This window comes from Pantherophis guttatus, chromosome 6, assembly GCF_059756535.1.
Source record: "Pantherophis guttatus breed Tessera chromosome 6, ASM5975653v1, whole genome shotgun sequence".
In the NCBI taxonomy this organism is placed as follows: Eukaryota; Metazoa; Chordata; class Lepidosauria; order Squamata; family Colubridae; genus Pantherophis; species Pantherophis guttatus.
The window spans coordinates 80,231,297-80,371,890 of record NC_142068.1 but is presented as its reverse complement, the minus strand read 5'-3'; the positions used below and the strand labels follow the sequence as shown (position 1 = coordinate 80,371,890).

The window sequence follows — 140,594 nt, the reverse complement described above, 5'->3', positions numbered from 1 at the left end:
CATTCCCACCCCACTCGGGGGCCAGTCAGAGGTGGCATTTGCCGCTTCTCCTAACTACTCAAAATTTCCGCTACCGGCTCTTCAGAACCTGTCAGAACCTGCTGGATTTCACCTCTGCCCTTAATCTTGAAGATGAAACTCAAATACTTTGGCCACCTAATGAGAAGGAAGGTCTCACTGGAGAAGAGCCTAATGCAGGGCACGATTGAGGGCAAAAGAAGAACGGGACGACAGAAAATGAGGTGGCTGGATGGAGTCACTGAGGCAGTTGGTGTGAGCTTAAATGGACTCCAGAGGATGGTAGAGGGCAGGAAGGCCTGGAGGAACGTTGTCCTTGGGCCGCGAAGGGTCGGACACGACTTCGCAACTAAGAACAACAAACTTCAACAGATCTTCAAAGCCTGCATTTACAGAGTTAATCTTTCTGTTATTTCGCTTCTCAAACTTCTTGGGAAATCTATTTTCTCAGCAGAGATGGTGGCTAATCATTAAGATCCACCACAGAAAAAAAAAAAAAACCCAACAAAACAATGCAAAGATGTGAGGGAACAAAGACCTCTCCAATCTATTCAATTTTACAGTGCTAGAGGGAAGGCAAAAGAAGAGGAAAAAAAATATATAACCGGGGTCCTACATTCTCAAGATTTCTCCCCCCCCCCATCCCAATGTTTCAGATTCAATAATACCCATTGAAGTGGCTTGTTTTCATTGCTGTCGGATGAAAAACTCGACAGCTGGACATGTGCCACCCTAAGGAAATTCATGCTGGGTTTGGGTGAAGCGAGGGATATCTCATAGCAACTGGGATTGTTCTAAAGTAAAACATTGCCAAGTTGGGCCAGTAACTAATCATTCTTTTTTTTTTTTCCCTTGCCTCTTGGCAGTTTGCCATCTGCTCAGCATTATACGGTACCCAGGGGTGGGAGGGGAGCAGCAGCGAAAGGCGCTGGAAAGCTTAATCATTGAACCATGCAGAAGGATTGGCTTTACTTCAGCTCTGCTACTCCTCGGAGAAATGGCTGAGTGGTAGGAACCTGCTGGCTTCTCAGCATATCGGTTCCAGCTTTGCCCTCAGGAACTTGCTGTAAACACCTAACTACTAGCAAACATGCTTGCAGTGCATCTTGTGGCCTTTTATTTCACAAAGCTGAAAGAAGATCAGATCAAAAAGGTAAGATTTGGTTGTGTTGATTCTTTGGGGCAAAACGGGAATGCTGCGGTCTGAGCGAACCTGTTGCTAATGCTAGTCGAAAGAGGGAGAGAGGGAGGAATTATTATTTTTTAATTGTACAACCCTGTATATAATAGCTTTCATTTATTAATGTCATAATCCATCCAGCCTCACTGCCACTCTGGGTGGCTTACAACTTGAATAAATAAACTAAGAATTGCAATGCATATATGTTTTTTTTAAAAAATCCAACAAGTTATGCATAAAATTCAGAAGTTATCAACTATTTATTTATTTATTTATTAAATTTTTATACCGCCCCCTCTCCCGAACGACTCGGGGCGGTGAACAGCCACGATTAAAAAACATATAATATAAACATTAAAATACATTTAAAAGAAAATTAAATCCAAAATGGCTCCCCAATTTAAAACGCCTTACCCATAACCCTATAATTAAAACAAATTTAAAATTTCCACATTTAAAAGGGGGAAGATTTAGGCCAGGCCTAAAGATTCCCTGGTATAGGAGATGATTTAGTAACCTGACATTTTAGGGCATGCTCGTATTTGCTTACTTATTCTATTACTTATGAAACAAGGTGAGCCTTAAACTACGCACACCAAATTTAGTGTGCCACTCATAAAGCCACATTCAAATATATGCTCTTTCTCTCAGCTGAAACTTATTTCATTCCATTTTATCCAGAAGCAACATACAGCCAAACAGCAGCAGCAGTTCTCATGAAGCTGTGATAGAACTGTCCCCAATGTTTTGTGCAATAAATATCTTCTTTTTTTTAATGTGGGACAGAAGAGTTCAGTTCCTTTGGATTACTTCTCACATCTTCATCAATCAGTGTAATGTTTTCAGTCTTATATTTAAATGAATTGTTTACCTGAGATGAAAATAAATTAAGATTAGGACACGCCAATGAATCTCTTTCCATAGCATAGCTAAATGTTACAGCAATAAAGCTGGAGGCCCTTTCATCAAATGCCCTATATTTTTATTCAATGGGGAAAAAGTTCTACACTCCCTATTTATGATCCTGTAATCACATAATTAGAGTTAGAGTTGGGGCAACTGGATGGAGTCGAGTGTTATTCCAATCTGGGACTTCCGGGGTCTGTTCTTGCCCTTCGATAACTTACGGGAATGCTCCTCTGCCTGCTTCCACTCCACCCCCTTATCTTGTAAATCTTGCTGCCATTCCCACAACCATGAGAAGTTTGTCATGCAGACTTCCATCCTTCATAAAGGAAGCACTGAAGTCAGCGGTGGGATTCACATAGTTTTACCAGTCGTTCGCCTCGCATGCGCACACTTGCTTCGTGCACAAGTACCTTCTACGCATGTGCCCAGCCTTCTGTGCATGCACTTTGCTCACGCATGCACCTTCTGCACATATGCCCGGCCTCGAAAACGTGGCTAAATAGGACATCTTTACGCTGGGGGGGTGGGTGGGCAGGCCCACCTGCGATTTCCATTAGCGGTTCACCCGAACCGATACGAACCGGCTGAATACCACCAGTGACTGAAATGAAGCAATTCTACCACCTGGAAAAATAAGTAAACCAATCAGTTGGAGGGGAAAGAGCTCTTCACCAAAGGCTCCCTCCGCCCCCACCACCCCGGTGCAGTTAGCTTTGATCACTTATGCACTTACTTTTTAATTAATAATGATTTCTGGGTTTTTCTACTCTACTCTACTTTACTCTACTCTACTAATGCTATACTATGCTATGCTATGCTATACTAATACTAATACTATAACTAATACTAATACTAATACTAATACTTATACTTATACTTATACTTATACTATATTATACTATACTATACTAATACTAATATTAATACTATACTATACTAATACTATACCATACTATACTAATACTATAACTAATACTATAATACAATACAATACAATACAATACAATACTATACAATACAATACAATACAATACTATACTATACTATACTATACTATACTATACTATACTATACTATACTATACTAATGCTATGCTATGCTATGCTATGCTATACTAATACTAATACTAATACTATACAATACTAATACTAATACTAATACTAATACTATATTATACTATACTAATACTAATATTAATACTATACTATACTAATACTATACTATACAATACTAATACTAATACTAATACTATAACTAATACTAATACTATACTATACTAATACTATACTATACTAATGCTATGCTATACTAATGCTATGCTATGCTATACTAATACTAGTAATATACAATACTAATACTAATACTAATACTAATACTAATACTATAACTAATACTAATACTAATACTTATACTATATTATACTAATACTAATATTAATACTATACAATACTAATACTATATTATACAATACTAATACTAATACTATAACTAATACTATAACTAATACTATAACTAATACAATACAATACAATACTAATACTATACTATACTAATGCTATGCTATGCTATACTAATACTAATACTATACAATACTATTACTATTACTAATACTAATACTAATACTATACAATACTAATACTATAACTAATACTAATACTAATACTTATACTATATTATACTATACTAATACTAATATTAATACTATACTATATTAATACTATACAATACTAATACTAATACTAATACTAATACTAATACTAATACTAATACTAATACTAATACTAATACTAATACTATACTATACCGGTAGCACTTGGTTCTGATGGATCCACCTGAGCATTCTTAAGGGCTCAGGCATGACTTTGCTGACATCCTAATAGAAAATGCAACCGAGATCCTTAAATTGGCCTCAGTCCCAGTGGACTGGACGGTTGCTTAGGAGACTAATTCTTCAAGAGGACCCCAAAAAGAAGTGATTCAACCAGTTGGGCCAAATAGGTGGAAGTGGAAAGCTGAGGGGAATAACTAAGCACATTGTATACACTACAGGAACCAACCTTGCTGGTGGAAATCTTGCTTATCAAGCATCTGCAGCTCTTTTTTTTTTTTTTATAGTGTCAGCAGACATGTGGATGAGGTGACCCCCCTATTGACACTGAATGTTTGAGAGGACTTTTAAGAAAGTTCCATATCTAAGCAGGCCCAGGTCCTTTTGTTTTGCTAATCCAGTCACAAAGGAGAAGCAAAGAGTAGAAACAAATGGCAAATTTTCTCAGTGGAAGGAAGGAAGAAGTCAAGTAGAGGAGTCCTTGGTTCTCTCTGAGGGTAATCAGAAAGGTCAGCAGTTCGGTGGTTCGAGTCCCTAGTACAGGTCTCCTGCATGAGCAGGGGGTTGGGCTAGATGACCTCCAAGGTCCCTTCCAACTCTGTTACTGTTACTATTACTGGACGAAGTAACAATTTCAGTGCTGAAGAGAAATTAAAAGAAAATTCAGAGAGCACCAAGGACCCCACAGCTCAACTCTGAGCTACATTTATTCTTTTCTGTTGGTGAGATCCCTCAGAGAATCTGGCTTGGAGCCAGGGCTTTCTAACTTGTTCATAAAGGTTCTTCATTAGGGCCAGGAAGTAAATTGGCTGAGCTTGAAGATACAGTAATACTAAACTATTCAAAAGTGATTATGAAGGGCTCATAATGGTTCTCTAAACTGAGGGACTGATCAAATGGCAAATACTGTTCACTTTTTTGGAATGTGAAGGGATGCGTGCAGTGGAGGGATTCAGAACTTTTTTCTACCAGTTCTGTGGACATGGCTTGGTGGACGTGGCAGGGGAAGGATACTGCAAAATCTCCATTTCCACCCCACTCCACAGGAAGGATACTGCAAAATCCCCATTCCCACTCCACTCTAGGGGAAGGATACTACAAAATCTCCATTCCCACCCCACCCCACTAACTTGCTTTCCAGTTCCGTTCTCCTGTGCAGGGCAACAAAAGAAGACCCAGCTAATCAGCCGGGACCCGATCAGCTGGGACTCGGGAAGCAGCCAATAGATCAGGGGCTGAGCCAGTCAGAGGTGGTATTTGCTGGTTCTCCAAAGTACTCAAAATTTCTGCTACCGGTTTGTCAGAACCGGTCAGGACCGGCTGAATACCACCTCTGGATGCATGTTGGAACAAACCACCCTCTAACTTCTTCACCTATATAACAATGGGGCTGAATGGTCAGTTACTATCAAGAAAAAGATGATGTGGTCATACTGAGTGATGGAGGATGCAAGTCTGTGAAAAACGTTAGTCCTTTGCAAGGGATCAATATGAAAATAACTGGAAATAATATTGTCATCATTGTAATGAGCGTATACAAATCTACAGTGCATTCACATCTAAAATACTGTTCTGCTACAGGTCTGGTCACCACATTTAAGTTGAGAACGCAACAGAGCCTAGCAAAGTGTATAAGAGGGTTAATCAGAATGATTAGGAGGCTTGAACAATTTCCTCTTGAGGAAAAGCTAGAATATTTGGGATTTTTTTCAGATGAGGAACAAAAAGGAAACTGATGAGAAACCGCTGAGATACTGTACATCTGGTGAAGCTAGTTGGCAAGGGTTTTAAAATAGAAGTTCTTCACACAATATGGAATTAAACAGTGAAATTCATTATCACAAGACATAATGATGGCTTAATTTGGACTTAGTTGGATGGTTTTATTTATTTTATTTATTTATTTTATTTTATTTCTATACCGCCCTTCTCCTGCGGGACTCAGGGCGGTATACAGCCGAGACAAAACATAGCATATTAAATTTAAAAACAGTTTAAAAAACAATTAAATAATTTTGCCCCAAAATTTAAAACAACCCAATTAAAACCAAATTCAATTAAAACTGAGAGGATGGGATCAAGCCAGCCCAGCTAGATGGAATAAGTGTGTTTTCAGGGCCCGACGAAAAGTCCGGAGGTCTGATATCGTGCGTATCTCAGGGGGTAGGTCATTCCAGAGGACAGGTGCTGCCACAGAGAAGGCTCTCGCCCTGGGGGTCGCCAGCCAGCACTGTCTGGCCGACGGCACCCTGAGGAGGCCCTCTCTGTGCGAGCGAACCGGTCGGTGGGAGGCTATTGGCAGCAGAAGGCAGAAGGCGGTCTCGCAAATACCCCGGCCCTAAGCCATGGAGCGCTTTAAAGGTGGTCACCAACACCTTGAAGCGCACCCGGAAGACCACAGGAAGCCAGTGCAGCTCGCGCAGGAGAGGTGTCATGTGAGCGTCCCGTCGCTCCCATAATCCCCCGCGCGGCCGCATTCTGGACTAACTGCAGCCTCCGGGTTCACCCCAAGGGGAGCCCCATGTAGAGAGCATTGCAGTAGTCCAGGCGGGAAGCGACGAGTGCTTGAGTGACCGTGCGTAGGGAGTCCTGATCCAGAAAGGGGCGCAACTGGCGTATCAGGCGAACCTGATAAAAAGCCCCCCTGGCCACGGCCGTCATATGCTCTTCTAAAGACAGACGTGCATTCAGGAGGATGCCTAAGTTGCGAGCCCTCTCTGTGGGGACCAATGATTCGCCCCCAATAGCCAGTGATGGCGCCAGCTGGCTATATCGGGACGCCGGAAGCCACAGCCACTCGGTCTTGGAAGGGTTGAGTCGGAGCCTGTTTCTCCCCATCCAGGCCCGCACGGCCTCCAGGCACTGGGACATCATTTCAAGGGCATCCTTAGGGTGGCCTGGGGTGGAGATGTACAGCTGATTCCCAATGGTCCAAGGATTGGAGGTTGGGGACCCCTGCTCTGGGGACAATTTTATTAACCCCACTGACAGCAGCTGTGATAACTGGGAGTCACTATTGTAAGTTTACATTCCATAGTGTGCCAACCTGCATTTCCCCAGAGTTATTGGAGGACATTCAACAATGCCTCTAAGATCTAAAACCAAAATGCAGAATATGAATTTTAGTATGGCTGGACATTTTGTGGATAAAGCAATATTCCCAACCTATTGCTTTTCAGATGTGGAACTGAAACCTCCAAGCAAGTATGGACCAGTGCTGGCCAATCTGTTTTTTTTCCACAGCCCATCTAAGATTTCATCCTGTCCCAAATCTATATCATGTGTACCACATGAATCTAGCTCGGATTTTTAGAAGGAGCCTTCATTTTAGCATCTTTTCTTTTTAGCCTGAATATATCAGTAGTTCAAACATTATCAGATTGTCAGACAGAATTTTATTTATTAAGGTTAAGATGCAAACTAATTCTAGGAAAATTAAGATGTTTCAATTCTTTCCTCCCCGGTGTAGAATTTGCTTTGTACCGAAGATGGCTACTCACACTGAAGAGAAATTACACAAATGCCCTTTCCCAGTAGTATTAACCACTGGAGAACAAAGATGCTGCTGTAGAAGCATAATGAAGCTTGTCATTCATAACAATGAGTAACAAAGGGTCATTGTTGGGGCCAGTGTTTTCAATAATGTGTAAGCCAGGTCATCCTCTTCTTTGACCCCAATAAAGTTTATGAAGATGTCCGAGTTGATTGTCTTCCAAATTCCAGAATTTTGTAAAGTTTGACAGAACTACACATGCTAATACAGTTAACCAAACTTGAAGCCTACTCTTGATTTTATAGGACAAACCATTTATACTCAAAACACACTGACGATGTCTCCTCGTGTGGTGACGAAATGTTTGCAACCTAATTGCCAAACCCAGAGCACAAACGAACAGCCTCACTACCAACCCAAGCTACTAATATTCAAACACATTTCAATCATTTATATTATTTGGAAACATAGATATTTTGTACCACTCCAGGAAATGTTTTTCTTCTGAAGTTAATTTTAATCAGTGAAAGTGATGTATGTGGATAAAGAATTAGACCTCCACAGGGGTGGGCGTGGCCATGGTCGGCGTAGCCTAGTTGGCGTCCTGCACCACGGCGAGGTGTGTGTGCGTTTTTGCCCTCCCCGGGCTCCAGAGGCTTTCCTTGAGCCTCCAGGAGGGCAAAAACGGCCTCCCCAGGATCCAGAGGGCCTGTTTCCTGCCTTCCCAAACTTCTGGTAGGCCCATTTTTCGCCCTCCCCAAGCCTCCGCACATGCCCTGCACTTACTTGCATCCAAAACAGGCTGTGTGGGGACTCCGGGATGGGGAGGGGTGGGTGGGGCCAGCCAGGAATGGGATTTGGGGTTCTCTGAACTGCACAGAATTTTAGCTAGAGGTTCTCCCGAACCCCGGTGAACCCCCAGCAGGCCACCCCTGGACCTCCACCTTCAATTTCACCATGGTTCTAACTAGAATCACACCCCTCTTAATTCTAAAAAAAATACAATCTGCTTTCTGGAAAAAAATCCATATGTGGACACTCATGCCTAAGTCTTGACTTATTTCCCAACAGGTTTTGCTTGCCTCCTCAGCTCATTGTTATTAGTAGTCTTATTGTAATTTCTGTTACTTAGCCACATTCTTATACTCCAAGATAGCCAGCTCTACCTTCTCCCCCTTCCAAATCCCTATTATAAAAGTTAGAACCTCTTCTCTCCATTATTTGTTCTCGGGATAGGGTCAGATTTTTCTAGTGGATTTGTCTCTGCTGCCATTTCAAGTTTGTCTTTAAAAACCACTCCCTCACAAAATTAATACTTCAGGAGGACAAAGGGGATTAAGGAAAGATCCAAGATTGCAGTCTTAAGCTTTTGTTCTGGGGAAATCAACAGGCCAGTTCACAAGTCTATAGGTAATGGGTAAACTCTGCTATGTGAACAAACCTTAAGTATTGCATACTACGAGCACGGCTAACAAAAACTACAAGTCTGTAGGTAATGTGTAAACTGCTACGTGTAGAAAGTTTAAGTGTTGCATATTATGAGCATTGCTAACAAAAACTACAAGATGCTGAAAAGAACTCACTATACATAGCTGGTAATCTCTTTCTTAGGTTAGTAAAGAACAAAGATATCTCTTCATCCTTTCTAAAAGCAGAAGTTTCTGAAAACAAGCCCCAAATCAATAGTTTTTATTTCTTAATTTAGAGATAGCTGGTTTGTCATGCAATAGCTATGTCAAGAACTTTTTGGTTTGAATCTTTGGTCATTCATGAAATCACTCAGTGGCCTTTTTGCAAATTACTTTTTCTCAGATTGTCTCATTATCTGCTCTACAAGAGGGAAGGGGGAGGGCAGCATAAATTTGAAACCACTTTATTTATTTATTTATTTATTTTTATTTTATTTTTATTTATTTGTCGAGTACGTATTAGATAATATATATAAGTATAAGCATGAATTGAATACATAAAATGAATACAATTAGAGGAACATTAGGACAGGGACGGTAGGCACGCTGGTGCTCTTATGCACGCCCCTTACAGACCTCTTAGGAATGGGGTGAGGTCAACAGTAGACAGTCTAAGGTTAAAATTTTGGGGGGTTTGGGATGAAACCACAGAGTCAAGTACTGCATTCCAGGCATTGACCACTCTGTTGCTGAAGTCATATTTTCTGCAATCGAGTTTGGAGCCGTTCACTTTAAGTTTGTATCTATTATGTGCTCATCAGTGGTGGGTTTCAAATTTTTTTACTACTGGTTCTGTGGGTGTGGCTTGGGGGACGTGGCATGGCTTGGTGGGTGTGGCTTGGTGGGCATGGCAGGGGAAGGTTATGTTTGTTTGTTTATTATGTTTATTATATTTGTATACTGCCCTTCTCCCGAAGGACTCGGGGCTTCGGGAGAAGGTTACTGCAAAATCCCCATTTCCTCCTGATCCGCCGGGACTCGGGAGGCAGAGAATAGATGGGGGCGGGGCCAGTCAGAGGTGATATTTACCGGTTCTCCGAACTACTCAAAATTTCCACTACTGGTTCTCCAGAACTGGTCAGAACCTGCTGAAACCCACCTTGGGTGCTCGTGTATTGTTGTGATTGAAGCTGAAGTAGTCATTGACAGGTAGGATATTGTAGCAGATGATTTTATGAGTTACGCTTAGGTCATACCGAAGGCGGCGTAGTTCTAAGTTGTCTAAGCCCAAAATTTCAGGTCTGGTGACATAAGGTATTTTTTGTTGCGAGCGGAGGAGTGGAGGACTCTTCTTGTGAAATATTTCTGGACACATTCAATTGTATACTGTGTCTGATATAATTGAACATGTCCAGAAATATTTCACAAGAAGCGTTATATAAATATATATAATTTATATAATACATAAATATATAGTTATAAAGATTATAATGAGGTAATGCTTGTGAAGTCCTTGCAGTAGAGGAGAGCACTCAGATTTTTTTTTCCAGGGAAGAAACGGTGAATTGAAGATGGCTCTGCCCGGAACATCCGGAGCATCACTTGAACTCTGTTGACATTGACAAAATGACCATCGGTCAATTGTAAAAGGCAGCTTTATTTGGAATAGCTTTTATCCTGCAACAATACCTTTAACTGTCAGGGTAAATGTCTAACTGTCCTACCATCCTGGGCACCTGGCTCTGCAGGGGTTAACTGACCACGCATCCCATAACCCCCATAGCCACTCCTTACCTTTTAGCCCCTCCTCCTGAGTATAATAGCTCTCTCCACGAGGTACTCCAGTTGTTCCAGATGCATACCTAAAAGAGAGAGGTTCAAGGTCAGTGACCTCTAGTACCACAGGGCCTAGGACCCACCTAGGCCTGCAATAAAGGAATTTGACTGAAATACAGAATTTGTCTTTGAGTTATTGGGCTAGATCCATCACTAAACATTAACACCATCAAACAACAACATCTGCCTATCCCGGGTCCTTGCAAGAGTCAAAAAAGCCATCCTAGATTGCATTAACAGAGGGATAGAATCAAGATCACCTGAAGCATTAGTATCATTTCATAAAGTCTTAGGAAGATCACACCTGGAATACTGCATCCAGTTTTGGTCACCATAGTTTAAAAACAACGTTGAGACTCTTGAAACAGTGCAGAAAAGAGCAACAAAGATGATTAGAAGGCTGGAGGCTAAAACATGTGAAGAACATTTGCAGGAATTGGATTTGTCTAGTGAAAAGAAGGACTAGGAGTGACATGATAGCAGCCTTTCAATATTGGAGGGGCTGCCACAAAGAAAAGGAGGGGTCAACCTATTTTCCAAAGTACCAGAAGGCAAGGCAAGAAACAATGGATGGAAGAGAGAATGGATGGAGAGAAGCAACCTAGAAGTTGTGGATGCTCCATCACTGGAAGCTTTTAAGAAGACTAGACAGCCACTTATATGTGGAATGGTATAGGTACAGGGTCTCCTCAGGGGTGAAATTCAAAATTCTCCCTACCGGTTCTGTGGGCATGGCTTGGTGGGCATGGCAGAGGAAGGATATTGCAAAATCTCCATTCCCACCCCACTGGGGCCAGTCAGAGGTAGTATTTGCCAGTTCTCCGAACTACTCAAAATTTCCGCTACCGGTTCTACAGAACCTGTCAGAACCTGCTGAATTTCACCCCCGGGTCTCCTGCTTGAGCAGGAAGTTGGACTAGAAGACTTCCAAGATTTCTTCCAACTCTGTTATTTTGTATTCAAAGGACTTGATAGAGGATAAAAACGCCAAGTCCAGCGTAAACATCTGGCTGACTGTGTGATGAAAGATAATAATATACTTTCCCATTGTTTACATGCTTTTCCCTAGAAAATACAATTCTCCTGAAATACATACAGCCATCAAGGCAAACATGGTGAATTTATATGTCTATGTTTTAAAATACAGGCAATCCTTGACTTACATCCACATTGAGCCAAAATTTCTATTGCCGAGACATTTGTTAATTGAGTTTTGCCCCATTTTACGACTTTTCTTGCCCCAGTTTTTAAGTGAATCACTGCAGTTGTTAAGTTAGTAACAGGGTTGTTAAGTGAAGCTGGCTTCCCTATTGACTTTGCATGTTCGAAGGTCACAAAAGGTGACTAAATGACCCTGGGACACTGCAACCATCATAAATACGAGTCAGTTGCTGGATGCTGCGATGGTCATAAGTGTGAAAAACAGTCAAAAGTCACTTTTTCAGTGCTGTTGTAATCTCAAAGAGTCACTAAATGAACTTTTGTAAGTCAAGAATTACCTGCATAAGTGATCCACAAAAATCAAACAAATCATAATTACTGTTTTCAGTGCAGAAAACACTCGGGCCAACTGATAAGAACAGCTTTATTTTAAAGGTTTACTTTCCCAGGTTTCTGTTGTTATTAAAACTGGAAATGGAAGGCTCACATCACCTCTCAATCTGAGTTTCTAGAAAAGGTCAAAGGGTTAAAGTCTGTCTCTGCAAAAAGGCAATACAAATGTTAGCTTTTTGATTACAGAGATAGTTGTGTTTTGTCAATCCAGGGATAGGCACATACTCAAGTGTATTGTATCAGCTTCTTCCCACCTTATAAATAGAAAGTATGGGAGATCACTACTCTGAGTCAGGGTGTGCATGAGACCAAATTGTAAAAGTAAGCTGTGTGCAACAGAGCTGATTCAGATAACTCATCCATATGAGTTTAAGAGTTTAAGAGTTTATTAGATTTCTATACCGCCCTTCTCCCGAAGGACTCAGGGCGGTGTACAGCCATATTAAAACATATAGATTTATAAAATTTTGAAGCCCCAGGTCAATAGTTTAAACAGTTTTTTTTCCCTCTAGCCATCAGCTGGGACTCAGGAGGCAGCAATAGATTGGGGGTAGGGCCAAATAAAAGGTAAGAATAACGCGGTGGGTGGGTGGGTGGGGCCGCGGGGGGCCCGCGGGGGGCAGAACAGGTTCAGTGACATCATATCGTCACCGCTACCGGCTCGGGAGAACCAGGCCGAACCGGGAGGAACCCACCACTGATGTGAAGTATTAATACCACTATATAAAGCCTTAGTAAGACCACACTTAGAATATTGCATCCAGTTTTAGTCTCCATATCATAAAAAAGATGTTGAGTTTCTGGAAAGAGCGCAGAGAAGAGCAACAAAGATGATTAGGGGGCTGGAGGCTAAAACCTATGAAGAATGATTGCAGGAATTGGGTCTGTCTAGTCTAGTGAAACAAAGGACTAGTGGTGACATGATAGCAGTGTTCCAATATCTCAGGGGTTGCCACAAAGAAGAGGGAGTCAAGCTATTCTCCAAAGCACCTGAGGGCAGGACAAGAAGCAATCGGTGGAAACTAACCAAGGAGAGAAGCAACCTAGAACTAAGGAGAAATTTCCTGACAGTGAGAAAAATTAATCAGTGGAATGACTAATTAATGGGTGATCTATCATTGGAGGCTTTTAAGGAAGAGATTGGACAACAATTTGTCTGAAACGATATAGGGTTTCCTGCCTGAGCAGGGGGTTGGACTAGATTCACTAGAAGACCTCCAAGGCAGGGGTGAAATGCTCCCGGTTTGGACCGGATCGCCTGATCCGGTAGCAATGGCGGCAGGTGGTTCGGAGAACCGTAGTAAAAATCCCTGCGTTTCCCCCCCCCCATGTCCAGCTGAGCCGCACGATCATCAGAGGCTTTTTTTTTTTTACTTTTAAAAGCATTTTTTTCTACAACCTCTTCCGACGAAAAAATGCTTTTAAAAGTAAAAAAAAAAAGCCCCTGATGATTGCGCGGCTCAGCTGGGATCGTCAGAGGCTTTTCAAAGCATTTTTTTCTGCAACCCTTTGGCCGAAGAGGTGGTAAAAAAATGCTTTGAAAGTCTCTGACGATCCCAGCTGAGTTGCCTGATCGGCAGAGGCTTTTCAAAGCATTAAAAAAAATGCTTTAAAAAGTTTTTTTAAAAAAAGTTGGCCACGCCCACCCAGTCACATTACCCCACCACCACCAAGCCACGCCCACAGAACCGGTAGTAACAAATTTTACATTTCACCCCTGCTCCAAGGCCTTTCCCATCTCTGTCATTCTGCCTCACGATTCAATGCTGTAGTGTCCAGGAATATGCAAGGAGAAGTCTTTGGGAAGTGGGGGGCTCAAAATGGCAGCTACAACTGTGTGACTGAAGCCTCACCACATGTGTGATCTATGAGGATTTTCCCAATAAAAGGCAATATCTTTTCTAATACAGTCCCAACAGTATTTGCTTAGTTTCTAACAATCATTCTCGCTCTCGCTTTCTCTCTGTGTAAGCACTGTAGTGTAAATCCTTACTATTTGGCTTCAAAAGTAATGACAATGGATAAAATCATCCCAAACGCAGTGTGAGTAAAAGTCGTTGGCTTTTACACTGCATTTACAGACATCTATTTATGAAATATCCAGATAGAGGAACTTCTAGGGAACTTCTAGGGACACCAGACATAATTTCCCCAATCCATCTTCTTTCCAAATACATTTGCACCCACAATAGCATTTCTCAGTAACGGACAGTTTTAAGTTAGCTTTTTGACAAGATGGGTGCTCCATGTTCCAAGTAGACCAGTGGTGGGTTTCAAATTTTTTTACTGTAAAATCTCCATTCCCATCTCCATCTCCATTCCCATCTCACTCCAGGGGAAGGTTACTGCAAAATCCCCATTTCCTCCCAAGTCCCAATCAGCTGGGACTTGGGAGGCAGAGAATACATGGGGGTGGGGCTAGTCAGAATTTTTACTACCAGTTCTCCAAACTACTCAAAATTTCCACTACCGGTTCTCCAGAACTGGTCAGAACTTGCTGAAACCCATCTCTGAAGTACACAGGGGTGAAATTCAGGTTCTGACAGGTTCTGGAGAACTGGTAGCGGAAATTTTGAGCAGTTCGGAGAACTGGCAAATGCCACCTCTGGCTGGCCCCAGAGTGGGGTGGGAATGAAGATTTTGCAGTATCCTTCCCCTGCCATGCCCACCAAGCCACACCACGCCCACCAAGACACGGCCACAGAACCAGTAGTAAAAAAATTTGAATTCCACCACTGCAAGTACAAGGTTGGTATGCTGCAGCTGTGGACAACATTTAACCCACAACATGTGGAGGGCTACAGTTTCCCCACCCTGGCACATAAATTTGCAGCGATTGTACTCTCTCATTAAGATGGAACCAAACAAATTTCTTGATGGGTAGCCCGGAATAAGTATGCAAACTCTAGAAGACCAAGCATTATAAATCTCTGCCTGACAATAGCCTTTGCTCCTTTTTAAGGATCACTCTTTGGTTAAGTAGAGGATTCCAAGCAAAAGATGCTAGAACTTGCCTTCAGGAGGCGGAGCTATTCCTTCCATACTTTATAGCCTAAGCAAGCGCCTTGCCCTCACACATCATGAAAGATGCTGCCTTGCCACCAAACCTGAAGGAAAGTTCTTCTCCCAGTCCAGACTTAGCATCTCCACATGGGGTGCTTTCCAGTTTTATCGGAACTTTACTTTCATGATGCAAAGTGCTTTGGGCCAACTCTACCTGAGCTGTCACAAATAGAAGGAAAAAAAAAAAGAAAAACAAAGAAAGCAACTGCCACAGATGACATAAATGAAGTGGCTGATTTTTGGGAAACCGCCCCCCTCCTTTTTTGTCTTTCTTTCTCAGAATTAAAAGTAGGCAAGTTCTTTCCCACTTGTGATGCTTCCAGGGTCCCTGAAATTACAGTGTCAAAATGCATTAATATATATATATATATATATATATATATAAATTTGATTTATATGCTGCCCTTCTCCGGAGACTCAGGGCGGCTTACAATGCGTTAAGCAATAGCCTTCATCCTTTTGTATATTTATACAAAGTCAGCTTATTGCCCTCACAAACTGGGTCCTCATTTCACCTACCTTAGAAAGGATGGAAGGCTGAGTCAACCTTGAACCTTGGAGAGATTCGAACCAGCAGAAATTGCAGGCAGCTGTGTTAATGACAGGGTGCACTAAACCCCTGTACTATCAAGGCTCTTATTTTGTTCCAAGGTTGATCGGTACCTGTACCAGATGCGCCTTTCTGATGATACGTTATATGATGTGATGACTCGCTTCCAAGCAGAGATGGTGAAAGGTTTAGGAAGAGATACCAATCCAACAGCTGCAGTAAAAATGCTACCAACTTTTGTGAGGTCACTTCCTGATGGCTCAGGTAAGGCCTTTCTTTTGATCCAACAGTTACTCCCCAACATACAATCATTCAATTAGTGACCATTCAAAGGTACAATGGCAGTTACAAGTTATAATTGGTCCTTGCACTTATGACTGTTATAGCAGTATTCACCTGATATATGCACAAGCAATTGGTCTTTTAAGACAATTGTATGTCTTAATAGCAATAGCACTTAGATTTATATACTGCTTCACAGTGTTGTACATCTCTCTCTAAGCAGTTTACAAAATCAGCATATTTCCCCCAACAATCTGGGTCCTCATTTTACTGACCTCGGAAGGATGGAAGGCTAAGTCAAACTTGAGCCGGTGAGAATCGAACTGCTGGCACCTAGCAGAATTAACCTGCGATATGGCATTCTAACCACTGAGCCACCACGGCTCATGTTTTTGTAGACTTATGGCAGTGGTGGGTTGCCCCCGGTTCGGACCGGTTCTATAAAACCAGTAGTAAAAGCGGTGGGAGGCTCCGCCCACTGACCCTGACGTCATGAGTAGCGATCTGCGCATGCGTGCGATCCTGTTGCGAACCGGTAGTAAAGGTAAGTAGAACCCACCCCTGACTTATGGGTTTGTAACTAGAGGCTCTTCAAACATGGCTGCATCTAGTAGCCCCATCCAATCTCTATATTTAAAAAAACTATTGAGGCTCATGTAACATCATTTGGCAAGAAGTTATAGAGGAATTAATCATTACCCACTACTATTTCCATTACAGAAAAAGGAGAATTCCTCGCTTTGGACCTGGGTGGTTCCAAATTTAAAGTCCTACATGTTAAAGTACCTGAAGAAGGAAACCAACATGTACAAATGGAGAGTCAGTTCTATCCAACACCTAAAGAAATCATACAGGGAAGTGGAACAGATGTAAGTAGCTTATTGCTTTGAGATTTGTATCCTTTTGGGATCTGCTCTTACGGATTTTGAGGCAAGACATAAATGAACACTGCATTTTATAACACTTTCTGTTTAATCATTGCAAATTCTGGGGCTTTCAAAAGGAGTTTCTGCATTCAACTCAGTGGATGATAGGTATCTGCAAATTGACTTCTTAAATCTGTGAATTCTAGGTGGAGTAATATTCTTGAGAGCAGGAATCCCACCTTCAGATATATACAGTATATTCCTGTGGTTTTACAGATTAATTTTATCAAACCCTCCCCCTGGATAGCAGAGTCATGAAACTTCTAGGACACTGAGTGCCAAAACAGGGGCGTGTGTGTGCACATGCTGGAAACCAGAAGAGCAGCCGCCAAGTGTGCATGTGCGTGCCAGGAAGATGATCTTCCGTTTTCCGGTACACCCATGTGCACCGGACACCTGGTCTTCCAGTTTCTGGTGTACATGTGCACGCCAAGACCAGCTGGCTGTCATGCATGCATGCGCTGGAAACCAGAAGATCATCTTCCCGGCGTTTGCATGCACACCGAGCAGCTGCTCTTCCGGTTTCCAGTGCTCCCGGGCACCTGAAGACCAGCTGGCCGGTGTGCTGGAACCCGGAAGAGCAACGGGCAATGTCTCGTGTGCCCGGAGAGATGGCTCTGCGTTCCACTTCCGGCACACATGCCTATAGGTTCACCATCACAGTTCTAGAATAATGTTTCTTAGTCTCAGCCCCTTTAAGATGTATGGACATCAGCTTCCAGAATTCCCCACATCTTAAAGGGGCTGAGATTGAAAAACATTGCTTGTGGGAGGATGGTCTGATGTCAGTTAACAACCCTTTCTCTCTAGTTGGAGAGCTCAAATAAGGAAGGTACATACCAAACATAGTGTCAGATCTGCCATCTTCAGCTTGGTGCCTTGCTGGCATCTTGCCATCAAAAGCTAGGGGGAGGGGGCAAGGGGGACACACAAATGAGCAATAAACATGAATGGGGATGTGATGGGAAATAGGGAGGGGGAATGTCAGCTTGACGAAGACCAGGGAAGCACAGAACTAATTTGTTCCAGTATTCAAGGCCACACACCGTGAGAATGGAATGTGGATTGCCCCAAACATATTAGTGATTCTTAAAACACCTATGATTGGTCATGGGGGGGAGGGCTGGGATGAGGGAAAAAATTTGTAACCTTTTACGCAGGAATCATAGTTCTAGCCTGACTTTATTGTAACCAGCAACTTTTAGTAAAAGAACCTAACTTCACCCAAATGGAGTCGAGGGTTTTTCTTTCCTAAGGGATCTGACCTGGGCAGATCTGACACATAGATTTTCCACCTATATTAGCATTGCACTTCGCAGAATTCCTGATGGCTAACAATTCTGAAAGATTACAGCCCCAAATATCTGGAGGTTGATTTTCAGAATAATCATTAATTTTTATTGAAATGATAACAAACATCAGTTACACTGATGTAGGGAGATATATTTTAGCTGGATTGAAAAGTTTCAAGTTTCGCTTACATGCTTAAGAAAAAGAATTAACTACAGTATATAGATAATCGATAATATTGTTTTTGCCTCTTCTTCAGTGTGAGCTGCCTAGAATCTTTATGTGAAAGGAAATGCAAAAAGCATTTTGTATTAATCATCGTGTAGTATTATTGGCCCATTAAAATAATTTTTAGTTTATGTTCCTTTCCAGCTGTTTCAATACGTGGCCGACTGCCTTGCAGACTTTATGGAGACAAAGGACATAAAATATAAGAAATTACCTCTTGGTTTTACCTTTTCTTTTCCCTGCAGGCAGAAAAAATTGGAGGAGGTAAGTACAACCCTATGTGTTGCATTATAAGCAGAGTAAAATTATTAACTAGGATGGTTGGTAAATTATTGGTAATAAATTACTGTCCCCAAATAATTTTAAGCAGCATTTCTCAACTCTTGACAACTTGAACATGTGTGGACTTCAACTCCCAGAATTCTGCTTTAAAGTGTGCAAGCTAATGTAAGAGTATGATATATCAATTAGTTTTTCAGCCTAGTCTAGTCTGGTACCTTGCTTTTAAACAACCTGAAAATGGGCTGAAAATGAGAGGATGAGGATCTGTGCCATCCATACCCCTGCCTGAAAAGAACTGAATGGTGGTTGAGGCATTTGGTGCTGTTCCAGTCCCATGTATTTTTTCCTGATATTGGTATAGAATAGAGCCCTGATGGCGAACCTACGGCACATGTGCCACAGGGGATACGCGGAGTGCTCTTTGCGGGCACACGAGCCGTCGCCCAGCTCAGCTTCACCGCGCATGTGTGCGCATCTCCTCCTGGCCAGCTAATTTTTGGGTCTCTGGTGTGGGATGCATGCAGGAGACGTGTGTGCATGTGCGGGGGGTTGCACGTGCATGCACGGGGAAGGGAGCATGTGGGGACCCGCGTGCCCCCCGCACCAAAATGGGCCACAGACGGGTACGGCGCACCCCCCTGTGGCCCGTTTTTGGTCGCAGGAGGCTTCAGAGAGGCCTACTAGGCCCAAAATGGGCCGTGGGGGTCGCATGTGTATGCACAGAGGGGTGGGGGGAGCATTGCATTACGGGTGTGGGCACGCATGCGCACGACCCCCATGCGCTCCCTTCGCTTTTGGCACGTGACGGCAAAAAGGTTAGCCATCACTGGAATAGAGAATCTGGGCTCCTCTAGGAATCATTAAACTTTTAAGACATCAGGACTCAATTGCAATTCAAAACCAGGAAAAAGTTTGGAGTTTTCCATGGTGCTCCATTTTCTTTTTAAAAAAATTCACCATTACTTAAACATTTCAGTCAGAAGAGAGCTGGAAGGGACCTTGGAGGTCTTATAGTCCAACCAAGCAGGAGACCCTATATCTTGTCAGACAAATGGCTGTCCAGTCTCTTCTTAAAAACCTCCAGTGATGAAGCACCCACAAGGTCTGAAGGCAAGCTGTTCCACTGGTTAATTGTTCTCATTGTTAGGAAGTTTCTCCTTAGTTCCAGGTTGCTTCTCTCCTGATTAGTTTCCATCCACTGTTTCTGGTGCTTTGGAAAATACCGTATTTTTCGGAGTAGAAGATGGAGCTTAGTTTTTGGGGAGGAAAATAGGGGGGGAAAAATCTGCCTACCAGGTATTCATATGGCTAGCGTCCTTAGTTTGGTCAGCTTCAGCACATTAGTTTGCTGGTTTTTTATCCCCTGCTTGCGGATAAAAAACAGCTTCTAAGGCACAGCTGAGAGGAAGCAGCAATGAGAAAAGCAGGCAAAGCACGGGGAGATCGCTTCACTCGGCTAATGCCAAGTTAGGGCTGAAAAAAAACTTCAAAAAAGCTACATTCGGAGTATAAGATGCACTCAAATTTTCATCCTCTTTAAGGGGTGGGGGAAGGTGCATCTCATACGCCGAAAAATACAGTAAGTTGATCCCCCTCTTCTTTGGGGCAGTCTCTCAAATACTGGAATACTGATATTGTTATGGAAGAAGGAATTGAGAAGACATCCCTTTGGGCAGACAGAATCAGCTTTATTATTGCAATAAGGTTCAGACAGGTATTGCTACCTAAAGAATCTGAGCAAAGTAATGAACATGAGAGTCCAACTTTATACAGCTTCAAACAAAGGATTCTGTTAACTCAGCAATTCATATGGTCATATACATTTGTCATTTTTAATTGACATTTCCTAATTACTGTTTCATTTTATTCTTTGCCAACAGTTATAATTCTTTTTGTAGATTACTGAAGCATAGACTCAAATAATCTTCTGATGATAGACAACTTTTAACTCATGTGGATCCCCTTGACCTAACCAACCTTTAAGCTGTATGTCATTAGAATGTTCCTTTCTTCTGACAACTTAGAGGCCTCCTAGAGGTACCAAAAGGATTTTGGCTGAGTTTGTACTTTTTCCAACCGGATGCATTGCTTTTTAGAATAGAGTGAATAGAAAGTTATCCAGTGGTCATCTATCAGAGTCCGCTTCATTTACATTAATATCAAGTCACCGAAAGTCCTTTCGGTGACTTTTATGAAGTGACTTTTATCGAGTGATAAAAATTATGATTTTTATCCAGTCATTTTTGCTGAGTCACCAGTCACAAACATTAATGGATTTACATCAACGTAGTTTAATTTGTTATCATTAATAATTGCTCTTTTGGTAGGGGGTCCTTCTTTCATGGACAAAGGATTTTAAAGTCCGAGGGGTACAACAGACGGATGTGGTGAACAATCTCTGCAAAGCCCTCAGGAAGCACAAGGCAGGTTAAGCCTGATACGTTTTCTGAATAACCTGTGTTTTAGCTGCAGTATGTATATTTGTTGATATGCCTGCTGAGTAGAAGGAGAGCTGTGTTGGTCTACAGCATGGGTGGGTTCTACTTCTACTTACCTTTACTACCGGTTCGCAACACATGCACAGATCGCCGATGACGACATCCAGAGTGTCACACCAGTTTTACTACCGGTTCTTGCGAACCGGTCTGAACCGGGGGGCAACCCACCACTGGTCTACAGTGGCAAAACAACCAAGATTCTGATAGCACCAGTTCTGACTTTTATTAACAGGCACAAGCTGATGTTTTTTTTTTTTTAATAAAATGGGTGTGTTGGAAAAGATACTACCAGACTTCTGTGGATGTGCATACTGAATCTGACGCACACAAAAATTGTCCCATTCATTATTTCAAAAGTAGACAACCCGTGGCCCCTTATGTCATCCTTTCAGAGATATTTCCTTACCAGATGCCTCAATGCCTTCACACAAACACAGCTTCTGATGAAGTTCTTAAAAATTCAAGGAGATATTCAAAGATATATTTGCCTTGGAAGTAGCCCATACTGAACTGTATAGCACAATCAAACATCCGGAGTTGACCATAAGAAATGTTTTATGACATTTTGTATTATGTCACAAAATATGATAATGTTTATGTCATAAAATGGTTTATAAAATTTGCCAAATTCCAGTTCCACGGGGGTCATGAGTCCCAGATTTCAGATACATTTCTGTAAGTCAGCCTATTTGTGTACCTTGGTTCAAAATTTGTTGCCCGATGCTCTATTTCACCTCAAGTATACAGACACGAGAGTTTTAATGGTATTTAGATGGTTTTCCCTATACTTTGATTTATTTATGGACTAATTTATTTGTAATATAAGCCTGATAATTTGACTTTTTTTGCCACTGTTGAAATTCCTGACCTATGGTTATCTGGAGTTACCAGTCACCAATGTTCTGGGAATACCAATGACCCTGCAGCTCCGTCCAATAATACAACAATACTGATTGTATAAAGCAAACTTGTGTGACAGCATGAATAGATCTTACTTACTTAAAAAAAAAAAAAAATTAGAGTTGATGAAAACCATTGTATTTGTGCCATTAGGACATTGACATAGAAGTTTTGGCATTGGTTAATGACACAGTGGGAACAATGATGACTTGTGGATATGATGACCAGCGATGTGAAGTTGGTGTCATTATTGGTAAGTTTGTATTCTTTTAGTAAGAAGATGGGGTCAAACTAATTGATGTTAAGACTTATGTTCCACCACAGGTACGCCTGACACAAGTGACGTAGAGCTGGCCATGCCCACCCCGGCCCCTGAGGTCAAACCCAACCCTGATGTGGCCCTCAATAAAATTGAGTTTGTCACCCCTGCTCAAGAAAGAGTCAGAGAAGAGCAACAAAGTGGAATACGGGGCTGGAGACTAAACCGTATCATGAATGGTTAAAGGAACTTGGTATGTCTAGCCCAGGGATGGGAAACAATGGCCCTTTTATGACATATGGACTTCAACTCCCAGAATTCCTGAAACCAGCTATGCTGGTTCAGGAATTCTGGAAGTTGTAGTCCACACGTCATAAAAGGGCCATAGTTTCCTTATCTCTGGTCTAGCCTATCGAAGAGAGGATTAAGTGTAACATGATTAAGGTGACCAGATTTTAACATTGGTAAAGAGGGACATTGTGGCTTATTTTGTGGGCGTGGCTAGCTGGTCATGTGACTGGGTGGGCGTGGCTAGCTGGTCATGTGACCGGGTGGCCATGGCTATGTGTATAGGGTAAGGTGAACAGATTTTAACATTGGTAAGAGGGACACCATTGTGGGTGTGGCTTATTGTGTGGGCGTGGCTTGGAGGCCATGTGACTGGGTGGGCGTGGCTAGCTGGTCATGTGACCGGGTGGCCATGGCTATGTGTATAGGGACTAACCAGAGGGCTGGAAAGTCATTTCTGACAGGTCCTCGCACTTTTGACTGGTCCTCACACTTATGACCATCCTCATATTTATGCCCATGCAGCATTCTTAACAACCATGTCACTCATTTCACAACTGCTTCTCTTCACCATGATGACAAGATAGGGCAAAAATGTAAAATGTGAGGACAGTCATAAATTCGAGGACTGGTCAAAAGTGTGAGGACCAGTCAAAAATAACTTTTTCAGCCCTCTGAGTAGTCCATATGCATTAAAGGATACAGCAATAGAGAGGGATGAAGGAATGGAAATTAGAGGAGGAGTGAGGGTAAGAGAGGGAGGAAGAGAGGAGGAGAAGGAGAAAGGAAGAGGAAGTAGGGAGGAGAAAAAGAGGGTGGGGGGAAGAGAAAGTAAGAAGGAAAGAAAAGAGAGTGGTGGTAGGTTTGAGGAGAAAGATTGCTGTACAATAAAAAAGATGAAAGGGAAGAAAGCCAACCCCAAGCAAATATAAAGATATTAAGATAAAGAATGAATTGTTAAACTTTAAAGAATAAAAGAGAACAAATATGAATAAATAGCAATAATTAGAAACACACATACATACAATGTATTTTCTTTGAACAGAATATTTGGCTGGTTCACAAATTTAAACAGTGTTTAGTCATTTCAATTAAATTTACAATTTCTATATTTCCTTTTTGCCATATTTATTCCTCATCTATTTTTTTAAAAAAACAATATTACCCTTCATCCTCATCTCTAATCTTAATCAAATTCAATTTTTCCCTTCTATTCTATTTTATACCCCTTCCCATTGTCATCTATTTTTATATCCATCCTCACATTGGTTAATTATGTAATTATGTAATACAGTTGTTTAATACAAATTCAACATTTTAATATAAATGAATTAGTTATATAACTATCTTTTTTGTATATTAATCAATATGAACATGAATATTCCAATTATTTCCATGCAATCCAATTTCTTACAAATCAATTAATTATACTTACCAATAATAATAAACCAAATAATTTCCCCCATATATTCCTCCAAACCACAACTTAACCATTTCTGCTTTCAACACAGTATACAATTAATAATATCTCAATTATTACAATTCCCTAGTTAAAAAGAGCTTTTTTTTCTTTTGTGTTTTAAAATCTTGAACTCTCTTTTGCCCTAAATAATTTTCCATTGTTTGCACTTACCTTTTTTGGTGAGGAAAAGGAAAATAAATCTGCTGCCTAATTTTCCAACGTTGCAAGCAAACCGCAAAGCCAACAGCCTGTTTTACTTTCAATTTCGTTTTGAGCTTGGTTTGCACAAAGAGGAAAAAAAAATTGAGCAATTTAGCAAGAGCAGAGCCCTGTGCAAATCAGCTGAGAGAGGGAAGCCGAGCTAATTAACATAGGGCGGCCCTTTGAAGCCCCACGGCAAGAGTTTAAACAGGTTTTTTCCCTCTAGCCATCAGCGGGGATTCAGGAGGCAGCCGGGAACCAGGAGGCAGAATGAAAAATCGGGACTTTTTTAAAATGCCGCGGGACGCGGGACAAATTGCTCAAAAGCGGGACTGTCCCGCCAAAAGCGGGACGTCTGGTCACCTTAAACATGATAGATGTCTTTCAGTATTTGAGGGGCTGTCACAGGGGGAAGGGGGTCAATTTATTATCCAAGGCACCTGAAGGCAGGACAAGAAGCAATGAATGGAAACTTGTTAAAGAGAGATCCAAACTAAAACTAAGGAGAAATTTCCTGACAATGAGAACAATTAATCATTGGAATGGCTTTGTTGTGGAATGAAAGGACCAAGCAACATTCCTGGGTCAGCCAGAGACAGTTTTATTGCGCAAGGTTCAGAGTCAGTTTTGTACATGAAGCTTTGAACAAAGAAAGAACACTGATACAATGGTTTTATACATTTCTAAGATAAAGGATTCAGTGAGATCATACATTTTCCATATATGGTTAACATAAGATCATACATCCGATTATCCCTATATGGTTACATACATTGGATAATATGTTCATCTAATTACTTAAACCATTAATTTTAGTTTAGAAAATTATCTTAGCCACACAGCTTTTCCTTAAGTGCTCAGAGTTGCTAAGGGGAAATTTACTACTGTCCTTGGGTAAATTTATTGGATTAAGTAACTCTTTGAAACATATAGGTCATTCACAGTGAGGTCACTCAGATGTTTTCCATATGGCGGTCCTTTCGTAACATCTAGGTCTTAGAAGTTATATTACCACTTAATGGGGTTTAACTGTTTGTTAATATAATCTCCAACAAGCACTTTCCTCTCTTATAATAATGTGAATAGAGAGGTTCTCTCAGAGTTCATGTATCTAAGCACGTCTTCCCCTTATAATAATGTGAATAGAGAGGGTCCCCCAGAGCCCATATATCTGACTCTGTATGATTCCTTTCTTTTATTCACATTATTTCTTTTATCTACATTAGCTTGCCTCCAGAAGTTGTGGGTGATTCATCACAGGAGGTTTTTAAGAAGAGATTGGACAGTCGTATGGCCAGAATAGTATAAATGTCTCCGTCTCTTGTTTGAGCAAGGGGTTGGACTAGAAGACCTCCAAGGACCCTTCCAACTCTTGTTATTCTATATTCCAGAATTATAAATTTGTTTCAAGCTGTGCCTCCCCCAGCAATCTTGCTGTTGGGTAGTTCATGCATGTAGTTTTGAAAAGCATTCCAGATTGAGGTGTGGGAGTGAAACAAGCTGTTTATTCATCTCTCTGTTTCTTCCATCTTTCAAAATGTGACGGCTGAGAAGGAACAGGCACCAACGCTTGCTACATGGAAGAGATGAGCAATATTGATCTAGTAGAAGGGGATGAAGGCCGGATGTGCATTAACACTGAATGGGGAGCCTTTGGAGATGATGCATCTCTGGAAGACATCAGGACAGAGTTCGACAAGGAGATTGACTCGGGGTCTATAAATCCTGGGAAACAATTGTAAGTGGAGTTATCACTATATGAGCCGAGGTGGCGCAGGGGTTAGAGTGCAGTACTGCAGCTACTTCAGCTGACTGCTAGTTCAGCAGATCAGCGGATCAAATCTCACCGGCTCAAGGTTGACTCAGCCTTCCATCCTTCCGAGGTGGGTAAAATGAGGACTCAGATTGTTGGGGGCAATATGCTATTTAGTATACTGTCTTTGGTATAAGCTGCCCAGAGTCCTCGGAGATTGGGCGGCATAGAAATATGACAAACAAACAAACAAACAAACAAATAAATAAATATCAGGCTGTTGTAAGGTTTCCTTCTACTAAGGTAGCAAATGAGGCTAGTGTTTCTCAACCTTGATAACTTTAACATGTGTGGACTTCAACTCCCAGAATCCTCCAGCTAGCATGCTGGCTGAGGAAATTCTGGGAGTTGAAATCCATATATCTTAAAGTTGCCAAGGTGGAAAAACACTGAATTAGACGTACATTGGAGAGGAAATTACACTGAATAAGTTTATTTATTTATTTATTTGTAAAATTTATTAGCCGCCCATCTTACCACACCGTAACTCTGAGTTTAGCTCTAAGAATTGGTGTGATTAGTGGAGGTGCTACATAAGACAACTGGAGAGAGAGCTGGAGTCCAAATACCTTGGTTAAGTCCTATATTCCGAAGGCCTTTCAAAGACATCTCTACTGGCTTTGGTTCAGATAATTTCAGTGATGGAATTCAAAATTTTTTATTACCAGTTCTGTGGGCATGGCTTGGTGGGTGTGGTGTGGCTTGGTGGGTGTGGCAGGGGAAGGATACTGCAAAATCCCCATTCCCACCCTACTCCAGGGGAAGGATACTGCAAAATCCCCATTCTCACCCCACTCCTGGGGGAAGGATATTTCAAAATCCCCATTCCCACCCCACTCTGGGGCCAGCCAGAAGTGGTATTTGCCGGTTTTCCAAACTACTCAAAATTTCTGCTACCGGTTCTCCAGAACCTGTCAGAACCTGCTCAATAGCACCCCTGGATAATTTACAAATTGATGACCTAAAAAAACCTCCAGACAAACAGCTGAGAATAGTGATGTGCATAAACTAAACTAGTTTTTTCTCAGCCTTGGCAACCTTTTAAGATGTGTGGACTTCAACTCCACAAATCTTAAAGTTCTGAAGGTTGAGAAACACTGAGGTAAACTGACCACAAACTGACACATTTCAGACATTTGGCGTATTGTTTATCCAAAGTGCAAAAATACCATCCCTGAAATAATTTCAAAACATCAGGTTATGTATTTTAAAACGTATGTTTTTTGAAAAGAAAACTTTCATTGGGCGAAATGAAATTCATCATCTGTTGTGATGGGAGATTTTCACTGAAGGCCGCTTGAGCATGAAATGGGGCTTGGAGCGCCACCATTTTAACTTTTTTGACACCTCTTTACAGAGATATCTAACATTTGACTGTTCTCTGTTTCAATATAGGTTTGAGAAGATGATTAGTGGATTATATCTGGGAGAACTGGTCAGGTTTATCCTTTTAAAAATGGCAAGAAAAGGCTTGCTTTTCAGTGGGAAGTTATCCACAGCTCTCTGTACTAAGGGCAAGATAGAAACAAGACACGTGGCCGCTATGGAAAAGTAAGAGGTTTGAGTCTGGTATATTCTTTTATTCTTTGTTTCCTTAAAAGCTGAGAGCGTAACTATGTAAAATTACATTTGTTCTAAAAAAAAAACAACCTCTTGAGAGTTTTGCTCTCATGGATTAACACAGTTATTTCCCTGGAAATATTTCCTTCTGTTCTCTTGAAAGTTGACCGAATACATTGTCCAAAGTGAGTTGGCTGCTTTAAACAGCAGGTTTGGGCTTCCATCCAGTGGTGGAATTCAATTTTTTTTTACTAATGGTTCTGTGGACGTGGCTTGGTGGGCATGGCAGGGGAAGGATACTGCAAAATCTCCATTCCCACCCCATTCCAGGGGAAGGATACTGCATAATCCTCATTCCCTCCCCACTCCAGGGGAAGGATATTGCATAATCCCCATTCCCTCCCCACTCCTGGGGGAAGGATACTGCATAATCCCCATTCCCTCCCCACTCCTGGGGGAAGGATATTGCAAAATCCCCATTCTCTCCCCACTCCAGGGGAAGGATATTGCATAATCCCCATTCCTTCCCCACTCCTGGGGGAAGGATACTGCAAAATCCCCATTCCCTCCCCACTCCAGGGGAAGGATATTGCATAATCCCCATTCCCTCCTCACTCCTGGGGAAAGGATACTGCAAAATCCCCATTCCCTCCCCACTCCTGGGGGAAGGATATTGCAAAATTTCCACTCGGGGGCCAGCCAAAGGTGGTATTTGCCGGTTCTCCGAACTATTCAAAATTTCCGCTACCGGTTCTCCAGAACCTGCTGAAAGTCTCCTGCTTCAATCCTATCATTAGAGCCACTGGCAAGAGATCTTTATGCAAGAATAGCAGATAAAGTTTTTTTTAAAGGGATCAATAATTAATTAATTGACTTAATATTGGGATTTTTCCTGGCAGAAAGTAAGGGAGGCATTTGTGAGATTTTTTGGATGTGTGTGTGTGTCACGTGTTCACTTGTATATCCATGCAAAATAGGAAAGATAATACAGATAGTCCTCAATTTACAACCATTCATTTAGTGACCGTTTGAAGTTACAGTGGCACTGAAAAAAGTAACTTAGGTCTGTTTTTCAAACTTATGACCGTCCCCATAGTCACATGATCAAAATGCAGATGTTTGGCAATCGACTCATATTTATGACACTTGCAGGGTTCTGGAGTCATGTGACCCCCTTTTGCGACCTTCTGACAAGCAATAGCAATAGCACTTAGACTTATATACCGCTTCACAGTGCTTTACAGCCCTCGCTGAGCGGTTTACAGAGTCAGCCTATTGCCCCCAACAATCTGGGTCCTCATTTTACCCACCTCGGAAGGATGGAAGGCTGAGTCAACCTTGAGCCTGGTGAGATTCAAACTGCCAAATTGCAGGCAGCTGGCAGGCAGCAGAAGTAGCCTGCAGTACTGCATTCTAACCACCGCGCCACCACGGCGCATAGTGAATGGAGAGCCAGATGCACTTAAGAACTGTGTTATTAATTTAACAACGGCAGTGACTCACTTAACAATTGTAGGCAAAATTCATGTAATAACAGTCTCGGTGAGGAACAAAAATTCTGGGCTCAGTTGTGGTTGTAAAAGGAAGACTACCTGTAAAACACCGTTACTATCCTGAACGTGGCAAATAGACCCGGTTGACACTGATTTGAGAATAGCATAATTGTCTCTTCAGCTTTAGACTTCATTTTGATTCTCCAGGTCATCTCTGTGACTCTCTACAAAGATCCTTCCTTCCTTCCTTCCTTCCTTCCTTCCTTCCTTCCTTCCTTCCTTCCTTCCTTCCTTCCTTCCTTCCTTCCCTTCCCTTCCCTTCCCTTCCCTTCCCTTCCCTTCCTTCCTTCCTTCCTTCCTTCCTTCCTTCCTCCCCCCCACCCCGTGTAAAATAATCAAGGCAGCTATGAATCCATGATCAAACAACTTTCAGAAAGGGCCCTCCTGCAGCTTAATTTCTAATCCACAGACTGCATCCTCAACTTTTAAGAAGTCACTTTATCCCTTCCCGTAACTGAAATGCCATTTTCCTAATTTCTTGGCTGGGCACCAGGAATAAAGAAGGCCTGAGAAACACGAAAGAAATTCTGAGGGAACTGGGCTTGGATCCCTCCGAAGAGGACTGCATTGCTGTCCAGCACGTTTGCACAATTGTTTCGTTTCGTTCGGCCAATCTCTGCGCCACGGCCCTGGCAGCAATACTGACGCGGCTTCGTGAAAATAAGAAACTGGCGAGGCTCCGGACCACGGTTGGAATCGATGGGACCCTGTACAAGACTCATCCACAGTAAGTCGGATGTTAAGAGTATGGAGCAGGAGAGCCAGGGAGTCAGAGGATCGATTGGATGGCTGAATTGTGTGCTGCGCTTCAGTCTAATGATATGCACATGTGTTTAAAGATAGGCAGATATAGTGGTACCATTGGTGGGTTTCTATCAGTTCGCCCCGGTTCGCGCAAACCAGTAGTGGCGGCGGCAGGAGGCTCCACCCACCTGCCTGGATGTCATCACGGATGCTCTACGCATGCCCAGAAGTGCAACGCGCTCGTGCGCGCTCCCGGTTCCGAACTGGTAGCGAAGGTAAGTGGAACCCACTACTGAGTGGTACCAACCAAGATCTCCTTCAGAAGGGAGATGGCAGGAAACCATTATATAGGTGTTGTGGAGGTGAAGATGGCTGTCAAGAATCAGAAGGCAAGGAGAGACATGGTAAATGGTATTGGTATGTTTAGATCAGTCTTTTTCAAATTTGGCAATTTTAAGATGGGTGGATATCAACTCCCAGAGTGCTAGCTGGGGAATTCTGGGAGTTGAAGTCCATCCAAGTTGGACTAGATAACCTACAAGGTCCCTTCCAACTCTGTTATTCTATTCTATTCTATTCTATTCTATTCTATTCTATTCTATTCTAGTCTATTCTATTCTATTCTATTCTATTCTATTCTATTCTATTCTATTCTTCTATTCCATTCCATTCCATTCCATTCCATTCCATTCTATTATACCCTACCCTACCCTACCCTACCCTACCTTACCCTAGCCTACCCTACACTACTCTATTAACAATATTTTATTCTTTTTGCTAAGTTTCAAAAATACTGATCTAGATAGGATGATATTTTCTTTTCTTATCACATGCCACATTTTCCTCGGCTTGATCTCCTTACTTTATGCATTTTGCTTACCGTTGCATACCCCACCCCAAAAAAGTTTATTTTATATATAATCTTTTGCATTAATATACGTTGGCTAGATTGGAGACATCAAGAGAGAGACTTGAATGTTGATGCCTACACTCTCTGTCTACAAAAATAGTGTAGAGACTTGCCTATGACTATAGTCTTTGCTATCAGTTTAGGTCTAAAAAAAAGTGATGAAACTCAACCCAGTTGTGATTTAAGATGGATTGTGAAGGCTTTGGAATCAAATAGCCTAGTGGTCTGGAAATGTTCTTTGTCTCTGGTTACCAAGTAATAGATCAAAACAAGAGCAAATTTGCTCAGCTGATTAATATTTGTCTACTGAAGCAGAAAGTGGGGTTAAATGAAGCATAACTGTGATGCAGCAAAAGCACTTACTTTCAGCCAAATCCAGATTTAAATTTCTGTGGGCAGAAGCTCTGGCAGAAGTTCTTTTTCATATGGGTGGATTCCATGGTTCTTGAAAAATAGGGTATGGGGCAGTGGTAGGATTCAAAAATTTTTACTACTGGTTCTGTGGGCGTGGCTTGGTGGGTGTGGCATGGCATGACTTGGTGGGCGTGGCAGGGGAAAGATACTGTAAAATCTCCATACCCTCCCCACTCCAGGGGAAAGATACTGCAAAATCCCAGTGGTGGGTTGCCCCCAGTTCGCACTGGTTCTATAGAACCGGTAGTAAAACCGGCGGGAGGCTCCGCCCACCAACCCCGACATCATCAGAACGCTTCTGCGCATGTGCGGCCCCGTTGCGAACCGGTAGTAAAGGTAAGTAGAACCCACCCCTGCAAAATCCCCATTTCCTCCCGATTATCTGGGACTCGGGAGGCAGAGAAGAGATGGGGGTGAGGCCAGTCAGAGGTGGTATTTACTGGTTCTCTGAACTACTCAAAATTTCTGCTACCGGTTCTCCAGAATTGGTCAGAACCTGCTGAATACCACCTCTGGTATGGGGTGGCATGTGCCATGAGGGGCTGCAGGGTGGGTGGGGAGCAGAGGTGGGTTTCAGCAGGTTCTGACCAGTTCTGGAGAACTGGTAGCAGAAATTTTGAGTAGTTCGGAGAACTGGTAGTAAAAATTCTGACTGGCCCCGCCCCCATCTATTCTCTGCCTCTGGTGTCCCAGCTGATTGGGAGGAAATGGGGATTTTGCAGTAACCTTCCCCTGGAGTGGGGTGGCCACGCCCCACCAAGCCACGCCCACCAAGCCACGCCCACAGAACCGGTAGTAAAAAAAAATTGAAACCCACTTCTGGTGGGGAGGATGTCCCTTTATCTGACTTTTGGATCCTAAAAAGTTTAGGAAGCTAGAAGAATTGTTATTGGAGGGAGGGAGAAATCTAATTCTGATAGCTTTGTTGAATATGCCTTATTTATTTATTTGTTTGTTTGTTTGTTTGCTTGCTTCTTATTAAATTTATATCACCCATCTCACAATTTGAGGCAACTCTGGGCAGCTTATTAATCTTTCTTCTTGTGTAGAATTAACCACTGAGATTTCCTTCAAGTCAATATCCTGTCTAGCAAGAATGTATTTCTAAAAGGAAGCACTTCATCTGACTCACTCTCTCTCTCTGTGTCATTCTGTGCTGTCTCTGAAATTAGATTACAAATGTGATAGATTTTACAAGGTAAAACAACTGACAGTAAAAACACAAAAGTAAAAGTTTGCAGACATCTCAAATAATGTAGAATAAAATAAATACAGAATAAAATTAAATGAACAAAACGCAGTGATAATTGAGGTAAGATGCAATCAAGGCCCAAATGTCCACCTGGAAGAGCCCCCGTTTGAGTTCCTTCTGAAAAGAGTCCAGGTAGAAGTCCACTGAGCAGGGGTCTCCAACCTTGGCTTTAAGCCTGGCGGACTTCAACTCCAAGAATGCCCCAGCCAGCTTTGCTGGCTGGGGCGTTCTGGGAGTTGAAGTCCGCCAGGCTTAAAGTTTGCCAAGGTTGGAGACCCCTGCACTGGAGGACTCATCCACAGTAGAGAGGACAGCCACCAGAAAGGGTCATCACAGAGCCTTGGCCCCTATCACCTCTCTATAGAGGAGGACCACCACCAGCTTCTAGGCAGAGCAAGCTGGCTGGGCCTACACCAACAGGAGAATGTGAGCCTGCAGCTAATAAAGCCAAGCCATCTAGGGCTTTCTCAGCTGACATCAGCAGTTTAAATGATGCCCCACACAATTGGCAGCCAGTGTAGGGCCCACAGCAATGACGCCATGGGTTTTCGCTTACCAACACAGGCCAGCACATGGGCCATTGAGCTCTGAAACAACTATAGCCTTCAAGTGGACTTCTAAGGCAGACTCATGTTAAAGCATATTGCAGAAGCTGGAGTGGGTGGGGGACAAGGGTATGAGTCACTGAAGCAAAATCCCCCCCACCTCAGATGGGACTTGTTAAATCCAGACACGAACAGAGAGGCAGGACAATCGTAGTGAAGTAAAACAACTGTTTATTTCAGGCAACAGGAACAACAACAAAAATAACTACGAACTGAGGGCTGCCCGAGGCTGCAGCTCCTTTTTACCGGGAGCTGTCCAGCCTGTCAGCCACTGATGCTTATTCATTTTCCCGCAGGGGAAAATGAACCAATGAGTGATGGCTGATGTAAGACTCACTCCTACTTGCATATTCAACACCATTGGGGTGCAACCGGCGCATCGGCTAAAGCTGGGAGAGCAGCAGGTCCTGGAGGATCCCCAAATTGTGGATTTGCTCCTTCAGGGGTTGTGCTGCTGCAGAACAATGTAGGGAGGGCAGGGCCTTCTGTCCCAACTAACCAGAAGGAGCGGTGTTATTGTGACACCGCTGTTTTCATGTTAACATAAATACCCGACATCTGTGAATGGTGTTAGCTGCTGGTGTTGTGCAATGGTTGCATTACAAGGTGTAAATTTGGCACGACTGCTGTCATTTCCTCAGTCTTCCTTGTAGGTATGCCAAGCGCCTCCATAAGGTCGTCCGGCGGTTGGTGCCCAATTGTGATGTCCGATTTCTGCTTTCGGAGAGTGGAAGCGGGAAGGGGGCTGCCATGGTCACCGCCGTGGCTTACAGGCTGCTGTCTCAGCGGAAGCAGATTAATGAGGTCTTGGCCCTTTTCAAATTAACCCGAGAGAATCTCATCGAGGTAAGAAACAAAATGAGGACAGAGCTGGAGTACGGCCTGAAGAAAGAAACCCACCCAACAGCCACTGTGAAAATGTTGCCAACGTTTGTTTGCGGCACTCCGGATGGCACAGGTACTCCCTCATTTCTTTCACAGCTGTGTAGGCTGCCCAATTTGAAGAGCTCAAGGGGATTTACCAAAATCTGAGAAGAAACGCCATAAAACCAGGAGCAATTAATAACATCTTCTAGGCAGTCTACACATGCCAAGTGTGTCCATAAGGAGGAATGGGTGTTCAAAAATGTCCAGGGGAGTATAGAAGTTGTGAAATATCTGATATACAGGGGCACGACATAGTATAATGTCTGTATCTCTCTGCTCTAACAGTGTTCTGACCCAGCTCCCCAAACATGACAATCCCTCTTTATTTAAATCAATGATTCCTTTATTAGGAGTGCCAGCAGCCCTGGCAAAAAAAGTTTATCTCTCAATGCAGGCTAACAAATTTGTCCAGCAGGGAGATGAATAGTTGTCTGCCACATCTATTCATCTCCACCCCCACTGCCTTTTATCCCCAGAGCTAGGGTAGAGCTTCGCTAGCAGCAATGGCTCTTCCTTCCCAAGGACCGGCCCACGGATTTCCACTGCTCTCCTCTCCTCTGCCTTCTATGCATCCGTATGTCAGGCACTGCACCCAGCTGTTCTTCCTCTTCCTCATCAGCCACCTCCAGATCTGGGGGTTGTTGACTCTCCTTCTGAAGGCTGACGGACGGCCCAGGTGTTTTGTCCCCGTCCCACATGCACACACACCAACAGACGTCCAAAAGTTAAAAACCAAACCAGCCGACAAAATCCTTTTCCTTATGATAACGGAACTTGGCAGCAACCTAGTGGCTGCCTGCCAAGAGTTTATTACTCATGAAGGGAAGAGATAACTTCTCTCCGTTTCTGGTACATCAAAGTAAAATGTTCAATAATTACAGAGTAACATAAATCCAAATATAATCCAGCAAAGCCTATAGCAAAAGTCCGGCAATGCAGAATGGCGTTATTTATTAAATTTATATCCCGCCCTTCTCCCCGAAGGAACTCAGGGCGGTGAACAGCCGAGAATTAAAATAACATACAATATAAAAGTTAAGATAATTAAAAATAAATTAAATTAAACGGCCGCCCCAATTTAAGACCCCTAGCTATACAATTAAAAAACTAACCCATAAAACCCATAAAAAAAATATAAGTGATAAATTTATTTATTTATTATTTATTTATTATTCGAATTTCTATACCGCCCTTCTCCTTTCGGACTCAGGGCGGTGAACAGCCAAAATAAAAACATTTATACATAAATACGATTAAAAATAGATTTAAAATAATTAAATTTGGCCCATAGTTTAAAATTTATCAATTTAAAATCCATATCAAAATTTAAAACCAACCATAAAATCATAAAATCAAGAGAGACCGGCTAACTGAAAGAGATGAGTTTTTAGGGCCCGACGAAAGGTCCGGAGGTCGGAGATCACTCGTATCTCTGGGGGTAGATTGTTCCAAAGGGTAGGTGCCACCACAGAGAAGGCTCTCCTCCTGGGGGTCGCCAGCCGGCATTGTCTAGCCGACGGCACCCTGAGGAGGCCCTCTCTGTGGGAGCGAACTGGCCGGTGGGAGGCTATTGGTGGCAGAAGGCGGTCCTGTAAGTACCCTGGCCCTAAGCCATGGAGCGCTTTAAAGGTGATCACCAACACCTTGAAGCGCACCCGGAAGTCCACCGGAAGCCAATGCAGCTCGTGCAGGAGAGGAGTCACATGGGAGCACCCAGTCGCTCCCATAATCCCCCGCGCGGCCGCACTCTGCACCAGTTGGAGCCTCCGGGTGTACCCCAAGGGGAGCCCCATGTAGAGAGCGTTACAATAGTCCAGACGAGAAGTGACAAGTGCTTGAGTGACTGTGCGTAGGGAGTCCCGATCCAGAAAGGGGCGCAACTGGCGTATCAGGCGAACCTGATAAAAAGCCCCCCTGGCCACGGCCATCATATGCCCTTCTAAGGACAGCCGTGCATCCAGGAGGATGCCCAAGTTGCAGGCCCTTTCCGTGGGGGCCAATGATTCACCCCCAATAACCAGCGATGGCGTCAGCTGGCATACCGGGACGCCGGCAGCCACAGCCACTCGGTCTTGGAAGGGTTGAGTCGAAGCCTGTTTCTCCCCATCCAGACCCGCACGGCCTCCAGGCACTGGGACATCACTTCCAAGGCATCGTTGGGATGGTCTGGGGTGGAGATGTACAGCTGAGTATCATCAGTGTTTGACCCAGCATTTTGCATAAAAAAGTTGAAGTATCTTTGGCCTAGATGTGCTAAAACACTATTAAACACGCATAAAAAGTTTAGGTGTTTCTAATATACCCTAAACTTTAGCTTTCTGGAAAGATCTGGAGAATGGTCAAGGATTGGCCAACTGTGTACCTGGAACTGCAGGTAGTCCTTGACATTCATTTAGTGACTATTCAAAGTTGCAATGGCACTGAAAAAAGCGACTTACGACCATTTTCACACAACCATTGCAGCATTCCCAAGATCACACGATAAAAATTAGGATACTTGGCAACTGGCATGTACTTATCATAGTTGCAGTATCCCGGGGGGGTCATGTAATCCCCTTTTGCAACCTTCTGACAAGAAAAGTCAATAGGGAAGCCAGATTGACTTAACAATTACTAGTATTACTAATTTAGCAGCTGAAGTGATTCATTTAATAACGGAGGTGAGAAAGTTTGCAGAATGGGGCAAAATTTACTTAACAGCTCTGTTGCTTGGCAATGAAAATGTTTGTTTGTTTGTTTGTTTGTTTATTTATTTATTTATTTATTTATTTATTTATTTATTTATTTATTTATTTATTTATTTATTTATTTATTTATTTATTTATTTATTTATTTATTTATTTTGTGGCATTTCTATGCCACCCAACTCCCAAGGGACTCTGGGTGGCTTACAACAAAGAATAAAACAATGCGAACAATCCCATAAAAAATGTTAAAAAGAAAAACATTAAAAACTTTAAAAACGTTAAAACACATGCATTCCAATTCCTGGCCGGGTCTCACAAGATCATTATAATGAGATCAATGGCCCCAGGCCTGCCGGAAGAGCCAGGTCTTCACCGCTTTGCAGAAGGCCAATAGGGTGGGGGCGGTCCGGACCTCAGGAGGTAATTGGTTCCAGAGAGCCAGGGCAGCCACAGAGAAGGCCCTCCCCCGCGGGCCCGCCAGCCGACATTGTTTAGCTGACGGGACCCGGAGGAGACCGACTCTGTGGGATCTTACCGGTCGCTGGGAGCTATGTGGTAGAAGGCGGTCTCGAAGATAGCCTGGCCCTGAGCCATGTAGGGCTTTGAAGGTAATGACCAACACCAGGGCCTGGTGGCTCAGCAGACTGATAGCATTGTGATTAACACCAGCTGTCTGCAATTACTGTAAGTTCGAATCTCACCAGGCTCAAGGTTGACTCAGCCTTCCATCCTTTCTAAGGTAGGTAAAATGAGGACTCAGATTGTGGGGGCAATTAGCTGACTTTGTATAAATATACAAAAGTATGAAGGCTATTACTTTGTATAAATATACAAAAGGATGAAGGCTATTGCTTAGCGCATTGTAAGCCGCCCTGAGTCTCCGGAGAAGGGCGGCATATAAATCAAATTAAAAAAAAAAAATTGCACCCGGAGACCAATAGGGAGCCTATTGTTGGGCTCAATGGTTGGGCTCAATTGTGGTCGTAAGCCGAGGATTACCTGTATGTTTTAATATGAATTACCTACTTCTGAATGTAATTACTTGAGAGCAAATTCGCCTAGAATTCAGTGTGTCTTAGGCAAAAGCTGGACAAGGAACATTCTAAGCAATTGAGAAGGATTTTAGTAAATATTGACTTTTTCTTTTGCAGAAAAGGGAAAATACTTGGCTCTTGATCTCGGAGGAACAAATTTCAGAGTTCTGCTTGTCAAAATCAGAAGTGGAAGAAACAAATCGGTTCGGATGTACAACAAAATATTTGCAATTCCTCTGGAAATTATGCAAGGAACAGGAGAGGAGGTAAAAGTTAATTCCTAACTATTTATTCCTGGGATTTATATTCTATTCCAGTCTAATAGGATTGTGAACAATTCTCCTTGCTGATCCTCATGTATTTAAAACACTGGTATTAAATGCTGCCTTTAATTATTTTTCTTCTTCTTTCAGTTATTTGACCACATTGTCCAATGCATTGCGGAGTTTTTGGAATACATGGGGATAAAAGGCGCCCGGCTCCCGCTTGGTTTTACTTTTTCTTTCCCTTGCAGGCAAACAAGTATTGATAAGGTGAGAAGGCTGGGATTTTCCACCTTGATCCATCTTAATGTGGTTTTGATCAGTGCTCAATGTTGCACATGAACATGCTTTTAAATAGATTTTTGCCTTCAGAAGTTGTGGGAGCTTCATCATTGGACGCTTTCAAGAGGAGACTGGACAGCCATCTGTCAGAAATGGTGTAGGGTCTCCTGCTTGAGTAGGGTGTTGGATTAGATAACCTACAAACTCCCTTCCAACCGGTGGTGAATGTAAAATTTGTTACTACCGGTTCTGTGGGCGTGGTTTGGTGGGAGGGTGTAATATGACTGAGTGGGCGTGGCCAACTTTTTTTAAAAAAAAAAACTTTTAAAACCATTTTTATTACAACCTCTTTGAAGAGGTTGTAAAAAAATGCTTTTAAAGCCTCTGATGATCCCAGCTGACTTGCCTGATCGGCAGAGGCTTTCTTTCTTTTTTTTAAAGCCTCTGATGATCCCAGCTGACTTGCCTGATCAGCAGAAGCTTTTTTTTCCCTTTAAAAACATTTTTTCTATAACCTCTTCGGCCGAAGAGGTTGTAGAAAAAATGCTTTTAAAAGCCTCTGGCAATCCCAGCTGAGCCGCACGATCATCAGAGGCTTTTTTTTTTTACTTTTAAAAGCATTTTTTCGGCCAAAGAGGTTTTAGAAAATGGTTTTAAAAATTAAAAAAAAAAAGCCTCTGATGATTGCGCGGCTCAGCTGGGCAATGGGGGGAGCAGGGATTTTTGCTACCGGTTCTCTGAACCACCTGCCTCCATCGCTACCGGATCGGGCGATCCGGTGCGAACCTGGAGCATTTCACCCCTGCTTCCAACTCTATTATTCTATTCTATTCTATTCTATTCTATTCTATTCTATTCTATTCTATTCTATTCTATTCTATTCTATTCTATTCTATTCTATTCTATTCTAATCTAATCTATTCTATTCTCTGCTCTGCTCTGCTCTGCTCTGCTCTGCTCTGCTCCTCTGCCATGCCATGCCATGCCATGCCATGCCATGCCAATGACTACTGCCTAGGCTTTGGCCTTCACAGTTATTTCAGCTTTGGCTGCAGGAAAGTCCATTAAGTGGCTGGTGGAGAAGCATCTACAGATAGAAAGCCTGATCATTGCTTTCCAAAACACTTGTCAGGTCTAGGCGGACTTCTTCTAAAGATGGGCTTAGAAAGAACGCTAGATCTACTTTTAAACACAGGTTTAATGCTATATTGCTAGACCAGTTTCTAAAAATTGGTCTAATAATTTCTTCTGAAGATCCCAGTTTTTGTTCTGTGCAAAAAGTCAATTTCAGCCTCGAAAGAGAGGTGGAACAGCATAATCCTCCTGCTCTCTCTTCCAGAAATAACATCTGTCAGGAGGTAAATTTGGACATTATATAAATCAGGGGTGCCCAGCCTTAGTAACTTTAAGTCTTGTGGACTTCAACTCCCGGAATTCCTTAGCTAGCCATGCTGGCTGGGGAAGTTGAAGTCTACTTTAGGTTTTAAGGTTGCCAAGATTGAATGATGCTGATTTAAATCTTCTTTGAAAATGTAATTTGCAATGAATGAGTCTTTCCTAAAAACTTAAAGCCAGTTTTGAGTTTGGGTGACCCAACTCTTTTCTCTCTCTTCAGTAAACACTTTTTAATTGTCCTTTTTTGTTTCACTACTTTCACTTTCCAGGGAGCTCTTGTTGGGTGGACAAAAGGCTTCAAGGCAACCAATTGCGAAGGGGAGGATGTTGTAGACTTGCTAAGGGAAGCGATAAAACGGAGAAATGTAAGTATCCTGCATCTTTTGATCTAAACCCCTACCACCAGGGTTTGAGCAGAAATCCTGGTTTACTGCAATTTTCCTACTGATTTGATTTCATTCAGAATTATTATTTATTCATTAGTTTGTCAAACATGTACAAGATAGCAGTTATAAATATGAACATGGACATGAACGAAGGAAATGAATACAAATAAATGGGGACGGTAGGACAGGGACGGTAGGTGCGCTTATGCATGACCCCTTTACGGACCTCTTAGGAATGGGGTGAGGTCCCCAGTAGACAGTTTAAGGTTGAAGCTGTGAGGGTTTGAGGATGTAACAACAGAGTCAGGTAGTGCATTCCAGGCATTGACCACTCTGTCGCTGAAGTCGTATTTTCTGCAATCGAGTTTGAAGCAGTTTACCTTGAGTTTGTATCGATTGTTTGCCCATGTATTATTGTGGTTGAAGCTGAAGAAGTCGTTGACAGGTAAGATGTTGTAGCAGACAATTTTGTGTACTATGCTTAGATCAGATTACAGGTGGCGCAGTTCCAGATTGTCCAAGCCCAAAATTTCAAGCCTGGTGCCATAAGAGATTCTGTTGTGAGTAGAGGAGTGGAGTACTCTTCTTGTGAAATACCTCTGGACCCGCTCAATCGTATTAGTGTCCGATATACAGTGTGGATTCCAGGCAGACGAGCTGTATTCAAGAATTGGTCTGGCAAAGGTTTTGTATGCTCTAGTTAGCAATACAATGTTACCGGAGAAGAAGCTTCGCAAAATTAGGTTAACAATTCTTAATGCCTTTTTGGCAATGCTGTTACAGTAAGCTCTGGGGTTTAGATGGTTTGAGATGAGTACTCCTAGGTCCTTGACAGAGGATAAATGTCTTTAATCCTTGACAAAGGATAAAAGGTCCTCGACAGAGGGTAAACTTTTACATTTATTAAGATAAATGTAGAATTTATGGGGTCTTTTGCACTTTGAAAATGATTCAGGGGAAGCTCTTTAAGAATTTGCAGGGACCCAGAATTTCACTCCAGTTCATTAAAACAGCCGGTCTTTGATCAAGACTTTTGCAGGGTGAGAAAAATGAGATAGTTGCTTTAAGCAGTGGCCCCATTAAAATGACTGTGGGGCTCATTTTTCAGCCATGAATAGAAATCTGAATAAAGATGGGAGGCTTTAATAAATAGATGCAGGAGGACAGTGTGTGTGTGTGTGAGAGAGAGAGAGAGAGAGAGAGAAAGAGAGAGACAGACAGACAGACAGACAAATTCAACAATCATACAATCAAGTTCTACCCCTTTTTAATGTGTGCGGTGATAAATACGAAAAAGGAATGGTGCTTTGTGTGGCCATGGCTGCCATCTTGACTTTTTTGACCTCAGCCCTGTGAATTATCCTGAAGAGGTGCTTCAATGGTAGAAATACTGGTGTGTGCACAGCAACCACACATTATATTATTCCCTCATTTTTTTTTCTTTTAAAAAATAACTTCTTTTAAACCTGGGCAGGTTTATGAGGAAAAAATCCCAGCATAATTTTAAATGAATAAACAGCTAAACTTAAAGTGGTGCTGCCACCTGCTGGACATCTGTATATTAAACTCACTTATCAACTGTCTTGCTTAGCAACAGAAATGTTGGGCTCAGTTGTAGTCAGAACTTTGACTACCTGTATGGAACACCCATGATTTGAATCGGTTTCTTATCTTCTAGCAACACAGAGCAAATGGACAATAAACTGAAAGAAAGATTCAGTGTCAATGACTGCTGGGCATTTTTTAAAAAATTTCTTCCAAACTTTTGACCGAAAGGATAGCTGAGAATTGGCAGTAAAGATACTAATATATAACAGGTTGCTGAGAACATAATCTAAAAATGCAGATTTCCCTCTCATTATGCAAATGGATTTATACCAGTTTATTATGCAATGGATTATTTTAAAATAAAACAGCCCGTCTTCTCACTATTTCCTCAAAAAATCCCTGAGCAGCTCTCAGGTGTTATTTACTTTGCTTTATATCAGGCGTGTCAAACTCAAGGCCCGAGAGCTGGATCTGGCCTGTGGGGTGCTTAGATCTGGCCTGCGGGGCCATCCTGGAAACAGCGAAGGACTGGCCCACGGTACCTCTACCAGCAAAAACGGGGCTAGGGAGGGCTGCTTGCGGCCCTCCTAGGCTCCATTTTCAGCCGCAATGGCCTCCTGCAGCCCTTTGCCAGTGAAAATGAACCTCGGGAGGGCCACCGGAGCTCCGTTTTTGCCGGCAGAGGGTCACGTCCACCCACTCCATCCATGCCCCCCGCCCCCCGAGGTCAAACTCAACCCTGATGCGGCCCTCAATGAAATAGAGTTTGACACCCCTGCTTTATATGAACTAGTCTTGATATAGAACAATGTTTTTCACATTTACTGCACCTGTATATCTCCAGCTCGCTTTGCAATTATAACCAGTAATGTGCTGAACTAAATATGTTTTACATTTATAATTGTCTGGTGAGATTTTTCAAGGGCTGTTTCAATGTTAAAGGTTCCCCTCGCACAAATGTGCTAGTCATTCCCAACTCTAGGGGGCTGTGCTCATCTCTGTTTCAAAGCCGAAGAGCCAGCGCTGTCCGAAGACGTCTCCATGGTCATGTGGCCGGCATGACTAAATGCCAAAGATGCACGGAATGCTGTTACCTTCCCACCAAAGGTGGTTCCTATTTTTCTACTTGCATTTTTTACATGCTTTCGAACTGCTAGGTTGGCAGAAGCTGGGATAAGTAACGGGACCTCACCCCATTATGCAGCACTAGGGATTTGAACCGCTGAACTGCCAACCTTTCAATCAATGAGCTCAGCATCTTAGCCACTGAGCCACCACGTCCCTCTCAATGTTATGCACACTTTTGTTTACCAGCTGCTAAGGTGAAATCAAGTAAAGCAGAAGAATGCAAGTGTCCAACCAGTGATTTAAATTATTATTCAAATCCAATCATTCTTAAGTAAAGCATTTTTCCAAGTACACATAACCCTAATACATACCGCGTTACAACACGGGCTACCCCTCACTCAATTTCTGTTGCAGGAATTTGATTTGGATATCGTAGCGGTGGTAAATGACACCGTTGGGACAATGATGACGTGTGGTTATGAAGATCCATATTGTGAGATTGGACTCATTGCAGGTAAAACGAGAGAAATATACAGCAGACAATAACCTAGTCTTTTGTATTGTGTTTTAATATTACTGAGCACCAGGAAGGTACAGTAGATAATTGGGATAATGCCAGAAGTGGTATTCAGCCGGTTCAGTTCGGGCAAACTGGTAGCGGAAATTTTAACTGGTTCACTGAACTGGCAAATACCACCTCTGGCTGGCCCCACCCCCGCCCGGTCGCCTGGTTGCCGCTTTTCCCTGCCTGCTTGCTCGCCCCACTTTGCCGTGAGTGACGCCGAGTTGGCCATGCCTACTCAGTCACATGACCCCCACCAAGCCACGCCCACCAAGCCATGCCCACAGAACTGGTAGTAAAACAATTTGAATCCCACCACTGGATAATGCTAATTTTCACTGATAGCCTGCAAAAGAAAATGGTACACAGATGTTGATTTGGCTTGGTGAGAATTGCACTTTTCTTTTTTCCTTCACATATATAAATTTAAAAATTGATTTAAGCGCTGGGGAATTCTGGGAGCTGAAGTCCATACATCTTAAAGTAAACAATGTTGAGGAAGACTGTATTAGAATTTTCTGATCTTGGGAAAAACTATATATTTGGCTATCAAAGAGAAAACTGTAACCCAAACCAGATTAGGAGTTGTATTCATTGAAAAATTTATATTATACAAGTAAAGTGAGGTCGGATAGACCTAATTGATTTACAAATGTAAATTAGGTTGTTCTGCCTCCCCTGGAATGTAACATAGATATATTGTACCGAATATTAAATTATTAAGGTACTACTTATAGGTATGTATGTTATTTGTTTTGTTGTTCTGTTTGTCATTTATCTGGTGTGTTGTCTTCTTTTTTAATGATAAATGTAAATAAAGATTATTAAAAAAAAAAAAAAGAAATCATCCTGTGGGAACCAAGGTCATCTCAACAGATGTTAAGCAAGGACTTGAAGGAGTCGCCATAGAGACACCAGAACACCTAATTGGACAATGTGATCTGGGCGAAGGAAGGGAGGAAAGAATTCATTCTTTAATTAGGCGAAAACTGCGGGCACTAGCTAGAGTTAGTTTTGCTTCATACGTGCTGAAATGATGTACACAATAAAGTTATGTTTAAAGAAAAAAAAAGAATTTTCTAATCTTGCTGCTGCCATCTTGAGGTTGTCTGGATTTTTTCAGCCCAGTTATGTAGCCCAGCTCTTTCTGTAGTAACCATTAGAACTGCTACTATTTTGTGTTCTGCAGCTTTGGTTTTCCATCTCCTACATTTGGACTTCCTTGGAGAAAAACTTTTTGCTGTTTTAAAGTCTCGCTTTCTTTCTGTCTTTCAGGGACAGGCAGCAACGTGTGCTATATGGAAGAAATGAAACATATAGAAATAATAGAAGGAGATGAAGCTAAAATGTGCATCAACACAGAATGGGGAGGCTTTGGTGACAATGGCTGCATTGATAATTTCAGGACAAGATATGATCAAGAGGTGGACTCGGGGTCTCTGAATCCTGGGAAGCAAAAGTAAGGGTAGATGTTGTGGTGCCCTCCCAAAATTTTCAACCAAGATTATGGGTTTCCTATGGAACTCAGTAGCCTCAGCTGTAGAACAGGCAGTGCAAAATATTTGAAATAATCTGTCTTCTCCAACTGAAAGTCTGGAGGTGGGCTGCTGGGGGTTTGCAGGCGTTCGGGAGAACCTCTAGCTAAGATTCTGTGCAGTTCAGAGAACCCCCAAATCCCACTCCTGGATGGCCCCGCCCCACCCACCCTGCCCTGCCCCTCCCAGGAGTCCCCACGTGGCCCATTTTGGATGCAGATAAGTGCAGGGCCCACACGGAGGCTTGGGGAGGGCAAAAAACGGGCCTAACAGAAGTTTGGGAAGGCCAGAAACGGGCCCATTTCTGGCCTCCAGCAGGCCTCCGGATCTTGGGGAGGCTGTTTTTGCCCTCCCAGAGGCTCGAGGAAATCCTCTGGAGCCCGGGGAGGACAACCCCCCCCCCCCGCCGTGGTGCAGGAGGCCAACTAGGCCACACCCACCATGGCCACGTCCACCCAGCAACTGGGCAGAGAACCCCTTGCTAAAATTTTTGAAGCCCACCCCTGATTAGAACACAAATGAGTTTCAAGGCTGATTGTCGGAAGCCAGTTGGGAAGGATGACAATGACCCCAGGACGGTGCAAATGTTGTGAATACTTTTTTTTTGGTATTTTAAAATAATTTTTTATTAAATTTTTTCAACATTAAAAAACAAAACACAATTTACACTTCTTACAGCATTTCCATATCGGTGTCAATATCATCCATAACATTCAAATTTACATAAGTTCTATTTCTATGGGTCATTGTATGTATTTGTTTATTGAATAGCCCGAAGGCCTTTTCAAACAAAACAGAAAAGAAAAAGGGAAAAAGACAAAACAGTTACAAAAATAACAATCTAAAAATATATGATATATGACATTAAAATTTTACAATATCAGATATTAATAGCTAAGTTGCCAAGACTAGATAACCCAAATAAGATAGCTCCTCTCTAACTCAGCTCATCTTTCTTACAATCAATGAAATTTTTTTCGATATAACTGGCTCGTATTGCTGTCATCCTTTTAAGATAGCGAGTGATAGCTCTTACCAGGGGAGGAGAGTCAGCCTTCAACAGAAATGCTAATTTATGCCTTATATTCCAGTGGGGAAATTTATTTATAATTGGGGACAGATATTGTTTTCTTACTTCCTCATACAGCCTACATTCGAATATTATATGCGCCTATGGGTCATTATCCTATATTATACAGTCGTTTGAATTCTAGTAGTATTTACACATAGATACAATACAATCCTATTATCATCAATATTATTTAGTTCTTATCCAATAGTTTTACTTCTGTTCTTTAGCCATATATACCATCTACTCCAGACTTGGTAATACTCCGAGTCATCTCTCTCTTTCAATTCCATTGTCAACCTATCCATCTCTGCACATTCGTATACCTTTCTTACTATCTTTGTCTCTGAAGGAATATTAGTCTGTTTCCAGTTTTGTGCGAAAACTATTCTGGTTGCTGTTGATATGTGTAATATTATATATTGGAGCTTCTTTGCCATTTTCTCATCTAAAATGTCCAATATGAAAAGTTCTGGCTTCAAATCAATATTTTGTTCAGTAATTTCTTCCAACCACTGCCTTATTTTATGCCAATACTTCCTGGCTTTAGGGAAGGTCCACCACACTGTTGTGAATACATTTGAATACATTACATGTAGGTTGCCAAGCATCCAAATTTTGATCACATGACCATGGGAATGCTGTGACAATTGTATGCGTGACAACTGGTCGTAAGTCACATTTTTCCAAGCGGTTGTAACTTTGAATGGTCAGTAAACAAATGATTGTAAATCAAGGACTACTTGTGGGTTAAGTAACACTAACAATATTAAAGTACTATTATTAAAATATTAAATGTAGCAATAGGTAAGATTACATCTCCTTGACCAACTCTTTGTTTGAGAAGAAGAGTCTTTTGGTTGTTCTGAAACGTTATCAATTCTACACTGGAGAAAACAAGATTAGGGAAACCTTTATTATGCCCGCTATGTGAAAGTCCATTTATGTTGTGGCCCATCAACGGCCTGTGCAGCTAGTAGCTGATTCCGACAGCGAGGAGGCTGGTGTGGTGCTGTGCCAGCAACCTGTGCAGCTGGTACTCAAGTCGGACAGTGAGGAGGCTGGAGAAGATGTGGTGCCAGAGGCGGGGATTCAGCCAGGGCCTTCAGAACCTCCAGAAGCTCCCTTAAGTGAAGAGGATGAAGAGGAGGAGTCTCTTCTCGGTGCACGGGTGCGCAGAGCTGCCAAAAGGCAGGAGTGGCTCCTCAGGAGGAGGTCTCCCCGAGAGTAAGGCTTGAGGCTAATTGGCCACTCCCTTAGCCTATTTAAGGAGGAACGCCGACTGAAGCAATTTGCAGGGAACAACTTTGTTCACATACCTTCGTGTCTTGTCTTGCTAATCTTATCAGCTTCCTGCAAATTGCTTCTGGGCATTCTGCCAACCACAGTAAGCTTTCAGTATTATTCTTTGAATTCTGGGCAGCTGTTAATGCAGTTAATTAATTTACAGTTGTTGTAAAAAATTGGTTTATTTAGTAAACTAAGGTTTGAATGGACTTTGTGTGTGCTGCGTTCTTTGGGGTCCGTAGCTGGGGCAGAACAATTTATGCATAGCAATAATGAACAACCTGCTTAGTGTTGTTCAAATCCAAATATGTTTTTTTTTCCTTTGCTGTTTAATAGATATGAAAAAATGACCAGTGGGATGTATTTGGGTGAAATAGTGAGACAGATCTTGATAGACCTGACCAAGAGAGGACTTCTGTTCAGAGGCCAGATTTCAGAATCACTGAGAAGAAGAGGAATATTTGAAACAAAATACTTGTCTCAGATTGAAAGGTATGATTTGTCTTGTAGAAACAACATTTTCTTTCCTGTCTTCTAGTTCTCAACCCCATATGAGAGATGAAACAGCTGAATGGGATTCACGATTTATTTATATGTTTTTCTTTTATAAAAGGTAAAAGATTCAGTTATGAGAGCCAGTTTGGTCTTCTCAGGCATGAAGAATCAAGATCACACATTAAGTTCCAGTTAAACTGATTTCTTGCTTGACAAGAAAGTTAGTTGACTAGATTCTTGACAAGAATCTAGTCAACTAATGGTCAACACTAAATTGGCACTAGATAAGCATTAATGGAATTCAAGAGTGGTTGGACCTAAACCTCTTGTGGGAATGTAACAACTCCAGGCTGATTCCTCTCCACCCCAGGCTTTGCCTGTCCTTTTCCTACAGGTCTAGTGGTTTCCTACAGGTCTACTGTTGGAGTAGGAACAGGAAAATATGAGTTCTAGTCCTGCCTTAAGTGTAGAAGTCTATGGGGTGACTTTGGACCAGTCACTTTCTTAGCCATAGGAAGAATACAAAGGTAACCCTTTCCATAGATGTTCCCTTCAAAACTGCATTGACTGTCCAGGTGGTCACCAGAAGTTGGAGCTGACTTGAATAGGGGGAAAAAGGCTCTGTTGAATTGACTGTGGTTTCTGATGAATACATGAGCATTTCCATGAAGCTTTCTTTGATCTCTCTCTCTCCCCCCCCGCCTTCCTAATCCATCTATCATCTATCTAATATATTATGAGAGAGAGAGAGAGAGAGGGAGGGAGGGAGGGATTGGGGGGGATAGAGAGATAGAGAGATCATTAGCCATATTTTCTGTGACTCCTGAGAGCCCCAAATATTCAAGAATATCTGGATAAGGAGATGTTTTCTTCCACTGGTGATGGCAATGTCATCTTAAATGTTTCAAAAATTATTTTGGGTTGTATTTCAGGGTGTTGTGATAAAAGGAAAGAGTAGCATGTAGTATTCAGACAAAGTTCATTCTTAAATCATGGAGAACATCTGTCTATGCGATTGCTGGGTGTCAAAAATGACTTGGTGGCACATGATTAATCATTCTAAATCCTGTTTAAAAAGGAATCCATAGTCATAGGTGGGAAGAACATAGTGCCAAGGAACCAACATATCAGCAAAAACATTTCTTAAAAAACAGAAATGCAGCTTTCCAGTTCTTTCTAAGAAGCACTATTGAGTAATCAAAAAGTGTCTCTTCCATTTTGGCTGAGGCAGCGATCGCCTGGCCCTGCTTCAAGTGAGAAGAATCCTGCAACAACTCGGGCTGGATGGGACTTGTGATGACAGCATCATTGTGAAAGAAGTGTGTGGCTGTGTTTCCAAAAGAGCTGCCCAGCTCTGCGGAGCTGGATTGGCTGCCATTGTTGAGAAGATACGTGACAACAGGAAACTTGAGCACCTCAAAACGACCATCGGAGTGGACGGTACCTTATATAAGCTGCACCCACAGTGAGTATTTAAGCATCTCTTTGATGTACGGATTTGGGCTTTTTTTTTTGAGGGTAGCAAAGGACTAATGAAATATTCTACTTAGTGGATAGGAATAAAAAAGGACCGAAACCTTTTTCATGCTGCAACTGATTACACATTTTTGCATTAAGAGAAAAGAATTAAATCTTTTGCGGTGTTCATGTAGAACTTGAAAGGAAATAAGAAATGCTTCTATGCAAAGAATGAGACACCCTTTTCTTTCCTTTCCAAGGATTCTCTATCCCCTATCCCCCTTCAGGCCTCCCTGTCCTTCCCTATTTACAGGTAGTTCTCGACTTACTACCCCAATTGGGCCCAAACTTTCTGTTGCTAAGTGAGACATTTGTTAAGTGAGTTTTGTCCCGTTTTATGACCTCCCTTGCCACAGTTGCTAAATGAATCACTGAAGTTGTTGTTAGCAACATGGTTGTTAAGTGAATCCGGCTTCCCCATTGACTCTGCTTGTCAGAAGGTCGCAAAAGAGGATCACATGACCCTGGGACACTGCAGCCGTCATAAATATGAGTCAGTTGCCAAGCATCTGAATTTTGATCACATGACCATGGGGATGCTGCAATGGTTGTAAGTGTGAAAAATGGTCATAAGTCACGTTTTTTTCAGTGCCATTGTAACTCTGAACAGTCACTAAATGAACTGTTTGAAGTCAAAGATTACCTGTATTTATACTAGTGTTGGAAGAAATATCCATCTGGTTCAGTTCCAAGCTTGGAGAAGGGCACTGGAGATAAAATGGGAGGCTGGAGGCTGATTGAAAAGAGGGTCCATTTATTGATAAAGCAGAAACATATGGGTAGTTTTGGGCAGCTGACCACATGGAGTTGAGAGAGGGTGGCTTTTATACCTTCTCTTGGGCTTTGCACTTGAGCTTCCTGTTCCTGTGCAAGAACATGTATTCTATTGTTGTCAGACTTTCATGGGGCCATATGGGGTCATGTTTGTCTGAGTTCCCAGGTTTGGTTGAAGCTTGGTGGGTGATGATGTAATGAAGAGGCTTATGTTCTGAAAGGGTGTTGGGCAATTCCCATTGTGTCTTAATGGTTCTGTCCTGGTTTGGATCTTGAGTGAGGGCTAATCCCATCACCCTTAGGCTGAAGGTCTTTTGTCTTGTAGATATGATGGCCCAGTCTTTCTTAATGAACACCAAATATTTGCTGGGGGCAGGGAGCTGGGGCTGAGTTTCTGTCTCCCTTAAGATTTCTATTTCTCTTTTAGGGGAAATATAATATTCTGCCTTTTTAAATATTTCTCAAAATATTTCATTCTTCTAGGAGGGGTGACTTCCCTCACTAGTGATCCCCATTGGCACTTAACCACAGCACAAGTGTTTTTTTTTTGCTGTGCCCTCATAACACAGCCTTCATTTTGGCGGTTAGTCTGTGAGGGCAACAGACTTAAGTTGTCTTTAATTGTGCTGGTATTGAAGAAGACATTCTAATCAGGACCATCCTCCAGTTCAGGAAGCAGACACACCAGAGCAGTGTTTCTCAGCCTCAAAATGTGGGGATTTCAACTCCCAGAATTCCCCAGCCATCTTGAAGGCTGAGGGATTCTGGGAATTGAAGTTCATAAAGCTGCTGAGGGTGAGGAATACTCCCATACAGATTGCAGGAATACCACTTTATTATTATAGTAAAACAGCAGTATATTATAATATAATGGCAGAATCAAGCACAACCATCGACTCTCCAAATTCAAATTCAGACTGTTGCATAGTTTCAATACATACTTTCTCCTGCCATCTGCCTGACAAACAGAATTTCTAAATCACTTGTCATGTGCTTTTTTTATGAATGGAAAATTTCATAAATGTGTACTACTCCATCAAAACCATAAAATGGAAGCCGCCTGTTATGCCAAAGGCGGTGTAAGAATTCTTCTATATTAAAGAAATGCGATATCACTTCCATTGTTAGAAGACTATCATGAATATTTTATAAGTGTTCTGCTTCGCTAATGCATCTGAAACTAGTCTTAAGAAATTTTCTAGCATCGCTTAATCAGCTTAATAATTTATTTATCAAGTTTACTATTTTTTGAAGTTTTCAGTGTCCACTGAATATCTATTATATTGTATTATACGATAATTTTTACAATAATCTTATTAAAGTTGACAAATGCAAAGATTAAAAAAACTAATAGAAACTAAACAAAATATAAAAATTAAGGAAAAAGAAAAGTGAAAAGAAATAGAAAAAAAGGGAAGAGAAAAATAAGAAATATAAAAGATGACTCCTCCCTCCCTCCAGACAAGTACAAACAATTTGAATAATGGCAACCAGTGCAGAGGTAGGTTTCAGCAGGTTCGAACCAGTTCTGGAGAACCGGTAGAGGAAATTTTGAGTAGTTTGGAGAACCAGTAGTAAACATTCTGACTGGCTCCGCCCCCATCTATTCTCTGCCTCCCAATTCCCAGCTGATTGGGAGGAAATGGGGATTTTGCAGTAACATTCCCCTGGAGTGGGGTGGGAATGGAGATTTTACAGTATTCTTCCCCTGCCATGCCCACCAAGCCATGCCACGCCCACCAAGCCACACCCACAGAACCAGTAGTAACAATTTTTGAAACCCACCACTGAACCAGTGGATGGCCATATCTGAGCTTCACAGCTAACTTCTGACAAGGAGAGTCAGTGGAGAAGAAATAGCAATTTATGGCCATGTGATGTCTCACTTAATGACTGCAGGGGATTCACTTAATCACAGAGTAAGTGAGGTTGTAAGCCTAACATGGTCACAAGATCTCTTGCTTAACGATGTCCCTTAGCAACAAAATTACCAGCCCCAAATGTGGTCATTAAATGACGATTGCCTGTATAATACATACTGTATAATATTCTAATTATAATTGATGTGAGAGCAAAGTTTGCCTTCTTAACTTGGGCCCCACTGTAAAATGTTGCCCTCTCTGGATTGAGAGCAATCAGAGTATCGTCTTCATTCTGCGTTCCTCTCTCCCCAGTCTTTGCAACGTAAACCATTTCTTACATTTGCAATTGGGTTACACAAAACATCATATATGTCAATATTTGCTTGTGTTTCTTCTTTTTGCGTTTAGCTTTTCAAGGATTTTGCAAGACACGGTGAAGGAGCTGGCACCACAATGTGATGTAACTTTTATGCTGTCTGAAGACGGAAGTGGGAAAGGAGCAGCCTTAATTACAGCAGTGGCTAAACGGATGCACCAAGTTGCAGAAAATTAATTTGATCTCACAGACCTGAGTGGGCAAGAAGGATCAACTATAAAAGTTCCTACACACACAGTTGTGGCACTGATCAAGTCAAAAGGGTCCATTTTTGCAGTTGATGGTCAGAAAGAACACAGGATACAAGCCGTCATATCAAAACGGATGGAGATTTTGCCTTACCTGGACACTGTGTCCTAAGTTGCCTGATATACAACACCGTACTTCGTATTTCTTCCTTGTGCCTAACACAATTCAAAATATTAAATGGCCAAGTTCCATAGGTTTGTTTTAAAGAAATCGGTTTCTTTTGAGTGTATTTATACAATCCCTGCTCTATGTCCTAATTTAGTAATTTCTTGTTAATGTTAAAATATCATTTGTATTGCATAAATACTTATTGGAGAGTAGGTATAATATACCATAGCTATATATTGGGAGCTGGTGCTGTTTACCTGCTGCAGTATTTTTTTTCCACATAATATGAAGGTTGGAAGGTATCTCAGAGATCATCTAGTCAATCCCACTACCTGGTGGACGAATCCACTATTCCAGCATCTCCAACAGAAGCCCACCCAAGCAAGCAAAAAGGCTAATGTATAAAATGTAATAAATTAATGTTTTCCCCCATAAAAGTTGTCTCTTGGGTGACACTCATTGTATTTTAAGTTTTCTTGCATTTATTTGATGCTGCTTTTCAAAAACGAAGTCCATTCGATTTCAATGCATGTTTAATAATGCTGAGAGACCAGAAAAAGAAATTCCTTGTGCATTTTCTTGAAAAAGCAATGCCCGTTGGGGACAACATTTGTGGATACATGCTATCAAGTTTGAACACTTATTTTTCTAGAGACATTCCAGCAGCTTAAATCTTGGTTCTCGTGACATGTACTTAATAACGGTAAGGTAAAGATAAAGGTTCCCCTCGTACATATGTGCTAGCCGTTCCCGACTCTAGGGGGTGGTGCTCATCTCTGTTTCAAAGCCGAAGAGCCAGCTCTGTCCAAAGACGTCTCCGTAGTCATGTGGCTGGCATGACTAAACGCGAAAGGCGCATGAAACGCTGTTACCTTCCCACCAAAGATGGTCCCTATTTTTCTACTTGCATTTTTTTACGTGCTAGATTGGTAGGTTGGCAGAAGCTGGGCCAAGTAACGGGAGCTCACCCCGTTAGGCGGCACTAGGGATTCGAACCGCTGAACTGCCGACCTTTCAATCGACAAGCTCAGCATCTTAGCCACTGAGCCATCACATTCCACCTAATAACAGTAGCAGCCCACAAAAATTAGAATGCTACAACACCTGAAGGTTGTTTTCTCCAAGGGTTCATTTTAATGCTTCAATTCCATATCCTTCTTAATCTGTCCTTCCCTAAACTCAAAATTGGTTGAGATTACACTCAAGAGAAATTATAATGGTTCTATATGTGAAAATGTTAGAAATCACTTTAGTCCAACCTTTCCATTTTCCAGTCATCAGTAGTACGGTATTAATTGGGGGTTTGGGGAATTCAAGGGCCTTTGCAGAGCCGGTTGGGGCCATGTTTCTCAACCTTGGCAATTTTAACGTGTATGGACTTCAACTTCCAGAATTCCCCAGCCAGAATTCTAGGAACTGAAGTCCACACATCTGAAAACACTGCATTGGGATTCGTCTGCTCCTTTCTCCAAGAATCCCACTATGCAAAGTTAATGCAATGTCTTTTGAGCAACATTTATCTACCTATTTCTGCACACAGACAAAAAAAAAGGAAAAATGCCTTGTTTTATTCCTGTTGTTTTATCCAAAAATGTAGCAATGAAATATTTCACGTTAGAAAATCTAAAGGAGAATTATGCCGGTGAGAGTTAATACAATCCAGTGATTTTCTGCAGAATTTTATCTTTCATTTATTTTGTGGATAATCTCATAGACGAAGTGACAAATTCATGCTCTGTCAGGATGCTGACCTATTCAGTCCTGGGCAATTTCTTCTGATGCCTTCCATCTTCCTTCCTGAGACATTTCTACAGCAGCAAAAGCACAGCAGAGAATGCAAATTAAATGTCTACTACTTGTAATTCGCCAGTTTGGAAAACTGCTTCCAATTAGCAGAAATTGAAGTCCTTCTTGGTCAGTCATCTGATCTTCCCATTAAATGCTACCCATCCATTTCTACTAAACTTGGAGGAAAGAAATCTACAATATATTTACCTGTCTGGAGTGAAAGTCATTCTACTTGTTTCTGCTCACCTTTTAAGAGTGAGGTCTTTGCAGGGGTGGGCTTCAAAAATTTTAGCAAGGGGTTCTCTACCCGGTTGCTGGGTGAGTGTGGCCATGGTGGGTGTGGCCTAGTTGGCCTCCTGCCACAGCGGGGGGGGCGTTTTTGCCCTCCCCGGGCTCCAGAGGCTTTCCTCAAGCCTCTGGGAGGGTGAAAACGGCCTCCCCAGGCTCCGGATGCCCTCTTTTTCACTCTCCCCGAGCCTCTGTGTGCGCCCTGCACTTACCTGCATCCAAAACTGGCCATGTGGGGACTCTGGGAGGGGCGGGGTGGGGCGGGGTGGGGCCAGCCAGGAGTGGGATTTGGGGGTTCTCTGAACTGCACAGAATCTTAGCTAGAGGTTCTCCCGAACCCCCTGTGAACCCACAGCAGCCCACCCCTGGCTCTTGGGTATGTAGAAGAACACACTGTCTTAAAAATTCAAAGAAATTCACGTTAGTATATCAGAATAACAGAGTTACAGTGGACCTTGGAGGTCTTCTAGTCCAACCCCTTGTTGAAGCAGGACACCCTATACCCGTAATGGCGAACCTATGGCATACATTCCACAGGTAGCACGTGTAGCCATATCAGTGGGCGTGTGAGCTCAGCTCCGGCGCACATGCGCATGCCGGCCAGCTGATTTTCAGGCCTTCTGGGCACACCAGAAGTAGGGAAACAAGTTGTTTCCTGCCTCCGGAGGGCCTCTGGGGTTGGTGGGGAAGGCCTTCTCTCACGTGGCTCCAGAGCCTCTCTAGGAGTCTGGGGAGGGCGTAAACGGCCTCCTCCCACTCCCCCCTCCCGGGTCTCCAGAGGCCAGAAGTTTGCTGTGTATCTTTTTCAAGTTATCAAGAATTTTTTCAAGAAACATCCATTTTCTGCCTAGATCTCTAGAGGGCGCTAGAGAATAAGTATAGCTGCTGAATTCTTCAGTTCATTTTACTTAATCCTTCATGAACTGGAGACAGTTTACACATGGGAATATGTTTTTCTGTGGACTGCATGGGGTGGGATTTTGCATGCTGCCTGCATCCCGCGGATGGGGCTTCGCTTGCTTGAGGGGCCCGGTTTCTGGCATGCCGTGTACGGGTGCTGGTCCATGAACCGGGAGTTGCGGATCCCCCGGTTTAGGATCACTTTCGCAAGTGATCAATTAATACCATTTTCAAAGGTTCATTAAATTTACCTTAGTGAGAAAAGCAATAGCCAGAATATATATGGTCTTCTGCTCTCTTCATTATACTAAAAGCATTTCCAACATTATTTCCACATAAGGCAGTGAAAAGATCTGGAGCAGACTTCCTGCTATTTATTTCCCTGTGACATTGATAAATTTGGCCGCAACATGCTGAACCTTTTAATGTGGTGCATTTTAAATTTTTGCAAAGGAAAAAGATGCAAATTAGATGCACTGTGCTTCAGTAGGCTTCAAACCTGTTTTTCACCAGTCAATCATGATAGAAGTAAAATTGTACTGTATTCTGTTGTTCCAGTGATGTCATTGATACACAGAGAGAGAGAGAGAGAGAGAGAGAGAGAGAGAGAGAGAGAGAGAGAGAGAGAGAGAGAGAGAGAGAGAGATTTTAATCAGACACGTCTTGCTCTCTTCTTATCTTTTTCCTATCTGGAAATGATGAATCAATAAAAATGGAAATGGGAGTAAAAGGAATTACAGAATTCGACAACATCTGGACAACAAAAGTCCAATACTGTATGTGTCTGGAGTTTTGCAAGGATGTTACATCAACAAACATACCTTATTTGAAACAATAGGTGGACAAAACTGATCCCACTCAGTACATCTCAGCATTAAGTAGCTGTTAAATAACTGAAAGAATATCCTTTACAATGGACAGAAATATCTCAACTTAGTACAAAGAGAACACACACTCTCTTCTTTGAAAAATAGCTGGCTTTTCTCCGTTTGTTAAAACAAAAATATTTTTTTTTCAGCTGCTTTTCTCCTCTTTTTTTTTGTTTTCATTGGTAGTACAGAATTCCTGCAGATCTGAATGCTTTGGTTGCAGATATTAAGAAAATACATGCTGGCTGGAGAATTCTGGGAGGTAGAGTCCATACACCTTAAAATTGCTGCGACTGAACACACTTGTTTCTTCCCTTGCCTAAATGCTGCAGAGATCTTCCTTTAACAGATTAAGAGAGTTGGAAGGGATCTTGCAGGTCATTGAGTCCAACTCCTTGCCCAACCAGGAGACCCTACATCTGCCTAGGATCGAACTCACAACCTCCTGATTGTGAGGCAAGAGCTCCACCTCTAGGCCACAGCAGCTTTCACTGGTGAGCTTAAAGTTGATCTAAACAAATAATAAACATTGCTTCTTGGACAGATAAAAGCGAGAAACTATTGGTGAAGTATTTTAGGAAGAGAAAATAATCTGACCACATAACTAGAGCTGGCAGACAAACAATGAATTGCAGTATCTGTTGTGCTTCTCACTCTTTTATCAACGCTTCCCAGTTTTCCGTCTGCTATCTCCTTTCTGGCTATCATTAACCAAACATAGAGGCTCTTTTGTGTACTTAGAGAAGGGTGCGAGTTAAATGCACCAGAAAGCCTCTGGAGGGTCCTATTTCAGTTTGACTGCTATCATGTTACAATCCTTTTTTGTTATTATTTGCTACAAAAGCCTTTTGAACAATACCTACATTTTCTCAAATCACGGTGAGTTAAAGGGGTGCTGCTAATGTCAATTTTGAATACAAATGACTTTTTTTTAGGAATTACGCCAGGGGTGGGTTCTAATTTTTTTTACTACCGGTTCTGTGGGCGTGGCTTATTTTGTGGGTGTGGCTTGGAGGTCATGTGACTAGGTGGGCGTGGCTAGCTGGTCAGAGTCATTTCTGGAAGGTCCTCGCACTTATGACCCGACTCATTTGTTTGCTTTTAACACTGATCAGCTGTAGGACGGCCCTTTGAAGCCCCGCGGCAAGAGTTTAAACAGTTTTTTTCCCTCTAGTCATCAGCTGGGACTCAGGAGGCAGCAATAGATTGGGGGTGGGGCCAAATAAAAGGTAAGAATAACGTGGGTGGGTGGGGGTGTGGGAGGGCGGGGGGAGAACCGGTTCGGTGACGTCATATCGTCACCGCTACCGACTCGGCCAAACCGGACTGAACCGGGAGGAACCCACCACTGAATTACGCATGCATGAATATGTATCACTTCTTCATCTATGCAAATATTAAATAAAGCATTCAGTCTTAGGAATGCAAATATTGCTATTGCTCTTGGCAATAGCCTGTCATTAATTTAAAACCAGAGGTGGGTTTCAGCAGGTTCTGACCAGTTCTGGAGAACCGGTAGCAGAAATTTTGAGTAGTTCGGAGAACCAGTAGTAAAAATTCTGATTGGCCCCGCCCCCATCTATTCTCTGCCTCCCGAGTCCCAGCTGATTGGGAGGAAATGGGGATTTTGCAGTTACCTTCCCCTGGATTGTGGAGGGAATGGAGATTTTACAGTATCCTTCCCCTGGAGTGGGATGGGAATGGAGATTTTACAGTATTCTTTCCTTGCCACGCCCACCAAGCCATGCCATGCCACGCCCACCAAGCCACACCCACAGAACTGGTAGTAAAAAAATTTGAAGCCCACCACTGTTTAAAACACTTAAATGGTTCTGATTTGACATCTGACAGCTGTAGCTAGGGGGACCTTTGCACAGGTTCGCCTGGTGTACCAATTGCGACCCTACTTGGATCGGGAGGCTCTCCTCACAGTCACTCATGCCCTTGTCACCTTACGGTTAGATTATTGCAACGTGCTCTACATGGGGCTACTCTTGAAAAGTGTTCGGAGACTACAGTTGGTCCAGAACGCAGTCGTGCAAGCTGTCGTGGGTACACCCACATTACACCAATTCTCCGCAAGCTGCACTGGCTCCCTATTGGTCTCCAGTCACAATTCAAGGTGTTGGTTATTACCTTTAAAGCCCTACATGGCTCAGGGCCAGGTTATTTTTGAGACCGCCTTCTACCGCATAGCTCCCAGAGACTGGTAAGATCCCACAGAGTTGGTCCCCTCTGGGTCCCGTCAGCTAAACAACAGCTGGTGCAGAATTCAGGGATGCACACACTTCTGGGAGATCCTAGGGCTAAATGTATAACATTATTACTGCATGAGCTGCATTGGTTATCAATTTACTTCTGGATCCATCCAATTCAAGGATGCTACTTTCTAAGAATTTTGACATCTTTTTGGCAGACAAATCTCACCTCTGTTTCTAGAAAATTATAAGAATTATAGACATTTGAAAGGAAATTTCAATTTTTTTCAATTTAATTCAGTTTATATGCCGCCCCTCTCCGAAGACTCAGGGCGGCTCACAATACATTTAAAATCCTAATAAAAAAACATTTAAAAATTAAAAACATTAAAACATTAAAACTCATTCATACCATTCATGGCCGGATCTCGCCAGATCACAAGAGCGAGATCAACGGTCCCAGGCCTGCCGGAAAAGCCAGGTCTTCACCGTTTTTCGGAAGGCCAATAGGGTGGGGATGGTCTGGACCTCAGGAGGTAACTGGTTCCAGAGAGCTGGGGTAACCACAGAAATTTTTTTACTTCTGGTTCTGTGGATGTGGCTTGGTGGGAGTGGCTTGGTGGCATGGCAGGGGAAGGATACTGTAAAATCTCCATTCCCTCCCCACTCCAGGGGAAGGTTACTGCAAAATCCCCATTCCCTCCCAATCAGCTGGGACTCGGGAGGCAGAGAATAGATGGAGGCAGGGCCAGTCAGAGGTGAGATTAACCGGTTCTCCGAACTACTCAAAAATTTCCGCTATCGGTTCTCCAGAACTGGTCAGAACCTGCTGAATACCACCTCTGAAGTGGTTTCTAGAAGAGGAGCCTTTTCCACTGTGGTTCCATCCCTGTGGAACAGGGATATGGAACCTTTTGACTTTCTGGAAGGGTATTAAAACCTGGCTTTGCCAATTGGCCAGGAGCCCTGAGGGGGCGCTCACCACTGGAGGTGGGTGATGGGCAGGCGTGGGTTCTACTTACCTTTACTACTGGTTCGCAACGGGATCATGCAGCTTCTGCGCATGCTCATATTGCCGATGACGACATCCGGGGCGGTGGGCGGGGCCTCCTGCCAGTTTTACTACCAGTTCTTGCGAACCGGTCCGAACTGGGGGCAACCCAGCACTGGTGACGGGGTTCATTCCTATCCTACCTATCTCTTGGATCTCTTGGCTGAAGTTTTAGTACAGTTTTCAATAATATTTTAATTTCTGCAGCTTTAATATTCTATATTTCAATATTCTATTTACGTTTTACTTGTTTTATAACTGCAAGCCACCCAGAGTCACTTTATAGGGGAGATGGGTGGCATAAAAATTTAATCAATAAAACAAACAAATAAAGGTGGTTGGTGACCACCTTTAAAGTGCTCCATGGCTTAGGGCCGGGGTATTTACGAGACCGCCTTCTGCCACCAATAGCCTCCCACCGGCCAGTACGCTCACACAGAGAGGGCCTCCTCAGGGTGCCGTCCGCCAGACAGTGTCGGCTGGCAACCCCCAGGGGGAGAGCCTTCTCTGTGGCGGCGCCCGCCCTCTGGAACAACCTCCCCCCAGAGATAAGTACAATACCAGACCTCCGGGCTTTTCGTCGGGCCCTGAAAACTTATTTATTTCACCTAGCCGGGCTGGCTTGATCCCACTGTTTTGGTTAAATTTAAATGATTTTAATTGGGTTGTTTTAAATTGCGGCCAAAAAGATTTAATTATTTTTAAACTGTTTTTAAATTTTGTATGTTCTGTTTTATTCTGGCTGTTCACCGCCCTGAGTCCTGCTGGAGAAGAGCGGTATACAAATTAAAACAAACAAACAAATAAATAAATAAATTCTCCAAATGCTTCAGGGACTGCAGAGTTGGAATCTGAGATCTTGTAATTCCAGGCGATCTATTCTAGAAGACACTAGGTTGAGGAAGGCTGGAGTAAAGAGGTCCCTGAAAAAAGAGATATAGTTCCTGTTTTATTAGTAATGATCACATTTGGCTGACTTTATAGTGGCGCCATATGTTACCCAGGCAGGCTTGTTTTTTTGAGTGATGATGTGAATTAATCCTTGGACAGGTGCCAGTTTTTCCTGGTTTAGCTCTAGGGCCTTCAATCTCCACTTTTGTGCTGGTATCAAGCCTGAAAGTTTAATCTTTCATGGTGTCTGTAGTGTCTAACACATCCTTGCTCAAAGAACAGCAACAGTTTTGAAGAGGAGTCTGTGCAAAGGAGAAAAAAAAACCCACCACCACAAGCTACCTCCTGCTTATAGTTAGGTAATTTGACATTTGGGAGATGCATATGCTGGGTTCCCCTAAATGTTGCAAGTCTTAAATTTGCTTTCCCCAAAAGACCTTTGCAGACCTGCCAACTATCAGGGTGATGGCTGTCTCCTCGGGTGTCACATTTCTCAAAAGGACTCCTTGTCCTTCTCACTCATATCACCAAAATAGTTTTTCCCATGAGTGCCATTCCAGTTTGAACGGGCGTGATCTTTCTACCCACTGAAAGAACCCTTCAAGACTGCCGATAAACATCTCCTTATGGGAAATGTGACTAAAGTACTGAAATCTGTCTCGTGGTGGATTCTTACGTTTCCCCCTCCATCTACTCTGCTGCCTTTCAATAAAGTTATTGTATTTTTTTTTACAGGCATAGGCTAACAAACTGAGAGTATGTGTGAGCTTGCTGTCACTTTTTCAAATTGCTTATGATTCGTCAATAAATAATTCAATTATTGAATTATTAATTGAATTATTATTCAATAAATAATAATAATAATAATAATAATAATAATAATAATAATAATTCAATTTTAAAAATACAAATAAATGTGGGGCCTCTTTCTTTCACGTACACAGTTACTTTGACAATAATTTTACATCATATTTTATGCAGCTCATCAACATAAAGATCATCTCACTCCTGGAGCAGATGCAGAGGTGCTATTCAGCCGGTTCAGACCCCGAACCGGTAGCGGAAATTTTAACTGGTTCGCTGAACTGGCAAATACCACCTATGGCTGGCCACACCCCGACCCGCCTGGTTGCCCCACCCTCACGCTTTATTTCCTTTAAAATAAAGGATTTGTCACTTCCCCTTGGTTGGTTTTATCATGGTCTTTTCTCGAATCTGCAACAGTCAATGTTCTGCAGAGAATTGCCAAATTGGGAACTTATCCATCTTATCTGTGGAATGCCACTAAAGAAGGAGCACAGAGCACAGAGAAAGTGAGAGAGATTTTCTAATTGCATTGTGAAATTGGGTTAAAGAACTGTAGCGATGGCTACGTTAAGTTCTCTGATAAGAGGTAAAATTTAGGCGAGAATGACTAAGATGGGCAATGAAAAGGAGAGTTGGCTTCTAATTTTTGTTTCCCCCAAGGAATTGTTAGCAAAAGATCTATATCTACATTTAAATTTACAACTCAGAAATAAAAGCATTATACTTCAAATCTGGACATGCTCCCAGACAGAAAAATAGATTAAAAAATAAAAACTGAAGGCAACAGCTTGACTTTGTGATTACAGTACTGTTGACCACCTAAAATCCATCTTTGCAATAGCTCAGCTTCCTCTTCATGCTTACATTATAAAGACAGTAGAGCTTGTCATTTAACCGATGATCAGCAAGTGCATTTTTGAAAACAAAAGTATATGCATTTAAGGAGCTTTTAGAAGTGATTGTGAGCAGTAGCTTTGTCTGCCTGAAGCTTTGCCAGCTTTAATATTATGTTCTGTACAAAATGGGCTCATTTATAAGCTTGAGTGAAGCTGCCAAAGGTTTAAACCAGGTGTCCCCAAATTCTTCACTCTAGACCCCTTCATGAAAGTTCGTATTGTTAAATCCTAGAAAAACTGTATTATGCAATGGAAGGAGCCTGGTGATGCAGTGGACTAAACTACTGTTAAAGTAGTATTTAGCTGCCAGCTGCCTGCAATTACTGTGAGTTCAATTCTCACCAGGCTCAAGGTTGACTCAGCCTTCCATTCTTCCGAGGTAGGTAAAATGAGGACCCGGTTTGTGGGGGCAATAAGCTGACTTTGTATAAAATAGAACAGCACTTAGGGGCCCCTGAAAGTCCTATTAAGCAGGTATATACAAAAGTATGAAGGCTATTGCTTAAAAGCATTGTAAGCCGCCCTGAGTCTCCGGAGAAGGGTGGCATATAAATCAAACTAATAAATAAATAAATAAATAAATAAATAAATAAATAAATAAATAAATAAATAAATAAATAAATAAAAGGAAACACTGACATATGGAAAGGATACTCCCACTGTATCAGCTCTCGGAGGAGTGACCTCCAACTGGGTTCCAGGAAAAGAAGATTTACCAAAATCGATTGCAAGAGACCATGTACAGTAAGTTGTAATATCATTTGATAGAGCAGGTAGATCAATACCATTCATAATAAGGAAATGGGAGGCCTATTCAGACATAGGTTGCTGCTGAGGCTTTCAATTGATGTAAAAAGGTTGAAAGCCTGTGGTTAAATACTGGAATTTTCATATCATACTGGCTGGGGGATTCTGGGAGTTGAAGTCTACACATCTTAAACTTTTCCAGGATGAGAAATGCTGGTCTGCTGGATACAGAATAATGTTGTGCTTGAATGCTGCTTTAAAAATTCTATATTTATCAGACCATACAAACAGGAGTACAGTTGAGCCATTAGGAACGTCTAGTCTAGGGATTGCAAATAATCACAATTCTATATATAGTTACCTAACAACATTTATTTATCAATATTAACTATTCACAGCTGAAACGATGTACCTTTTTCATTTGTTGTATCTTCCCTCTTTTTAAAAGATAATTTCAATGTGTTTTTTTTTTCCTTTGGCAGTGTGTGCATTTTTATTTGTGTGTTTTTGTTTTTCTGTCACAATTTTAAGAGCAATAAAAGAACCATAGAATCATAGGGCTGAAAGGGACTTCAGAGGTTTCTAGTCCAATCCTCTGCCCAAGTAGAAAACCTTAGTGCAATGATGGTGATCCTTTTCGACACCGAGTGCCGAAAAGGTCGCGTGGGAACATCGTGCACGCACACACACGCTCATTGGGGCGGCACTCCGGAAAAGCCGAACTTCCAGGTTCTAGATGATCAGCAGACCAGCGCACATGTGCAGGCTGGTTTTCGGCACTGCCGCGCGCATGAATGGATTGCTTTTTGGAAAAGCCAAGCTGCCGGGTTCTGGCACACATGTGCACCCAACAATCAGCTGGCCTGTGTGCATGCGCACACTGGTTTTCAGCACTGCTGCACACGCGAAGGACAGCTGATCATCACGTGCACATGCGCACCAGAAACCCAGAAGACAAACAGGCAAAGCCATGTATGCCGGGCGACATGACTTCGTGTGCCACTTTGGGCACGTGTGCCATAAGTTCACCATCACGGCCTTAGTGCATCCTGGACAAATGGATGTCCAATCTCTTCTTAAAAAACCTCCAGTGATGAAGCATTCACAATGCCTGGAGGCAAGCTGTTCCACTGATTAATTGTTCTCACTAACAGGATTTTTCTCCCTTAATTCTAGCTTGGATCTTTCTTTGATCAGCTTCCATCCATTACTTCTTGTTTGTGTCCACAGGTGCTTTGGAGAATAAGTCAAGCCCCTCCTGCCTGTGACAGCCCCTCGAGTATCGGAAGACAGCTATCGTGTCACCCCAATCCAAGAATAAATCAAGTTTTAAAAAAGAAATCTATGATATTGAATCTAGAATTTTACTCAAGTTCAGCCAAAATACTGCAAGCAAGAAATGACCATCTAATCTAAGCTATATTTAAGCCCTAGAGTGTATTCCCATATTTAGTAAGTGCTCTAAGTGCTTTGTCACTCACTTGTATCTATGTGCGAACGTGCACATTGCCACATACTGTCAAAATCTTATGACCTTAAGAACCATAAATGCCTGAAGCCAGCGTTTATCTATGTTTCGGAAAGTAGGAGCCCTTTGGGCCAAATTACACCAGGATGGACAATCAGGGATTGGATGTCTTGATACTTTTGTTTTCCTTCATTTCTTAAAATCCATCTGCAAGGTTTCTGAGTTGGCCTAAAATTTGTGGCAATGAAGAGGGAGCTTTTAAATTCTTTTTTAGCGTGCTTTTCCCCCCAGAACTATTTTTTATTTTTTTTTATTTTATTTCAAATTTATATACCGCCCTTCTCCCTGAGGACTCAGGGCGGTGTACAGCCAGATAAAAACATATAATACAAACATTAAAAACAATTAAAAGAAATATCTCTGTTTGGCCCCAAATTTAAAAAGACAAAACCAATTAAAATTATTAAAAGAATTTGTTAAGCCAGCCCAGCTTGCTGAAATAAGAAAGTTTTAAGGGCGCGGCAGAAGGCACCGAAGGCTATGAAGCTATTTTGTTTCATGACAAAAAAAAAAAAGCATGTAGCTAAAAGCAGGGCCCAAGATAGGGGTGAAATGCTACTGGTTCGGACCGGTTCACCTGAACTGGTAGTACAAAAATGTTACCAGTTTGGACAAACTGGTATTTCCGATGATCAGCTGTACCGTGTGATTTATATTCGCTGGAAAGCAGGAAATTCTGCTTTCTAGTGAATCTAAATCGCACGGCACAACTGTCCCTCCCCCCCTCGCTGTTCTACTTACCTTAGAAAAGGCTTCTTAATCCTCCTTTTTCAGTGCTGTGCGGTAGTGCCTGCAGTGTGCATGCGTGCAAAGCGCGTTTTTGGCATGCACCGTGCATGCGCACACACAACGAACCGGTAGCGAAGTGAACCGGTAGCATTTCAGAGCATTTCACCACTGGCCCAAGACATCATTTAAAACAACGTTTTTCAAACTTGGCAACTTTGGGATAGCTACCGCATAGCTCCCAATGACCGGTAAGTTCCCACAGAGTTGGTCTCCTCCGGGTCCCGTCAGTTAAACAATGCCGGCTGGCGGGCCCGCGGGGGAGGGCCTTCTCTGTGGCTGCCCCAGCTCTCTGGAACCAGTCACCTCCTGGGGTAACTGGACTAGACCATCCCCACCCTACTGGTCTTCCGAAAAGTTGTGAAGACCTGGCTTTTCCAGCAGGCCTGGGGCCGCTGATCTCGCTTTGCGATCTGGCGAGATCCGGCCATGAATGGTGTGAATGCGTTCTAAGGTTTTTAATTTTTTTTAATCTTTTAAATGTTTTTAGAATGGTTTTTTTTAAATGTATTGTGAGCCGCCCTGAGTCTCCGGAGAGGGGCAGCATATAAAATAAATAAATAAATAAACAAACAAACAAACAAACAAACAAACAAACAAACAAATAAATAAATATGTGGGGACCAGCTCCCAGAATTCCCCAGCCCGCTTGATTTAAAATGAAAGAAGAAAACAGTTCCAAAGAAATCTTATTCCAAACCACTTCAGTGTTGTGCGGATACCCTTCGAATTAAAAGAATCAGTCATGGACGTTCACACTTCACTACATCATTCAAAGTTTGGTCCTGAAGTAACGTGTTTTACTTTTAGTCCCACCCTTCCTTCCTGCCCAAAGTCGACTGAATCCGCAGCTGGAAGAGGAAATCCTAAATACTCCATCTGAATGAGGCACTGTGGCTGAAAACACAAGACTTTCACCAAAGTATTTTTCAGAATATACTTTTCCACCAGATGTTTTCTGAGTGTATGGAAATCCAATATTCCTAAATAATCCCTACCTGCAATCATGGGGACTAATGCCCTGTACATTTGGAGTGCATCGGATCGAGGGGGAGGGGATAATTTTTTTTGTACAGATCTACTGTCAAAATGCCAAAAACTTGCTTATGTGCCTGTGGAGGAAAATAGCTTCAGCATAAAATATAGCGTGTGACCTGACCTGGAGAACATTCTGGCCAATAATGCAAGACTTTCTCTGGTTGACCTATTTAGTTATTTATAAACATCTATAGTTATTTGTATGCCCCTTTATAGTTATTTTGTATGCCCCTCTGTCCAGCTGACAGAGGTTTAGAATTCATTAAATCAGGGGTCTGCAACCTTAAACACTCAAAGAGTCATTTGGACCTGTTTCCCACAGAAAAGGAAACACGGGAGCCACAAAACCTGGGTGGGTGTGGCCAACTCGATGTCACTCACTTCCACCAGTCACATGACCCCCCCAGCCACACCTATCCAGCCGGTCATTAGGGCAGAGAACCGGTTGTTAAAAAACACAAAACCCTTTTGACATCACTCTCTCTCTCTCTCTCCCTCCCTCCCTCCCTCCCCCCTCTCTCTGTATCTCTCTATGTCTCTCTCTCTGCCCCAGCTGCTTCTCCATCCCCCGCCGTTGCCCTTACCTTCTCAGGCCAGGCGAGGAGTGACTGGGAGGGGAGGCTGATGGGCGGAGCCAGCCAGTGGTGGGTCACCCAACAGGGAGCCACAGCAGAGGACCCAAAAAGCCGCATGCGGCTCCGGAGCCACAGGTTGCTGACACCTGCATTAAACAATAAGATATATAATAATACAGGTAGACCTTGATTTATGACCATAGTTGGGATTGGAACTTGTGTCCCTAAGTGATGCGATCATTAAATTATTTATTTATTTATTTATTTATTTATTTATTTATTTATTTATTTATTTATTTATTTATTTATTACATTTCTATACCGCCCTTCTCCCGAAGGATTCAGGGCGGTGTACAGCCATGATAAAAATAATACCAACACAAAAATTAAAAACAATTTAAAATAATTTAAAGCATTGGCCGTATTTAAAACCCCTAGCTAAAACCCCTTTAAAACCATTAAAACCCACTTAAGTTAATTCATTCGGTCAAATAAGTTATCATGTGACTGTGCTCAATTTTACAAACTTTTTTTTAACCATGGTGGGTGTTACGAGAATTTGGCTTCCCCACTGACTTTGTTTCTTGGAAGCCATCCGAGAAAGTCGCAAATGGTGATCGCATGAACCTGGGATGCTGCAACCATTGTAAATACAAGTTTGTGGCAAAGTGCTGAATCCCAATCGCATGACTGGGTGGATTCTGTGATGGGTCTTAAATGCAAGGACTGGTTGCATGTAATTTTTTCCAGCATTGTTGTAACTTTGAATGATTGCTAAGTGAATAGTCGTAAGTCAAGGACTACCCGTAATATAAACTAATAAACACATTGATGGCCAAAGGCAAACCACTACTGAAATCAGCCCCACACCAAAAATGCCTCCACTGAATGCCTCTTCAGAAAAGAATGGTTTTACATCCTCGCTGAAGGTTAATAAGGAAGGGTCTATTTTAACAGTGGGGAGCCGTTTGCTGCAGAAAGAGGGGTCTGCAACTGAGAAGGTCTGGCTTCTCAGTCCGAACTAGAATAGAATAACAGAGAATAACTAGAATAAAATAACAGAGTCAGAAGGGACCTTGGAGGTCTTCTAGTCCAACCCACTGCTTAGGCAGGAAACCCTACACCACTTCAGACAAATGGTTATCCAACATCATCTTAAAAACTTCCAGTGTTGGAGCATTCACAACTTCTGGAGGCAAGTTATTTGCCACTGATTAACTGTTCTAACTGTCAGGAAATTTCTCCTTAGTTCTAAGCTTCTCTCCTTGATTAGTTTCCACCCATTGCTTCTTGTCCTGCCCTCAGGTGCTTTGGAGAATAGCTTGACTCCCTCTTCTTTGTGGCAGCCCCTGAGATATTGGAAGACTGCTATCATGTCTCCCCTAGTCCTTCTTTTCATTAAACTAGACATACCCAATTCCTGTTCTTCATATGTTTATTTTTTATTTATTTATTTATTTATTCAATTTATATACCTCCAGTCCCCTAATCATCTTTGTTGCTGTTCTCTGCACTCTTTCTAGAGTCTCAACATCTTTTTTACACCGTGGCAACCAAAACTGGATGCAGTATTCCAAGTGTGGCCTTATCAAGGCATTATAAAGTGATATTAACACTTCACGTGATCTTGATTCTATCCCTCTGTTTATGCAGCCTAGAACTGTGTTGGCTTTTTTGGCAGCTGCTGCACACTGCTGGCTCATATTTAAATGGTTGTCCACAAGGACTCCAAGATCCCTCTCACAGTTACTACTATTGAGCAAGGGACCACATATACTGTACCTGTGCATTTTGTTTTTCTTGCCTAAATGTAGAACCTTACTTTTTTTACCATGAATTTCATTTTTTTCATGTCTTGCATGGGGAAACCATAGCACAACCTCCTGGTTGACATGTATTCCATCTGGGGCAGCCATAAAGCTAACCAGGACCTGGGGCCTATAAAAACTTAGATGTGTATTGACAAAGAACAAAAGCAATATCATGAATAGAATAGAATTTTTTATTGGCCAAGTGTGATTAGACAAACAAGGAATTTGTCTTAGTGCATATGCTCTCAGCATACATAAAAGAAAAGGTACATTTGTCAAGAATCATAAGGTACAACACTTAATGATAGTCATAGGCAGTGGTGGGTTGCCCCCAGTTCGCACCGGTTCTATAGAACCGGTAGTAAAACTGGCGGGAGGCTTTGCCCACTGACCCTGATGTCATCAGAACGCTTCTGCGCATGCGCAGAAGAGCGTGTGTGCGTGCGAGTGAGGTGAGAGAGTCCGCGTGGCCCCGTTGCGAACCGGTAGTAAAGGTAAGTAGAACCCACCCCTGGTCATAGGGTACAAATAAGCAATCAGGAAACAATATCAATATAAATCATAAGAATACAAGCAACAATAAAGAGCCTGTAGTACAGTGGACTAAAGCACTGTTATTAACATCTGCTGCTTGCAATTACTGCAAGTTCAAATCTCACCAGGCTCAAGGTTGACTCAGCCTTCCATCCTTTCAAAGGTAGGTAAAATGAGGACCCAGATTGTGGGGGCAATAAGATGACTTTGTATAAATATACAAAAGTATGAAGGCTATTGCTTAACACATTGTAAGCCGCCCTGAGTCTCCGGAGAAGGGCGGCATATAAATTAAAGCAAAAAAACAAAACAAAACAAAAATATATTTTTCCAGGCAATAATAGTAGTATTTTTAATTGACATTTTCATCTCAGACACACTGCTACAGATAGAAGTATTTACAGCGAGAGGGATTTTTAAAAAGTCAGTACGGCAGTCACAGAAGCATGACTGAATCTCCTTTTACAGATTCTACAGATTAACAGAGTTGGAAGGGACCTTGTAGGTCATCTAGTCTAACCCCCCTCCCAAGCAGGAGACCCTACGCCATTTCTGTCAGATGGCAGTCCAGTCTTTTCTTAAAAGCCTCCAGTGATGAAGTTCCCACAACTTTTGAAGGCAACTTCTGGTTGATTGTTCTCACTGTCAGAAAATTTCTCCTTATTTCCAGGTTGAATCTCTCCTTGTTCAGTTTCCATCCATTATTTCCTGTCTGGCCTTCAGGTGCTTTGGAAAATAGCTTGACCCCCTTCCTTTCTGTGGCAGCCCCTCAAATATTGGAACACTGCTGCACAAGTCACATGTTTTATATCTGAGATGTGTGTAAAAAAGGGAGGGGTTTTGATTGCACAATTGTGGCTGCCATCTTGCCCTTTTTCATCTCCCAGTGGATGATCTGGCAGTAAAGACTTGTTTTAGTTTTACTTCTATGCCCTCCTTGTTTTACTGCCTGGAGAAGTCTGTTAATTTTATGTTTGGTAGCAATCCATCATTGTTAATGCAGAAAATGAATCCGATCATTTGGTCACCATAATCTGCTCTCTTCTGCGGTATATACAAATGCATTACAGTAGCCATCTTTTGCTATCATTCTGTGCGTTTCATTTTCTTGCCAATAAAATTCACTCTGAATACTTTAGGAGTATTTCCAGACAGGTTTATCTGGCGATACGGTAAAAGAACGAGATGGACGGCTCCTATGCCTTTTCCTTCTTAATGCATTTTCTGTGGAAAGAAAAAAAGGGGAAAAAATGTGGCGGGAAAACATAGGAAGGATATACAGAAGCTGAAGTTATTAGATATAACTTCCTCCTAAAATTTGGGTGAAAAAATACAGACCCATAAAAGTTTTACATGGACGCGGTCATAAGACTCATATGCTACTGGCGCCCCAAACTATCTTTAATGAAATTTAGAAATCAGCTGAAAAGTGGGATAGGTTTCCTGACATAAATACAGAATTTAAGCATATTGTTTTAGAGGATGCTTAATTTTTCTGCTTATGGCAGAGAGGAATAATGAAGGATTCAGAGAAAATACACCAGGTTTCAGAGAAAGGCATACTGATGATCGGGGGAATAAAACAAAAATCTGTGAAAAGGATCTGGATGATGAGATAAGCATGTTTCGCCTGGGGAAAAGATCACTGATCAGGGACAAGATAATATATTTCAAATATCTTAAAGTCTGAATTCAGTGGAAGAATGTCAAGACACGTTCTCTCTCATTCCAGAATGTGGGGTATGGAATATAGTACCAGAAATTTATTTATTTATTTAACAGAATAACGGAGATGGAAGGGACCTTGGAGGTCTTCTAGTCCAACCCCCTGCTTAGGCAGGAAACCTATAAGGCTTCCTGCTCCAGCAGGGGGTTGGACTAGAAGACCTCTAAGGTACCTTCCAACCCTGTTATTCTATATTGTAAGGAATATTTCCTGTCCGTTACTGGTTATCTCTGCTGCCTTGCCCTCCCTCCTGGATTACACAAAGCCTTTAAATTTTAGCCGGAGGCTAATGGAGTCTCTGGTGTGGTTTGTTATTGTTATGATTGTTTTAGTCCAGGCTGCCTGTGGTAGTTAATGTTTTAAACGTTTTTTATATTGTTTTGTATTTTGTAAGCTTCCCAGAATCCAGAATGGGTGACTATAATAAATTTAAATACAACTCGACAATGTGTAACCCATTGGATCATCCTTTCAGAGAGATTTTCTTACCAGATTCCTGAATGCCTTCAGCAACAACAGCTTCTAATATACTGCCTTCACTGGAAAAATTGAGGATATATTCAGAGATGTAATAGCTCATCTAGATCTGGATAACACAGTCAAGCATCAGCACAGATAATGTTTTATGACATTTTGTATTACATCATAAATGCCTGATGGTAATTTTTATGTCATAAAACCTTTCATAAAATTTGCATTTTTTTCATTCCACAGGAGTTCTAGGTTTCGGATTTTGGGTGTGTTCTGCGTTAGTCTGTTTAACGTACCTTGGTCAAAAATGATTGCCCTATGATACATGTTTCACCTTATTAAAGGTTACAGACGTGAGTTTTAGTAGATAATCTTTTTAAATGTTTTTATGTCATCATTGACATATTTATTTTGAGAGTGTGAGCCATTCAGAGTTTAGCTTAACATAGGCAGCCATGTAAATGTTTAAATAAATAAATAACAAAACAACACAGGAGAAATTTGGAGTGGGGATGTGAATCTAAAAAGAAAAAGAGATGTAAGGAGTTCATTTCCCCCCCCTCTTCCGATTTCCCTACATTTGCAGTTAAAATCAAGCCAGAATGCAAGAGACCTCTAGTATTAGCTCTCCCATTACACAACTTCTTGTGCTTTTATAGTTATAACTTTTTGAAGTTATAACCTTGTGCTAGGCCAGTGATGGTTAACCTTTTTGGCACCGAGTGCCGAAACTGGAGTGCGTGCGCATGCTGCATCACGGTGCTAGGCTGTCTTAAATATCTAGGACAGGGATCGTCAACCTTTCGGACCTCAGGGACAACTATATTCATAGTTTTAAATTCCGCGGACCACTAATATGATTTGCCCAATGACCGGTTGGGTGGGCGTGGCTAGGTGGTCATGTGACTGGGTGGGCGTGGCCAACTCAATGTCACTCACGTCAAGGGGCACCTCACCAGCCTCTATTCGCCCCTCCCAGCCACTCCTCATCTGCCTGCCCAGCCTCCTTAGGGCCCCAACAGGAAGCAGTTGTTGGAGCTAAGCAGCCACCATGAGAAAGAGTTGGCAAAACAGCTGGCTCAGTTCAAATTGGATCTGACCAAGAAGAAGGCTCAGCAGAAGCACCTCATTGAGGACTACGAGCATAGGCTTTCCAAGCAGAGAGAAGACCTGGGGAGTGCAAGGCCAGGTACCGGCACCTGGAGGCTCAGCGGGCTGAGATGGTCAGCCAGTTCCAGGCCATGATGCAGTCCCAGTGGAACAAGGCCCTCTGGCTCTTTGCCACCAGTGGTGCTTCAGCAAAGCCCCGCACCAGGAGGCTGAAGCAGATCTCAAGTTGGAATTTCTACCTTGCTCCGACCCACAAAAAAAGATCCCGAAGGGGGAGACTCTCTGCAGCAACACAAAAGTTCATTGCACGTATTTGTCCCAGGGGCCGTAGTTTCAGGACCCCTGATTTAGTGCAATATAAAAAATGCAAATAATTTTTCTGCGGACCACCAAAATTTTCTTGCAGACCACCAGTGGTTCACGGACCACCAGTTGGTGCCCACTGATCTAGGAAACAAGATCTTAAGAGGCCACCGGTCTGGGGAATATGGGAGAATATTTTTTGTCACTTGTGCTCCTATTGGCAATCTGAAATGGTACCGTTCTTTCTCGTGCTTAGGGTTTCTTTTCCCTTGCTCTTTAGATTAGAACCCGAATGGCAATTGCCTTGTTCTTTCTTTGCACTGAGGCCATCAAAGGCTGGCAGTTGGTCCTCTTAGGAGAGGAGGGAGCACAGGAATGTGGTCCAGCAGCTATTAAACATTAACTGCATCATTAAAGAAAATACTTGAATTGGGCAATACTGTCCGTTGCCTGAGAAATAAGGAGTGCCTCTTGAATGCATTTCCATAGACAAATTGAATAGAAACTTTATTTAGTCATTTGATCATATCAAAAGTGATCAATACAAATATATATGTTAATCCAAGGGAAAAAAAATAGGACGTCACCCAGTGGTGAAATCCAATTTTTTTTAACTACCGGTTCTGTGGGTGTGGCTTGGTGGGCGTGGTGTGGCGTGGCTTGGTGGGCGTGGCAGGGGAAGATACTGCAAAATCTCCATTCCCACCCCACGCCAGGGGAAGGATACTGCAAAATCCCCATTCCCACCCCACTCTGGGGCTAGCCAGAGGTGTGGTATTTGCCGATTCTCCGAACTACTCAAAATTTCCGCTACTGGTTCTCCAGAACCTGTCAGAACCTGCTGGATTTTACCACTGATGTCACCCCTACACTTTATTGTTCTGGCCTTAAAAACTAGTCTTTTATACAGTAGCAGCAAAAGCCAGAAACAGAAATCTCACAATTAATGTAATTTCTACAACTCAGTTGCACAGATGTTAAGGACAGAAAATTCAACTATAGTGCATGTTAATCCCACTATACGCTTAGGTGTCTTCAGTGTTTTTAAAAAATTGTTGTTTAAATCTTGCACAGTAGTGCTAAAGCAAAATGTTATTAACATCAGCTGCCTGCAATTACTGCAAGTTCAAATCTCACCAGACTCAAGGTCGACTCAGCCTTCCGTCCTTTCTAAGGTAGGTAAAATGAGGACCCGGATTGTGGGGGCAATAAGCTGACTTTGTATAAAATATACAAAAGTATGAAGGCTATTGCTTAACGCATTGTAAACTGCCCTGAGTCTCCGGAGAAGGGCGGCATATAAATAAATAAAAAAATAAAAAAATAGAGAGCAGTGATCCTCTGTGGCACGAATGGTGGCACTTTGGTACACATTGATCCATGCTTATTTGCGGGAGAGGCAGCAGATTGTGTGATTTTTTTTCCCACCCAGCAGTGGCAGAGGGGCAAAAATCAGAGCAAAAATGCATTTCTTCAGAAGCCCGAAGCATGTAGAATACGTGCTTTTTCTTGGGTTTCCAAAACCAAATCAAATTGGGAAAAATAAGTTGCACGGTCCTCATGCAACGCTCTGGAAAGCTAATGGCGCATCTTAAATTGAGAGTGTGAAAACGAATGCAAAATCACAACTCATTTTGTTTAGCTCAGGGCTAAGAAATCCTCTCTAGAGGAACAATAACAGGAGATGTTAGTCTAAGGCGGTAAAAAAAACAACAGGTGCCTGGTAGCACCTTTTCTAACCAACACCTTTTGTTAAAAGACATACTAAGCTATCCGGAATTGCTGCTGATGAAAGTACATGCCTTTTAATAAGGCATGCGATTTCATAAGCAGCTATTCCAGATAGCTTTATAATAAATCATGTTAGCCAGAAAAGATACTTACAAGTCAGTATCGCTGCTATGACACAGCAGATTGTTGCCTGCATCAAAACACTTGTGGGTTGAAATCTGTGGATGTCTGCCTCCAAAGATGGGAGGCAAATGTGATAGATGTGATAGATAGGGAGTGGATAGGCCCGCATCTTTACAGAGCTAGCAAATTATCCGTGGGCAACATTTTAAGGAACAGTAAGGAACAATTTATTACAGTCAAGGGGATATATATGAGTAATAAAAGTACGCGAGCATTACTCGTATGTACAGCTTACACAAAAGATAAAAAAGAGGGTATCATAGAGAAAAAAACATACCTGATTTTTATATTTATTTTAAGATAAATATAATATAATCTTATATAAGATTATATTATATTTATTTTTAAGATTTTTACTCCGCCTTTCCTCCAGGCTCCCAAGGCGTCTGATTTCCCCTGCTTCTCCCCAAGGGACCAAAAGCGCGCGCCAAGGATCCCCATCCAAAGCCCCTGTGCAAGAGGCCACCTCAGACAATAGATTAACAGACTTGGAAGGGACCTTGTAGGTCATCTAGTCCAACCCCACCCCCCACTCCGCCTAAGCAGGAGACCCTACACCATTTCTGGCAACCCCAAGGTCGGGGGAGGGTCCGTTTTTGGCACGTTTTTTTCCTCCTTCTCAAAGGCTCTCCCGTATTTCCCCCCCCACCACCACCGTTGGTAGATCCAAGGATCCAGAAACGCGCCAGGGTGTGTGTTTTCCACCCGCGAGTTTGTTCAAGGAGGCGCGTTTTTACGCGCCGGCCTGGCTTCTTTCCGGAGCGGGGAAAGGGCGCAGAGGAGAGCGAGAAAACGCCTCTCTGCTTGGCGGCTCAAAATCAAAAACCCTCCTTTCCCTGGGGAGCTGGAAGCGAGATTTCTCCGGGAAAGGCTTAGCGGACGTGGGGGACGTGCGGGAAAGGGATCCCTTTTTTGGGGGTGGTGGGGTGGGGATGGCCGGAGGGCCCTCCTCCCCTTCCTGCTGAGCGAGAAGGAGGCGGCCGGCAGCCGGCGAGGCTTCTTTGCCAGCCCTTGCCTGGCCATCTCTCCGCGGCTCAGCCAATGGCAGCGTAGGAAGGGGGCAGGTTTTTCCACTTAGTCACTCTCGCGTGGAGGAAAAGCAGAGAGAAAAGGAGCATCCTTTTTATTTATTTAATTTTTTTCCCCCCGGCGGGGTTGAAGACGGGACCGCTGGGGTCTTTTTGTTGTTGTTGTTGGTTTTTCCTTCCCGCCAATCCCCCCCCTTCTCAGAGAGCCGGGAAAGCGGCGCGCCTCCTTTCTCCATCCTCTCCGGCCCAGCTTTTTTTGGGGAGGTTGCCTTCCTTCTCTCGGGGGCTGCCTGTCCGGCTAAGCCGGACCCTCCGCTTTGCAGGATGATCGCCGCACAGCTGCTGGCCTATTACTTCACCGAGTTAAAGGATGACCAGGTCAAAAAGGTAATATATATACATATATATATATATATATAAAGGTCGCGCGAGGTCGCAGCTCCGCGGGGCCTGGGCGCGGGAAATGCCGCGCGCAACGGCGCATTCCTCTCTCTCTTGCGCGCACACCTGCCTGGGCTTGCTTTTTTTGTTTGGTTTTTTTTTGCACCTGGGGAAATGGGCTCCCGTCGCTTTTCGGGGTCGCGGAGCAGCCGAAAGAAGCAGCCCGCTGCAATGTCCTTGAAAGGGTGGGTGGGGGGAATGTAGGTGTCATAGCGGCGGGGAGTCCAACGCCGCCTTCATGGTTTCCCCCTCCCTGCTCAGGGCGGAACTTGCCGAGAGAATCGTCCACGAGGGACGGAGGATTCAGGGCCTAAGGGTTGCCTCCTCGTGTGCAAAAATCAATGCATGGGCATTGGGGGTGGGGGTGGGGGAGGGCTGGCTGCCGAGGCAGGTTTGAGTGAAACCCCCCCGCAATGATAAATTCCTCTCATATCTAGCAAAAGCGAGACTTTGGAGGCGGCTGCATCTCCCCCCCCCCCAAGGGTGGCTCTTGGGCACGTGCCTCAAATTTTTGGTCACCTCCTTAAATGATTCTGGGGTTCACTTGTGGGGAACCCACAAAAGCCCTCCCCCCTGAAATAAAGCCACCAAAGGCCGGATGGAGATCGTTGGATTAAAAAAATAATAATGGGGAAAAATGTAGACCTCTTCTGCAGCTCTTGTAATAATTACCTGAAAGTTGTCTCGGAGGACTCAAAATACTGTAGTCCTAAAAAATTGTGCAAAATTATTTCCTGACTCTTGGATGGAGTCAGGAAATCGGGTTCAGGTTGCAGGGCCAAGCTTTTTTTTTTTTTTTAAATTAATTTTAATTTTTAGTTTTCTCAGTGTTATAGGGCACTGCAGGCTTTGCAGACTGTATTTTATTAGGAATGGAAGGTGAGCAGTTCTGTATTGGAAGGAAGTGTTTACGATTACTTAAGAAAAGGAAGTGATCCATTGCTATATTGTGACTTGCAAAAAAAGATTGCCTATGAACTCAAAGCATAGTTTTATTAATTACCGGTGACTTTAATCTGATATTTAATGTGTTTTGTGTCAGTCACATTCTATTAAGAGGATAAGGATTTTAATATGAGATTGAGACCCACTTTGGAGATCATAAGATTTTTTTTTCTAAATGGTAACGTGTAGCTCTTGCAATAAGGAAAACATACACAGACAGCAATGGCAGTAACTGAGGAAATAGTTTATGACCAGGGTGGGGAGCCACTTTCTTCTGCGTGTTATTTGTACATTGTACAGAAATACCTTCTTCCTGGTTTCCTTGTAGGAGGAGAGTATGGCAGCAGACAGTCAGCTGAAGGTTATGACCTTTTTGCCTTTTAGTAAAAGTTGCTAGTTAGAAAAGAAACTACCAGATTCCTTTGGATTCCATTTTTTGCTTTATTAAAAATACCTATATCACCTTTTTCATGTTTCTGCTCCTGCTATCTCACAAAACATAGCCAATACTTTAAAGTAAGTGAAGCTAACTGTGAATATGCAGAAAAACAATGATTTCATCTGCTGTGATAAAATATTGGTGGATTTTTTTTTCTAGGAGAACGAACATCTCTCCTTTTAATACTAAGAAAAATAATTGGTATTAGTACTAAAATAATAGGTAAAATAATACTTTGCATTTAGCTGTTTTGAATTGAAAACTTTAAACTTTAAACTAAAAATAATACTGTAAAAGTAGTAATAATAAAGTAGTAAAGTAATACTACTTTAAAATAAATCATCTGTCTTCCAACAAAGAATATTGAAAAGAACCACGATGCTTCATAAAATATAAAGCAGGTCTTAGTTATTAGAGGTCCTGTGTATATTCAGAATTCTTATATTTTGCTACCTTGTTGGAAAAGTTAATTCTTATTCTAGATGGAGAAGTTTTAGATGATCAATATTAGATGACTGTGATAACTTATGACTCTAGTGTGTGTGTGTATGTGTGAGAAAGAGAGAGAGAAGTTGGGGTAATACATTATACTAAGCTATGGTTTGTTTGTTTTGATCATGGTTTTCTGAATACATTAGAGTGAGTGATTTATATGTCAGTGCTAAGCCATAAACGATGGTTTTCAAACTTAATATTTATGTTTAGACAGAAATTAACAACATGATGAACTCCATTGAAACAAAGAAAGATGAAAGCAAGTCCAATTTTGATAGTTGATGTTGAGACAACCCCTTAATGTTCCAGAATTCTTCATAAGAAAAAGAATTAGCTATTTATGACATTATGGGAATCCACCCCCTTCTAGAAGAATAAAATATTTTGGGAAATATTAAAAGAGGCAGAATATTATATTTCCCCAAAAGGAGAAATGGAGAAACATGCTCTTAGAGGCAGAAAGCAGCCCCAATTTCCTGTATAGTAAAACAGCCTCCAGCAGAAATCTTTAGAGATGGTGATGTTGGACCCATTAAGAAATCCTGGGGGATCGGATTAAAATTTACATCCTTCCCCCACCCAGTTTCTAAGGACAGGACATGACCTTTTAGGACATAATAAGATTAACCCACCACCATTAGAATAGCAAAAGACATTAGGCTCACTACCTGTTTTCCCCAAAATAAGACACCCCCTGATAATAAGCCCAATCGGGCTTTTGAGCGCATGGCAATGAAGCCAAGCACTTATTTCAGGATTCAAAAAAATATAAGACAGGGTCTTATTTTCAGGGAAACACATTGCACAATCCCTGCAGCATTTCAGAAATTGTTTAAAAATCCTTGCACTCATCAAGCTAATTTGTCAGCTGTCCAAAACTGCAGGCTGTGGTTCTTGCTCATCAATAAACTTTCCTACCAATCAGCCTCCATTTTATATCCAGTGCCTTTCTCCCAGCTTGGAACTGAACCAGATGGATTTTTCTTCCTACAACATGATTTTTTTTGTTTTATGTTGCACAGAAGTATATGGTTGATTAAAAATGCAGACAAATGAGAACATTGATGTTTTTAAGCCAATATAATAAGAAAGCCACTTGAATTAGGGAGTCATAGAGGAGCCCAGATGAGATAGACATGGGACACAAATTGATTCAAAAAACCTGGAAAGAAACTATTTCTTGAGCACTAATGTTTGCTTAAATTCTGACAGTTGCTACCCATAGTCCCATTGTAGATGGAAGAATTGTCAGTATGCTGTACTCCTGCCAAATAAGTAAATAGTTATTTACTTTTAACAAAATAGTTAGCTGCTGCTTTAAAATTGTTGCCTTTATTTGCAATTCCTCAATCACAAAAGTCTGTCTGTAAATCTCCTAAGTGAAACAAGGACTTAAAAAACTTTTACAAAATCTAGATTGAGCATGTACAAGTTGTAACTGGCCTGTAGTAAATTCCACTTTGTCGTTAAGGAGAAACTTCCTAACAGTGAGGACAATTAACCAGTGGAACAGCTTGCTTTCAGGAATGAGGGCACTTCATCACTGGATGTTTTTAAGAAGAGTCTAGACAATTGCTTACCTGAAATAGTATAGGTCCGTGATGGCGAACCTATGGCATGTATGCCACCCCTCTCTGTGGGCACGCAAGCCATTGCCCCAGCTCAGCTCCACTGCGGATGTGTGCGTGCCTCCCGCTGGCCAGCTGGTTTTTGGGTCACTGCTGCACATGCGTGGGGGGCGGGGTGCATGCAGGAGATGCACACGCATGCGCGGAGAACGGCGCACACGGGGTTGTGTGTGCATGCATGGGGGGGTGGGGCAGGTGGGGGGAGGTCGCATGCGCATTGCATTATGGGTGTGCATGTGCACGCTTTGGGCACTTGGTGCCAAAAAGGTTAGCCATCACTGGTATAGGTTCTCCTGCTTGGGGCGGGGGGGGATTGGGGGGCTGGAATAGAAGGCCTCCAAGGACCCTTCCAGCTATCCTATCCTATCCTATCCTATGATGGTAGAAATTGGTAAATACCATCTTGAGTGTTTCAGCTTCTTTGGGCAAAATCTGGTTGCAGTAGATGTAGCATTCTTCCATTTTTGTTGGAATCTCATCTGACTCAGATGTCCAGGTTTTATTTAGGATAGATAAATAGTGATTCTTTTTGGATGGTTGAGGGTTTTCAAGTACAGTTTTCTTTTCCAGATGGCAGCTGAAGATTTTTTTTGCTGTCCATCTTGGGGAGCTTGAAAGGGTTGGAACATCCCAGCAGTTTGATACTCTCCAAATACTTTGGTGTGTTCATGTTTCACGTGGCAGCTGAACTGGATCAAGGCACAACCTAGAGTTTGTCCCAAGATTGCCTTATAACTTGGCAGCACTGTGTAGAGTCAGTAGATGGTATAGACAGATAAGAGTCATAATGTTTCCCTGTTCTTCTCTTGTATTTAGAAAAGTTGTAATGTTTGCAAAGAGATGGGCCAAATGGAATTTCAATTTCTGTATGGATTTCAGTGATGATACTTCCATGCATTTGGATGGCCAACTGATATTTCAGAGTGTGAATGTTGATTGTTAGGTGCAACTAGAAAATGCTGTTCAGTTGGGTGCTGTAAATAAACTGCAAATAAAGAGTTTACATCAATGCAAGTCATTGGTTTTATGTTACACACATGTACGTTTTTTGGAGTTTCCCAAATAGCTTCTTCAGACAAGAAAATAAACAAAGTGCATATATACAGTAGATATTCTGCATTAAGACCATTTGACCATGTAGCCAAGGCAACAAAGTATGTGGGGCAAACTATGGAGCAATAAGATATAGGTACTTCTCGATTTACAACCATAATTGAGCCCAACATTTTCAGTGCTAAACAAGGCAGTTGTTAAGTGAGTTTTGCCCCATTTTTTTGATCCCCTGAGAATGCTGTAATGGTCATAGGTGTGAAAATCAGTCATAAGTCACTTTTTTCAGAGCTGTTGTAATTTCGAACTGTCTCTAAACATGGTTTAAGTTGACCACTACCTGCAACACCTAACTGTGACCTTCGCTTTAATCCATTTAATTGTAGATTGTCTTCCCTTTCTATGTTTCTTCACCTTTCCCAAGTACTATTTTTTTCCCTAGTCCATCATCTGCTTATATCACATGTGACCTTATATGAGTTTCTGCTTGTTGATGTTCATCATCTCTAGGGAATAGACAACCTTTATTTGTTCCAGGATAAATTCTTGTGGTCCATGGTACTTTAATACCCATCTCCAGATCCATAATTTGGTCTGTATTCCTTCTCTTGTTCTTTTTTAGTATCTTCTTTTCACATAGTTATCAGGGGAAAACCATTGCTTGAATTACACTGGCCCTTTCCCCTCCCTAGAAATGTCCTTTCCTTCATGATCTTGTCTATTGTTGCCTGCTCTCCGAGGATTAAACTTCTTTTTATTTCTCCAGCACATTTTTTTAAACTCGTCAACTGAGTTTACTAAGCAAGTTAGTTGATAACGTTTTTTGCCTAGAGTTAAACCAGTTTGGGTTCAGTCATCATAAATTCTTCTTGTTGCCTAAAGCTTTTATCTCCTATCTTGGGCTATCAAGATAGCTTATTCTTATAAGACTTTCATCTTTTCTTCTTTGAAATTTGTGGAATATTTTTCCCCACTTCAGTTTTAATTATGTCTCTTATATTTCCCCAAGCTCTTGGACTCTTTTTTTTTTTTTAACATGCGTTAAGAATACTGAATTTGTTCCTTACATTGATCTTGTGTATCCTGACTGTGTTTCCTTAGGTCAAATCTTGCTTGTATGTATGTGCCTGTCCTTAACTTTTGAAGTTTAACCCTGTATATTTGACACCACAAAATAACGTAAGATAAAATCTATTTTGAACTCATTCTACTGTGTGCTCCTAAAAGATTTTCAGCAATGGATGTGGCATTCAAATAAATAAAATTAACCTAGATATGCCCTTGATTTAATTAAAAGCTGCTGTAAAAAGAATCTTGCATTTTCAATATTCTTTTCTGTGAGAACTGTAGATCCTGGCCCATCTAGACAATTATTTGAATTTTAATTGTGCTAATAAACTCTTCCAAGCTGGAGCAAAAATATGCAAATAGTATTTCTTCAAACCGGTTACATTTAGAAATGCATGTATCAGTGCACAACAAAAATCCTATGGGTTAGTTTTGGCTTTAACTAACTGATGCAAGTTAGTGTTACTTTTCTCCCTGCATTCAGGGATGGTGGAACACAGTATGTAAGCTGATACACAACAGACTTCAAGCACTTTTTGTCTGAAATACAAATAGCCAAGTCACTGCCTTATCTGGTGGTTTCACCTGTACTGGAGGTAAGGCCAGTAAGGTTCCTATGGCAATACAAAGACAAGTGAGTCATACAGCCTTCTCTAATTTTAGTTAGCTGTGTAACAAGTTACTTAAACTCCAAATGACCAACTGTCTTTTTCAGGAAAGTTGTACCCAATGATTATGTTGGCTATTTATGTGTCAGATGTAGTCTCTCTGGAGTTGAGCTCAATTCCCAGTCACATCATGGACATATCCTTGTTTTCTTCTTGGCAACAATATGGAAGAAAGTTTGTCATAGCCTTGTTTTTTTAAAGAACAACACTTTCCAATCTACTACTTCCAAGCTATAAAGCTTTAGGATTTTCTCCCATCTTAAATAATTGTTTGCATCAAACATTGGAAATAATTGACAATATTGGATATTTATTTTCCTCTTATCTCTCCTTGCCTTCTCAGTTTTCTTAAGTTTGAAGTTTACCATCAATCTTCAAAATTTACTCTTGACAATTTAAAATTCTGAAGGTTTCTAAAATCTCATATTGGAACATCAAACTCAATTTCACGCTCAGGGATTTCCTGAACTCAAAAGCAAGGTGGTCTTGTTTGTATATTGTGTTTATTTTCCTGGGGTGGGGCATAAGTGTTTCATTGATGAAATTGGAGATTTGTAATGAATATTACCTGCTTTAAGCATTTTGTCTAGAGTAGGGGTGTCAAACTCGATTTCATTGAGGGCCGCATCAGGGTTGTGTTTGACCTCGCGGGGGGGGCATGGCCAGGGTGGGTGTGGCCAGCTTGACGTCACTCGTCTTGGGGATGCCTGTGGTGGCCCGAGTGCTCTGCCAGCGAAAACGGGATTCCAGACATCCGTTTTCAGCTGCGATGGCCTCCAACCCTCTGCCAGTGAAAATTGAGCTCAGTAGGGCTGTCAGTGGCTCTCAGGAGTTCCATTTTTGGCTGCAACCACCTCTTGCAACCCTCTGCCAGTGAAAACGGAGCTCGGGAGGGCTGCGTGCGGCCTTCCCGAGCTCCGTTTTCACTGGCAAAGGCACCACAGGCCAGTCCTTTACTGTTTCCTGGGCGGCCCCCGCAGGCCAGAACTAAGCACCCTGTGGCCGGATCCATCCCCCGGGCCTTGAGTTTGATAACTCTGCCCTATACCATCTCAGTGGCATGGCTGAATTGTTAAAGAAAGAGATGTTATTTCATTAAAAACAAAAAGTCAAGTTTTTTTCTAGTTCGGGTGCATTCTCAGTTGTCATGATTTAGTTACAAAGGTGCCTTCATTTTATTTTTTTATTTTTTTTTAAATTTTAAAAAGTTTTTTATTTTAAACACATTAAAAATCAAACATACATACAACAAAAAGTAACACAAAAAAGAAAAATATCACTTTTCTTTCATCTATACACAGCGGTCTGCTCTTTCTATACATCAATATTTACAAATATTTAAGTATTTACTTATTTGACGTTCATTTTCTACTTTATATCATTTCTTCTTTACTAACAAAAGATCATATACATTTCCCCCCTCCTTTCTTCATTCATTTAACTTATTTCCTTATGTTTCAACCATTCATACCATCTACTCCAAACCTTATAATACTTTGATTCTTCTTTCCCCATCATTTTAAAACAAGCATCATTTATTTATTAGTTTGTGCCTCCTAATTGGATTAAAAGAGAATCATTTGACAGTTAGGTTGGAAGCTTGGTGTTCACTGTGAGCAGAAGGGTAAATGCATTGTCATTGGTAGAGGAGTATTTCAATTATAGACCAAATATAAAACATTTGGCAAGGTGATGTTTTGGGCATGAGTTACTGAGCCAAATAGATTCCTAAAATAAATTCTAAAAAGTGGCATTCCAAACACTTAGTGTCTAGTAAATTGGAAATAGATGAATTATTTTTCCCCGCAGCAAAGTCAGTTAATTGCACAGTTACATTTTGATTTGATTTCACTGTTGCAACACAAATCAGTGGATACATGCTTGGATTCCAGGATTTTAATCTTTGTTGATGTAATGTACCCTGTTTCCCCCAAAATAAGACATCACCTGATAATAAACCCAATTGGGCTTTTGAGCGCATGGCAATAAGGCCAAGCACTTATTTCAGGGTTCAAAAAAAAATATAAGACAGGGTCTTATTTTTGGGAAAACACGATAATAATAGGCAAGCTACAATCAGCCAACAGCCTACATAAATAGGCTTTAAAGTTTAATGTAAGGAATAAAAAGCAAAAGCAGGGGAAAAAAAGAATCTACAGGAAGGCAATTCTTTTATTAAGTTAACGAGTTGTTAATTTAACAGTATGTAAGCTTTCAGATTCCTAAGAAGTCTTCCTTAAGGGATAGAGAAATCCTGGAAAGGAGAAAAAGAAGAGAAATATATTTTTAAATTGTGCTTGTTCCAGTGTTTGTAGCTTCAGTTCTACCTCTCTGTAACAGTAGTTGGAATAAATTTGGTGACAGGTGTATTTGGTCTAAAACGACGTCGTTAATGCTGATGATTGCAAAATGCCAAGCTTGCTGCCATGTAAAATATGCTTCCACTGATGCTTCTGTAATTTTGCATTCCTCAAGATTAAAACTGGGCTGGTTGTGCAAAAAGTTGCATAATGCTTTCAATTCTGTCCCAGATAAATTACAACAGAGAATTATATATATTTGTAGTGAACAATGAACAAAATTCTTCCCTTGTGAACTCAGGAACCTGGTAGGACCTCTTGAATTTAACTTGAAATAGTTAAGGGTCTGTGTGCCATCCCTTGCGTTCTCTTGCCACAAATCTGTCCTAGATTTGTGGACAGATTTATTTCAGATTGATCCGTTGTGAATGACATCACATTTAAAGGCATGGGTCTAGTTAGCTTAAAAACCTTCTCTGCCTTTCATGCTGGCAGACAGCCTCTAGTCCTTTCTTGGAGGGATGCCAGGTGCTGCATTTGGGGATACAGTGCTATGATAGCACAATTTTTTCTCTAACCAGGCAGGTAATCCTGCTAAAGTGCAGTTCCTTAGTGAGCCTTTGCATCTTGATCTCTGCATGCATTGTAATGAAAATCATTTTGCTAATGCCTTCAAAGCAACTACTTATTCCAGTGTTTCTCAGCTATGGCCACCTTTAGATGGATGGATTTAAGCTTCCAGAATTCCCCAACCCCCAAGGGAATTTATATTAGCTTAATATAAATAGAATTGTAGGGAAGCAAACTGCAAATAAGTTGAGCATGCATGGAAAAGTATTTCTGACTTTTGCTTTCCTACTGCTCCCTCCAAATCCTTGTAGCACAGGCCAGATTTAGGATAGATACTCAGACTCCTGGTCCATTTTTTGAATAATATTAATTACCGTATTGCAAATTTCAGCCTCAGTTTCTCAAGAGCTACCTTATCCTCTTGCTGGATTACATTTTAGAGATCTCTTCCCTGTATTGAAGTGTAGGAAGCTAGCACCCATCCCTCTCCTAGGAAAATGAAATATTCTAGGAAATATTTAAAAGGCAGAATATTTCTCCTAAAAGAGAGATAGAAATCTTAAGACAGAAACTCAGCCCCAGGTCCCTGCCCCCAGCAGATACTTTGGTTATTTACAAGACAAAAAACTGGGCCAGTTTATTTACAACACAAAAGACACACGGCTCTCAGGACATGATAGGATTAGCCCTCACTCAAGATCCAAAACAGAACAAAGTCATAATAGGAATTGCGCAAAGCCCCTTCATTACATCATCACCCAGCAAGATCCAACTAGGCCTGGGGCACAGACAGCCTACAAAGTTCAAAGCCCAGCAGAGGGTATAAATCTCTCCCTCTCTCACCCATGTGCTCTTTTTACCCAGGACCTCAAACCATGTGGTCCTGTTCACCATTAAACCATCTTTCCAAGCAGTCTCCATGTTCCCAGTGTCTTTCTCCCCACTTGGAACTGAACCCAGATGGACATTTCTTTCAACAGAAGGTAGGGGCTTCTCTGTGAGAGTGTTCTCAATTTCTTCTCCACCAGGTTTCCATTTTCAATCCATTTACATTTTCAAAGGAATTACATCAGTGGTGGGTTCCTCCCGGTTCGGTCCGGTTCGGCCGAGCCGGTAGCGGTGACGATATGATGTCACCGAACTGGTTCTCTGCCCCCCGCCCCCCCCACGTTATTCTTACCTTTCATTTGGTCCCACCCCCAATCTATTGCTGCCTCCTGAGTCCCAGCTGATGACTAGAGGGAAAAAAACTGTTTAAACTCTTGCCGCGGGGCTTCAAAGGGCCGTCCTACAGCTGATCAGTGTTAAAAGCAAACAAATGAGTCGGGTCGTAAGTGCGAGGACTGGTTGTAAGTGCGAGGACCTTCCAGAAATGACTCTGACCAGCTAGCCACGCCCACCTAGTCACATGACCTCCAAGCCACACCCACAAAATAAGCCACGCCCACAGTAAAAAAATTAAGAACCCATCCCTGAATTATATAACTATTTTAGTTCTGCTTTTATTGATTTGCTGTTTGATATGTGTGTCATGGGCCTGAAAGTGCTAGAAGAGAGCACCTGCTTGGGTCTGTATTTGATTTGATAGTTTGATCGGAAACTACTTAAGCATCTGGAATCTATGGGAGAAGGTAGTACAAAGTAAATGCTTAAATAAAAACATGGGGCATTTCAAAATCAAATTGTTGGGTGAGAATGTTGGACTGAACAACACCTGGCATCAAATGTCTTAAACATGATATTATTTGTAGAAAGTTGGTAGGGGAATTAAGTTCTTTTTTCATCCAGATGTCGATTTTTATTGTTTGAAATACTGGTTAGAGTTAGTAGGTTTTACCTATGTCTAGCCAAACAGTTAAGGACAGCGGTTCAATGTTCTTTAGCAAATGCAACATCAGGAACAATTTGTTCCTCTTGATCATGATCATGGATAGAAGGCAGGGTGGATAAAAATCAATGATTTTTTTAAAAAAAAATCAGATTTTTTTTATTTAAATTGGATTTTTTTGATTTTTATCGAATTTATTTTAATAAAAAAACTTTTGGGGTAAAAATCTATCCTAAGATAGTTTTCTATTTAAGATACATAAATAATTTAGTTTATTCAGCATGAAATGGAGCTTAGTTATGTAGCATGAGGCTGTATATTCTGCAACACTGGGACGATCGGTGAGTCAACAGTGGGTCAAAGGAGTAGCAGAGATGACAGTTGCTCTTTAAAAATTATGATTTAAATCGAGTTGATTTAAATCAAGCCTTTTTACTAGTGATTTAAATCATGATTTAAATCATGATTTAAATCAACTCGATTTAAATCTAATCCTCCCTGATAGAACGAAGTTTTTAAAAAGGCTGATAAATGTTGGTTGAAGCCATTAGATTGATTAAAAAAAGTTAAGGAAGACTTGATCATTAATATGCTTTATCAAGATTAAAATGATATCTAAAATTACTGTGTTTCAGAGAATAACTGTATTAATAGCAAATTAGCATTAATGGGGCTTTCTTCATTTCTAGCTGTTGGGTTACACAGAATGCTACCTTTTATTACTTTTAATTTGCTTCATAGTATCTATGAAAGATGTGCCATTTGGTTCCCTTCCGATATTTTGGGTCATACTGTACTCTGCCCAACCTTGTCATCTGTCTAGCCACTTGAGGCTGATGTGAGTTGAAGTCTAAAATACTTGTCAGGAATTAAGTATAAATCATTTAGGGAGAACTGCTTCTCATCATGTAATTTATAATTCCAAGTCTCTCCATGAACCAGGATGGTGCTACGCATGAATGTAGGAGATGATATTTTCACGCTTGTCCATTGCGCAGGAAACACCTGTTGCTTACATATTGGTTATGGGAAAGGTTAGATTAACATTTACAACAAGAATTAAGAGATATGGTGATGTCTCTACCTGGAAAGTTCGTCCCAATTTACGACCATACAAATTGTGGCACACTTTAAAAAGTTACTTCCAACCTGTTCTTGGAGTTACAAGTCTTCCTCCCTACGATCTCGTTTCAGATGCTTGACAAACAGTTCACATTTAGGATGGATTGCAGCCTCCCACAATCACAATGATTTCTATTTTTGTTGTCAGTTTCCTATGTTTTTTTTTTTTTTGCTAGTTTCCAGCAAAAAATGCCCATTTGGAAGAATGGGTTTGCTTATCAACTATTTAATTCATTTTACAACTGTGGTGATTTTTTTCATGACCATTGTAAAAACGTTGTAAAATTGAGTTTGGTCACTGGTATAGGAAGTCAGCACCCCCCTCTCCTACCCTTTCTTAGGGTAAAATTATTCACTTCTCTCCATTATCAGGAAAACACGATTACTTTTTATGAATGAGTTACTATTGTATCTATTGAGAAAACTGGAGTATTCCATTCAGTATCCATTTACAGAAATCCAGGCCAGCCTATTCACAACAAACCGCCTTCAGCCACAGCTCCCCCAGGCTGGAGCTGATGGGATTATGAATTTACATCCCCTCCCCAAATTCTAAGGACAGGACATGACCTTTAGGACATAATAGGATTTACCTACCACCATTAGAATAGCAAAAGACACAAGGCTCACTACATTGCCCAACCCCCTGAAGCATCTCAATCACAAAACCCCAAAACCTTATAAAGATCCATCCACTCACTCAGCCATTTTGTCAGCCACCCCAGAAACATGCTACTGTCCCTGAAGTTTCTGGAAACCAAATAAACAGAGAGCTTCTTTCCTTGTAGCCAGCCTCCATTTTATTCCCAGTGATTTTCTCCTGGACTGGAACTGGATTGGATTTTTCTTCCCACACTGGTATCAGCCCGTGGTCTGCCTTTACTCTGTGAAATGTCTGTAAAGAAATTTCAGCTAGAACACTGTGTTCAATTTTGTCTTCTGATTGGAGGTTCCACTGGTGGTCATGTGTGTTTTTTGCCTACTTCTTGTTTTCTGGACTCAGTTTAAGGTGGTGTTGATAGAGAAATCTGAACTTCTTAGAACCAATACAGAGATGTCTTCTTTTGTTTACGTTCAGCTGAGAACCTCTCTGTTTCATCATTCCTCTAGCATTAGGATAGATCTACATTACAAAGAGAATAATTTTGAGCTGCTTCTTCTCAGCTCAGGGATTTCCTGAACTCAAAAGCAAGGTGGTCTTGTTTGTGTATTGTGTTTTATTTTCCTGGGGTGGGGGCATAAGTGTTTCTTTGATGGAATTAGAGATTTGTAATGGATATTACCTGCTCTAAGCATTTTGTTTAGAGTAGGGGTGTCAAACTCGATTTCATTGAGGGCCGCATCAGGGTTGTTTTTGACCTCGGGGACGGGGGGCGTGGCCAGTTCAACATCACTCATGTCGGGAGCACCTGCCCGAGCATTCGTGACAGCAAAAACGAGCTCCCGAGCTCCGTTTTTGGCTGCGACAGCTGCCTGCAACCCTCTGCCAGCAAAAACGGCGGCCCTCCCGAGCTCCATTTTTGCTGGCAGAAGCACCGCGGGCCAGTCCTTTGCTGTTTGCAGGGTGGCCCCGCGGGCCAGATCTAAACACCCCACGGGTCAAATGCGGCCTGCAGTCTTTGAGTTTGACACTCTGGTCTAGAGCATGCCATACTTCAGCATTTTACAAAAGATTTAGCAACCTTATGTTCAGAAACAAAATCACACAAGGTTTGAATCGTCTGTGTTTCTCTCTGCCTCCTATATAGATTGATAAGTATTTATACGCCATGCGGCTGTCGGATGAAACTTTGCTGGATATTATGGGTCGCTTCAGGAGCGAAATGAAGAATGGCCTCTCTAGGGATTTTAACCCAACGGCCTCTGTAAAGATGCTGCCTACCTTTGTAAGATCTATTCCTGATGGCTCAGGTAAGGGGTACTATTCTTGTGATGTGCTGCTAAAATTGTTAATGAAGATGGTTTCCTAAAACAAGTCCAGTATTGTTCCTTCCAATATAGTGAGATCTGTTAATTCCATTTGTGGCCATAGTGACCCTAAAGCGAATAAAACTGTAAGAAAAAAATATGTAATAGTAGTAGCCCTATAAAAAACTTTCCAGTCTAATAGAACATGTTATTTACCAAAACATAAGTTACAACCATTTGTTTAGTGACCGTTTGAAGTTACAGAGTCATCCCCCCCCCCCCAAAAAAAAATTATGACTGCTCCTCACACTTACGACCATTGCAGCATCCTCAGGGACTCATGATCAGAATTCAGGTGCTTACTAACGTGCACGATTTGACAATAGCTGCAGGATCCTGGGATCATGTGATAATCAATTGCAACCATCCCAACCAGCTTCTGACAAGCAAAGTCAATGGGGGAAGCCAGATTCACTTAATGACCGCATGATTCACTTAACAACTGCAGAGATTCACTTAACAGTTGTAGCAAAAAGGTAACAAAATAGGCTCAGCAACTATCTTGCTTAGCTCAGAAATTCTGTGCCAATTGTGGCTGTTAGTTTAGGACTACTGTACCTGTAGAACATCCCTAGTGCCGTGTTACGGGGTGAGCTCCCGTTACTTGTCCCAGCTTCTGCCAACCTAGCTGTTCGAAAGCACGTAAAAAATGCAAGTAGAAAAATAGGGACCACTTTGGTGGGAAGGTAACAGCATTCCGTGTGCCTTTATTTTATTTATTTATCATTTTATTTTATTAGATTTTTATACTGCCCTTCTCCCACTGGACTCAGGGCGGTGAACAGCCAAGAATAAAAACATCACATACAAAAATTTAAAATTATTTTTTAAAAAAGAATTAAACAAATTTTGGCCCAATAAATTTAAAACACCCCAACTAAAATCAATTAACAAATAAAAATATTTAAGGTTGGCGTTGAGTCATGCCAGCCACATGACCACGGAGATGTCTTTGGACAGTGCTGGCTATTTGGCTTTGAAACGGAGATGAGCACAGCCCCCCTAGAGTCGGGGACGACTAGCACGTGTGTGCGAGGGGGACCTTTATCTTTTAACTGTAGAACAGGGGTGTCAAACTCGATTTCATTGAGGGCCGCATCAGGGTTATGTTTGATCTTGGCCAGAGTGGGCATGGCCTGTTTGATGTCACTCATGTCGGGGGCACCTGTGGCACCCCGAGCGCACTGCCAGTGAAAACGGGCTCCTGAGCTCCTTTTCCAGCTGCGATGGCCGCCATCGCAGCCGGAAAAGGAGCTCAGGAGCCCGTTTTTGCTGGCAGAGGCACCACGGGCTGGTCCCTCATTGTTTCCAGGGTGGGCCCGCGGGCCAGATCTAAGCATTCCGTGGGCCGGATTAGGCCCGTGGGCCTTGAGTTTGACATCCCTGACTAAGATAAAAAGAACACATAATTTGCAGGGGATATGTTCAAGATAGGAACAGCTTAATTGGAATCTATATAAGAGAGAAACTCTTCTAGAGCAAGTCTCAACAATAGTGTTGCTTATCATGACCAGATTTGTGCTCCTTTGAGAAGGCCGTTGAGGTGGCACAAAATCTTGTTCTCCTATAGTTCTCCCAGCCCCCACGGATTGGGCCCTGCTGCAGGAGTGTGTGTGCATGTTCGTATATACTGTATGTCTTAAAAATTAAATAGAAAAATGCCCCAAATCCTCACATCATCTTTCAGAATTAGATCTCTCCTGAGAATGTGGCTGCTCATTAGTATATATTGCATACAGGGTGTTCTCAAAGTCAAGCCCCATAGGCCAATCACAATAGGTTTTATTAATTTTGTTATTTTTTTTTTATTTTTCAGAGAAAATGTAACTGGATTTAGGAATGTTCAACAGTCACAGGTCAAGCAAACAAAGAAACTTTTAAAAGAAAATGGCAACCAAGTTGAAAATTTAATGTTAATTTATATAATACATTTTTCCAGGCGGCCTAGCTTTTGGTACACTGAATATTGCCCTTCAAGCACATTGAGTTTGAATTTTTCAAACAAGCGCAACATGTTTGAATTTTTGGCGATGTAGGGTTCCCTTCCCCCCCGCCACTTTCTTACAAAAAGAAAAAGAAATCAGGGTGGGAATAGAAGCAAAAAGACCCCAAGGAGCAAATTACTTTGAGCCTTCTCTTTAACCAGCACCACTCTCCTAAATTGGCCTGGAATTGGTCTAATACATTTTTTGGGCCCTCTCCTAGTCTTCCTTACTTGTCAACTTTAGTCCCTAGGGAGTTGGGCGGCATAGAAATATGATTAATTAAATTAAATTAAATTAAACTTCAGACAGAAAAAGCAAGTTGAAAAAAATCAGGATGTTGAATTGTGACTTTCGATCTCTCAGGTGTTGCCCAGCCCTAGTTTGGTTGCATCTGACAACATCATTTAATTAAAGGTAAAGGTTCCCCTCGCACATATGTGCTAGTTGTTCTCGACTCCAGGGGGCGGTGCTCATCTCTGTTTCAAAGCCGAAGAGCCAGCGCTGTCCGAAGACATCTCCATGGTCATATAGTCGACATGACTAAATGCCAAAGGCTCATGGAATGCTGTTACCTTCCCACCAAAGGTGGCCCCTATTTTTCTACTTGCATTTTTTACATGCTTTCGAACTGCTAGGTTGGCAGAAGCTGGGACAAGTAACGGGAGCTCACCCCGTTATGCGGCACTAGGGATTTGAACCGCTGAACTGCCGACCTTTTGATCGACAAGTTCAGTGTCTTAGCCACTGAGCCACCGTGTCCCATATGACCCATACCTAAATGCTTAATTAGATAAGCATTATTTCCATATAATATTTGGTTCCCTCCCCAAACGTTACTGCCTTATAAACTGAAGAAACAGCTTGGGGCTCTCTTTTATGTATTCTGTTCAGTGAAAAGAAAAATTCTAGCTCTTGTCGTTTGATTAGGCTTCTCTTTCAAGCCAGCACTTGGCTTTGGGGTTTTATCTTGCTTTGTTAAGAATCATAAAGAATTCAAAATGAGATGTAATTGCAATTAACACCCACATGCTGGCTGGGGAATTCTGGGAGTTGAAGTCCACACATCTTAAAATTGCCAAGTTTGGAAAACACTGCTTTAGTATTCAAAACTTCAATAATACTGGAGAGATTTGAATGTATCCAAAACTGTTTCGATCCTTCTTGTGGACACGATCTGCTGTGTACAGAAATGTGTACAGAAAGGATCATATAATAAAAGCACAGGTTTAGATAGGAAGTCCAGGGAGAAGAAATTACTGATAGTTCTATGAATATGTGATGGATTTCCCCCCCTGAAAAGTTTTACCCAATATGGTATATCCTCTGGAAAGCAAATTCTATGAGCTCTTGTAAAATTAGTGATGGATTGCTAATTTGGAGTGATGGATTCATAGTCCAGAATATGTGAAGAGAATCAGATTGGAGGAAGCTAGCATAAATAATAGTTACATTATTCATAAATTCAGAATTTAGTAGTAAGGTTGAAGCATTGCAGCGTACTCATTCACAGGCGCAAAGAATGTCACTTTTGCTATGTCATTCATGTCATGAATTGTATCATTTGCATGATGACAGGATGATCACACATTGTGTAGGGCTTTTACTAGATGTTTGTGAGTAAATCAGCCATTAATTGATATCATGTGCATAGACCATCTGTGGTTTTAGCATCTTTCTTCTTACTTTTCTTATCACATGATGTAAACTCTCACTTCTGAGATATTGGCAGACCACACTTTCTATTAAATCATAGTGCATACAACGCACAATGGATAGTTCAAATTGCAATTTGCTTGCATTTTAAGATCACAAGACAGCAGGTGGGAAGAGGAAGAAAACAAATTTCAGGTCATAGCCATCCATGCAGATAATATGGAATTAATTCCTTAACACCTGATTGTGATTTGCCTTTACATCGGAATCTCCTTTCAAGTGTTTTGCTGAATGGGCATCTGATTTCTGTTTTCAGGCTGCAGGTTAATTTACTAGCTATTACAGAATCCACGTTAGTTTAAATTGTACTGAGGCTTGTTTACATTTGCTGAAAAAAAGGTACCATCTGTTCCACTGTTTATCTTTGAGGCCTTATTTTGTGATAATGGCTTGTTTTTAAGCAATCAATGGGCTACAGCGATAAAGTCTATTTGTGCACTTGGTATAATGGGAAGCACTTGTCCCCGACAGTGTCATTTCACATCGTTTGATCTCCAGAAGTGCAATACGATGCATTGGCGTCTGGAAGAATTGTGGTGGTGTCACATACGTTATGATGGCATCACAGAAATGAGGGCATGCTGTACAATTTTCATCAATTGTGATTTGTATGATGATGTCACGACTCATGTGACATCATTTGCTCTCCCTGTGACCATCTATGTCAGGAGTGTCAAATTCACGGCACGCAACCCGGATGCATCCTACGCAGGCCATGCCCATCCCAGCTCCACAAAGGGGAACGACATGATATTGATTGATTGATTGATTGATTGATTTGATTTGATTTATATGCCGCCCTTCTCTGGAGACTCAGGGCAGCTTACAATGCGTTAAGCAATAGCCTTCATATTTTTGTATATTTTATACAAAGTCAGCTTATTGCCCCCACAATCCGGGTCCTCATTTTACCTACCTTAGAAAGGATGGAAAGCTGAGTCAACCTTGAGCCTGGTGAGATTTGAAATTGCAGTAATTGCAGGCAGCTGATGTTAATAACAGTGCTTTAGTCTGCTGCGCCACCAGGGCTCTTTGTCACGTGAGGGCAATGTGACACCGCGAGTTTGACACCCGTGATCTATGTTCAGCTTGGAAATGATGCTGATCCAACAGCTTGGGAAGACGTGCCTTGCATTCCTTGCTGAGTTGAGAGAGTGCTTGGCTTCAATCCTTACAAATAGATGGCAGCATTGTGGCGTTACATGAATTCCTTGTTGGCTCTCAGATTTTGCACAGTTTCATTGCTCCTTCAGTATGGCTGGGGTTGAACAGCACAATTAATTACTCTACTGAATGACCCCACTTACACATTTTGGCCAGTAAAGTGCTGCAGGAGGCCGTCCAGGCCAAAAATGGGGTACAGGGGCCACATGTGCCCCCCCGGCCTGTTTTGGCTGCCAGAGGCACCGTGGGCCAGTCCTTTGCTAGTTCTAGGCTGCCGCCCCAGGCCAGAATTAAGCACCCAGCAGGCCGTATCCAGCCCGCAGGCCTTGAGTTTAACACCCCTGCACTAGGAGATAGGAAAAAAAAAATCTGAGATGAACATTGACCATGCTTAGCTGCCTATGTGCGTCCTGTGCATGCACATGCATCTCCCACATGCCCCCTGCCCCCACGCATGCATGGTAGAGACCTGAAAACCAGCTGGCTGGCGGGAGGTGCACACATATGTGCGGTGGAGCTGAACTGGGGCGATGGCTTGCGTGTCCGCAGAGGTTCGCCATCATGGTCATAGAATAAAGATTTGGGAGCTGCTTATGGCTGATATCAGATTACATACATCTGTGAGAATGTCTACATGCTTTGAAAAAGATAATTTAAATGCAGGGGAGTACCTATGAAACACCTGTTCTTGAATCATTAAAGCAGACTCATCTTTTTCCAAGTTCACCTGGTTGCTTTAGAACTGTGATGGCGAACCTATGGCACGCGTGCCACAGGTGGCACGTTGAGCCATATCTGCGGGCACATGAGCATCGCCCTAGCTCCAGCTGATTTTTGGGCCTTGTGGGCCTACTGGAATTCAGGAAATGGGCCGTTTCCGGCCTCCGGAGGGCTTCCGGGCAGGGATGAGAGAATTACGGGTGTGGACACACGCACACGTGACCCCCCACGCCGCCCCCGCTTTTGGCACGCGGCGGCAAAAAAGGTTAGTCATCACTGCTTTAGAAGCTATTCCTTGCTGTCTCTGTAGGTGACCATATCCAAAGAGAGACGCTTTTGAAACACTTGTGTTAGCCTGGGAAAAAAACAACAACTTATGATTGCCTTAATGATGAACAAATCTCACTAATGTCTTTTCAGAACACCTCTTTTGAAGGATATACATAACCTGTTATGTGGATGGTTCAGATGTTTTGGAGATACTAATAGATAGTTGTGGCTGTTGTGGCTCCGTTACCGGAGCCTGTGTCATCGTCAGGAGAGGACTCCAAGAGTGAAGGGGAGGAGTTGGCAAGGCCTCCCTCTCCAGGACCCTCCTCTCTGGCAATGCCTTGGGCGTCTGCCGAAGGGCAAGAGATAGGGCCAGGGCCAAGCACGTCTACGCAGCCTCAGATGGACAGTGATGAGGGTAATGAGTCTTGGCTGGACCCACGCCAGCGTAGCAGAGATAAGCGCGCACAACAGAAGAAAGGGCGTGCCCAAGATTAGTCACTGGACCACACCCCACAGGATATAAAAGGGAGCGTGGTGGCCAGTCAAACCTTGTGATGAACAAAGCTGAAAGCTTCCACGCCATTCTACATTGCCGGACTTTTGCTTTAAGACTGGATTATCTCTGGACTTGATTGTAATTATTGAGCTGCTTTCCTTTGATGTATCAGAAGTGGGAAGAAGTTATCTCTCCTCTTTGTAAATAATAAACTCTTGGCAGGCAGCCACTAGGTTGTTGCCAAGTTCCGTTATCATAAGGAAAAGGATTTTGCCGGCTGGTTTGGTCTTTAACTCCTGAATGTCTGTTGGGGTGTGTGCGTGGGGTTGGGGACAGATCAGTGGCATTCTGCACATTTTGACAGTAATATTGAGGGCCTTTTCTAGAATTAGGCAGGAAGATTTAGATAAGGCCCGATCAGACTTCCCCTCCTTGCTGGGAAGCAGGATGAGGTCCTCTTAGAAGTGTGAGAAGTCTCTTCAATTATAATTTGATTGCTGGAAGAGGACCTCAGAGTGATAGAGAGCAACGGACTTCATTCTTCTGCTGCTCACCAATGTTGCCTACAAGGGAATCCAAACCCAGAATTCCTACCACATTTTTACAGACAGGGAAGACTAGCTGGTCCAGTTGATGTTCAAGCCATATTGTGGTGGCACATATTTTGAGTCTATATTTCAACTCCCTAATCTTGGCTATTTAAAAGCAATGTAAAACAGTTTTTGGCAGACTGAGATTCTCCCTGCATAAATAATAGTTTCCTTTGGGAGGAAGGAATTACTTGGAATCTTTCAGGTCTATTTATGGCAATTTGCTTAGTTTCAGTCATACAGTAGGTTAGGGTGAGCTTAATTTCTGAATTAATTATCCTTTGGGATAAGATGTATTAAAATTATTACAAGTATTAAAGTAAATTATTACAAGTATGCAAGTATTAAAATCCTTTTTTTTTTCCATAGAAATAGTTTCAGTAGTTTTACAGGCAGTCCTCGACTTGCAATCACAATTCAGCCCAATATTTCTGTTGCTAAATGAGACATTTGTTAAGTGAATTTCCCCCCCATCTTACGACCTTTCTTGCCACAGCTTTTAAGGGAATCACTGCAGTTGTAAAGTTAGTAACACGGTTATTAAGTGAATTTGGCTTCCCCATTGACTTTGCTGGTCAGAAGGTCGCAAAAGTTTGATCACATGACCTCGGGACACTGCAGTCGTCATAAATATGAGTCGCCAAGCACCTGAATTTTGATCACATGACCATGGGGAGGCTGCTCACAGTCGTAAGTGTGAAAAACGGTGATAAGTTACTTTTCAGTGCCATTGTAACTGAATTGTCACTAAGTGAATTGTTGTAAGTCAAGGACTACTTGTACTTAATGCTCTTTCCTTCCTTCTTTCCTTCCACCATCCTTCTCTCATGCCACATATACACATACAGAAAGTTTTGATCTCTATACATGTAAATTTTAGTATACCGTATTTTTCGGAGTATAAGAGGCACCTACCTTTTTTGGTGAGGAAAAAAAGAAAAAGAAATCTCCCTCTGCCTCTGAGCAATTTTGCCTCCTTACAGCAAACAGCCTGTTTTACTTTCATTTTCGTTTTCAGCATAGCTTGATTAGCACAAGGGAAAAAAAAATCTGCTCCAGCAATTTACCTCTTTGCAGCAAGCAGCAGAGCCTTGTGCAAAACAGCTGAGAGCAAATCAGCTGAGAGTCGGGAGGCGGATCCAATCAACTTGTGCTAATTAGGGTGTGCTGAAGCTGAAAGGAGCTGTTTCTTCTTGCTGTTTGCTTGCAAGGTTGTAACTGCTGCGAGGCAGAGGCCGAAGGGTTGGGTCCGGTGGGTGGGCGGGGCTACAGTCGGTCTATAAGATGCACCTAAATTTTCACCCCCTTTTCACCCCTCTTATACTCCGAAAAATATGGTAAGTACCAGTAATAAGTCTTTTTTTAAAGCTTAGCCTTTCATAATAATATTTTATAATCGGCTTAGCTCTGCTGAAATGGTTCTTAAAGTTTTTGTAGACTTTAAAATTGAATCTGAATTATAACGGGCTTTCTGGAAGGCTGTATAAGGGTGTACACAGGGGTGATATTCAATTACCTTCACTACCGGTTCGCAAATGTGAGCGCGCCCGCCTCCGTGCATGCACAAGGCCTTCCGCACATGTGCAGAGCGTCAAAAACGTGGATAAATGGGATGTGATTACATCCGGGCAGGTGGGCGGAGTCACCCGCAGCCACCGCTACTGGTTCGGCCAATCCAGATAGAATTAGCTGAATACCACCACTGGTGTACAAACATTTGGAAGAGTTGCTTTGCACTAGTGCATTTGTAAATATGAAGCACTTCTTTTTGGAGCATTAAAGCAACCACATCCTCTGCTATGTTTGTGCAGATGCCTTGAAGCAGGGGTGAAATCCAGAAGGTTCTGACAGGTTCTGGAGAACCGGTAGCGGAAATTTCGAGCAGTTTGAAGAATTGTCAAATATCACCTCTGGCTGCCCCCAGAGTGGGGTGGGAATGGAGATTTTTCAATATCCTTCCCCCAGGAGTGAGGTGCGAATGGAGATTTTGCAATATCCTTCCCCCAGGAGTGGGGAGGGAATAGGGATTTTGCAGTATCCTTCCCCTGCCATGCCCACCAAGCCACACCACACCCACCAAGCCACTCCCCAGGAGTGGGGAGGGAATGGGGATTTTTTAGTATCCTTCCTCTGGAGTGGAGTGGGAATGGAGATTTTGCAGTATCCTTCCCCCAGGAGTGAGGTGCGAATGGAGATTTTGCAATATCCTTCCCCCAGGAATGGGGAGGGAATGGGGATTTTTTTTAGTATCCTTTCCCTGGAGTGGGGTGGGAATGGAGATTTTGCAATATCCTTCCCCCAGGAATGGGGAGGGAATGGGGATTTTTTTAGTATCCTTCCCCTGCCACACCCACCAAGCCATGCCCACAGAACCGGTAGTAAAGAAATTTGGATTTCACCACTGCCTTGAAGACTCTCCCTGGTTGCTTCTGTAGATGTGTGCATAGGCAAAACACACATCCTTGAGTGTCCTTGAGTGATTGTGCATGTATACACATATTTATTTTTATTTATTTATTTTATTAAATTTCTATACCGCCCTTCTCCCGAAGGACTCAGGGCGGTGAACAGCCAGAAGATAAAACACAGGAATACAAAATTTAAAATAAATTAAAACGAATTAAATAATTTAGGCTGAATTTTAAAATACCCCATAATTAAACAGATTAAAATTTGTGTTTAAAATTTAAATTTAAAAGAGGAGATGATTTAGGCCAGGCCAGCTTGATGAAATAAAAACGTTTTATTTGATGAATTAAAAACGACGGAAGGTGCGAAGATCCGGGATCCTCCGTATCTCCGGGGGGAGCTCGTTCCAGATCGTAGGTGCCCCCACAGAGAAGGCTCTCCCCCTAGGGGCCGCCAGTCGACATTGTTTGGCCGACGGCACCCGGAGGAGGCCCTCTCTATGGGAGCGTACTGGCCGGTGGGAGGCTATTGGTGGTAGCAGGCGGTCCCGTAGACATATGGGGGTAGCTGTAGAGAGCTTTCAGAAGAATTGAATGTATCTTGCAATGAATGCAATTCATCTAATGCATCAAAGGGAGATGCTTTATCAGTGTATCCTTGCTTTGCAGAGCACCTCCTTAAGCACTTATTATTTGGAGCTTTCAATCCTGATGCAGATGCTCAGTGAACTTTAAGTATTGACCACATAATGGCTATGAGCTTGGTTGAAGTCATTTGCTGCTCATTTCTTAATCACTTTTGGAAATTGCTTTTTTAACCTAAAGCCATTATTTTAGAGCACTGGCGAGTCTCCTTCAATATTTAGCCAAAGTAGTTTTAAATCCTTGACTTACAACTACAGTTGGGACCAAAATTTCCATTGCTAACCAAACAAGGTGTTAAGTGAGTCATGGCCAATTTAGAACAATTTTTTTTCTATAGTTTTATTTTGGTTTAATGATTTAAAAATGTTTTGGGAATAGACCAATTAGAATGTTGATGTTGGAAAGTTACAAATAGGTTAAGACTCCAGATAGATTTGAAATTTTTTTTTTTTTCAAATTAATTATAAGAATCCTTTCCTTGGGAAAATGATTATTTTGAATTCCTAAAATAAAATGAAAGGATGGGACTTTGAAGGCTGGACATTTAGAGGGCACCAAAAGGAACTAAAAATTACAATTAAAAGGAGAAGAACACTTAATTTGATTTACAGAACGCAGCAAAATATTTTAATATTGGATATATTGAAGGATATGAACAGTGGGCCTAGAAGTTAATTTTAAAAATGTCTGCCTATAGTCTATCTATAAAAATGTTATAGATAGACTATACTTAAGGAAGAGGAATAACCAGACAAGACTGATTTGAATGTGAATTTAAAAATGAAAGCCTACAAGAATGATTTGGGAAAAAAGATGCTACATTGGATATATAAATAAAACTGGTTGATGTCTTAATAATTAAAATGAATATACAGATAACAGACCTAGAGAGTGATCTGGATAGCCTTCATATTTTGATTTACAAAGACGTTTTGTTAAAAGGTTTGAAAGGTTTTGTGAAAAGGGCCAAAAAATGAAAAGGAATCAAGTTCTAGGACAGTATTGGAATGGATTAAAAGATAAAAATTGTTAAAAGTAAAAGGAAGGAATATAAAGTTGGTTTATTTAATTAAGGCTAAAAATAGATAGATTGTGATCTCTGGTAAGACTTTGATTGACCAGGACTGAACAATGAGGCTTTAAAGTTTGTTTATAGACAAGAGAAAGGAAGAAGAGTTTATTTATTGTAATTTAAGAGAAAGTGAAAAGTTTCTAAAATGGTTTATATTTATTATGAAGAGGGAAGTAATTTCTTTATACCAGCAGTCCCCAACTTTTACGGCTTGGTGGCCTGGCAGGGGTGGTGGAGGGAAACTGGCAAGTGCAAGTAGTGGGCCGGAGCGCATGGGCGCTGGCCTACAGCTTGTACAATTTGAGCTGCATGCATGTATGCTACCCTGCTGCTTGCGCAAGTTTATTTTATTTTATTTTATTTTGAATTTATATACCGCACCTTCTCCCGAGGGACTCCGGGCAGTGTACAGCCAGATAAAAACATACAATACAAACATTAAAAACAATTAAAAGGATATATATTAATTTGGCCCCAATTTAAGATAACAAACCAATTAAAAATATTTAAAAATATGTTAAAAAATATGTTAAGCAAGCCCGGCTTGCTGAAAAAAGAAAGTTTTAAGGGCACGGCGGAAGGCACCGAGGTCTTGGATTCTCCTTATCTCTGGGGGCAGCTGATTCAAGAGGGTAGGTGTCCCCACAGAGAAGGCCCTCCCCCTGGGGGTCACCAGCCTACATTGTTTGGCTGATGGCACCCCGAGGAGGCCCTCTCTGTGGGAGCACACAGGTCGGTGGGAGGTCATCGGTAGCAGCAGGCGGTCTTGAAGATAACTAGGTCCTATGCCATGGAGCGCTTTAAAGGTGGTAACCACACCTTGAAGTGCACCCGAAAGACCACTGAGCTGCATACATGCGCATGTGCGCAGCCAACTGCCCACGTGGTCCGATAGTGGGCCATGACCTGGGGTTTGGGGACCCCTGCTTTATACATTTCTCTTTTTTTTACTATTTTTTTCTTTTTCCTTTCTATTTTTGTTTTTAGTCTGCATTATTTACCGTGTTTCCCTGAAAATAAGACAATATTAATTTTTGCTCCAAAATATGCATTAGGGCTTATTGTCTGGTTAGGGCTTATTTTTTGGGGAAATACAGTACTAAATGCACCCATCTGGCTGACAATCTGGGACTTATTTTGGGGGTAGGGCTTATATTACGAGCATCCTGAAAAATCATGCTAGGACTTATTTTCCGGTCGGGTCTTATTTTCAGGGAAACAGGGTAGTATTGTAATTATAATCCTTAATAAAAGTATTGTTAAATCCTGATGCAGTGTTGCTATTCTTGGAAATATTAAATGTGGTTCCTCATTTGGTAACTTCATAAAATGTTGTCCAGTAGCAAAATTGATTCTGATTAATTATGCAGTCTTTGGAATAACAGTTGAATATGCTATTTTATTACTATATTTTCTTCTATCTCTTTTATCCTGGAATTAGATCCTTGATTTTATTTTTTATATGGTTGTAAGATTAATCAATTAATAAACTATCCATTTATTTTGTTCTTGTAAAATGATAGCAGGTTATTTTAAAAACTGGGAAACTAGTCTCTTTAATATTAAAACATGGTTAACCTAATGGAATGTTTTACTTCATGTGCATTGGACACTTCCGAGAATGTACAGTAACATTAGTTAAAACTTCCAGGTATTTGAGGATGCTGGCTTGTCAAAAGAAAATAGTAAAAGGGAATTGTACTTAAAAGGAGATTGTACTTAAAAAGCTATCTCAGCTATGCTGAGCCTGGATAGCTCAGCAGACTAATGCATTGTAATTTAACTCCAGCTGTCTGCAATTAGTAAGTTCGAATCTTGCCAGGCTCAAGGTTGACTCAGCCTTCCATCCTTTCTAAGGTAGGTAAATTGAGGACCCAGTTTGTGAGGGCAATAAGCTGACTTTGTAAAAATATACAAAAGTATGAAGGCTATTGCTTAACGCTTTGTAAGCCGCCCTGAGTCTCCGGAGAAGGGCGGCATATAAATAATTTTTTTTTTTTAAAAAAGAATTACATATTTTTCCCAGATGGATTGACATATTAGCTGGAAATTGTATTCCTATCACATCTGTTCTTCTTGTGGGCTGGTGCAGAGCCTGAAAAATTTTAGAGAAGTTGAAATACATTGATTGTATGATCTTTTGTATTTGTCTAGTCGATGTATGCACAGAGCAATATATCTTGTTACAATGATTATGTTAATTGGTAATCTTAATTTCTAAATGGTTCAAGATTACTATCTCAGTTATATTAGATAGGCTTGAGGCAAATGTTCTCAGTTGATAATATCAAGCTCAGAAAATGATAATTTCCTAGGTTAGAAAAGGTCAGAAGTGGATCTACTCGTGTAGCACACAAATGGCAGTTTACTTAATGGGTGGGAAAATTTAAATGCCTACTTCTAATGGCTAAAGTGACATCTGTTTCTTCCCAACAGAGAAAGGAGATTTCATTGCTCTGGATCTTGGTGGCTCTTTCTTCCGAATTTTGAGAGTAAAAGTCTCCCATGAGAAGAAGCAGATGGTGCAAATGGAAACGGAGATTTATGAAACACCAGAAGATATTATGCACGGCAGTGGAACACGGGTAAATTCTTCTTTAAGTATATTTATTTATTTATTACATGTATTTATATGCCGCCATTCTCCCGAAGGACTCAGGGCGGCGAACACAAGAACATATAATGAATATAATCAATGTTCTGCATGCTTCCCATATTGCTTGTTAAGTTGAGTTCATCTCTTGGGTTTTCTGATACCTAATTTTGAAAGGAAAAACAAAATTAATTTGTAATTTTAATAGTCAAGGAAATGGAATATTAAAAATCCTAAAACATGTCTCATGACAAGTTAGAAAATATATTTGGGGATAAATTTCCTCTCGTCATTTTCTTGTTGAAAAAAAATGTGGAGAACTCCAGATTTTATTACAAAAATTGTCCTTTTGTAATAAATTTCTTCTAGTTCACCTTTATGGCTGTTTTGCTCACTAGCATAGAAAAGTAGAGTGTACATCAAATATGCAATGAAAGCTAGCTGAACTAGCAGACAGACAAGTGATGTCTGATGAGTGTGGATGTATTGGCATAGCTGTGAGTTAAAATATGTATTTCCGTTTATTCTGTTTCTTCATACGGTTTTTATACCTGTCTTTATTTTTCTTTACTGTATCCTGGGATGGGTGAGTATCGTTAAGCATTTTTAAGATGTGACTGTTAAGAAGAAAATTCTTCAGTACAGTACCTTAGGCAGCAATTCTTTGCATGCTTACTTGAGAATAAAAAAAATAAATATTTCCTAAAGTTGAACTTGATTCCAATAACTTCATGGATACAGTACATCCATGTGCATTCTGGGGGGAATAGTGTAGGAATACCTTTACTGATTGCAGCATCCTGCAGTCACATCATTGCAATTTCTGGCAAAAAGTCCTGTTTGTAAGAATGGGTTCGCACTTAGGACAGCAGGGATTGCTTAATGACCATGGATTCACTTAACGATTGCTGGAAACTTGTTCTAACATTGGTTCAGTCAACTTACAACCGTCATGACTTACAACCGAAAATCTATATTGTAACTGGGACCAGTTGTGGTCATAAGTTGAAAACTACCTGTATTCCAACTTTTAACATTACTTGAATGAAATAAGAGAGATGCTAACATCTTTATTCTTTATCTTTATCTTTATTTGATGTATATACCGCCCTACTCCCGAAGGACTCAGGGCGGTGAATAGCCAAACGATAAAATACATAAATACAAAATTTAAAAAACAGGATAAAACCGAATTAAACAATTTGGCCCAGACAGATTTAAAACACCCCACTCTTTTAAAAACAGATTAAAATTTTCATATTAAAAAAGAAAAAGGGAAAAGATTATTAAAAGTATTGGCTGCTCAAATATTGTAATAAATGTATTTGAGCTGCTTTGATTAAAAGTAATAATAAGCAAAATGTAAACAAGGTTAGAGGTGCCCGAACATATTGCTTGTTCTGTGTTCAGATGGTATAAATTAATAGAACAACCATAAGCAAATGGGTGTGTTTGCAACTAACCAGCTTTTGTGTTTAAGCATGCTGTGTGAACCCAGTCAGTGGGTGTTACAAGGGAGGGTTTCTACAGGAGGGCCAAAGCAGTCTGTTTTAGGGAAACAGGTCAGCAAGGAGTTAAACTTCGTTTTCATATCTGATGCACCTTTGCCTAATTGCCATATTTTGTTGTACGGTAGATCTTCTGTGTTAATTTTTTTTTTACCAAAGGACTTTTCTGTCTTGATCCCTATGTATACATTTTGCAGCCAGCAGCTCAAGCTGCGGACATTATATGGATGGTTGGTGAAGCCAAGGAAGGCAGGAGAATTTCTCCTACTTCCTCCACTTAAATCTCCTATGTAAGTTACAGAATTGGTATCTGCTGTCACTGATGCTGCTTTTTTTTTTTTTTTTGAAACCTACACGACACCTTCCATTGCCATTTCTCTTGCTTTTCCCAAGATGTACATTTATGACCGGGGTTCTTCTGAGCCCTGGCAGCTATGGCTGTTGAGCCTAAAGGATGATGATTTGGACTGTTTGCCAGTGGCGCTCTTTGGCATCCTTTGGTCATTGCTAATGCAAAAATTCTTAGTTTGAGACAGTCGATGCCAAGATTATTTCTGTTTTTGCTGCTGATTAGTTCTTGAAAACTTTAATCTGGTTGCTTCCAGCATGATCGTGGCAGAACGAGAAAGCATCTTCGGTGGTACTATGGTCAAAGGTCCTGATTTGCATCATGGGTTGTTTTTACGGAAGTACCTCACCTGTTTTTTTTTTTGTAGGCATCACACAATTTGTGCGTTAGCACGTGCAACAGCTGATAAATTTTCAGCAGTTACTTAAAAGCTATGTTAGCTGTTGGTATCGGATGAATTATAATAGTGATGAAAACCCCTTTGGGCTTGGTGTATCAAAAATTTGGAAAGTGCCTAACTTGACTCTTCCTAGATTGTCAGCACAGCTTCCTCTCTGAATAAAAGAGCGACAGTTCTCTATTTCTCCCTGTCCCTACTATACAATCTAGGTCAGGGGTCACTAACCTTTCGGACCTCAGGGAGCACTAAATTCATAATTTTAAATCCCACGGACCACTAATATGATCTGCCTAATGACCGGCTGGGTGGGTGTGGCTAGGTGGTCATGTGACTGGGTGGGCATGGCCAACTCGATGTCACTTGCATCAAGGGTTGCCTCGCCGGCCTCTACTCCTCCCCTCCCAGCTACTCCTCGCCTGCCCGCCCGAGCTCCTTAGGGCGCCAACAGGAAGCAGTTGTTGGAGCTAAGCAGCCACCACGAGAAAGAGTTGGCAAAACAGCTGGCTCAGTTCAAATTGGATCTGGCCGAGAAGGAGGCCCAGCAGAAACACCTCACTGAGGACTACGAGCATAGGCTTTCCAAGCAGAGGGAAGACCTGCGGGAGTGCAAGGCCAGGTACTGGCGCCTGGAGGCTCAGTGGGCTGAGATGGTCAGCCAGTTCCAGGCCATGATGCAGTCCCACTGGAACGAGACCCTCTGGCTCTTCGCCACCAGCGGCGCTTCCCTCCAGCCTTTGCCCAAAGCCCTGCACCAGGAGGCTGAAGCAGACTCCAAGTCAGAATTTCTGTCCCCCTCCGACCCACACAAAAAGACCCCGAAGGGGGAGACTCTCTGCAGCAACACAAACATTCATTGCACGTATCCAGCTCAGGGGCTGTAGTTTGAGGACCTCTGATTTAGTGCAATATAAAAAATACAAAATTTTTTTCTGCTGACCACCAAAATTTTCTCCGGACCATCAGTGGTCCCCGGACCACCAGTTGGTGACTGCTGATCTAGGTTACCACAAAGCAGTGCCAAGGCTGGTCCTGAAGTAGAGATGCTTAATTTCAGCCATAGCACCACTGCTGCTACCAAAAAGGCTGCCTCGTGCCATTCTCCAAGGCGTGTAAGCCTTGTGGAACTCTGCAGTTGCCCCCACAAACCCAGTGCTCTGTGCTGCTTACCTTCAGGCGGTGTTCTCTTTCTGTTGATAGACCTCCCCCCCTCTAGAGCTTACCCGAGACTGCTGTGGTCACACGAGAGGTCTTCATTCTTGGTGCAGCAGCTTTGGAAAAATGCTCTTCCATGACATCTGCGGTCTCCAGAAACCTTGTGAAAGCGCCCCATGTTCTCGCATGATTTTCAGAGGCTCTGGAGGCCACACAATTTCTCGAGGGTCTGAAGACCGCATGAGAATGGGGCATGCTTTCGAGTGTAGCTGTCATGTTGGTGAACATCGGCATAAATGCTACCGATAGTATGCCATACAGGACATTGTGGTGCATCAGCTTTGACACACATGTATCAGGTTTGCCATTGTAGAGACCACACCCACAAAGGTTGAGGATATATGTGGTAACTTTATTGTCTTACATAGTGACCTTATATAGTTTGTTACTACAAATTACAGCAGTACTTGGCAACATCTCATTCGCTCACAGAATCCTTTAGGTAACTAGAATCTTTACTGTTTTCCTAAGCACTTATAATGATATCTAGGGTTAACACACATCCTACTTCCTTTCCTCCTGTTCCTCTTGTTTATAGAGTTAGGGTCTTAATGCCATTTCCTGGCACCTACATGTGAGTAACCTTCCTTATCTGAGGTTTGCCATCCAAGATAAGGAAACAGTCCTACACATAGCAGACTACAGGCTCCTACATGCCATCAAAGATATATCAATTCCCAGGTTGGGTACTTTATTCTTTCATTTTTTTTTTAATGAAGGTCAAATCATTTAAATTAATGCATTATGACTTGCCATTATTTTCAGGTTTGATTCTACTTGGCAAATGACCTTTGATTTCCTGGTGATTTTTAACAATTTGGGAGACTTAACAGATCTGATCACGTTAAGATGCAGATCATCAGTTTTTTTGTTTGTTTTGTTTTAAATCTCAAAACAGGAAACATTATCTTGGTCTTCCCTAGCTGGCACTTGTTAGGGGTCACAGCTGTTCTGGAATTTTGAAGTCTTGGTGCATCTGGAAGATGAAATGGTCATGTTACTACAGCTTTAACTTTGCCGAAGATGTACATAAAGGATGTTTTTCCTGAACGTTGAGAGAAAATAAATGAGAGGAATGTGGTTAAAGAGCTTTGTAAAAAAAATGAACTAATTTGCATTTTGCTTAATGAAGATGAACTGTTGGTGAAGATGGTCGGACACTGTAGTTCAGCTATATTGTTGTATTGGGCTGCTAGTTCCTACCGTGTTTCCCCGAAAAATAAGACCCTGTCTTATTTTATTTTATTTTTTTTAAAATTTGATTTATATGCCGCCCTTCTCCGGAGACTCAGGGCGGCTTACAATGTCCTCAACAATAGCCTTCATCCTTTTGTATATTTATACAAAGTCAGCTTATTGCCCCCACAACTGAGTCCTCAATTTACCTACCTTAGAAAGGATGGAAGGCTGAGTCAACCTTGAGCCTTGGCGAGATTCGAACCTGCAGTAATTGCAGGCAGCTGGTCTTAATAACCAGCTTAATAACAGGGTGCCTTAGACCACTGTACTACCAAGGCTCTTTCAATTATATTTTTTTGAACCCCAAAATAAGCGCTTGGCCTTATTTTCGGGGTGGTTTTATTATTTTGAGGCATGTGGAGCAAGATGGGGCTCCTCTTGCCATCTTAACTGATTTCTAGTTCTGCGTTTAAATATTTTCAGGGAGGGCTTATTTTCAGGGCGAGGCTTATTTTAGCGCATGCGCTCAAAAGCCCGATTGGGCTTATTATCAGGGGATGCCTTATTTTCGGGGAAACGGTATTTCCCTTTCGTAGCGCTTGTTGTCAGATCTATTCCATAGCATGGGAAGAAACACAGCCTTGAAATCATATTCTAGTCAAACTCTGCATCATTTGCCTGCATTATGCTACATTAAATACACACCCATTTTGCATGTTAAATATTAAGCAATTTCTGGGTGTAAGAAATCAATCAAGTGTGATATAAAAAAAAGAAATTATCCTAATCTGGAGTTGTGGTCTCCCAACAACAATGCAATAATCCACTGTTGTCAAGAAAGTAATGGTTATGGGTTCTTTAATTATTTTATTCATTTTTATATTATGGCTTGTAATGCATTTCTACTAGTGTAATTAATATTATTAAATTACTTAACTTTCTTTTGTCTTTGTTTTGCTTCCTTCTCAGCTCTTTGATCATGTTGCTGAATGTCTGGGAGACTTTATGGAGAAACAAGAAATTAAGGACAAGAAATTACCTGTTGGGTTCACATTTTCTTTCCCATGTAGGCAAACTAAACTAGATGAGGTATGTCTAATCACAGGTTTGCAAAACCTACATTGTGGGTAGAACATAGGAAACTGTTTTTATAAAGTGGGTGCATTCCAGGGTGGATAAAAATCAATGATTTTTTTTAAAAAAATCAAAAAAATCAGATTTTTTAAAATTTAAATCAGATTTTTTTGATTTTTATTGAATTTATTTTAATAAACTTTTGAGGTAAAAATCTATCGTAAGATAGTTTTCTATTTAAGATACATAAATAATTTAGTTTATTCAGCATGAAATGGAGCTTAGTTATGTAGCATGAGGCTGTATATTCTGCAACACTGGGACTATCGGTGAGTCAACAATGGATCAAAGGAGTAGCAGAGATGACAGTTGCTCTTTAAAAATTATGATTTAAATCGAGTTGATTTAAATCAAGCCTTTTTACTAGTGATTTAAATTGTGATTTAAATCAACTCGATTTAAATCAAATCCACCCTGGTGCATTCACTGGGTGTATTCACTTCAGACTTAGCTTTCTGGTGTTTAAATGGTGAATATATCTCCTAGGAACTCTATCAGGCCAACAACTGTTATTGCAGCCTATCACAGCTTTATAGAGTGAATTTATGGTTCTTCTTAGATTAGTTGGATTAAGTTTATAATAGAGGGGTGATTTGTAAGAAGCCTTGGGAATCAACAGTTGCATGAGATCCTAGAAAGGTGTTCTTAATGTATTATGTGATAGTCACTGAGTACCTTACTGAACTATTTAGAGCTACAGAAGAGGCAATTAAAGTTATAATAGCTTTGTATCAACAAATGTGGAGTGAAATGGTGCGATCTACAATTTGAAAAAAGTTGTGAACACCAAAGAAACAGATACCCAGATTACAAAATCACTAAGCTCGTTCTCAATGCTAGTAAAGTTTTGTGTAGGATCTTATAAAGAAAAATAGGCACCTGCAAAGGGTCAGAAATGCTGCATTAAGAGGGAAGTTTCCAAAAAGGCAGAAGGACACGTCATAGGTTAACTAGCCTGAAACAAATAATGGAGATAACAAGAGAATATAAGATTTCCTTTCGTTTCATTGACTTCAACAAGGCCTTTAACTGTGTAGATCAGTGGTTTTCTGGCTCGTGAATTCTTTGAAGTCCACACAACTTTAAGTTGCCAAAGTTGAGAAATACTGGGGCTAGAATATGTGTGCGTGTAATTAGGAATTACGAAGGATTGTGTAGAATGAGGAGGAAAATGAGAGAGGAATTTCCCGGACATTTGTAGCACATATAAAGAATGGCAAGATAGAAAAAGATGGAAAAACTTAACAATTTGAGATTGTTAAGGAATCAAACCTGATTTGCTGACACTAACCACTTATTATGTAAATATGGCCAAGTTTTCTTATTTGCTCTTCAGGATTTTATAAAAGATGCTTGCTGGCTATACCAGAAGATGGTTCAGGTTTTATTAGGGACTTCCTAATCAACATTTATACTTTCTTAGCTGGAAGAATCTGACAATATGAATATAATATAGCATTATAATAAGAGGTACTATTCTGTTGTCAAGACGACAGTGCAGTTGCTTCAGAAAGCAATTGAATAAAAGCCATCTTCAAAATTTAGTACTGTGAAGTTCTCAGAAGCTGCAGAACTTCATGTATGCATCACTTTATATCAAGATCAGTGAAATTCCATGCAAATCCTTGGGAAGAATTTGCAGATGAGCACAAGTATATTTTTGAATGCAATTGCTCGGTCCCAGAATTGGGGGGGGGGGGTTTCCTGAAATGGGGAGTCAAAAAATGGCAAGAATGAGCAAGGGGCTATTTATACAATGGCATTGCTTATATTCCGATCGATAAATCTAAATGATCCAAAATAAAATATTGTAATTTAACTTTGTTTTTACTTGTATTAAGTACCTAACTTGGAATTTCAATACGAGGACACGCAGGAAGTTGGCTGACATTGCCCCCACTCCCAAGCTCCTTTGGACAGATTTTCCATTATTTTAAATGGTATTTTAAATAAGTGATGTGCTGGTGGAAAGAAGTGTCATGAATGTCTTCTAATTTGGCTAGTGTGGTAATAGTTCAATTTTTCTAGGGTGTTTTGATTACCTGGACAAAACGTTTCAAAGCAAGTGGTGTCGAAGGAGCTGATGTAGTGAGTCTCTTAAACAAAGCCATCAAGAAACGTGGGGTAAGCATGTATTTTGGCTATCTGTATAAAGCATATATGAATTGGCTGATTTTTGACATACATTGTTAGGTGAATTAGATCTCTTTTGCTGTTGTTTTTCACTGTCATTGGAAAATAGCAATAGCATTTAGACTTATATACCGCTTCACAGTGCTTTACAGCCCTCTCTAAGCAGTTTACAGAGTCAACATATTGCCCCCAACAATCTGGGTCCTCATTTTACTGATCTTGGAAGGATGGAAGGCTGAGTCAACCTTGAGCCGGTAGGACTCGAACTGCCAAACTGCTGGCAGCCGGCAGTCAGCAGAAGTAACCTGCAGTACTGCATTCTAACCACTGTGCCACTTGTTTATTTAAACAAAATAAAATTATTCCTAGCAAAATTATTCCTTGACTTGTGGACTTCCACATTTACTGACTTGTGGACTTCAACTCCCAGAATTCCCCAGCCAGCATGTCTGGCTGGGGAATTCTGGGAATTGAAGTCCATAGGTTTTAAAGTGGCCAAAGTTGGAGACCCCTGCTTTAAACAACCCACTCTGAAGTAACATAAATTGTTGCATTATAACTTCTTTGACCTATTTTATGTAGAAATAAGTCCATTGGTAATCCCCATTGAATGAGAATTATTCTCAAGCCGTTGTGGTAAGAACATACATTTATGTTAGAATGCTCGTTTAACAAAGCTACAAATCACATTCAATTTTTTTTTTTATTGGTCCCAAATTGGTTACAACTAGGCTGAGTCCCAAAGTCTTTGACTTTTTGATGAGGGGCTTTTTTGAGAAGGATATAATGCTACATGTCAAGGAGACAATCTGTCTTGTGTATAACAATAAGAAGAAAATGCAATACCATGATCTGTTGCCTGACCTAATGATATTGGGGCTGACACTTGAGATGCCAAAGTTTGCGGGGTTTGATATTTAGAATATCCAGATCAACATTGATAATTAAATTGTCTGATATGTAAGAAAATGCTCTGTTTCATTCTAAAGGATTATGATGCGGACATCATGGCAGTGGTTAATGACACTGTTGGGACAATGATGACCTGCGGATTTGATGACCAGCGTTGCGAAGTTGGCTTAATTATCGGTACTAATTCTTTGTTCAGAATCACTCATAATAGAATTTTGATTTTGCATTTGTGATGACATGATCCCATTTGCTTCTTTTAAAGGTACTGGTACAAATGCCTGCTACATGGAGGAAATGAGGCACATTGATCTGGTGGAAGGTGACGAAGGCCGCATGTGCATCAACACAGAATGGGGTGCATTTGGAGATGATGGTTTATTAGAAGACATCCGGACTGAATTTGATAGAGAGATTGACCGGGGTTCCCTTAATCCTGGGAAGCAACTGTAATTGGAAATAATTATATCTTACATAGTCTAATCCTGTGTTTCTCTTTAAGATGTGGCAACTTTAATAAGATGTGTGGACTTCAACTTCCAGAATTCCTTGCCCAGCTATGTTGGCTAGGGAATTCTGGGAGTTGAAGTGCATACATCTTAAAGTAGTCAAGGTCATGAAACATTGGTCTAATCTAGGGGTGTCAAACTCTATTTCATTGAGGGCCACATCAGGGTTGTGTTTGACCTCGGGGGGCCGGGGTGGATGTGGCCACTTGACGTCACTCGTGTCGGGCCTGTGGTGGTCTGAGTGATCTGCCAGCGAAAATGGGCTTCTGAGCTCCGTTTGTTGCTGCGACGGCCTCCTGCAACCCTCTGCCAGCAAAAACTGAGCTCAGGAGCACCATGGGCCGGTCCTTTGCTATTTCCAAAGCGGCCCTGTGGACCAGATAAAAGCACCCCATGTCTAATCTAAAAGAGTTCCTTTCAGATTCTTAGCTCTGGGCACGGGTGAAATCTAAAATTTGTTACTACCGGTTCCGTGGGCGTGGCTTGGTGGGTGGGAGTAATGTGACGGTGGGCGTGGCCAACTTTTTTTTTTTACTTTTAAAAGCATTTTTTCTACAACCTTAAGAGGTTGCAGAAAAAAATGCTTTTAGAAGCCTCTGACGATCAGGCAACTCAGCTGGGATCGCCAGAGGCTTTTAAAGGTATTTTTTTTCCTACAGATCTTCGGCCGAAGAGATTGTAGAAAAAATGCTTTTAGAAGCCTCTGACGATCAGGCAAGTCAGCTGGGATCGCCAGAGGCCTTTAAAGGCATTTTTTTTCCTACAACCTCTTCGGCCAAAGGGGTTGCAGAAAAAAATGCTTTGTAAAGCCTCTGACGATCCCAGCTGAGCTGCGTGATCATCAGAGGCTTTTTTTTAAAAAAAACTTTTAAAAGCATTTTTTGGCCGAAGAGGTTGTAGAAAAATGCTTTTAAAAGTAAAAAAAAAACAGCCTCTGATGATTGAGCGGCTCAGCTGGGCAGGGGGTGGTGGTGGCGCAGGGATTTTTACTACTGGTTCTCCGAACCACCCGCCATCATCGCTACCGGATCGGGCGATCCGGTCCGAACCGGGAGCATTTTACCCCTGTCTGGACACCTTTGGACAGTTTCTTGGTTAGTTCCATTAAACCTTCAGCATTCAATTTTTTAATTAATTACACTGTTCAGTTGGAATTGGCGCAGAACCAACAGTTCTTAGTTGGAATTCCTTTCAGTGTTCATACTGTTAGTCTTTCCCTGCTCCTTTGCCCCAAAGATAGTGTCACTAAAACTCTGTGACATAATCCAGCAGAAAAGTAAAGAAATTATGCAAGTGTTCAGACAGACTTAATAAAGACAGAAAACGTATTAAAGGAATGGTCTTATTCACAGGCATGATGTTATGTTATCAACATCATGTGTTTCTAAAGCTTTGGGCTGTTTGAAATAACACCAAAGAAAGTGAAAACAGATGGCTGTAGTGTTAAAAAAACAAAGGCTACAGGTAATCCTCAATTTACAACTGGTTGCTTAACAAGCATTTGAAGTCACAATAACTCCCCCCCCCCCCAAAGTTACTTACAATCTAGTTTTGATAGCTGGCACCTCCTGCCCTTTGGAGTCGTATGACTGTAGTTTGGGTACTTGGTGACTGACCTGCATTTACAGCTGTTTGCAGTGTCCTGTGGTCATGTGACTGTAATTTGCAACCCCCCCCCCAAATATGGAACTTTTTACATGGATACATAGATTTTAAACATAAAACTGCAACCTTATATATTCTGAGTAGGATGCTCTTTTGAGTATTAGTTTGAATGACTGATTTTTTGTGTGTGTGTGAAATCTCTTTTCAGATTTGAGAAGATGGTCAGCGGAATGTACATGGGTGAACTTGTCAGGCTTATCCTTGTCAAAATGGCCAAAGAAGGTCTCCTTTTTGAGGGGCGAATCACTCCTGAGCTTTTGACCAAAGGGAAATTGGAAACTAAGGATGTTTCTGCCATAGAGAAGTAAGTGCTTTAGAAGCTTCCTATAGAATAGAATAGAATAGAATAGAATAGAATAGAATAGAATAGAATAGAATAGAATAGAATAGAATAGAATAGCATTGCAGAGCAGAGCAGAGCAGAGCAGAGCAGAGCAGAGCAGAGCAGAGCAGAGCAGAGCAGAACAGAACAGAACAGAACAGAACAGAACAACAGAACAGAATAGAATTCTTTATTGGCCAAGTGTGATTGGACACACAAGGAATTTGTCTTCAGTGCATATGCTCTCAGTGTACATAAAAAGACAAGATACATTCATCAAGAATCATAAGGTTCTACACTTAAATTCAAAACTCTAGGTTTTGAAATGGATTTAATCCATCAGTGGGTTTTAAGAATAATTATTGGCTAACTTAATAGTGCTATAGATTTGTGCTTAGTTGTAAGTACAGTGAATCCATTGAAATAAACGAGATAATATTAGTCACGATTCACTTTAATGTCATTCATTTCATTAGTCCGTTGAAGTACAACCAAACTTGCATTTAATCCATGTTTTAAAAAAATTAAATTATAGTATTAGCCAGTGTTAATTTTGCAGCATTCAGAGATCATTCAAGATGAATCGGGTTGAAGATGGCCAACAATTTTAATGAATCTGCAAGATTCTAAATTACAGAAATTGTGAATATTTCATTTATTCTGTATTTTTTTCTGGAATAGTTGCCATTGTTTTCAGACTGCATATTGTTAAACATCACTGATGTATATGTCTGAAGTCTGTATCTGAATCTGCTTTTGACTTTACCTTTTGAATGCATCTCAGCAGCCTTGAGAATTAGACCTGTTGTTCTAATAATTAGAATTCTGAAGGGTTGATCATATTTGTAGGCCATATTCCAATTATTAGAAGCCCAGATATGGCTCAGTAGTTGTATTTTGTTTGCCAACAACTTCAGGAGCAGGCCACAGATTGAAGCATTGAGTTTGCATTTATGGAAATATTTTCTTCTTGTTAAGTTTAAAACTGTTTGCTTCCACGACAGTTTGGGCACTGTAACATCTTTTAATTCATATTGTTACGTCCCCCCATCCACCCACCCACCCATCCATATCCCTATGTTTTTTGCACAAACACAAACATTGTGTCATAGGGTTTTGGGAGGGGAGGACACATGTCTGGATTGAAGAAAATAATAATAAGCATTGATACAAACACCATTAATAGCAAAATAGTGCAATATATCACTGCAGCAAGGAAGAAATAAATTTCAATGTATGCCTCAGCATTTGATTTTTTAAAAAGTTTTTTCCTGTCTGGGTAGCTTATTTAAAGGAAAGACATCACAAATAATGTTCCTAATTGATTGTTGCATAATGGTTTTAAAATCAATGACCTCTTTCCAAATTCATTACAACATTGCAGAACTGAACACCCTTTGAGAAGAATGTCATTGTTTTGTTTTGTTTTGTTCGTTTGTTTTATTAAATTTATATACCGCCCTACTCCCGAAGGACTCAGGGCGGTGAACAGGCACAGAATAAAATACATAAATACAAAAGTTAGAAACATAATTAAAACCAAATTAAATAATTTAGCCCAAGACAATTAAAAATCCCAATAATTTAAAACAAATTAAAATTTCAATTTAAAAATTTAAAAGAAAGGGGAGAAAATTAGGCCAGGCCGGCTTGCTGGAATTGGAGGGTCTTAAGAGCACGGCGGAAAGTGCGCAGATCCGGGATCCTCCGTATCTCCGGGGGGAGCTTGTTCCAGATAGTGGGTGCCCCCACAGAGAAGGCTCTCCCCCTGGGGGCCACCAGTCGACACTGCTTGGCTGTCGGCACCCGGAGGAGCCCCTCTCTATGAGAGTGTACTGGCTGGTGGGAGGCTGTTTGTGGTAGTAGGCGGTCCCTTAAATAACCAGGTCCTAAGCCATGGAGCACTCTAAAGGTGGTAACCAAAACCTTGAAGCACACCCGGAAGACCACCGGGAGCCAGTGCAGCTTTCATTGTGTTTTATCGGACATAATGTCCAGTTGTGTCCATCAAGGCTTCCCATCTCTCTCTCGAACCCTCATGAAATTCTCATGACGCCTTCTGGGAGAGATTATTATTATAACCCATTCTCAGATTCTTCCAACATCTCCTGCAACTTGAAATGAGTAACTTGCTGTCAGATTGTCATGTTTTTAAATTAATGAATTTTAGAACCTTGTATTGTGTTCGCTTCTGGTTTTAGGAGCAAGGAAGGTTTGCATAAAGCCAAAGACATACTGACACGTCTTGGGGTTGAGCCTTCCCATGAAGACTGCATCGCTGTCCAGCACGTGTGCACCATTGTGTCATTCCGCTCTGCGAACCTGGTGGCAAGTACTCTTGGTGCTATCCTGAATCAGCTGCGGGACAATAAAGGAGTTGGCCGGCTGCGCACCACAGTGGGGGTGGACGGATCCCTTTACAAGATGCATCCACAGTAAGATCTTGTGCAGTTTCCATAATTATATCTTGGCACCTGTTAAGAGCCATCTCTAGCAAAGGTCAGCTACGCAGCACATCATGCTGGCATCTGATACGCACTCTGAACTTGAGCTAAATAAACAGAATTCTTCATAGAGAGAAACGTGGACGGTTAATAATGCAGGCTAGAATCTGAAAAATAGTTAAAATAGTCTTTTTTTTTTGATGAGATGGCAGCTATATCAATTTGATAAATAAATAAACAGTATACTGTATGTATGAGGACGCTCCATATCCTAATAGGGATAGCTACTTTTACAATATTTGTAAACTGGTTGCCACCTAGGCCCTTAAGCATCTCTGTAATATGCAGAGCTCTGTAGCTTCTATTGTATTTCGCTGAGTATTTGTAGGAGAAAAGCAGACAGAACTGGGTGACGAAGTTACCGTATTTTTCGGAGTATAAGATGCACCTTCCCCCCCCCCAAAAAAGAGGGTGAAAATCTGGGTGTGTTTTATATTCCGAATGCAGCCTCGCAAACAGAGATTTCAGAGGCTGAAAGAAGCTTCAGAAAAAAAGCCTCTGAAACGAAGCTTCAGAAAAAAAGCCTCTAAACAGAGCTTCAGAAAAAAAGCCTCTGAAAGGCTTTTATCTAAAATAATATGGCAAGCAACAAAAGAAGAATCAGTAAAGATTCTTATCAAACTATGCTAACAAATCTGAAGAATGACACAATAACCAACAGATCGGAAGAATTTAATCTATATACCAATACCAAAGAAAAGAGATTGAACAAAGTACAGATAGTCCTTCAGAATAAAAGCCTCTGAAAGAAGCTTCAGAAAAAAAGCTTCCAAACAGAGCTTCAGAAAAAAACAAGAGATCCAAGTGCAGCCCCCTTTGAATTCTGTTGATTCTTATCTAGTACTTATTTAGTGCTGTCTGTTAGTTGATCAGATTTTTTTGTGTCTTAGTTTGCACAAATCGTCTATGCTGCAGCTTTATGAATGATCCTGATTCTTTGTGCCTGATATTATTCCATGGGTGCACATGCATGAAGGAATGGGGAAGGTGGCTTCCAGAGGTGGGATTCACATACTGCAGCACATGCATGAAGGAATGGGGAAGGTGGCTTCCAGAGGTGGGATTCACATACTGCAGCAACTGGTTCGCCCAGCACCGGAAATGTGAGCGCGCACATGCTTGCGGCATCACAAAACATGGCAATTCGCTCTCATGCGCCATCCACACATGGTGCAGCGTCAAAAACACAGCAATATAGGACGGGATTGTGCCTTGGTGGGTAGGCGGCCACCTGCAGGTCATCACTACCGGTTCACCTGAACCGGTCCAAACCGGCTGAATACCGCCTCTAGTGGCTTCCCATGCTTTCTCCCCTCTTTATCTATTCAGGATCTAATTAATAATTGTATGGGAGATGTTCAGGAAATCCTAGGGTTCTAAGAAACCTTAAGGGACTGAAAAATACCCTGGAAGAAGACAGTGTGGTCTGTCTATATGTCCACTCTCCCTCCCTCCCATCCATCAATTCTATTTAGACACCCAATCAACTCCAAACTGATTTGGTTAACACACAATAAAATAAACAATAAAATCACAAAAAAAAGATAAGAAGATGCGATCTGGTTGGTCTACATCAGGGAGGTCAAACTTGATTTCATTGAGGGCCGCATCAGGGTTGTGTTTGACCTCAAGGGGGGGCCAGTGTGGGTGTGGCCACCTCAGCGTCAATCGTGTCAGTGGCACCTGTGGCCCGAGCGCTCTGCCAATGAAAACGGGTGCCTGAGCTCCATTTTCGGCTGCGGTGGCTTCCTGCAACCCTCTGCCAGTGTAAACAGAGCTCAGGAGGGCCGCCTGCAGCCCTCCTGAGCTCTGTTTTCGCTGGCAGAGGCACCATGGGTTGGTCCTTTGCTGTTTCCAGGGCGGCCCTGTGGGCCAGATCTAAGCACCCCGTGAACCGGATTTGGATCCCAGGCCTTGAGTTTGACACCCCTAATCTACATAAAAACATAGACCAAAAGGCATTCAGCAGGGGGCTCCAACCATCTTAAGTCAAGGCCCGGAAGACCTCCAGGTTTTCAAGGCGTTATGGAACGCCAACGGAGTAGGAGTCCTATGGATATTAAGAGGCCCTTGATTCCAAAGGGCAGGCACTGTGCAACAGAGAAGGTATGCTTCCAGTAGATGGTCCTGTTTTATCAAAGGCATCCAGAGCATGCCAACTCTGCTGGCTTGTATTTGCTGGGCATAAACAATGGTACGTAGGCAGTTCCTCAAATAATCTGGACCCGTTCCATGTAGGGCTTTGCAGATGACGACCAGTAATGTAGATTATGCCCTAAAGCAGGGGTCTCCAACCTTGGCAACGTTAAGACTTGTGGACTTCAACTCCTAGAATTCCTTAACCACTACACCAAACTGGCTTAGTTACTCCTAGATACCATATGAATTGCTTTCATGCCTTTGTATGAGGAGAGATGCTGGTTAGCATGATGGGAGTATTGCTGAAGATGGCACAGGCACAAGGTGAGCCAGACTTCAGCTGTGAGCTATGAATGTGGTTGTCAATTCACAAAGCATCCCTGGTTTGCTCTTGAGTTGCCATAGGCCAGTGGGGATGGCACGGCAGCCAAAGACAGATGCATATTCCAGACTTATCTCTCTCAAGGCTGTATCCCAGGGTTACCCACAGCAGCCCGGAGGGGAATGTCCTCTCAACCTGTGAAATTGCTGCATTGGCAAATGTGATTGATGACACACCCTGGGGGGAGCGGGGGGGGGGGAGAGCTGGCTTCACTTGGGAACCTACTGACATGAAGCTCCTAATAAATAACTGGATTTCTTTTGAAGCTTGGCTCCAGAATCATGCTTTAATTAGGGCATCCGTGGGAACCCTGACAGCGGTTGTGTTGTGCATTAAACGAAAGATGAATGTAACCCTCGTTTTTCCCCTTTTTGTTCTTTAGATACTCCAGGCGCTTGCACAAAACGATACGGCGCTTAGTGCCTGATTCCGATGTGCGTTTCTTGCTCTCTGAGAGTGGCAGCGGGAAGGGGGCGGCCTTCGTGACCGCAGTAGCTTATCGGCTGTCGGAGCAGCACCGGTTGATTGCAGAGACCCTGGCAGAATTCAAGCTCACCAACGAACAGCTGCTTCAGGTGAAGAAGCGGATGAGGATCGAGATAGAGGCCGGCCTCAAGAGGAAGTCACATGACCATGCCAAGGTCAAGATGCTGCCCACCTTTGTCCGCAGCACCCCTGATGGGACAGGTAGCTCTCTCATGACCTTTAGGGGGAGACGGTTGATCTGCTGCCCATTAGATATGTCAGAATACAGCCTCCATAAACCCCAAGTATATGACCATGGTGATCTGTCCCCGTCCACACACACACACACAAACACAGCCAGCCGAGGGTTAAGGGAGCACTTGGCACGCACCCAGGTCTCTATCTCCAACTTGGCAGCGATATACACACCGTCTGCCAAGTGCTTTATTTCCACAGAAACAGAAAGATAATATACTCAGCGTACAAGAGTCCAACAAAAATAAATATTCCTCTCAGCAGTTTCGGACGAGGCTTTAGTGACTATCCAAGGTTTATTTTTGTTTGTCACAGGGATCACTGGCCACCACCCTCTATTATATAGTCTCGGGGGTGTGGTCCAGTGACTCAGTTCTAATCCCTAGCACGCCTCCTGAGCTGCTGCAATCGTTTATCACGCCTTCGGAGGCGTGCGTCCAGGAATGATGTCTCTCCTTCACTCTCATCCGAGACACCTGTCTCCCTGCTAATCTCCTCTCCCTCGGCCGGCACCTGAGACAGTGCCAGAGGGGAGGGGCCTGGAGAGGGAGGCCTGGCTGACTCCTCTTCCTCATGCTCGGAGCTTTCTTCCTCCGATGGGATAGGCTCAGAGGGCGGGGCCACAACATATGGTCTGGAATTACGGGTATGGAAATCAAAAAATAAAAAGAGCCCCAGATTGATATAGAATGAAGATTAAAAGAAGAAGAAGAAGAAATAAGGCTAGAACCCACCAATCAAAGATCTATTGGTTGTCAATCCACAAATTCTGTAATTTTCCTGAGATATTGATACACATACTTCAATATGCATGCTGGCTAGCTGGGGAATTCTGGGATAATCAGTGGAATGGCTTACCCCCCAGAGGTTATGAGTGCTCCATCACTGGAGGTTTATAAGAAGAGACTGGACAGCCATTTGGCCGGAATGGTATAAGGCAGTGATGGCTAACTTTTTCCGGACCGAGTGCCCTAAGCGTGCGTGCGTGCGAATGCACAGAGCGCGCGCCCGAACCCCCAACATGCAGTGCACACGCGGCCTCAGCGCAACCCCTGTGCACGCCCCAATGCACATGCCCCGCCCCTGTGCATGCGTGGCAGAGGCCCGACAACCAACTGGCTTGCAGGAGGCGCGCTTGCATGCACGGCAGCTGAATTGGGGCGATGGCTTGCGTGCCCACAGAGAGGGCGCTGCATGCCACCTGTGGCACACGTGCGTTTGGTTCGCCACCATGGGTATAGGGTCTCCTGCCTGAGTAAGAGATTGGACTAGAAGACCTCTAAAGTCCCTTCTCTGTTATTCTGTATTCTATTCTATACCCCTTTCAATTGTAATAGACCTGCAGTGCCATCTAGTGGCAAACCTTATCTGATGCACCTCAGTCATATTCAGCATTGTTCAGCAATCCAAATTTTGTTGGTGTGAGATGGGTGAAATCCAGCAGGTTCTGAAAGGTTCTGGTAGTGGAAATTTTGAGCAGTTTGGAGAACCTGCAAATACCACCTCTGGCTGGCCCCAGAGTGAGGTGGGAATGGAGACTTTGCAATATCCTTTCCCCAGGAGTAGGGAGGGAATGTGGATTTTGCAATATCCTTCCCCTGCCTCACCCACCAAGCCACACCACGCCCACCAAGCCACGCCCACAGAACTGGTAGTAAAAAAAAAATTGGATTTCACCACTGGTGTAAGACGTTAATATTAAAATACTATATGCCTCAACGTCCTGCATTTTCAATACATTTTAGGCCAATTAACCAATTGGGAAGATACATGTTTGATTTTGTTATTTCAATAAACTTTTTCAAAATGGCTCTATATAGTATATATAGTTTAGTCTAGTGAAAAGGACTAGGGGTGACATGATAGCAGTGTTTCAATATTTGAGGGGCTGCCACAAAGAAGAGGGGTCAGCCTATTTTCCAAAGTACTTGAGGGTAGGACAGGAAGCAATGGGTGAAAACTAATCAAGGAGAGAAGCTACCTAGAACTAAGGAGAAATTTCCCAACAGTGAGAACAATAAACCAGTCAAACAATTTGCCTTCAGAAGTTGTAGATGCTCCATCACTGGAGATTTTAAAGAAATGACTTGACAGCCACTTGTCTGAAATGGCATAGGGCCGTGATGGCGAACCTATGGCACGCGTGCCACAGGTGGCACACGGAGCGATATCTGTGGGCACACAAGCGTTGCCCTAGCTCAGCTCCAGCCAGTATGTGCGTGCCGGCCAGCTGATTTTCGGGCCTTCCGGGCCCACCGGAAGTCGGGAAACGGGCTGTTTCTGGCCTCCGGAGGGTCTCCGGGGGGATGGGGAAGGCCGTTTTTGCCCTCTCCAGGTTCCTAGAAAGCCTCTGGAGCCTGGAGAAGGTGAAAAATGGGCCTACTGGGCCCACTGTGCCATCACCTGCCAAAAGCGGGGGTTGTGGATACATGCGCGGGGGGCATTGAATTATAGGTGTGGGCACACGCATGCGTGAACCCCCCCGCACTCCCCCCGCTTTTAGCACGTGGCAGCAAAAAGGTTAGCCATCACTGGCATAAGGTCTCCTACTCAAGCAGTGGGTTGGACTAGAAGACCTCCAAGGTCCATTCCAACTCTGTTATTCTGTTATATTAATTAGCTGTATTAATAATATTAATTGATAGTCCAGTGTCTATTCTTGAGAAGACTTGTACAGGGAAAGGCAAGTGAAATGCAGTATTTTCCTCCTCCAGTGGCCATCCTGATGTCTATGAGATACTTACCAGCAGACCGCATCACCATCTCCAACAGAATTTAATGTCTTTATTCCTAATATTTAAAACTCCTTTGTTTGCAGAGAATGGGGACTTCCTAGCTCTGGATCTCGGTGGGACAAATTTCCGTGTTTTGCTGGTGAAGATCCGAAGTGGTAAAAGAAGGATGGTGGAAATGCACAATAAAATATATTCAATCCCTGTAGAGGTTATGCAGGGGACGGGAGAAGAGGTGAGCCTTACACGAAGAAAATAAGTAATATTATTATTTGTTAAATGCGATTTTGAAAACAAGAACCTATATCTCATGATAGGAATTTCCTTCTCTTTTTAGCTGTTCGATCACATTGTCACCTGCATTTCGGATTTCTTGGATTACATGGGAATAAAAGGAGCTCGCCTCCCTCTGGGCTTTACGTTTTCTTTTCCCTGCAAACAGACCAGCCTAGATTGTGTAAGTGACTCTTGTTGTTTACAAACGTAAAGTTTTCATATTTTTGGCCTCCGCACGCTCTGTTTTCGGGCCTTTTTTTGGTCTTTTTTTAGCCCATTTTCAAGGCTTTTTTCTGCCTTTTTAGAGGCTTTTTTGGGTCTGTTTTGGGGGCTTTTTTGGCCCATTTTCAGGGCTTTTTTCAGCCTGTTTTTGAGGCTTTTTTCTGCCCGTTTTCGAGGCTTTTTTCTGCCTGTTTTTTTGGGGGAAATGGGCCAAAAAAGCCTAGAAAATGGGTCCAAAAAGCCTCAAAACCGGGCCACAAAAGCCCCCAAAATGGGCTGCAAAAAACCTCGAAAATGGGCAGAAAAAAGCCCCCAAAACAGGCTGAAAAAATGGACCAAAAAGCCGCTGAAAAAAGACTGGAAAAGGGCCGAAGAAAGGTAGCCAAAAATGTTTTTTTGTTGTTTTCCTCTTCTAAATTTAGGTGCGTCTTATAGTCCAAAAAATACGGTAGCTTAGTCTAACATTCCACAGGTGTGGCATAGATGTCATGGACAGTCTTCTTAACGCCATCTTTCTCCAATCAAATGGCAACTAAACCAATTGGAACTGCGGGGCCAAAGAAATTTTGGGAGTTGTAATCCCAAAATTATTATTGGGCATGCAATAATAAATGGCTGTCGTATGTGTTCATTAGTTGTTTAGGTCCAGTATTGCTTCTGGTGGCTATTTCTGATTTGTTCTAATAACACATGTCAGGCGTGAACTTTATTTCTTTATTTCGTTTTTCAGGGTATCCTTTTGACTTGGACCAAGGGTTTTAAGGCTACTGACTGTGAAGGAGAGGATGTTGTTAATTTGCTAAGAGATGGAATTAAAAGAAGAGAGGTGAGTTATATATCTGTTTTTGGTTCAAGATTGAAGGATTGTGATAATTTAAAAATTAATATATTGTTGGTTGAATCACCGATGTATCCCCTACATTGTTTAAAATATAGTACATACCCTGTTTTCCCCAAAATAAGACATCCCCTGATAATAAGCCCAATCGAGCTTTTGAGCGCATGGCAATAAGGCCAACCGCTTATTTCAGGGTTCAAAGAAATATAAGACAGGGTCTTATTTTCAGAGAAACATGGTTATAAAGTGAAGGATATGCAAAAAAAATAAAATATGCTGGTGAAATTGGCCTTTGATGGTGATTTAATACATACCTGGTGTACCCAAAAATTATGTAAATGAGCTTCCTATTGAACCATTATTGCTAACATTTTAGAATATGTTGCTTTTTGGTAAAATCTGTCAAAAGAGTATAACCAGAAGTGTTCATTGAGGGAATATTAAATGGTAAAAGCTAGATGTAGGTCATAAGGAAGTGGTTGAAGCTTTGTCTCTGTACATGTGTTGAATGTACAAAACATTTATAAAGGGGGGAAAGCTTCAATTGCATGATCATGGCTTCCATCTTGCTTTTTTTTTTTTGACACGTACAATCCCGATGCCCCAGGAAATAATGGATTGAATTCCTCATTCCATTCCTGAAGATTGGCTTTTTTCTATTAGAGACCCCAATATTAAGATCTATCCTAATTTGAATCAGATTATAGCAGAGTGTAGTGTAGTGATTAAGGCTCCCAGCCAGGAAACTGAGTTCTAGTCCCACCTTATGCTCATGGAACAATCACTCGCCCTAAGTAGAAGGCAATTTCAAACCACTTCTGAAATCATTCATTCATTTGTTCACTCATTTATTCGTTTGTTCTGTTCATTCATATCCCACCTTTATTATTAGAATAGAATTACAGAGTTGGAAGGGGCCTTGGAGGTCTTCTAGTCCAACCCCCTGGTTAGGCAGGAAACCCTACACCACTTCAGTCAAATGGTTATCCAACATCTTCTTAAAAACTTCCAGTGTTGGAGCATCTACAACCTCTGGAGGCAAGTAGTTCCACTGATTAATTGTTCTAACTGTCAGGAAATTTCTCCTTAGTTCTAAGTTGCTTCTCTCCTTGATTAGATTCCACCCATTGCTTCTTGTCCTGCCCTCAGGTGCTTTGGAGAATAGCTTGACTCCCTCTTCTTTGTTGCAACCCCTGAGATATTGGAACACTGCTATCATGTTTCCCCTAGTCCTTCTTTTCATCAGTCTAGACATACCCAGTTCCTGCAACCGTTCTTCATACAAGTGACTCAAAGCAGGAAACATGTCCAACACACCTTCCTCTTCCTTTTTTCCCTATAACAATAACCCTGTGAGGTGGGTTGAGCTAAGAGAGATAGACTGGCTCAAAATCACCCTGTTGGCTTTCATGACCAAGGGCAAGACTTGAACTTGTGATTTCCTGCTTTCTAGCCTGGTGCCTTAACAACTAGACCAAGCTGAAATTTTCAGGAATTTGTCCAGGTAGTTAGTTACCAGGAGTCAACAATGACTCTTAAGGCACCAAAAAAAGCAGTACCCTAAAACATAGGTAAGTTGGGAGCATAGCAATGAGACTAACTCTTAGTAGGCATAGATAGCATTAACTGCTCTAGGAGCAGACTGTTAATTTGGAGAACTATGGAATATTTCAGACCTGACTGACCAGGCCATCCTGAGCCAGTATGGAATGGCTAGGACAGAATGTCCAGAGGAGATACAGAACATTCTGGAAGGGCAGGTTTTGCAGCTCCCTGTTAGTCATGCAGTAGCATGAAGGATTGGGAGACAAAAAAGGATTACCACAAGGTTCATGCATTTAAGTCTGTATTTTCACCCATTCTTCTTACTATTGGAAAGTATCAGGAAAGTGTTCTGGAAGAAGGGAGAAACTATATTTTTTAATACTTAATTTTTTCATTTTTTGGAATTGTTAAACAGCCTCAGCTAACTACTTTTATTTATTTATTTTCATAGTTGGTGTATACATTTCTTCCCTTTGCTAATAGAGCCATGAAAGGACCATAAATTTGCAATATAAATCGCCATATAGACTAATCTTTTCTAAACTGATGCCTTCCAACTAGTTGGATCTAAACTTTGTATTGTCCCTGTTGACTACAAATGCTGGGAATTGTAGTCCTAAAATATCTGGAGGACTCTAGATTGCCTTAGAGATTCATTTTAAGCTTAAATTAAAATGAACAAGAATTAGGATTAATTAATTAATTAATTAATTTATTGGTTTGATTTATATGTTGCCCTTCTCCAGAGACTCAGGGTGGCTTACAATGTGTTAAGCAATAGCCTTCATACTTTTGTATATACTTGCTTAGTAGGGCTTTCGGCCCCCCCAAGCGGTGTTCTTTTTTATACAAAGTCAGCTTATTACCCCCACAATCCGGGTCCTCATTTTACCTACCTCGAAAGGATGGAAGGTTGAGTCAACCTTGAGCCTGGTGAGATTTGAACTTGCAGTAATTGCAGGCAGCTGGTGCTACTTAACAGCACTTTAGTCTGCTGCACCACCAAAGCTCTTCAATCCCATATAACTGTGATGATGAACCTATGACACGCGTGCCGGAGGTGGCACGCAGAGACCTCTCTGGGGGCACGTGCGCCGCCGTCACCTGCTCTCTGGTTTCAGATGCGCGCGGGCCAGCTGGTCTTCACAAGTGCCGGAGCGCTGGAAAATGGCCCAAAAAACAGCCAAAAAGCAGGTTTCTTAGTTAAAACGATACCCTGCTGGAAGTCTTCTGCTGTTACTAACTCCTAAATAAACCTTTGTAATATGAACTCAGCTTTTATTCCCTTAAGATTATCTGTTTTATTCTAGGCTGCTACCAGAAGACAGGCCTAGTTTTTTCCAGACCCTTCAAGTCAGCTTGCAGTTAACATTTCTATGACATTTCCTCAGCCTAGCATTCTCAGGTTGTAGAGGAAGGTGCTGGGTTGATATGTGGCTGTAATTTGTAAGTAGTATCAAGAATCTGAAAGTCTGTAGAGATTCTCAGTCATCCAAGTCATAGTTGTCCCAAAGGTGCAGCGAAACGTCTTCAAAAGAAAAAACAAGGAAGTCCAGTTGCCTCCTGAAAAAGCACCTTTGAAAGTATCAAGAATGTTTCATTTCTACCAATTAAAAGAAAATCCTCTTTTCATGATCATTAGGATATTGGCAAAAAAGCAGAGAACAGATAATAAATGCTGGGTTGACTCTCTCCTTTTTTTTTTGCAAATAAAATAATGGTGTAACCATTTTTTATTTTAAATTTGATTTATATGCCGCCCTTCTCCGGAGACTCAGGGCGGCTTACAATGCGTTAAGCAATAGCCTTCATCCTTTTGTATATTTATACAAAGTCAGCTTATTGCCCCCACAAACTGGGTCCTCAATTTACCTACCTTAGAAAGGATGGAAGGCTGAGTCGACCTTGAGCCTGGTGAGAATTGAACTCGCAGTAATTGCAGGCAGCTGGATGTTAAATGCTGCCTTAGGAGGCATTAGCCTCCTACGCCACTCAGGCTCCTTTTTTTTTTGTCTCTTTCAAGGAATTTGAACTGGATGTTGTGGCTGTCGTGAATGATACTGTTGGAACTATGATGACTTGTGCCTATGAAGATCCGAATTGTGAAATAGGACTCATCGTGGGTATGTCTGAGACTTGCTTTAAATGTTGCTGAGGAACGTAATGGTATTTATACAACAGGCCCTGTTTTCAACCATGCCAAAAACTTCCTTTTTATTTTAATAATTCTACTTTATATTCTAACTGACTTGACGTTTACATTTGTCAAACCAGAAGCTTTTCTAGAAACAGTTGTATTTCCAGTCCTTAGTATCAGTTCCCCTGGGGAGTGGGATTTTCCCCCCATATGTGATTTCAGAAGGTAGATAAGAGTAGATCTCGACAAGAACAACATTCAGCTATGCTGGGGAGAAGCTTTTTGACAAGTATTATTTAGGGAATAAACAAAATTCTAGAATTCAGTTTGAGTGGAAGGTATTTTTATCTCCACCTCTGGGTTTGTATCATGACCACAAGATACGTGTTTTTTTGTCTCTGGGGTCTCTGCCCCCTTTGGGATGTCCATGACATTTTTGACAGCCTTCAAGTTAAGAAAGCCGCATGTCCCTGCTCTTGGACGATAAGAAAAAACTCTGGTTGTGAGCCTTTTTATTTCCAAATTCCAGGAACCGGGAGCAATGCCTGCTACATGGAGGAAGCCAGAAATATTGAAATGGTGGAAGGAGACCAAGGCAGGATGTGTGTAAACATGGAATGGGGTGCCTTTGGGGACAACGGATGCTTAGATGACATCAGGACGATCTATGACAAAGCTGTGGATGAGTTTTCGTTAAATAGCGGCAAGCAAAGGTAGGTCCTGATGAGAAATGTGAAGTCGTGTGGCTTTCTTTTGCGGCGAAGGTGGTTATCCCAAGTTGTGTGCCGTACTGTTGGAGAACAGAAGGGTGTACAAGTCAGCCAGAGACTGAGCGCTTACAGTCAGAATGCAGATGTGTGTGTCAGCAAAACTACTGTGGTTTCTTTTACAAGATCCTGATGATAACATCAAGAACATCACCCAAAAATCTAGCGTGAAGTCAGAAATATTTTTATCTGCCACCATGAAAGATGGGTAACAACCATACTGTTGTGACCTAGGCTCACTTAGTCATTACAAGACACAATTAGTCCCAAACAATCCTATTTAATTATAACAGCTGAGAATTACTTCATTCCCAGCTTAGTCCAAATTAATTTCAAACCAAGTCTTTCAGAAGAAGTCCTTTGGGCTTATCACAAACCTTTATCTTCTTTGGCACCCTGCCAAAGGTCTTTCTTGGCAAAGCCTCACGAAGTTCAGAAACAAGAGACGCCGACTGGAAACAGATTTAGCAACGTTGCTTTTCTACAAAGAGCCCAAGAGCTTTTGCTGCTCTTTTAAGCCTTATGGGAGGGGACAATCATCTCCTGGCCTTACTCCTGAGTCGTCCTTTTTGCTTTAGCTGCTCTTGCCTTCTGGCAGCTCTGCACATGCTCCTCCTGTTCCTCTGCCTCTCTGCTGTCTGACTCTGGAGGCTCCGGAGTCCGTGCATCACTCCCAGATGGCCCTGGTCCCATCTCTCCCTCCAACGCAGAGCCCTTGTCCGGGGCTTCCCCAGACTCCTCACTGTCCGACTCCACTGCCAGCTCCGCAGGCTGCTGGTGGACCACAACACATACTTAAATTGAAACGGGCTAGGACTTTCCAAAGTCAGCAATGTAGTCTCTGAGCATGCTCAGGAAACTTTATGGTGGAATGAGAAATAACAGCTGTTGGTTTGGGAAATAACAGGTTTTGATTCCTGATCAACATGGAAGAATAGAAAGAACAAATTGCTATCATCTCCCCCCCCCCTTTTTTTTTTTTCCAGGATAAAAGCATGCTTTTTCTCTTTCCTCCCTTTGGCCAGTACTCTGCCAATTCATTGGTCATTTAGTGAGCATTTGCAGTTATGGCAGTGTTGAAAATGTAATTTTGCAACTACTGTATTTTTTGGACTATAAGACGCACTTTTTTTGTCTCCCAAAAGAAGGTGAAAATGTCTGCTGCGTCTTATAAACCGAATATTGCCGAAGCCTCGCTCACCCACCGGCCATTTTTTTGGCCTCAGCATGCCCCGTTTTTGAGGCTTTTTTGGCCCACTTTTGAGGCTTTTTTCAGCCTATTTTCAAGGCTTTTTTTGCCCCATTTTTTTTAAAAAAAAAAACAGGCTGAAAAAAGCCCCAAAAAGGGCCAAAAATGGGGCGCACAGAGGCCAAAAGCCATTTTTTATTGTTTTCCTCTTCTAAATTTAGATGCGTCTTATAGTCAGGTGCATCTTATAGTCTGAAAAAATACGGTAATCCTTGCACCTAGGACATTGACAGGTCTGTAAAGCAAAGGAAAGCTGAAGTAATATTGTGAAGTATGGTCGTGGTTTCCCTTACAGAGCATTTCATTTAATGATCAAGTTGCTGGCTCCTCTTGTGGTTGCTAAATGAGAACTACCCATTTAGGAAAAATCAGAGGGAATTGGAAATCTGCAGAGTGGAAGGATTGTCATATTCATTAGCAGATATAAAAGACACAAGGGTTAGGGTGGCTTCTCAAGTCGCACGGATTTCTGAATCAGGGCTTACAACAGATTGTTTAGTGACCCTTCAAAGTTGCAACAGCACTGAAAAAGGTGATTTGGGACCATTTTTCACACTTAACGACCGTTGGAGTATCCCTATGGTCACATGATCAAAATTCAGATGCTTGGCAATTGGCTCAAATTTATGAGGATTGCAGTGTCCTGGGGTCATGGATCTCCTTTTGCAACCTTCTGAGAAGCAAAGGCAATGGGGAACTCAGATTCACTTAACAACCACATTACTAACTTAACCACTGCACTGATTCACTTAACAACTATGGCAAGAAAGGTTGTAAAATGGAGCAAAACTCACTTAACAAATGTTTTACTGAGCAGCATAAATTTTGGGCTCGATTGTGGTCGTAACTTGGAGGACTGCCAGCAGTTTACCGACTGCATTGGTTTTACATTTTTTGCTTCATGTAAACGAAGCAGTGTAAAAATTCTCCCCCACAATATGCTTGTGAAAATTGCGGTAGATTTAAAAATAAAATTCTTACGAGAAAAGAGAATGAAACTTGCGTGTCCCCTTTTCAGGAAATCTCCTTGTTCTTTCTAAGGGCAGACAGTTGCCATTCAGTTCCAAGCTGAAAGACTCATTTTTTTCTTAAGTCATCCAAAGTTTATAAGTTTTTCCCTAAAGAAATCTTGTTGTCTATAAAAACACTTACCGTACTTTTCGGAATATAAGACACACTCCCTCCCCAAAAGAGGGTGGAAATGTTGGTGCATCTTATACATTGATATACTCTGATGCAGGGTGGATTTGATTTAAATCGAGTTGATTTAAATCACAATTTAAATCATGATTTAAATCACTAGTAAAAAGGCTTGATTTAAATCAACTCAATTTAAATCATAATTTTTAAAGAGCAACTGTCATCTCTGTTACTCCTTTGACCCACTGTTGGCTCACCGATAGTCCCAGTGTTGCAGAATATACAGCCTCATGCTACATAACTAAGCTCCATTTCATGCTGAATAAACTAAATTATTTATGTATCTTAAATAGAAAACTATCTTATGATAGATTTTTACCCCAAAAGTTTTTTATTAAAATAAATTCGATAAAAATCAAAAAAGTCCAATTTAAATAAAAAAATCCAATTTAAATTTAAAAAATCTGATTTTTTTGATTTTTTAAAAAAACCATTGATTTTTAGCCACCCTGCTCTGATGCGTCTTATAGTCCGAAAAATACAGTAATTTCTGTCATTTTTGCTAACAGTGTTTCTGAACTGGTATTTTTGTCTACGATCGTAGGTATGAGAAGATGATCAGCGGAATGTATTTAGGGGAAATTGTCCGTAACATTTTGATTGACTTCACAAAAAGAGGATTCCTCTTCAGAGGTCAAATTTCAGAAACACTGAAAACTAGGGGCATTTTTGAAACCAAGTTTCTTTCACAAATTGAAAGGTAAGTGCGCACAATATATCTGGAATGAAGCTTGTTATTATCTCAATATATTAGCAGTTACTTAAGTATCTCATTTAACATTTTCTTCCCAAATCACATCAATACTTTGTCCTCACCATCTAGCTTAGACGTGGGGGAACAATGGCCCTTCATGACTTCAACCTCCATGCTGGCTCAGGAATTCTGGGAGTTGAAGTCCACAAGTCACAAAGGGGCTGCGCTTCCCCACTTCTAATCTAGCTGATTTTTTTGACTGATTTTTGCAAAAGCTGCAAAACCAGTATCAGTGCTACTTAGTACTTAGAAAGAAATCACAGGAAGATCCTAAATGTGTGAAATCAAGAAACAAGTAAGAGGCAAGACGTGTCCCATGTAATCATCGGGGGGTTAATTGGATTTGAAGGAAACCATCCACTTCCTTTCTTGGAGTGTCTTTCTATGATATGTAACAGGTTTCCACCATGCCAGTGTTCTGGTATCAGAACAAACATATTTTGCTTCAGCAGAAGCCCAGAAAGAAAACAGTTTGGTAGCAGTATGGGGTTGTTTTCTTTTTTTTGGCAGGTTCCTTCGAGTCATCGTTGATTCCTGGTAACTTTCTGGATCAGTCCCTGCAGTTTTCTTGGCAAGGATTTTTGGTGGCATTGCCTCCTTCCTAAGGCTGAGAGAGTGTGATTGTCCCAAGGTCACTTAGCTGACTTTATTAAGGCAGGATTAGAACTCAGAGTCCCCTGGTTTCTAGCCTGATGCCTTAATCTCCACACCACACCACACCGCATCACATTATGTTGTTGTTGTTAGTTGCGAAGTCGTGTCCGACCCATCGCGACCCCATGGACAATGTTCCTCCAGGCCTTCCTGTCCTCTATCATCCCCCAGAGACCATTTAAGCTCACGCCGACTGCTTCAGTGACTCCACCCAGCCACCTCGTTCTCTGTCGTCCCCTTCTTCTTTTGGCCTCAATCGTTCCCAGCATTAGGCTCTTCTCCAGTGAGTACTTCCTTCTCATTAGGTGGCCAAAGTATTTTGAGTTTCATCTTCAGGATCTGGCCTTCTAAAGAGCAGTCAGGGTTGATCTCCTCTAGGACTGACCGGTTTGATTGCCTTGCAGTCCAAAGGACTCGCAGGAATCTTCTCCAGCACCAGAGTTCAAAAGCCTCAATCCTCTGGTGTTCAGCCTTTCTTATGGTCCAACTTTCACAGCCATACGTTGCAATTGGGAAAACCATAGCCTTGACTATACACACTTTTGTTGGCAGGGTGATGTCTCTGCTGTTTAATATGCTGTCACATAATGTAGGAACATATTAATATAAAAACTGAGGAGTAATGCTGACCATCTCCAGAGCATCTGATTCTTCAATGATTCTCTCTCGGACAGTGGGCAGTTCTCACCTGTTTTCTGTGACAAGGCCTTTTAAAAATCAGGCGAGAGCTACTAATGAAAGGGTGCACTTAAAGGATGTTTATGTATGGTGGGAGACTATAATTTTACCTTGCCTAAGGTGTTTATTGAAAAAAAAAATCTTTATTTTGAAACATTATAAGAACATTAGATGAGAGCTAAAGTTGAAAGAAGTGGGCTTGGGTTCAGAATTCATCATACTTGCAATATTCCCACTGAAATCAGGGATATACTTCAGTTCATATAAGACTCGTAAAATCTCGTGTTCCAGAAATAAAATGTTCTGGGGAACTCGGAAACAATTCCATTCCATCTTTGGACCAAGCTAGTTAGATTGTTTTGCAGGTGGTGATGGTCCCATTATGGTCATCCAGATGTTCATGAGAGTGGATCATTTTCTAAAAGGTTCTGACTCAAAAACGTTTACACCACACTAATGATAACATCCTCATAGCCTACTACTGAGGCTATTGCTAAGAGCCGAGGTGGCACAGTGGTTAGAGTGCAGTACTACAGGCTACTGCAGCTGACTGCTAGCTGCAGTTCAGCAGTTCAAATCTCACCAGCTCAAGATTGACTCAGCCTTCCATCCTTCCGAGGTGGGTAAAATGAGGACCCAGATAGTTGGGGGCAAGAGGCTGACTCTGTAAACCGCTTAGAGAGGGCTGTAAGAAGCACTATGAAGCGGTATATAAGTCTAAGTGCTATTGCTATTCGATTAGAGCCAGATTTCAAATAAAAACATCTTGCTTATGTGGAATTGCATAAATTCTGATTTATGTTTTGGCTAAATTGGCTTTAGCTGTTAGCCCTGCGAGGTAGTCTGGACCAGAAGCACAACTCGGAGCACAAGTTCTGTTTGTTTTTTTGCAAAACTGAAAGTATTTTGCTTCTCTTTTCCTTTAGAAAACCAGGGAGGAGCCTTTCTAAAACATACCCTGCACTCTCCCTCCTTCCGTAGGCAGAGATACCTTTTACACCTTGCTTGTCCAGTCTGCAGTTCTCCCTCCTGTCTCCCAAGGTCATCTCCGCATACTATTACATTAGTTGAATATATAGTGTGTAGGGTCTGCAGGTTGCTTGCAAAGCAGAGGTGGGTTTCAGCAGGTTCTGACCAGTTCTGGAGAACCGGTAGTGGAAATTTTGAGTAGTTCGGAGCACCGGTAAATACCACTCTGACTGACCCTGCCCCCATCTATTCTCTGCCTCCCGAGTCCCAGCTGATCGGGAGGAAATGGGGATTTTGCAGTAACCTTCCCCTGGAGTGGGGAGGGAATGAAGATTTTACAGTATCCTTCCCCTGCCATGCCCACCATGCCATGCTCACCAAGCCATGCCCACAGAATTGGTAGTAAAAATTGTTTGAATCCCACCACTGCTGCAAAGATACGTGAAATCTTTCAAATCTGTGTTGCCTAATAATTGAAAGTGGGCAGAGATCCCCAAGCCAGTTTTGCCTCAAATGATATGCTTATCTTTGGAAAATTATCCAAGTACTTGACTCTGCCCCCTTCGTGCCCTTTCTCAACAGTGATAGGTTAGCATTGCTTCAGGTCCGTACCATCCTCCAGCAGCTTGGCCTGAACAGCACTTGCGATGACAGTATAATTGTGAAGGCAGTATGTGGAGCTGTGTCGCGGAGGGCAGCTCAGCTGTGTGGCGCAGGAATGGCTGCTGTTGTAGATAAAATAAGGGAGAACAGAGGCTTGGAGCATCTGGATATAACCGTGGGCGTAGATGGCACACTATACAAACTTCATCCACAGTAAGTATTTTGTGTGTTTGTCTGAATGGTTTAAATCTCATTTCCCCTCCCCAGTCCGTGTGGAAAATGTTGTCATTCGGTCTCCAAGTACCTTTATCACCACTACCACCAGTCAGTCTCCACCCTTTGGCCGTTTTTGGCCTCCGCGCGTTGCATTTTCGGCTGGTTCCCCACCGCCTGGAACCAGCCGAAAATGTGATGCGTGGAGGCCAAAAATGGGGTGTGCGGAGGCCGAAAACTTGATGTGCGGAGGTGACAATCAGCGGCGATGTGCTGTGGCATTCCCCACAGCTTGGAACAGGTCTAAAACAGGGCATGCAGAGGCTGAAAATGCAATGCGCGGAGGTGGCAATGGGCTCTGGCGATCCCCGCAGCCTGGAACAGCTGATTGGCGGTATTCCGGGAGGCAAATCCTACCGCTAATCAGCTGTTCATGCTAAATCAGGCTGTGATAACGTGCTGATGCTGACCAGGCTGTTGGCTGTTGGCTGCAAGGACACTAGCCAGATGGATACCGATGGATTCTGGTAGGCAGAGGCAGAATTTTCTTTTCCTTGTTTCTCTGTGAGTGAAAATAAGTGCCTGCCTATTCCATCCACATCCTTGAATGTACGTAGAGCAGATACCAATCTGTGCCTCTGGCTTTCCATGGACAGTTTCTGCCAGGCATTTCTGTATTAACCAGATTGTTAATCTTCAAGATTGTTGGTTGGCAGCTCTAGGAAAAGCAGGCTCAACACATCTTGAAAACACCAGGTTGGAGAAGATAAAATGTATATGATATTATTCTATATAATATGCATGACCATTCATTTGCACAACCATCACGTTTTAGTCCTAATGTAGGAAAAACATTTCCACATTTTGGTTATTCTTCTAAGGGTCTCTTCAGTAAGATGGGTGGTGTAGAAATAAACAAATAAACAAATAAAATTAAAATTACCGCCTACCTGGGCATCCAGCAGTTGATCTGAAATCAGCAAGGTGGAGGAATAGCTGCCTTGCTGCTTTTGTACATGAGTGACATCATCACAGATTGGAAACAGCAGGGATTCTCATGCACCACACCTGCCATTGGGCAGATGTTTGTTTGTTTATTTATTTATTTGTTTGTTTATATTTATATACCGCCCTTCTCCCGAAGGACTCGGGGCGGTGAACAGCCAACAGATAAAACACAAGAAAATACAAAATTTAAAAACAGTATTAAAATCTAATTAAATTAATTTGGCCCACAATTAAAACACCCCTATATTAAGACCGATAATTACCAATTTAAGAATTAAAACAATTTAAAAGAGTTAGGCCAGCCTGGCTTGCTGGAATAAAAACGTCTTTAGGGAACAGCGAAAGGTGCGAAGATCCGGGATCCGCCGTATCTCCAGGGGCAGCTCATTCCAGAGGGTAGGTGCCCCCCCAGAGAAGGCTGTCCCCCTGGGGGGGGGACATTGTTTGACCGACGGCACCCTGAGGAGCCCCTCTCTGTGGGAGTGTACTGGTCGGTGGGAGGCTATGGGTGGCAGAAGGCAGATGTTGACCTTCCTGCCACCGGCTGCAAGTCAAGTGAAGCCCACCCATCCCATTCCAGCATATTTAGATGATGCTGCCAATTTCAGTTGGGTAGAAGGACTTTTCACCCCTTCTCTGCTTTCTGCAGCTTTTCAAAGGTCATGCACCAAACGGTAAAGGACCTGGCGCCCAAATGCGACGTGACATTCCTGCTTTCGGAGGACGGCAGCGGCAAAGGAGCCGCCCTCATCACCGCGGTGGGCTGCCGACTGCGCGACGCTGAGCACAACTGAACTCTGCTCCCTGGGCTGCTTATGGCTTCCAAGCACTTTCTTGACAAGCAGCGGTTCTGTAGCTTGAACTGGCGGGGAAGAGCCCAGAATTCACTGCTTGTGGTGGAAGAGTTGGGGTTTAAGGAAGAAAAAAAATAGTAAAATAAAAATAGAATGCTGATTAAGTATGCTGTTGCTGATAATATCTTCCACTTTGGGTCCTTTTGTCTGCATGTGTCTTTTTCTGCCCTATTTAGTACATTCCCCATCTGTAGATCATGAAAAAAAAAATATGGATAATTTAAACGAATGTCAGAAACTGATTTATGATTTTGAGGTTCTAAAATTACAGCCAAAAAATGGATGTGAGCGAGAGAGAAGGTGGTGGTACAATGTCAAGTGTATTCTTTGCAGCTGCTACTATGTCCACATTAAATAAATATACCACCAACAGTGCTGAATATGAGGCAAATGCTTATGCAAAGGGAACTTAGCAATTCCCATCTGAACTTTTCACCCAGTATTGTTTTATTCCTTCATCTTGAAGTTTCCACCGCAATCTGGTAGCACCTGAATCTTCTGGACTTAGACTTCCCTTAACGACCTGAATGTTCTTTTGTTTGCACTGAACCAAGGGATACACAGATCAATGAACGAGTCAATCAATATCTCTCCCCACTTATCAATTATCACTGCCATTTCTTTTGGCTTTGATAATCAATGTCAAAATTCCAAGTACCATTTCAAAAGGCAAGTCTTTGCTAATAAAATCAAATGCCCTAAGGTGATCCAGATCTCTCGTTTTGAGAAATACTTTTTGCCTTTATATTATTTTTGCCTTTTCCAGGTTTCTCCCATCCTTTAATAAAAGAGTTTGGAATTCCCTTGTTAGTTTATGTCCTGCTGAAAGCCATTTCCAATTTACTAAGGTCGTGAATTCTGGGAGAAACCTGAGAGCTTGCACGGGAGAATATAATGTGGTGTTGGGGGGCAGAGACCTGAGTTTCTGTCGGATCCGTATCACAGATAAACAGCCAGAAGAACAAGATCAGTGTAAGGCTATGGTATTCAACATCAAACAACCAAAGCTATAGGCATCTGCAGAACAGTAGCCACATTATTGTTTCATATATTGTATGTTGAGGTAGGACTTTGATTGTGTAGTGCTGGCTATCATTTCCACTCCTGCCTTTCCTCTAGAGTAGAGCAATATTTTTCAACCTCAGTAGCTTTAAGTTGTGGGGACTTCAACTCTTGGTTGGCTGAGGAATTCTGGGAGTTGAAGTCCCCACACCTTAAAGTTGGCCAGGTTGAGAAGCATTCCTCTAGACAAGGAGTGTCAAATTCGCGGCCTGCGGGCCAGATGTGTCACGTGCTGGCTCCGCCCCCCCGCCCCCCGGTTTAGCAAAGCGGAAAAAGTCATGTGACGCTGCTGTGACGATGTGAGTTTGACACCCCTGCTCTAGACTGAAGATACCAGGGACTACAGACGTGACCACCATTTTGATTTTCTCTTACAACCTAGGGTGACTGATACATTAATTCTAAAATTTGCAGGAAACTGAATAGGTATGAATGGCTTCCTACTCCGGATGCTTCTGTAGGACAGCGTTTACACAATTACAAAACATTAAAATAGTCTTGACTTTTGCTACAGCCAAAGAATCAGAGGGGAAAATGTGACACACTCTACCTTCTATGGTGATTACAGTAGAATTCCTAGTGAAACGATTTTTATGGAGTTGAATTGCACCAATTCTGCTTCTGAAAATGCACACTTGGAGATAGTTAGGCATGTGGGCAATTAGTACTCCTTTAACAATTCTAGGAGCGTTATCTTTTAAGGCCTGGTTTATTCCGTGGTTGGATTTGATGGTGCACTTTACCAAGATACTTGAAAAATATTGTTACAGGTAGCACCAAAGAAGATAATGTGCAAACAAACCACGGATATCCAAGTTACAAGATATCCAAGTTTGATCTAGACTTGAAATTTAAACCAGCGCATGATTATAGAGGCTGAACTCTGTTCTCTTGTTAGTAATTACCCCAAGTAGCAAAGGGATCAGCTGGTCTTTTTAAAGGCTCTCCAGCTATCTCCATTCCAATAAGAAATTATATTGATCACATCATTGGCAACAAGAAACCGCAACAAGAAAATAAAACCAAGCTTAGTGGATTACTTTTAAATCTCAAGATTCGGATTGCTTATCTCTTAATAAGCATTTTCAGTACACATTTTGGTGCATTGTGATCGAATGTTGTGGTAAAATGAGTCTCGCCCAGTATTTTGCAGCTTTCAGTGTGTGCGTGCGTACGTACGTCTTCCCGAACGATCGCATGATTCCCATGTTTTTCCTATGCTGGAAAGTCTTTTTATATTGCCTACTAGTAGTGATGATACTACATAGTGCAAAGTGGATATTTGTGACATAATTAAACTTTATTTTGAAGTGTGTTTATTGGTGTCTGGTGATTCTTTCTGAAAAAGGAAATTTATGTTGTAGAAATGCAAGAGAAACCAAGGAGGAATAATTTTTCTCCACATTTTTAAACTAGAGGCTCCCTGAAGAATTCACACATCTAGCCAATTTTGAGTTCCGATAAAGATGTTTAGAAGAACTTGCTATATATTTCAGATCCTGGACATGAGGTTGCAAAACTGAATTGTTTTTGTTAAGTCAGCAAACCTCCCTAGGGCTTAATCTTCAGAGAAAGTCCTGGATCCCAGAGTGAATT

At 41.9% G+C, this 140,594-nt stretch overlaps 2 protein-coding genes and 2 long non-coding RNA genes across 4 annotated transcripts; 2 read left to right on the top strand and 2 right to left on the bottom strand.

Annotated features, from left to right (window-relative positions):
- Positions 1-938: 938 nt before the first annotated feature.
- On the top strand, positions 939-53,196 carry LOC117677992 (hexokinase HKDC1-like). The gene is made up of 18 exons (XM_060682240.2): positions 939-1,171; positions 15,942-16,104; positions 16,843-16,991; positions 18,711-18,830; positions 21,176-21,271; positions 22,400-22,499; positions 26,011-26,194; positions 27,665-27,820; positions 29,876-30,109; positions 33,961-34,265; positions 38,073-38,221; positions 38,369-38,488; positions 40,165-40,260; positions 43,312-43,411; positions 44,735-44,918; positions 47,687-47,842; positions 49,077-49,310; positions 52,408-53,196. Exons 1-18 carry the CDS (start codon positions 1,109-1,111, stop codon positions 52,550-52,552), a joined length of 2,754 nt encoding a protein of 917 aa, XP_060538223.1. The 5' UTR covers positions 939-1,108; the 3' UTR covers positions 52,553-53,196.
- Positions 53,197-56,102: 2,906 nt separating this feature from the next.
- On the bottom strand, positions 56,103-58,879 carry LOC148113174 (uncharacterized). Its single transcript, XR_015728530.1, has 2 exons — positions 58,714-58,879; positions 56,103-56,254 (listed from the first exon to the last, which is right to left on the bottom strand). It is a non-coding gene; the product is annotated as an uncharacterized LOC148113174 (long non-coding RNA).
- A 10,203-nt stretch (positions 58,880-69,082) lies between these two features.
- LOC148113173 (uncharacterized) lies at positions 69,083-71,747 on the bottom strand. Its single transcript, XR_015728529.1, has 2 exons — positions 71,655-71,747; positions 69,083-70,663 (listed from the first exon to the last, which is right to left on the bottom strand). It is a non-coding gene; the product is annotated as an uncharacterized LOC148113173 (long non-coding RNA).
- A 3,902-nt stretch (positions 71,748-75,649) lies between these two features.
- On the top strand, positions 75,650-140,313 carry LOC117677991 (hexokinase-1). Its single transcript, XM_034438636.3, has 18 exons — positions 75,650-76,378; positions 90,294-90,456; positions 104,016-104,164; positions 109,790-109,909; positions 111,983-112,078; positions 113,077-113,176; positions 113,262-113,445; positions 115,319-115,474; positions 117,694-117,927; positions 120,900-121,204; positions 124,056-124,204; positions 124,307-124,426; positions 125,198-125,293; positions 128,874-128,973; positions 129,517-129,700; positions 132,748-132,903; positions 135,841-136,074; positions 137,732-140,313. Exons 1-18 carry the CDS (start codon positions 76,316-76,318, stop codon positions 137,874-137,876), a joined length of 2,754 nt encoding a protein of 917 aa, XP_034294527.1. The 5' UTR covers positions 75,650-76,315; the 3' UTR covers positions 137,877-140,313.
- The last annotated feature ends 281 nt before the right edge of the window (positions 140,314-140,594 follow it).

Bases quoted from the DNA above. Each gene is read 5' to 3' on its own strand.
- LOC117677992 (XM_060682240.2), top strand. From the start codon at position 1,109: ATGCTTGCAGTGCATCTTGTGGCCTTTTATTTCACAAAGCTGAAAGAA. The intron at 30,110-33,960 runs GTAAGTCGGATG...TCTTCCTTGTAG, and splicing joins CTGTACAAGACTCATCCACA to GTATGCCAAGCGCCTCCATA. The intron at 40,261-43,311 runs GTAAGTATCCTG...TTTCTGTTGCAG, and splicing joins AAGCGATAAAACGGAGAAAT to GAATTTGATTTGGATATCGT.
- LOC117677991 (XM_034438636.3), top strand. From the start codon at position 76,316: ATGATCGCCGCACAGCTGCTGGCCTATTACTTCACCGAGTTAAAGGAT. The intron at 124,205-124,306 runs GTGAGCCTTACA...TTCTCTTTTTAG, and splicing joins TGCAGGGGACGGGAGAAGAG to CTGTTCGATCACATTGTCAC. The intron at 128,974-129,516 runs GTATGTCTGAGA...TCCAAATTCCAG, and splicing joins TGAAATAGGACTCATCGTGG to GAACCGGGAGCAATGCCTGC.